Here is a 144,179-nt window from a genome sequence, read left to right on the forward strand (position 1 = left end):
TCTTCAAAAATAACAGCGTATCGTAACAACCTGTTAGATCAGAAAAATAGCCGTTGGGTAAAAGAGCCGTTGACTGAAGATGAAACGTTAATCAGTGTTTGCGGAAGCGCTTAGATCAGTGTCACAAAAGTTACATGCTGAGGATATTTCTCCGTCAATTCAAGGTACAACTTGCTCGATTGGGGCTAGCAAGGAGATTGGTGCGTGTGATAGATACTAGTTGTATTATCTAACCATCGGCACAGAGTGTTGTGTCTTTATCAGTGAGTGGTTTATCTTACTGAATCATTAGACACTGAATGAGAAGAAGGTAAAGAAAGGATTGTTGCGTGTGATAAACCTTGGTGTTTTGGTCTAACCATCGGCAAAGATTCTTTAGATTCTTATCAGCGTGTGTTTTGTCACACTAAATCACGGAATCAGTGTAAGATTGGTAAGAAGAGATAGTTGCGTGTGATAGATCTTGGTGTTTTGATCTAACCATCAGCAAAGATTTTTAGATTCTCATCAGCATGTGTTTTGTCACATTGAATCACGGAATCAGTGTAAGATTGGTAAGAAGAGATAGTTGCGTGTGATAGATCTTGGTGTTTTGATCTAACCATCGGCAAAGAGTTTCAAGTTGTTATCAGTGTATGGTTTAATACAGTGAATCATTCAACCTTAGTTTAGAAGACTTGAAGAAGAGAGAAAGATAGGAGATCGAACCAAGTACTCAGTATGCAAATATCACCATCATGTCATCGTCAGCACAATGTACATCAGCTTATAAGACAATACCAAACATTAGCAAAATTAATCAGCAAAATTAATTACAAAGTAATCATTCCAAGTTCTCCAATAATGTAAGCAGTTGTTTGAGAATCCAGTGCCTTGGTGAAGATATCAGCAAGTTGCTCTGAAGTCTTGACATGTTCGAGAACAACCTTTCCCTTCTCAACATTATCTCTGATGAAATGATGTATGATTTCGATATGCTTCGTCTTTGAGTGCTGAACAGGGTTTTGTGTGATTTGAATGGCACTGGTGTTATCACAATATATAGGAGTCTTTGAGAACTTGATCCCATAGTCTAGAAGCTGATTTTGAATCCATAAGAGCTGAGCACAACATCTCCCAGCTGCAACATACTCAGCTTCTGCAGTCGAGATGGCTACTGATGTTTGCTTCTTGCTAGACCAGCTGATGAGACGATTTCCAAGGAAGTGACATCCACCAGACGTGCTCTTTTTGTCTAAGTTGCATCCTGCATAGTCTGAATCAGTGTATCCAAACAGTTCAAATGCTGAGTCGCGAGGATACCACAGTGCTAAGTTTTGAGTCCCTTTCAAGTATCGAAAGATGCGTTTGACGACCATAAGATGGGATTCCTTGGGATTAGCTTGGAATCGAGCACAGAGAATGGTTCCAAACATGATATCAGGACGACTTGCCGTGAGATATAAAAGAGATCCAATCATTCCTCGATACAAAGAGTGATTGACATCAGTTCCAGTTGGATCAGCGTGCATCTTATCAGTCTTGGACACTGGAGTAGAGGCTGGTTTGCAATCACTGAGAGAATACTTAACGAGCAAGTCAGAAATATATTTACTTTGGCAAATAGAAATACCTGATCTTTGTTGCTGAACTTCAAGACCTAAGAAAAAGGTCATCTTCCCCATCATGCTCATTTCGAACCTCTGAGACATGATCTCTGCAAATTCCTTGCTCAGTTTCTCATTTGGAGAGCCAAAAATGATGTCATCGACATAGATTTGTACAAGAACCATGTCTGACCCTTTGTTTTTGATGAAGAGAGGATTGTCGATTGCTCCTCGTCTGTATCCATTTTCAAGAAGATACGATGTCAGCGTCTCATACCAAGCCCTGGGTGCTTGCTTCAGTCCATAAACAGCTTTGTCTAATCGGTACACATAATCAGGGTGATCTTTGTCAACAAAGCCTGGGGGCTGATTGAGGAATACTTCTTCTTCTAACACACCATGAAGAAATGTTGTTTTCACATCCATCTGATAAACAATGAAATTCATGTAGGATGCGTATGCGAGAAACAGTCTAATTGCTTTAATGCGAGCAACTGGAGCAAAGGTTTCCCCGTAGTCGATGGATTCAATTTGAGTAAACCCTTGAGCGACAAGCCTTGCCTTGTTGCGAGTAATGATTCCATCTTTATCAACCTTGTTGTGATAGACCCAGCGAGTTCCGGTGATGGTCTTTCCTGATGGTCTTGGGACAAGAGTCCAAACTTTGTGCCTTTCAAACTCATTCAGTTCTTCTTGCATGGCTTTAATCCAGTCAGCATCTTGAAGAGCTGTGTGTATCTTGTCAGGTAAGATCATTGAAACGAAATTAAAATACATGCAAAAGTTATTAGATAAACGAGATCTGGTTCGGACACCATCATGAATATTCCCAATAATTTGATCAACAGGGTGAAATCGATGTTCAGAAACTGATGCTGATTCCAGAGAATTTGACATTGACGAGTTATCAATTGCAGGAGACTCTTCAGCTTCAAGGGTTTCATTAGCACCTGACGAATTATTTGATGATCTGGCTGTAGTATCTTGATTCAAGGAACTTGGAACTGGAATGATAGAATCAGAAATATCAGCTTCATCTCCAGTAGGAGGAACTTCGTCAAATGGACAAGAAAGAAGCTCTTGAAAAATGGAAGAGGAATGAGTGACTTTTTCATCAGTGTATGATTCCTCATCAAACTTCACATGAATGGATTCTTCAATGCATTGCCTGTTCACATGAAAAACACGAAAAGCTTTTGAAATAGACGAGTACCCAACAAAAATACCTTTGTCTGCCTTAGGTTCAAATTTAGATCTTGGGTCACGCTGATTTAGAATATAACAAATACATCCGAACACGTGAAAGAATGATACGTCTGGCTTTCGATTTTTCAGCATTTCATATGGTGTCTTCTTGTGAATCCTGTGAATTAGAGATCGATTCTGAGTAAAGCACGATGTATTGACAGCTTCAGCCCAAAACGACATAGGAAGACCAACATGAATCATCAGGGTCCTTCCTGCCTCAATCAGTGTTCTATTTCTTCGTTCAGCAACTCCATTTTGTTGAGGAGTACGAGGAGCTGAGAAGTTTTGCCCAATGCCTTTATGATCACAAAATTCTTCAAGAGTTGAATTTCAAAACTCAGTACCATGATCACTTCTTAGTTGTTTAACCTTGAGACCTGTCAGTGTCTTACTTTTACGAATCAGTGAGATAATTTCCTGTGCAGCATGACTTTTTTTCTTTAGGAAAACTACCCATGTAAATCGAGTGAACTCATCCACAACCACTAGAGTATACTTATTTCCACCTAGAGAGCGGACAGGAATAGGTCCAAACAAGTCCATATGGAGCAAATGTAGAGGGACAGATATACTGGAACATGACTTGGGTTTGAAAGATGACTTGGTTTGTTTTCCTTGTTCACAAGCTGAGCACATCTTGTCTTTAACAACGCTGAATTTTGGGAGCCCTCTAACTAGATCTTGATTGGATATTTTGGATAGGTTCTTGAAGTTCAGATGAGAGAACCTTTTGTTCCAAATCCAGCTGAGATTGGTCTGAGACTTTGTAAAGAAGCATTGCATCAGCGCCTTGTCACATGAGAACATATCAAGAACATATATATCATCCTTTCTACTTGCTGAAAGTACGATGTTCTTGTCAGTGTTGACAACTCTACCTTCCTTCTTTGTAAAGTGAACTTCATAATCAGCATCACACAATTGGTTGATGGAGATAAGGTTGTGTTTAAGACCCTTTACATATGAAACGTTTTGAAAAAACACGTTATTGCATTTGATATTTCCATATCCTTTAGTGAACCCCTTTCCATTGTCTCCATAAGTTACTGCAGGACCAGTTTTCTTGACATAGTCTTCCAGGAGAGACTTGGATCCTGTCATATGCCTTGAGCAACCACTATCTAAGTACCAAAGATGCTCCTGACCCTGCAGTGCTGAGAAACTAGTTAGAACACACTGACCCATTCGAGGATGGGTCATTCACAAAGTTATTTGATAATAGATTATAACACTCCTTAGGAAGACAGTTTAAAGAATTTGACTTAAGAGTCCATTTTTCATTTCTAACTTTAATATTATCAGCTCTTAAAGATAATTTATCAAATGAACATTCACTGATCTTGTGAGAGGAATCACCACATCTGTAACAAACTCTAGTACCAAAGTTCTTCTTGGTGAGCAAATTTTTGGACTTAACACATTTCGACATGTAAGATTCACCAAGAGAGCTTTGAGTCCTTTTGTTTATCATTGAGTCACAACTGAATTCAGTGTCAGAAAAAAATTGATCAGTGATAGATGATGAGCTATCATCAATGTTTGATTTGGACTTATTCACAGATGCATTGCAATCAGGAAAATGCTTAAGTTGTTCATGAACAGCATGAAACACTCCGTTTGAGATAGGGAAGGCAATAATATTCTCAGTGAGGGGAGTTGGTCTTACAAGATGTGCAGGGTAAGAGGTTGGATCAATTCCGGTAATTTCAACATTACATTCAGTAACACCATCAGAGTTAGTAACACAGTATTCATCAATTAGACTCTGATTTTTCAGTTTTAAGAAGATCAATTTGATTTTGCAAATCTCTTATTGTTTGATTCTTCTTAGAATTAATAACACCCAAATACTCAAACATTTTGATTTTTTCATTCATTGAATAGGAAACAAAGTTTTTAACCTGATACATTGAAGAAGAGTCAGTGTTGTGCTTCCTGAAATTTTCAACTGCATCAGACATATCAGCATCAAATGTACTTGTGCCTTTCTCAGGAACATCTGTGTTTTCTATCTTTACCATTAGACACTTGACTTCATCATCTGATGACTCCTCATCAGTCTTCCATTTTTCTTCTTCGGCAACAAGAACTTTATGTTCCAAATTCTCTGCTTTCAGCTTCTCAATCAACTTGTTGTACTTCTGCTTCCAATATTCATCCGAGCCTTGTTTTTTTTGTTTACATTCCTTTGCAAAATGATTAGTGCTCCCACAGTTAAAGCACTGAGCCTTCTCTTTCTTATCAGTACCATGTTTTTTATCAGCTTATGATTTTTTTGAAAATTTTCCACCCATCTTCTTTTGAAACTTTGAGAAGTTTCGGCCTGATTTCTCAAAAGTCTTTACAATCAAAGCTGCACTAGCCACAACCTTTTCAAGATCATCAGTGTCAGTTTTAGAGGAATCAGTGTCTGAATGGCTTTCAGTGTCTGAATCTGACACTAGCTTTTTGTTTGAGAACAAGGCTACAGATGATTCACGCAGAGAATCTTTCATCAGCTCCTTTCTTTGAAGCTTGGATTCCTCATAGTATCGAAGATTTCCATACAGACTTTGTAAGTCCATAGTGTTGATCTTCTCACTATTTTTCAGCACATCAACATGGTTCTCCCAACCTGTACCCAGAGAATCCAAAAATTTCTGCACTAGAACAGTTCTATGCTTCAACTGATCTAATCTCCGTAGATCATTAACAAGAGTATTGAATCTGTTAAAGGTTTGAGTCAAGGTTTCACCTTTCTTTGCAAAAAAATGTTCATACCTTCTGTTAAGATCATTTATTTAAGACCATACGTCCCATTTTTTCTTTTGTCATCTGCCGTCCAGTTTTCTTCATAGCACCATCAGGAACGTTGTTTTTCAGAGGCTGATACATTGGGACGTATGGACCCTTTTCGACGATGTCCAACATGTCTTCATCTACTGACTCTAAAGCATATAGAGCCTTTATTTTCCACATGGCAAAATTTGTTTCATCAAAAGGAGGAATTTTAGCGGAGGGATGATTTGATGAGTTCGACGAAGAAGAAGATGAAGCCATTTGTTTGATAAGAGAAACCTGCTCTGATACCAATTGAAAAGCCTTTAGATCAATCAATTTATCAAACAATGACAGTAAATAAGAATAAGAAGAATTCACGAAGAAAAACTTTCACTAAGAAGGATAATCTCACAAAGAGATTATCGTGTGCACAAAGCAGCGATTAGGGTTTGTGAAAGGCGTCACCTTTCACAAACCTATACAAAAGATTATATACTGCTATTCTAGACAATCCCTACAAATCAGGGATATGCCAGGTAACTAATTTAAGCTAACTATGGAAACAAGATAAATACAAAATCTGTTACAATGCACTGAATAAACTAAACACACTGAGCTACTGAAACGCTGATGTTGATACTGAGATATACGCTGATGCTGAGATTTATTTCAAACATCATCATATTTCAAGGTTTGACCTTACATGGGTAATTCCGAAATCCAATCCGTGGATTTCCTTATCCTTACTGCCACACCCGAACTGGTAGGTACTACTGTTCCTCTCGCGTTCCAACAACACGCTCATGACATCTACCAATCTAGTGAATGCTACAGCTACACCCGCAGACTTACAACACTCTATCACTATCTAGCTGCTAGTGAATGTTACGGCTACACCCGCAGACTTACAAAACTATAACACTATCTGCCACCTGGTGAATGCTATGGCTAGCCCCGTAGTCTTACAACACTTCCCATGATAACTGACTGCTAGTGAATGCTACGGCTACCCCCGTAGTCTTACAACACTTTCCAACCCGGGTCGAACACGCACTCAACCTAACCCTCAACTGAACTTGAGTCCTAACCGGAACTCTAACCTGGTCCCTGAAACCTGCTATCACGTGACCCCATTGTATCAGTACCGTACCCATGCCCATGATCAAAGCATCGCAGTGACCCACGAAATCATCTACACCCTCTAGCAGGGTGAGAATCAGTGCCTCGTACAACTGCTGTTTGAGAGCCTCGAAGGCTGCCTGCTGCTCAGCCCCCAACGAAAGGCCATCAACTTCTTGGTCAGTCGGGTCAAAGGAACCACAATCTCGGAGAAGTCCTTTGTAAATCTCTGGTAATAACCTGCTATACCCAGGAAACTTTGAATCTCAGATGGAGACCTCAGGATTTCCGACTGTATCATGGCCTCTATCTTGGCCGAATCAACTAGAATATCCTTCTGGTTGACAAGGTGGTCAAGAGATTGCACCCCGCGCAACCAGAACTCATAATTGGAGAACTTTATAAAAAGTCTCTCCCCCACTTAGATTCGACTAAGTCTTCACCGCACGCAAGAATTGAAGGATTTCCAATCCTTCTCGCTTTCTAATATCCCACTGATGACAACCCGTGCCTGCCAATGCTAGCGTTTAATCACCGATTAAACCTTGAGATCTTACACCCTCGGAAATCTCGATGAGTACTCTTGACATCTGATCCAGTCTGACACCTCGATTCATCTATCATGTTGCCAATTGAAGGTCTCAATCTTCACTCCGGCTGACAAATCCTCGCTCTCATTTCCAATCTTGCAGTACCACTGAACTCTAACCGAACACAGCCCATGCGGAAACACAATTATCATGAACATGCGATGACCAACCACTTATGCATCTAACACCCGCGACTGACACTACCCTCTTCCTGTCACCAGTTCTGTCCTAGCAACAGTAGTGCCTTGAACTCCAAAGTTCATCCATAAACAACTACCGACCATACCTGAACAATGATAGGATCACTGAACGCTGACTTCACTGGAAAACTATCACTCCAACCCTGATCGAGTATTCGCTAGATAATACTCCTGTATAGATCCCGACAAGGATCCGAAATGATAACGGTACGTGTGGAACCCACTTCGCAAGATACGTCCCTCTGTAGGTTCATCAAGGACCTTCCGGCATGCAAGATGGCATATACAGTCCTTGATAACTGAACACTAGCAGTAAACTGACTCGAGGTCCGACTTATCCGAACTCACTCGCAATCCCAAAGCGATATGTATTCCCAATATCCATCTAATAAGATGACATACCCGCAACATCTGGAGGAATAATGATCCCCTTCTGCTAACACGACCAATCCTGCTACCCTGTAGCAGCCTGAACCCTTGGAGTGACAAACTCCCTCGTGTACTTTCTCGTATGCGCTGCACTGAATCAGGCCCTGTTGGCCTTTCACCCGATGATCAGAAGTCATGGGTCTCTTCCCGGGACCCTCTACTATACGCACCTGGCACGCACCTCTCTTTCCAGGGTGCTCCCAAATCGATCTCGCATCTACAACCTCTTGGGAATCATATACTTCAGGGTCTGACACCCTGTCACGCTCACTAGCTCGCTTGCCAATGGCTAAGCTGCAACAACTGGGACATCCTCTGTCCCCAAACTAGGTCACAAACTCTTCCCTGAAGCTTCTTAGATTCTCCGAGACTCTCACCGAGTCGAGTATGGATCCTATGCTTTCAGTAGTACGAGCCCAATACTACCTTCCACACCTATCCATACTTTCCTCAGCAATCCTCCCGGATCCTCCAAGTCACTTCCTCTAAATGGTACCCAAGACTCACTGAGCCTCACTACTAACCCACTGAAACATATCCTAGGCTTCCCTAGGTTCCCGAACTCACCCGGTCCTCAGCTGCTGAAAGATTCATAGTAATGTCAACTAGCTACCTCATGAATATAGCCACATGCAACGGAGATCAGATAATCCTTCGAGTAAAAGACCCATCCCTAGAACGGTTAGACTCAAACGAGAGCTGCGCAATAGGGTCAAATCTATCACTCTGAGATTATCCAGCCTATGCCACATGTGACTTAGCATATTCACTTAATAGCTAACTCACATTTCTAAGAGTCCCACAAAGCACAAAGCAAGCAGCATTCAGACAATGGAAAATCTAACCATCATATTCCAATCAAATTATTTTATCCTCTAATCAGGAATTTGTACATGCAATTCAAAGGCTCATACAATCAGGCATAACCTAAACAGGCTATCCTATCACTGACTGATCAGTACTAGCATGCAAGTCTACAAGCACATACAATAGGCATATAAGGCATCCTTCGAGATCCTTAGCCCTAATCTAGCATGCAATTCTCATAATCATATCATAACATAACATATCATAACACGTATGGGTATCTTGGGAAAAACTTACTTGAGCTCGGCTGATTGCACGCATCACACACTTGGTTCTTCTCAAAATTCTTTTCTCTTTTCAGATTCTTTTTAAACTCCTTTTTATAAAATGGTTTTACTTTTGAAAATTTTCATACCAAGCCCTTAGTTTGAGTTTAGACACACCCGAGAGTATGTCCGAATCCCTCAAACCAAGGCTCTGATACCAACTTGTAACATCCCCAAAAATACATGCCAAAAATTTCATTTTTAAATACGTCATTATAAAACCAACAGTGTAATAAAACATTTGTAATATCATGTCATATCAAAACCAAAGTAGAAATAATCAAACATGTTATCATAAAACAATATCAGAGTGTAATCCCAAAGATCTCATGTGCGGAAAACCATAGTGTGGTGCGCTGCGATCAAGCCGGCTCCTTTCCTTTAAACACGAAGTACCTGAAACCAAAACTGAAAACCGTAAGCACGAAGCTTAGTGAGTTCCCCCATCATACCACATACCACACAATCATATAACATACATATACTGTCAGGCATATCTGGGTGCCCGACCTACCCCTTCGGTCCTCTCGACCGGATAGTGTCTAGCATATCTGGGTGCTAGCCTCCCCTTCGGTCCTCTCGACCGGATACTGCCTAGCATACCTGGGTGCTGGGCTCCCCTTCGGTCCTCTCGACCGGATATTGCTTAGCATATCTGGGTGCTGGCCTCCCCTTCGGTATCTTTCAACCGGTAACCAAGGACTATTTCACCCCCTAACACTACCACATAAAAGCATAACATAAACACACAAGTCATATACTGCCTAGCATATCTGGGTGTTGGCCTACCCCCTTCGGTCCTGTCGACCGGTAAGTGGGGACTATTTCACCCCTACTATTACAACATAATATCATATCACATATATCATAATCTGTCTAGCATAGTTGGGTACTAATCTACCCCTTCGGCCCTATCGACCGGTAATCGGGGACTATTTCACCCCCTACTACCACTATCACATAACATCATATCATGCTAGCACATAAACATAACATGTAGTAGCAAACATAGACAATTATCACAAAGACAATCATCTAACAACTCCTACTGGTGGGCCGGCATTGTGGCCGTAGACCCACCGCTACTGGAAGGTAACTCACCTCACACTGTTGAAGTCCCGAAGACACAATCTCACACTTGCCGAAGTCCCGCAGACTCGACCCCAGCTGCTGGCTGACAGACTCCCGAACTGTCAACACCAAAATAACACATAATTAATAATTGGGTCCCAATACATAACCATACATACATTCTTTGGGTAATTACTACATTACCCCTCGCTTGGCTTATTCAAGCCCAAGGCCCAATCCGTAGGCCCAAAGTCAATTAGGAATCAAAGCCAAACACATGGCCTAATTTTCCAAATTGGGCCTAGGCCTATACATGGTCTCATTCTGAGGCCCAACATCATATAATCATTAAGGCCCAAACTATGGCCCATCTATGGCCCAATTTTCCAAATTGGGCTCAACCCCTTACATGGGCTTTACCCTAGGCCAATTAAATTATTTTAGTCCAATTTCATGATCTTGTATGGCCCAATTAGTAACCCAATCATCAAGGCCCAATAGAAGGGTCCAAAAATAAGCCCAAGTGAAATTAGGGTTTCACATAAAATGATGATTAGGGTTAAGTTTCCTACTTAACCCATTAAGGACTTAATCCATTAAGTCCAATATTGCTTAGATTAATCTTTGCCAAAGTTTATTATTTAATATCTCAAGTTATTAAATAATTCTCGTGTGTCTCGATTAATTCCCCAAAATTAGGGTTTTGATGGCATTAGGGTTTTCCAAACCCTAAATAAGGTTCCCAACCCAATACTAGTCCAATAATTAATTTGTTGGGATTTTAGATCAACTAGGGCTTTATTGGGCCTATTGAGCCCACTAAAATATCATTAAGCCCATTAGGGTTTTCCTTAGGCCAATTAGGGTTTATTACACCCATTAGTCACATGTTTGGGCTTTTGGGTCCATTAAGCATTATTGGGCCCATTAGGGTTTATTAAGCCCATTAAGCCTCATTGGGCCCATTAGGGTTTCTTGGTCCCTTTTCCAATCATCCAAACGAGTCCAAACACCATCAGAGCACACCGCCACCCGACACGGCGGCAGGAGGCGGCAGCCACCACCCTAAGGTGGTGGTTCTCGGTTTTTCTTTCATTAATCCGATTTGTTACAGTTACAATGTCCATCCGATCAACACACGCACACCCTAAACTAATTATAAACCCATACGCACGAAAATACACCCATCCATGGTGGTATACGGCAGCAGCCACCACCTCGCGGTGGTGGCGGTGGCTATCCTCGATTTTCTAGCTATGCATAACACACCCACACATACTTCATGCTATATTTCATTGTAAAACACACACCCACACACCGATGTATGCCCACTGCCACCCACACACGGTGGTCAAAGGTGGTAGAAAACAAATGGCAACACCCACCATGGTTGGCTGCCATGGTGGCTCACTCTTAAATCTCCGACCAGCTAACAAAACTCACACGCAACACGATGAAACGGTGATTCACACGATGATAGCATCTGAACCACACACACCCACATCTCTTGCTCGAAAAAGAATCCGACCACCCACCTGGTGGCTAAAATGCGACGACAGCGATCTGAGAAGGCGGTACCAACAATGGCTAACGGCGGCGAACGAAGGCATCGATGGGATGTAGCAGCCTCCTAAAGACAGCGGTGGTGAATGTAGGTTCTCAATGGGATGGCAGCGGCGGCGTCTAGTCGCTTGGAATGGAATCGGAGGCGGCGGTCGCGAATGGCAACAACGTCGACAATGGGGCGAACTCCCGCTGGTGGTCTTCATCGCCCCCACGATGGAATGGTGACAGCGTTGTGACGGCTTGGTCGTCGGCAACGATGGAAATGGCGGCGACCGGCGGTCTTGCTCGATCGGAAACACAAAGGTGGGGGGTGGGTGATTGGTTCTTGATGCATGTGGCCGAGGAGGCTCCCAACATGGTGGCGACTGTAGAGAACTAATAGGGTTAGGGTTTTGTTCATCCAACATGGGAGGGAAAGAACGCATGGGTTTAAAGTCCCGTATCCCATCCAAACTTTCTACAAATTTGTCACCTCTAGTCCCTCCTTACCATATCCTTTTCAATTTAAATCTGAAAGTTACCCTTTAGCCCTCCCTTCCATAATTCCTTACAAAATAAAGCCCCTAATTTACAATACAACCCCTAAGCCTCTAAAATCCCTTCAAATGAAGTCCAGAAGTTACAATTTAGTCCTTGACTTCATTAATACTTACAAATTAAATCCATATTTACACTTTTAACCTCCATCTTCTAAACTTGTGACAATTATCTCCTCGAGACCATCCTTTGATATGTAATTATTTATTTTAGGGCTACCATTTGTTCATTAATTTATTTATTTATTTAATAAATAAACAGGGTATTACAATACAAACATCAAATTTCTCAAAAGTGATTGCAAGGATATATATATATATATATATATATATATATATATATATATATATATAAGATGTGACATCCCCATTTTCACGGCCAGAAAAGACCGATGTTGTTTATGCTTTATAAAAATCAGAGTACTTCTTTTCATAAAAATGTTGCGGAATTTGTTCCCAGAAAAATACGATAAATACGTTATCAAAACATTTTTGAAGAAACGTATTTTATTCATTTTAAAACGTTTGGGATGTCATTGTCAATACAGGAACATAAGCATAAACGGAACTTACATTTATTTACACTAGTGATCTACATCTCTTTAATCTCTCAGTGTAATGTCACTTCATATCGACACCTGTGATATAAATAAGCTTGAGTGGGTCAGGTTGGGAAACCTGGTGAGTACACAGGGTTTTCAACCCACAATAATATAATTATTATGTTTAAAGAATCAAGCAATTAAACCCCATTACCCATCCCCATTATATTCTCTATTCTTAAGGATCTACCCTAAGAATCAGCTTATTCCTCGTTCATTCGTTCCTAAGGATCATCCAAAGGAATCGGCACGAAGTCCATCGTTGCCATGGTTTACACAACGGACACTAAGTCTGCATAGTCGCCAGGGTTTAGGCACTAAGTCTGCATAGTCGCCAGGGTTTAGGCATCAAGTCTACATGATCACCAAGGTTTAGGCACCAAGTCTGCATGGTCACCAAGGTTTAGAGTACACCGGGTGAACACATCGTTCACAACACCTACAAGTTGCGAGCCTGCTAGTGTTCCACTGGACTGTCTAGAATAGTCTGTGGTTGTCATCCATACTCTACTGAATGACAGGGACATCGTTTGGGAAAAAGGCTTCTCACATCATACACCTCTCACCCATACCTCATGGTCTATATCACCTCTCAACTCATCATCCAAATCATATTTCATCTATTATATCTGCCCATGTTTTACCCCAACATTTTCGTAGATATAAAATACATATATAGTTTAAATCATTTAAAACATGTATAAAATCTTTCACCGAGCATAGACAGCAAGTAAACAGACAATATGCACACATAGCACGTAGTAAATACTTCATATCTATGTGTAAGTTGAAGGGGACCATGCACTCACCTGAAAGGTGGTGACTCAGCACTCGGACAGCGCTTTGATACTCTCAAAACAATTTTCCTACGATAAAACCTAATACCAATACCACTAGGGCTTAGTCTAACGTTAACCGCGACAAATTAATAGTCTAGCTATTATTATTATTATATAAGCGTTAAATAACACTCAATATAACTCATAATAATATCCCAAATACTCATTATAAGTTCCTAATAACGTTACTATATTAAAACATAAGCTATACTAAAGATAGGGTAGGCATAGCTCACTTACAGCGGGTTTTCTCGAAAACCGGGCTTCGCTGGAGCAGCGTTTCTAAGCCGGAGGCTCTTCTCGTTGGAGCCGTCAGGCTCTCCGGGAGCCTCGGGTCTTCCTTCGGGTGCTAGGGGGTTTACCCTAGGCTTTAGGGGCTTAAGGGAGGCTAGAAAGAGAGTGTAGAGAGAGAAAGAATGTTGGAGAGGTGTGAAGAGAAGTGAATGCCCGGCACCTCTATTTATAGGCTGAATTACTGATGGAATCGCCGAGTAGGAGGACCTACTCGCCGAGTTGGGGCATTTGGCAGCCTTCTGGTGGTGCCACGTGTCCAATTTTGGTGGTGTCACGTCACCCCCTATTACGTATCAGCCTTAAAACTTAGAAAAATCATAACTCTCGCATATGAGCTCCGTTTTCGACGTTCTTTTTTTCAACACGTAGGTAAAATCAAGATCTACAACTTTCATTTAGACTCCGTCGGCTAATTCTCTACCGATCTCAAATTTAATAGTAGGAGACGTTTAGACTGTTAAATGACCGCGAAGAATTCGTAACTTCTTCATACGGACTCCGTTTTCGTCTATCTTTTTACTGTTGAGTTCCTATTAATGAGATCTTCAACTCTCATTTAGGTCGCGTAAGCCAAAAACCGCTCGAACTAAAATTCGAGTTTCGGGCCATGCACTGCTAAGCTGAATCTTAGAAAAATCATAACTTCTTCATACGAAGTCATATTTGGGCGTTCTTTTTATGGATTTTCTCGGTTTAACATATTCTACGACTTTCTTTTAGATCACTAAGGCTAAAAAGTCCTTCATCGTAAATTTACTATTTACGTCTCCCGGTGTTGTGCCGGTTTTGCCGTAAAACTTCGGCGGGTCATAACTTCTTCGTTATAACTCGGATTTCGGCGTTCTTTATATGTACGGAAACCTTGTGACATATACTACAACTTGGCTCAAATTATTTATTCTAAATAATCTTTTGCCGAAAAGTCATTTTCGACACTTATTGCATCTAAATTGACTAGCCCGGATCTACGGGCGTTACATAAGACAAAAATCAAATTTTATTTTATATATAAAACGCGGAAAAAACTTGTCCTTACAACGCAATTACAAATGAAAACTATGTTACTAAATGCTCCTAAGCAATCTATCATAACTCATATGCGGCTCAAAAATCTGATCATCGAACCATACGATCGAAATCCATCTCTTCACGATCAGACTCAACATACTTTTCCTTTAAGCTTTCCTTCTTTTCTTCGATCCTACAAAATATCAAAATGTAATCATATCATATCATGCATTAAGAATCTAAAAATAGGAACTTAATAGAGTTAGATAGTGGATTTTACCTGAAGCAGAGTCATACATCTTTACTCTCCCATCCTTGCGATCTTTCAGGTAAATATGGCAGTTTCGCATCCAATGCCCCTTCTCTTGGTAGTAGAAACAAATGGAGTCTTTTGGAACAGCACATGGGACAATCTCAGATTCAGCCTTTCTCTTTACCATCCGGTCAAATGGTTTGACCATGGCCAATCCCTTTCCATTGGGAAGAGAAGACTTTTTTGGACTTCTAATGTTGTCATTGTCAATGTCCATGGAAGTTTGGGAGGTTGATCCACCAGTCAAATTTTCTTTACCAGTGCGCCAAATCATTGTTGATTCAGCGGCAATAAGCAAATAGGTAAGATCAATGAGGGTCACGTCATGGTCCATCATATAGTAGTCCTTAACGAACTGACTATACGGCTCGGGAAGTGATTGAAAAACCAAGTCAACAACCAACTTCCTTAGGATAACGACACCTAACATCCCTAGTATATCAATGTGTGACTTCATCTCCAAGACGTGTGCAGGCACACACACAGACTTTCCATCTTCGTGTTTGCTTGCCAATAGGGCTTGAGTGACCTTGAATTTTTCAAGTCTTCGAACATGTGGGTCAGGGAGAACTATTGGAGGAGGTGGAGGAAGTGAAGCATGATTTCTGTTTCCATGATCCAATCGTGGAATATCATATTCATGTGGAAAGCTTTTTCCAAAGGATTCGGGAAGACCATAGTTGTTAGATTTTGACATCTACAAAATGGAGAAATTCAAGTTAGTTGATTTAAGTCCTTGATATAACAACCAAATGAAATATCAAGGCTAGGACCCAACACAATATTCTACAATTCGGAAGAGGAATGTCGTAATCCAATTGCAGAATATTTTAAGGTAGTTAAATGACGATTTATCAATTTCCACCACGAAAAATGAAAATGAAAATTAGGTTTTAAATGAATTGAAACTCCTAGATCTTTTGAGTTTCATTGAACTTTTCAATGGCATGTTTAATCTCGATTATGCCCTTCAGGTTTGTGACTGGGATGCCGAGTATCACAAACAATGTGTGAATAACCATGCAAATTAGCTTGGTACTCTCGAAGACGTTTATCACCTAATCAATGTGTCGGTTAACCATACACGCTCCAGTGATCTATCATAATCTATGAGCTACCCATTGTCATCCTTCATTGATCCATATTAGTGTGTCGGTTAACCACACACACTCCACTAACGACCAACAAGGTACAATGTGTAATTTCATTGATTAACACCAAATTCACATTTTTCCTAAAGTAACTAAGATTTAGGAATTTATAAAAGTGCTTAGTTACTTCGTACTTCATTATACTTCTAATGGAAGGTTGTGTCCTATCCTACCCGTTCGGCTAACGACCATCCACTAGTCAAGGGTGCGGTGGATAAGAGTGGATACCCAATGAATGTCATTTTACAGGCCGCTTCCTTAAACACCCCTTATAGACTAGATTCGTGAATGATGCCTACTAATGGTAAGACTGACCTTTTACTTATACATATATAATATATTAAACTTTTAATTTTATATAGTATAAGGGTGTATTTTATACATTTAAAATACTAAGTGGTTTAATCTATTAATAAATTAGACTTTTAATTTCATTACACTTAAATCATATAATTTTGGATTTATTAATTATCTCTTTTAATTAAGCACTTAATTAATTTAATAAAACCATAAGGATGTAATTTGAACTTTTCAGAATACTAGGGTTTTAGAATTTAATATTTCAAAATTAATACTTTTTAATTAAAATTTAAATTTCAAAACTTGAGGATAAATTTTAAAACTTTTCAAAATATTAGGGTTTAACTATTTAAATTTCAAAAACTAAAACTTTTAAGTTCAAATTTAAACTATTAAACCTAAATAGTGTAATTTGAAACTTTTTAAAATTACTAGGTCAAATATTTCAATCATAATAATCCTATATTATCAATATTTAACCAAATCCACCAATTTTGATAAGGATATCCATACCAATCTCAAAAAATCGAATTTTGGCAAGAAAAACGAGTTTTGGTAGTTATCCTAATCAAAATTTGGCCAGAAAATCGAAAATCCTAGCATCAGAACACTCAACTCGTCGAGTCTACTATGGAACTCGTCGAGTCCATACATGGACTCGGCGAGTCAGCCAGTCAGACAACAAGTTTTTCGATTTCCTGATCTTTGGCAGTTCACTTTTGCATCTATTCAATAGAAAAACGACCTAGGCTCTGATACCACTGTTGGGTTTGGAGCACAACATCATTCCTATGGTGTACATGCAACCTAATTGTTTTGGATCTAGGTTTTTTTAATTTGAACATACAACTATGAATACCAAAGCAATAGCCATATGGACTAGCATATAACAATCAAAATTGGCATATAAACTAGGGTTTAGATCTTATTTTTCTTGTTATATAACAATAACAAGTTTAATCCTTCTTGATCTTGACTTCTGAAAGCCTAGTGCCTCAAGTGTTGCACCTCTAATGGAGTCACAAACACTCTACGCGAAGGATGAGGTAGGAGAGAGAAAGATTTCGACCACTATAGGGTTTCTTTAAAGCCTTAGACGAAAATCCTTAATAATGGGGTCTATTTATACTTGTGTCTGCTAGGGTTTTAGATGGAAACCCTAATATGACTGCTTAGGCCTTAAGCAATCCATGGAACCCTTCTAGGAGGCCCCTTGGACGAATTCCTTATGGGCTTCCCATTGAATTCGTCCATCCCTTCTATAAGGAGTCCACAACCCAAATTGCAACTATCAGATAATTACAACATTAGTCCCTAATTATTTAATCAGTCTATTTTGACCCCTAAATTAATTTCTGATCAATACTAATTAAATAATATGATTTCAAAATAATATATTAATCTTTTAATATATTAATAAAACCATTGAGTACGAATTTATTATTTATATAATAAATTCTACTCTCTCTCCTCTTGTCATCCTATCAAGTTGCATGAGTGAAGGCAACCCAAAAGGATCATGCTCATAATCAAATCAAGTACATACCAAAAATAGTTATGGGCTTAGACACCTAATCCAACATAGGTTTCAGACGACATGTGCTTGTCTAGCCACAACGAGATTTGGAAACTCTAGCTCCGACGAGATCTGTGTTTCGGATCTAAGAAAGAGAGGCGTGGTTGCAAATGGATGGAGGCAAGCAGTGAACAGATGGTGTGACGAATAATGGATGGGTGTGGTGATGAACGATAGCTCCGACAAGATTCGAGTCTCGGTTATGGATTATAGAGCTTTTCTTCAGAAAGAGGTGTAGGTGGTGTTCTGACAAGGCGGAAGTGGCCGGAGAAGATTGTGGTGGCTGATGGTTCTGATGAAGGACTTCTTGTAGGTGGGTCAAAGCTTTTCTCCGAAGAGAGGTGTTTTCTGGCATTGAGAAGTATAGAGGTTGAATCCAACATTGGGAAGGGTACAGGCGGATGGAAGTTGCAGTTGTAAAGAGATGATGAAGGAGACAGTGGTAACAGTTGGTGTTGATGGTGGCGAACAATATCGACAATCGGTGGAGATTGCGGTGGTAGTCATTAGTGATGGTGGCAGCAGTTGATGGAAATGGTTTTTATGTTATTGAATTTTCATGAGAGAGAGAGAGAGAGAGAGAGAGAGAGAGAGAGAGAGATTAATTAATTAATTAAAAACTTTTATATAAAAATTAAAAAACAAATATAAGAGGCATAAAGGTCATTTTAAATATATAAGGACCAAAAACAATAAAAAGATCATGAACTATTGGTGCACCACTAAAACGTGGACAAAATCCATAGAATTTTGCCAACCACAATAACCATTTTTGCAATTTTGTCGAGCTTTTTTAACAAATATATAAATTAATTATCTCTAGATAACTAAAGTTCTAAACTAAAAATAAGAATATTTACAAAAATGATCATTAAAAACATCACAGCATAAAAAAATAACATAACTCATCAGTTTCCACCAAAACGACGACCATCTTTGAAACATGGCATTTAGAACAGAAATGGCAAAAAACTTACATTAAGAAATATATACAGATTCGGGTTACTGATTTCAACCTACTTATCAAAAAATAAACGGATAAGATTAAGATTTAAAAATAAATAAATAAATAAAAATCCAGCTAGAAAAATTACCTATTTATTTGTATGTAAGTTTTTTTTAATTCTTTAGATAAACCGGACATAATCAAGCAAAGCTAAGGAGACATGGTTAAAGCAACTTTCTGATTCAAAAGCCGTTGCTGTGGTTTGTTACATATGGTGGCAGCCTATCCCAATGCCAATTTCAGCTTTCCATAATTTAAAACACCAGAATAAACTCTATTATAAACAACTAACCCAACCCAACCCAACCCCAGTTAGCCCTATTGCACACACCCTGGTTAGCCTAAACGATACGTTGGACCATGTGGTTGCTGAACCCTTCTTCCCCTATAATCCTCAGCACCCCACCCGGGTGGTCCCCAATTACCCCAACCTTGTGTTCCCGGTGGTGGTGGTGGTGGTGGTGTCGGAGCACCCTCTGCCGCCCTCATTCTTTTAGCCGGTTGATTGTGTCCTCCCAATTCTGGTCCCCAAGTACCCCAACCTTGGGTTCCCGGTGCACCGTCTGCCGCCACCCGCATTCTTTTGGGTGGGTGGTCGTCAGCCCATTCTTGACCGGAACCCATGGCTTGATGTTGGGTTCCCATTCCACCCCACTGGCCGCCAACTGGCTGTGGTCTTGGTAGCCAACTTTGGGCGGCTCTTGGTTGCATTGGGGTGGTGGTGGTGGTGAGCGGGGGATGATGGTGCAATGTATTAGTGATGCCAAATAAAGATTCATTTAAAACTGATTCTTGGATTTCACCATTCATGAATAAAGAAAGTCTTTGAATGGAAAAATGGATGCGACTGTAGATTTTTTCCACCTCTGATTTCCCCACTGCTCTCGCCACATTTTGGGTTCGATCCGTGAAATCCTCCACCTGTAAATTCTTCATAATATTTAAATGTATACAAAAGCTAAATTCAAGAAATATCAACGTATTTTCAATTATTTGTTAATTAAAGATAGCAACCTTTTAGCTTTTGCTTCAAAACTCTACCCATGTAAAATTGTTATGTATTTGGTAAGATTTTTGAAAATAATAAACAAGGTTTTACAAGAACTCACACTCATGCTTGCTATTTTAGTGGCCCAAGTTTTAGAAGTCCATTGTCCTAGATAAGTACTCGCACAAAGACCTTTCGGCCAAAGCTTTTCAACAGATGCCAACTGCAACAACCATTTATGCGTTTCAGACATAACAGATGTCAATGGGACAAAAATTGCAATTTGTCCCATTGACTTCAATCAAATCAATCATGTGCATTCCAAATGCAGTACAACTGACAGGACAGGTTGTACTGCTTTTGGGGTGCACTGGACTGCCTGATGGGATTGATGTTTTGTCCATTGACATCAATCCCTTCGCACATGACTGATTTGATTGAAGTCGATGGGACAAATTGCAAGTTTGCACCTTTTGTCCCATCGACATCAATCCACTCAATCCAGTGCACCCCCAAAGCACTCCAAGTAGTGTTTGGTGTGCATTGGACTGGGATTAATGTCAATGGGACAAAAAAAATGTTATTTTTGTCCCATTGACATCAATCTCATTAGTCCAATGCAAGTCAAACACAGTTCTGTCTTGTCCAAGGCCTTGGAGATTTTACCTTGAGTAAAAACGACACCAACAGTTCACCTAATGTTTCTGTATTTTTACTACCGTAATTCCGAAATTTTCTAACTGATTTCTGCACCGATGCAACATCTTCTCCATCTAGAAAATTCTCACCCCATTATAAACTGAAATACTTCTTTACAAGAAACAACAACAATCTACTTTCATTTATTTGTTTATCCTACTTTCATTTCTTATTACAGCATTGTACTTTGAAAAATCTACAATTTCATCCAAATACAAAGCAATGGATAGATTTTTCAAAGTACAATGCTGTAATAAGAAATGAAAGTAGGATAAACAAATAAATAAAAATAGATTGTTTTTTCTTTATTGACAATAATCAACATACCTCTTCTCCCTTTTCATCTAAGGCTTGACTTGTAGTCAAACATCAATGAAGTTTCATTGTATAAGACAATTAGACAAGTTCATAATACTAATTAACTACTTTTACATCCTTAATTAAGTATTATTACCTTTTAATATCTCGGAAAATGGAGGTAATATAGGGGGGTCTCGATTCTGCAACCAAAGAATAATTATAAGACAAAAATTTTGAACAGTTGAAAAATAATATAAATAAGAAATAAAAAAGATGACTTGCTTTCAGTATTAAGCAATATAAAAGCAAACCTGTAGATGAAAAGCAACCAATAATATTATGGATAAAGAGTTAAGAGTTCGATCTTTTGAACTGTTAATATCATGTGCTTTTGCCCATGCTTTCATCTGCATAGATAGATTTTATCATTAGTATCCATAATACATATTAATAAGCTACAATTTCAAGGTATTAAAACCTTGTATTTACTAGAATAATTTTTAACCCATGTAGCAGATTATATAAGCTTACCAAGAAACTTAGCTTTTTGAACCTTTCATCTATTGAAGTAATTAAGCGAATTATAGCTGACTTTGAAATTCCATCTCTATTTTCAACTGAAAGGTCACATTCAACACCACTTCCAGCATCAATAACTTTCAGAATAGGCACCTTAGCAGACAGAACAGGCTGAACACCTCGTACATGACCTCCAGCTAAAGGGCAAAAAGGTCATTAAACAAAATCAGACATATACATGATTGTGTAAATATAAACTAAAAACTTAAGAAATAGAAAATGGTAAATAGGTAAAAAGAGTACTTTGAAGTGCATAAAATTTTCTTGCAAACTTCCTAAGTGCTTTAATTTTCTGATCTCGAGGGAATACTGATTGACTATTGTTTTTGAAGTTGACTGAGAGATCTAAGTCACTTCCAGTAGTAAAAAGATCCATTGAAAAAGAACCGAATTCTTCAACAACAGGACAAGAAGAATTACCTGAATCAGAAAACAATAAATCCACTCTGTGTTAAACCATAAACTTAACTTCAAATCTAAAAAGGGTTTGCAAGAAATAACAACAATCTACTTCCATTTTGTTTCTTATAGCATCCTACTTTCATTTCTTCCTATTTAAAGCATTCTACTTTGAAAAATATAACCAATTATAGCAACAAGAAAAAAGTTAAAAACACAATGCCTTGATAAAGAAAAAAACAGGAAGTAGAATGTTGTATTAGAAAGAAATGAAAAAGGAAATCTTGAATGTAAAATGTAAATAGTAGAGAATGTGAGTGGGGATTTACCATATAATTCCCTTGCTATTTCATTAAAAACTCGAATTAGTTGCTTTCGATGTTCATATTCACTTGGTTTTGGCCTACGAATTAAATAGGCTTCATTAAGTAGTTTTTCAAGGACAAGTAATTTGCCTCGATTTGGTATAATCCTCTCTAATTCTTTCAATTCAAACTTCTCTGCTTTCTTTTTCAGGACTGAAAATTGAAGATCAGTGAAAGAATTATCAACTAGAAAAGATAATTTAGGCCAACAAGGAAAAGAACAATTTTTATCAAATTATAATATATATCTAAAGAAGTAATAGAAACTTGAATCTCATTACTACATTTAGTATAAACCTCACATACCCTGCAAATCATCTTCATGAGGTCCTGTAAAAACTACATAAAATCAAAGTAGAGTAAAATGGGGTCAACTGTTTTGACACCCTGGTCAATAGTGGATGGAAAACCAAGTAGATATGAGATATATTTGAAAGATAAAATATAAAATATAAGAAAAAACATGTGACGTAATGACTTCTTTGAAAAAAATATCTTGTCAGAAAACATCATCAAGATGTTGTAGAGAACACGGATTATCATTTTTTACCATATATGTGTATTATGTAACATTTTGTTTCTATCTTTTTATTGCAATATCAAAAAAAAAAAAAGAGTACAATTATCGTACGTTATAAAAAGGTATATGTAATAGACAAAGCATTTCAAGTATTCAAGTGAGATATGGTTCAAAATATGCCGTTAAAGAAGAAAAAGGATAGAAAAAGGCAACTATCAAAGTATAACTATACAAAATATTGAATCTAAATGTAGCATACAGAAAGAAAGAAAGAAAGATGGAAAAGACAGTAGTTTTCACAATTCAAGAAGAGAAAGAAAGATAAGTAGAATTATTGAGATAGGAGAACATAATAATTGGAAAAATAGACAAAGAAAAACTTTACAAATAGATGGAAGAAGGAAACATCAATCCGAAAAAAAAAAAAAGAAATAAAATCAAAAGATACTGAGAAAAGATTCCTTTCACATTATGGGACTTATAACATCAGTATGGAGTGAACAAACAAACAAACAACTTGGCTAATAGCTATCTAATGGCTGCTAGGACATTTATTTAGTCAAATTCAATATCAACTTTTTATTGATATTTGTTGTTCTATGATTCACTTGCAAATAACATGGTGATTAAGAAGAATTATTATATCTATTTACTTGTTAAGGGTACTTTAACTAGATCCCTAATTGTGATTAGGACCCTACTCTTTATTCATAATGAACACACGTTGTCATCATCTATTATATTACAATCGTGATTATGACTCTACCTACCATTACCATGTCGTTTAACCTTCTTGTAAATTCTCTAGTAGATGAGCATACAGATGAAAGGTTTTAATCACTTACCCTTTTCTCGCAATGCCATTATTGTGCCTACAAAAGTTACAAATTGAACCCTTTAGATTCAGAATAATAATTATAAGTAGCTCCAATAATGTAATGTCAAAGATAAGCAGCAATTCATCCTACCTTGATGATGTGATCAAGAACAGCTGCAATAGAAAGCAAATTAGTCACATTATAGCCAATCAAACTATAACATAAAAAAAAAAGATGGATAAGCTACAAACATAAGAGTAGAGAATTGAAAGTGGGATGATGGATTTTAATGTGGTGGTTACACATAAATCAAATTTTGTGGTGCCTGTGAAAGAGATGGGGTTGGGTAGGGTGCAGACTAATTCTTTATTTAAATGTAAGAATCAACATGATATGAAAAATCCACAAAATGTTGTTGTTTTAAGTATCTATATTGTGTTCAATCTGCATGACATAGTTAAAGCATAATGCAATCTTTCTATATCTGCTATGTACCTCCTATAATTCCATTTTATATATAATTTTACTAGTTTTTATGCATATTTCTTTCCCTAGCTTCTTCCGATTTCTCAACCCCCAAAAACTTTATCTCCATTGTCACAGGCTTTTGTTTACTAACTCTATGACCTTGGTGTCATCATCTGCTCTATCTATGTAAACCCTAATGACACCATTTGATCTGCCCCTTTGAACAATGTACAATCAATTAGTCATTTGCATTAGGGTTATGCATTGTGTATTCAAATTTAAGGTAGCTCCATTTATTGAGTTTCTACAATGGGTCGTTCTGTTGGTTAGGCCTTTTCTAGGTTATGCATGTTTATCTAATTCAACCGCTCCAAACGATTGCATACGCGAAAAGAAATAAAATTTAGCAAATTTCTGTAGCGAATAAACAAAATGAGAATCAATCATAGAAATTGCAAAACCCTAAATCCGTCAATGAGTTTTGTAACCTAATTTCACTCCGTAAGCATAACAGATAGTCACTTTGTTTTAAGCCCATGTTAATCCATCAAAACTACAACGCAATTGCAGAGAGGTATTGATTAGTTGTACGAAATGAATACTTACCCCTTAAGACGCTCAAGCGCAGAGAAATCCGCCCCTCTGTTGCTACACAAGGATCGAATGGAGATTGGAGAGGGTGATTCCCGTGGATTTAGTTGAGACGTCGAGAGGGAGAGAGACTGCAGCAGAGAATGAGTCAGCGAGACGTCATAGGGTGAGAGACGGCTGAGATTGTACCAAAAGCAGGTGGAAATGACCTCCAGCCACTCTCCATCGTTTACGTCGGTCACATGCGATCATGCTACGATTCATAGTGGCACCATTTTAGGGGAAGGAAAAGCTAACTATGTTTCAATTTTGTATAAAAATAAAAAACACCATTTAAGTATATCCTATCTAAAAACATCATCTAATTAAAGAATTTGTTCAAAAATATCATCTAAAATCACATTTTGCTCTTTGATTCAGTGGTAACCGGGTGGAAATGAGAATGGCTGACTTGGCATATTTTTCTTAATGTGTGGATTATCTAATTGGCATGAAGTTTACAGGTAGGATATATCCCCCCTTATAAGCCATCGTTGAAATAAATTAGGGCAAACATCCTCTGTAACGACTTCCTCCTTCTTCTATGGCGTCTTCTTCTTCCTCTAAATCCGTCATATCCAAGTCAAGAACCAACATTTCAAAATCTAATCTTGGTAGAAAGCATTGTGATTGAGGGTACATTGGTCGAATTTGGACATCAACAACCAAAGCTAATCCTGGAAAAAAGTTTATGGTTTGTCCATACTCCTTGGTAAGTTTAGCTTAAAGTTAGCTTTTTATTTCCATTTCCTAAATAATTTCTTGGTTATATGACTTATTTTCCTGAATATGAAGGATCAAAATAAGGAAAGTTGTAAGTTCTGGAAATGAGTTGTTGATGATGAAGAAGAACAAGAAACAAACTTAATGGAAGTCAAGATTTCAATATTGGAAAATGATTTGAAATCGTACAAGATGAAGACAGATGAGGATGACATGAGTTTTAGAAAGAAACTCAATGAAATGAGCAGGACATTAGAGATTCAAAAATGTTGTTTGTGGATGCTTTTTGTTCCGCTTGTAGTGAAATTCATGATGTAGTATAGGGAAAATGAATGGAATGGCTGATTCCAATGTGTTTTGTAAAGGGATGCTTTTGTAGCTTTAATGGTAATGTAATCAAGGGCATAATGGTAATGTAATCAAGGGTGCTTTTGCTGCCCTTTAATGTTTATTCTATTTTCTTTGTTTTGTGTTTTTTGAATTGAAACACATTTTGACTATAATGCTAATGTAATTGTAACTATAAAGGTGATGTATAACAATGAAGGTTTTTTTGATAAAACAAAAAAAATGATATTGGTGTAACAGTGAAGGTATTAATATAACAGTGAAGGTATTAAACTAAACAGGGGTTTATTGGTGAGGCTGCATATGAACTTGACAAATGGGACAAAAAAGAGGTCATGGTAAATAGGGGTACATTGGTCAACATAGGAAGAAAAACTGTAACTTTATCCAAGAAGGGGAACAAATGAATGAATTATCTTCTATACAGGGGCAGTCCCTTATATTGCAGCAGGACACATAATTCAACAAAAGGAAACAAAAGGGCATAATTGTCAATTTTATCATTCTGTTTTATAACCTGTCATTTCCGACTAGTTTATGTTGTATTATTATGAGATCAATGAGATGTAAAAACACATGATTACACCAGCATACGACTGGTACAAGTTTGACGATTTTATCCCTTCCAACAGTTGATACATCCACATATAATTAAAAAAATTAACAAGCTAAAGGTAATTGAGCAAACTAACATTAAACAAACATTAAACAATAGTTTTATGTGTAGTATGCACCAAAAGATGTGCCTTTAAAAGTTTTAAGCATAAACAAACATAAGTTTTATGTGCATTATGCACCAAAAGATGTGCCTTTTATAGTTTTAGGCATAAACAAACATAAGTTTTATGTGCACTATGCACCAAAAGATGTGCCTTTCACAGTTCAGGCATAAACAAACACATGACCTAACTTAAATTAACTGGGTTTCCAATATTATCCCCAGTACCGCCCACCCTTCTCTTCAACTTCATCTTTATGATTCTCTCAGAAGGGTCTTTTCTCTTCTTCACGCTGCTAATGTTTTCCCTGCTTCCCTCCACATCAATAACAGGTTCACCTGCGACATAACCCTCCTCATGGTCTTCAACTTCATCTGCCACATACTCCTCCTCCTGGTCTTCTACGTCATCCGCTACATACTCCTCCTCATGGTCTTCTACTTCATCTGCCACAAACGCGTCTGCTGGTACTTCATTTGTAACCGCATCAAGAGAAAATGTTTGTGTATTGTAATCAAGAAAAAATGGTTATGTGTATTGTAATTAAGAAGCCAACCTTGGTTCAATAATGGACATGTTCTTTTATTGTGACCTTCTTGCTTACGGTGACCACATTTTGGAATCCCTCTCTTCTTACTAATAGTATGCCTTCCTTCTTTCCGTAAGACATTTCTTCCTGTTCACCTTTGGTCTCCCAGGCAGCCTTCTACGTCTTGGTGGCAAGATGGTATTAGCAACTACAGTTGGCCATAAATCAGCACCATTAATTGGTTTTATTGTATATCTATAGCAACTTCCAAACATGCCTGTTGTGAACCAAACTGAAACATAGTCCTCTACATTCCCATTCAAAAACAATATTGTTGCAATGGCATGCAAACACGGTATCCCACTAATTTGCCAGGATCTGCATGCACAAGTTCTGTTGTTCAAGTCAACTCCATATCCTTCATGCAATAATCTGACCTCATATTGTTGTGGACCACTTGGAGTAACTTCCCAATACCTGTGATGAAATGTTATAGTAAATTAATTATTTTAACTTAAGTAAATTAGCTTTTGAAGTAAGTAACAAACCTTTGTGCTTTTTTCAAATTCTTAATCCTCCTTCTGATGGAGGGACAGATTGGCAAGTTCCATTTTTCTCCCTTCTTCTTTTGATTGAACATTCTCTCCATGACATAGACTCTAATTTCTTCAAGCATAGTTATTATCGGTTTTTTTCTTGCCTTTACAATTGCAGAATTGAAGGATTCTGATATGTCATTCTCTACGGCATCACAACGCCTATCTTCCAAAAAAAATGCCCTACACCATGTGCTTGGATCTCTTTACATCAAGTGGTCATAAGCATTTATGCTAAGTTGCCTAATTTCCCTCATTGTAGCTTCAAATGTTTTTTGTGTTGTAGACTTTGCAGCAATCCAAAAAAGCCTCTTAAACTCAACACCCGTAAACTTTTTCTTAAAATTGGCATAGATGTGCCTAGCACATTGCCTATGCTCACTTCCTGGTGCTCTCTCCTTTACAGCCTCAACTAGACCTTTATGCTGGTCAGAAATGATTGTTAGCCCTGTCCCATCTCCCATCTCAATGTCATCAAGTAGTAGATCTAAGAACCACTTCCAAGTTTGCTTGTTTTCAACTGCAACTACAGCCCATGCCAGGGGATATATTTGATTGTTGGAATCCCTACCAACAGCTGCTAATGCCTCACCTCTACAAATACCCTTCAGAAAACATCCATCAATACCAATCACCCTCCTACACCCTTCAATCCAGCCATCTTTGACACCCTTCAAGCAAACATACATCTTCGAAAAGTACACTGTAGAATCAGGCATAATATCTACATCTATTTGGACGGTTGAACCCGGATTAGCCCTCAACAACTCAGCACCATAGTTCCATAGCTTTTCATAGTGTCCCACCAAACTTCCCTCAATTTCATCCAATGCAAACCTTCTAGCATTTCTACATTGCCCGACACTCACATTAAGACCAAAATTAGTCTTCACCAACGCTTTCATTTTCCTGTAACTAAGCCTGGGTTGTTCCAATATGTCACGAATTAACGTTTTTCCAATCCACCTAAATATGACAATTGACCCCAGATTTACTGCTCTACAACAATTATGTTCATCAATCAGTGACTTGATTTGGAATGAATTTTCTTGGCTCATCCAAGTAGCCCACAATCTAAAAGGGCAGCATGCCTTTCCTTCAACTTTACTACACCTAACTAATAATCTACTTGCATCATTTTTTTCATACCACAAATTGTAACCATTAGAAATAGCATAATTGGTAATCATTTGCTTAAGTTCATAAGGATCACAAAAATTCATACCTAAGACAGGTTTCATTGTGTCCCATTGTTGGTTAGGATCATGAACAGGAAAGTAAACTTCATCTGTGTTGCCACTATCTTCATCATTAACCCCTCCCTTTGGAATAACATTTGTGTGGGCCAAAAACGGATCTGTAGATTTCTTTAATGGAATAACTTCATCATCAAGCTCATGGTCCACTGATATATCATCTGACATGACTGAGTCTACATCATCCTCATATTCATCACTTTCTGTGTCCCCTTCTTTAGCTTTTTCTTCGTCAATCCACCCATGACTGGCTCTTGATATTCATCAATGTGCACATTGATTTTACAGCATACCCAGCATCAAGAAACCTTACATAGTCATTATCATCTCTTAGTTCTCTCAATACATCTACCACAGATCGATTTTGAAGACAATAATATACATTAGTGCACCTTTCCTTTGTTAATTTTCGAAGCTGTAAGATGAACTCTTTAAACCCCGTGTTTTTGAAATCAACTCCCGTAACAGATATTTTCAAAGGATTAAAGTACACTAATGGCTTAGGGACAAAGTTCCCACCATGGTAAACATCGACAGTAAGCATACCTTGCACCTTCAGTGAAAAATCGGCGTGAAAAGCGAACCCTAATTTCACCGTCTGTGAAAAAACCTCCAACGTGTTCTATGTGATTTTGATTTTTGCGAATGGGTTATTCCACGTAATAGAGGGAGAAGCCACGTAATTGTTTATTTTTTTTCTTCCCGGTAACATTTACCTCCTCACCGGCAGAACCGGTTACCACGATAGAATCAAAGAGCAAAATGTGATTTTAGATGGTATTTTTTGAACAAATTCTTTAATTAGATGGTATTTTTTGAACATGGTATACTTAAATGGTGTTTTTTGTACAAAATTGAAACATGGTTACCTTTTTAAGTCATTTTCCCTTAGGGGGATTTTTATCGGGGCCTATTACAACGAAGGGTATGATTTAAAGTATGGATGTGATTGCATTTTTTTTAAGAAAAAACAGACTACATATCCTATGAGTCAACATATAAAACTATACACCCACTGACTTTGACATATACACATGACTCATCCTCGTTTCGCAAGAAACCAAACTCTTTGACTTTCTCATCGAAACAAATATTTCATATAGATGGATTTTTCAAGCTTACACACTCTATTAGGGTGTTTTGCATCGACAAAACCCTCTTGCTGACTCATGTAAACATCTTCAGCCAACTTTCCATTAAGGAAAGCGGTTTTGACATCCATCTGTCATATTTCGTAATCATGAAACGCAGCTATGGCTAGCATAACTCTTATATACTTTATCTTTGCAACCGGTGAGAAGGTCTCATCATAGTCAACTCCGGGAGTTTGAGTAAAGCAATTTGCAACCAATCGCATTTTATAAGTGTGTACTTTCCCATCCATGTCGATCTTCTTCTTGAAGATCCATTTGCACCCGACCGTCTTACGACCCGGTACATTGTCAACTAAGTTCCGAACTTGATTGCCATACATGGACTGAATCTCGCTGCCCATATCCTCTTTCCACTTTGTAAACTTTGGGCCTGCCATGGCTTCCTTGTAGCTATTAGGTTCATCTAAATTTACTAGTGTACTATCACTAATAACCGTATCACCCTCACTTGTTATATGAAAACCATATAACATAGGTGGAACACTAACTCTACTGGAACGTCTAAGAGGTAAGGACTCGTCAATCGGTTCAACATGAGTTTCCTCCTCGGGTTGAACACCAGCGTTAGAGGTTCCTTCATCGCTTGATTGTTGAAGCTCTTCAAGATCAATTTGCTTCCCACTATCCTCTTGGCTTATGAGTTCTCGCTCTTGAAAAACCCCTCTCCTCACAACGAAGACAACATTGTCACTCGGTCTATAGAAGAGATATCCAAAGGACTTTTGCGGATAGCCGGTGAAAATACATCGTTCGCTACAAGGTTCGAGTTTGTTGTGAGTCTCTCGTCTTATGAAAGCCTCGCAACCCCAAACCTTGATATGTGCCAACGAAGGAGCTTTCCCTGTCCACATCTCGTGAGGTGTTTTGGCAACCTTCTTAGTAGGGACTATATTAAGGATATGGGCGGCAGTCTCTAAGGCATACCCCCAAAATAAGATAGGTAACGAAACACGACTCATCATGGAATGAACTATGTCCAATAAGGTTCGATTGCGCCTCTCAGCCACATCATTCAACTACGGTGTCCTGGGTGGCGTCAATTGCGAAACAATTTTGTATTCCTTGAGGTAGTCGTAGAATTCAAGACTAAGGTACTCACCACCTCGATCGGATCGGAGAATCTTAATTTTCATGCCTAGCTGATTCTCCACTTCTTGCTTAAACTCTTTGAAATTTTCAAAGGATTCTAACTTGTGCTTGATTAAGTAGATATACCCATATCTGCTATAATCGTCGGTGAAAGTCACATAGAAGCGGCTTGCATCCATTGTGGTGGATCTAAAGGGCCCACATACATCGGTATGTATAAGATCCAATAAACCCTCACCCCTTTCACAAGTGCCAGTGAAGGGTGACTTGGTCATCTTTCCAAGTAAACAAGACTCGCACGCGTCATCATCCCTAAGGTCGAATGACTCCAACACTCCATCCTTTTGGAGTTGGGCTATGCGTTTCTTCTTGGCATGTCCAAGACGACAATACCACGAGCATGCTTTATCCAAACTACTGGAAGAATCGATATGCAACACATCATTTCCTAAGTTGTCTACAACCATCACAATTTCATATAAACCATTACAAGGCAATGCTTCAAAAATAGAAAGAACCATTAAAGAAAGCATTAATAGAACCTTTTTCATTATCAAACGAAAATCTAAAACCTTGTTTATACAAAACATGAAAGGAAATAATGTTTCGCATAATTTTTGACGAATAGCAACAATTATTCATATCTAAACCTAACCCACTACTAAGCACTAAAGAGTAAACTCCAATCTTGGTGACAGGCGACGCTTTCCTATTCCCCATGATCAAGTTTATCTTTCCATGCTACACATCCCTACTTCTTCTTAGACCCTACAAACCAGAACAAATGTGAAAACCATATCCTGTATCGAGGACTCAAGACATAGCATGTGATGAGTTATTAGATTGAATAGTGTAAATACCTGCGAAGGATGGCTTTATCTTCCCATCCTTGATATCTTGCAAGTACTTCGGGCAACTTATTTTCCAATGCCCTTTTCTCGTGGCAGTAATAGCACTCTGCATCCTTCGGGTTGGAGGAGGGTGCAACGAGACCAACCTTGGTTCCACTAGAATAGGTACCATCGTGGGACTTTCCCTTGTGGCTCTTAGAATGATCCTTCCTCTTCTTACCCTTCCCTTGCCCAATTGCCAAGACGGGAGCGGTAGTAGGAGTTGATGCAATGGATTTGTCTTTCAGACTACTCTCAGCAATCCTTAGCAGGCCTTGAAGCTTGCTTAGAGTGACCTCCTCCTTGTTCATATGGTAGGTCATACGAAACTGGTTGTAACAAGGAGGTAAGGAGTGTAGAATAATATCTATGGCCAGCTCCTCATCGAAGTTAACATTTAACTTCAGCAAGCGGTCCACATACCTCTGCATTTTCTGCAGGTGGGTCGTGATGGACTCTCCATCCTTCATCTTAGTAGTGATCATCGCAGCGATGATCTTGTACCTTTCCTGCCTCGCGCTTTGATGGTACCTATCCATCAAATCTTGATGCATCTCGTAGGGTAGTAGTCCTCGTATGACTTTTGGAGTTCTGCGGTCATTGTCGCGAGCATGATGGAATGAACTTTCGTAGCATCTCGCTCGTGAGCCTCGTAAGTAACAATCTCTTCGGGAGTGGCAGTGTTGACATTAACCTCTTTCAACTCCTTAGCGAGAAGATACTCCTTGTCCTTGTAACTGGTGATCATTCGGATATTGCAGATCTAGTCATTGAAGTTGGACCCATCAAAAATCACCCTCTCACACAAATTCATGAGTGAGAATGAGCCAGAAGGGGTCAAGCATGAAGCGTTGTTGTTTTTCGAAGTAGACATTTGAAATAGAAAAGAGACAAAGTTTGATTAGATAAGAATCCCCAATTAAACACCCAAATGAGAAATTAGGGCTAGGATCCAACAATATTATTTGCAATTTAGAAGAGGGATGTTGTAATCTAAATCACAAATAATTTGAAGGTAAGTGAATGACGATTCACTAATTTCCACCATGAAAAACGAAAAAGAGATTAAGTTTTAAATGTATTAAACTCCTAAATCTTTTGAGATTCATTGAACTTTTCAATGACATGTTTAAATCTCGATATTCCCTTCAAGTTTGTGACTGGGATACCGAGGATCACAAACAAGGTGTGAATAACCATGCAAATATACTTGGTACCCTCGATGTCATTTACCACCTAATCAATGTGCCAGTTAACCACACATGCTCCATTGATCTATGATAAACATCGAGTCACCCTTTGCCACCATTGCTAGTCCATATTAGTGTGTCGGTTATCCACGCACGCTCCACTAATGACTTGGTAGGGTGCAAAGTGTAATTTCATGGAATAACATCATTTCACATTTTTCCTAAAGTAACTAAGATTGAGAATTTTATAAAAAACATTTAGTTACTTTATTAATCATTATACTTTTAATGAGGAATTAGTTGCCATATCATACCCGTTCGGCTAACGACCCTCCACCAATCAAGGAAACGGTGGGTGAGAGTGAACACCCATTAAATTGTCAGTTTATAGGCAGCAACCTTATACCCCTCCCCCTTTTAGATCGGCTTCATGAATGAGGCCTACTAACGGTAAGACTAGCTTTATATATATATATATATATATATATATATATATATATATATATATATATATATATATATATATTAATCTTATAATATTATAATAGTATAAGGGTTGAATTTTAAACTTGTAAAATTCTAGGGTTTAGAATTTAAATATTTCAAAATTAAACTTTTAATCAACAATTTAAATTCCAAAACATGAGGGCAAGTTTTGAAACTTTTCAAAACTTTCTAGATCATACTATAAATAATTTTATTAAACAATTAATTAGTGATTATCTAAATTTTGACCTAATCCAATTTCATGGCAAGATAATACAATTAAATAATTCAAATAATTAAAGTTATCATATAAGACAATAATTATCTAATTAATTTGCAATTATCTTCTATTTTGATAAGGATAATCATATCAATTTTATAAAAATCAAATTTTATTAATCAAAAACGTTTTTGGTAATTATCTCAATCAAAAATAGGCAAAAATTCCGAAATATCTACTCTCTGACTCTCCGACTCACCGAGTCACTGACTGGACTCGTCGAGTTCATCAGGTGACTCAACGAGTTCAGCTGTCAGAGGGCAGAAAATTCGATTTTGCAAGCAATGAATGATTAAACAAGGCATTACATATAATAGGAAACAGCCTAGGCTCTGATACCACTGATGGGTTTTGAGCATTACATCAATCATATGGTGCACATGCAAACCCTAAAGCTTTGGATCTAGGTTTCTCTAATTGTACATGCAAATCATGCAAAACTTGTAAACCCTAATTCTAGCATACAAAATCGAAAATCATAACTAAACTAGGGTTAAGAAATCACCTTTCAATTGTAGCTTAAATATCTTGAGATTTAAGAACCTAACACCTCAAATGTGATGCCTCTAATGAATTACAAACACCAAAGCAAGTTGGATGATCTTGTAGAGAGGGGAAGGAGGCTCAAAGCCGGCTCTTGATCTCTAGGGTTCAAGGTGGTAGCTGAAAATGCAAAGCCTAGGGTCCTTTATATAGGTGGGCTGTTAGGGTTTCAGTCAAAACCCTAATTGGATTGCTTAGGCCTTAAGCAGTCCAAAGGAACCTTCCATAACAGGGCCTTGGACGAATCCAAGGTGGGCTTCCCCCTTGATTTTGTCCATCCCATTCCTAAGGGATCCTCAGCCCAAAATCCAATTATGTTATAATTGCAATTCTAGTCCCATAGGTTCAATTAATATCTTTTGATCACAAATTTAATTTCTTGATTAATTCTTGACCAATATTAATTAACCAATATGATTTCTCTTTTAATATATTATTCATATAATATATTAATAAACCATAATAACCTCTTTCTCTATTAATCATCCAGTCAAGTTGCTCCAGTGAAGGCAACCCAAAAAGGACCATGCTACAACCGGGTCAAGTACATACCAAATATAGTTATGGGCTTAGACACCTAATCCAACAACTTGATGAAGAGAAGTTGGTTTTGTAAGCAAGTAGGTTCTATGAAGGTTTAGGAAATGGTTGAGGATTATTCTGGCGAGGGCTTGGAAATGGTTATGATATGGTTTGTGAGTGGGATTCCATGGACACTTGTATTTCATGGATAGACAAGCAAAATCTTATTGAAAGCGAAGTTCGAAGTCCATGGTTTTAGGATCGAGGTCTCCATCAAACTGATAGTTAAAATTAGTAGGAACAGGTAGATCTGGTTGAGTGGGTTGAACAAATGGAATGGGTGGGATAACCGCTTTGAAAGGATCTGAAACATATGGATTCAAGACATGTGGATCGAAAGAGCTAACAAGAGCAAGAGGACCTCCTGTGAATTCTCTAAATGTTTGTGCAACATTTGATTCGTGTCCTTGTAGCTCATCAAACAACCGGTAAAGCTTCAGCTTCTTCAGAGATCCATTACTCCGAATACACAATTTTACGTTTCCCCATCCTTTACCAAGACTATTGATGAACTTGAGATTGTATTTTAGCGGAGTTCGGACAATCCTATGAGCTGTCATATTGTTGACGATGATTTTGTACCTATTGGAAGCTAAGGCAACTGATTCACCGGGAGTAGTGGCGAAGGTATCAAACTCATTGACGACCGAAGTCAGACGCTTATCCTTCATGTTTTCTGATCACTCGAACAGATCTTGAAGAGTGTCCCAAATCTCTTTAGCAGATTTGCATAACTTAATGTGCTCAAAGAGAGAAGGAGGAACACCGAACACCATCTCGGGAAATGCAACTTGATCTGCATGCAGTTTCTCGATGTCTATAGCAGTGAGAGGTGCTGGGCGTTGTTCTTCTTGGCCCATGAGTGTTGCAACAACATCTCTCACCATTTATATGACCGGAACATGTGGACCAGCTTTCACAGAAGGGCAACCCACATTATTTTTTATTTGCATTGAATACATTTGTTGAGATGAATTAAGAGCAGCCATTGAAGTTAAGATATTAGAGCAGAAGCGGTATATAAAAGAACTTTTATCCTGAACACATAAATGATTGAGATACCAAGGTAATCTCAGATCAACTATAATTTATTCTTATGGATTCAAAGGAAAACTGTAACAACCAGTTATTTCGGGTCAATAAAAGTCAAACAAGTCAAACCAAAGTCTAAACAAGTCAACTACGATAAACCAAAGTTAAATAATTAAAATTATTTGATTTAAAAATGTATTGTTATATGTGTTTCGGTTTTGGAGTCAAAAACCACTTGTATTCTTGGGAAATCAATAGACAGGTACCCACACAGGTTTTGAGAATACGAAGCTGATGGGTTTTGGTCATAAGACATCCTATGTGCTCATACAAACCCTAATGCTTGGATCTAGGTTTCTCTATTGTACATGCAAGTTATCCAAGACTATAAACCCTAATTCTAGCATACAAGTAATCATATTAACATAAGAATAGGTTTATAATATTACCTTGATTGTTATGTAGCAATACCAATCCCAAATCTCCTTGTATTGACTTTGGAAGGCTTAGAGTCACAAGTGTCACTCCTCTAATGGCTCACAAACACCATAAGCAAGAGGATGAAGAGGAGAGAGGTTAGAGGCTGCCCAAAACATGTTCTAACCCTAGAAAAGAAGTTCCCCACGTTTTTGAGCCTTAAGGGTTATATTTATAGTGAGGCTATTAGGGTTATCTAACAAGGAAACCCTAATTTGGTTGCTTAAGCCCTAAGCAACCCATAGACTCCTTTAATCAAGCCCTTGGACGATTTCCTTATGGGCTTCCCATAAGAATTCGTCCAACCCTTGATACAAGGCAATCCATGGCCCAAATTGCAATTATCTTATAATTACAATTCCAGTCCCTTAAGTTTAATTAATCTCTTTTAGTCACAAAACTAATTACCAATTAATTATTGACTAATATTAATTAAATAATATGATTTCTCCTTTAATATATTATTCCCATAATATATTAATAAATCATATTTAATCCTTTCTCTCCATAATTCATCCTATCAAGTTGCTTTGTTGAAGGCAACCCAAAAGGACCATGCACCATCGGATCAAGTACATACCAAAATAGTTATGGACTTAGACACTAATCCAACAGTCTCCCACTTGGATAAGTCTAATAACTATTATGCGTATGACTTCAGATCCTGATCTGCAATCGTAGCTTTCCAAAGCCGCTGTCAACTCTGATCCTATCAGATACGTGTGTCCTTAGATAAGGGATCATATATTCCTCCATTCTAGATATCATATGAGATATGATTTCAAATCATTCTCTTTGTACTATATCTCGATTCCCGATTTATGACGACTAACTAATTGAACAAATCAAATTAGCCCTAGCCCGGCCGAGCATTTACGTTTGTCATCACTAAATCATCGAGGGGACCAAAGATATCGTTTTTATCCTACTTTGGATAAAAGGAACGGATAAACTTTGATACAATGCTTGCTTGCACTTACTAACCAAATCACACACAACAATATGTTTTATAACACCAAGTTACTAGTGCGTTTACATATTATCAATGTGCAACCGATTTGCAAGATACAACTCACACATCTCGGTTTCAAGAATATAAGATGTTATCGTCTCACCAATCACTCGTGATACAATTTGTGGAGTGATCCAAGTGAGCGTGGGTTTAATCCAATGCTCAAATCATATTCATAAGCACTCACGAACGTTGTAGCAAACATTTGCTTATGTCTAATACTCCTCTAGACAATCCACACACCAATTCACGACAGTCTTCATTCATATCTACTTCCAACATATGAATGACTGTGGCCCGTTCGAATAATTCGATTATTCTTAATAAATTCAATTATTCTGGAAGTCAAAACATGCAAATGTGAAACACAAGAATAATACTAATCTCATATGGCCTCAAACCTTTGAGTATAAATAAAACACATTTTATTTATCACCATATTGATTACTCATTATTTGTCGTTTCGGGTAATCAACTTCTTACTTGAATTATTACACTTGTCACATGCTCTTAGCATGCACACAATGTTTTCCTATGGTTCTTACTTTGTGAAATAGATCAAATTAAACACATTTCCAATCATTCTCATTTCACAACTCCAAATCCTTTTTCATAAGTGTGAGAATATCAAATTCTTGTTACTTATAAAATATGCTAGATTCTAACATTCTATGCAATAATCCTTTCGTAACGTCACTGCACCAGAGTCACAAAGACTATTGCCAATGATATTACAAGGTCCTCTATCGGAGATTGTTACAAGACAATTCCTTAGATATGATGTCTCTCACTCAAAGTACATTCCTTTGAACATCCTTTTGCATAAAAGTTTCTAATCTAGTCATAGATTTTTAATATTCAATTCCCAATATGGATACATTTCCATATTTTCCATATGACAACTCATTCTTAATAGAATCTCATCTATTCTTAATGATGTCGATATGGTCCATCCAATATGGACACATATCCATATTTTCCATATGACAACTCATTCTTAATAGAATATTTTCTATTCATAATAATGTCGATATGGTCCATCCAATACCATGCTTCCAACTACTCACAAGCGACCAATCCTCGTCGAACTTTGGATTGTCCTTTGATAGTTGTTTAATTATTTTAGTCAAAACCAATTCTAGTCCCTTTTCCCTCTAAATGCGCTCGACATTTGGAAAATTTTAGAATGGTCAGACATTAAAGCATTTACAATCGATCCTATACCCGAAGCGTATGGGACACGACGCATAATGTTTTATTTGCTATGTTCTCAAAATTCGAATTGTGAAGAGGAATGCCGTAATCATAATCGAAATTTTAAGAACACACAATGTACCCTTGACTAAATTTATTAACATTTCTCAACTTAATCCTTTAGATTTGAAATGAAGCATAATATTCTCTCCCTTAATTATAGCAAAACAACTATTCCTTCCTTGTAACTTTGCAAAGAATGACTCTTGTTTTCTATAATTAATATTGCCAACTTGCAATATGTGCCTTAATAATCATACAATCATAACTTTTATGCTACCACTATCATGATGATTATTATAGACATAACACTTATACTCCCACTAGCTTCGACATGTATTTAGAAACAGCCAAACTTTCAGAAAAACAATGCTTATTGGATTTCTTAAGTTCATGTTTCTAATACTTAGTGCTTTGATAATCTTTTATCAAGGCTTCTTGAACTTATACACCTTTGCCTTAGATAGTTCATATGTGTGTGTAAACAATTGCCAAACCTCACAATTCAAATTATGGAAAGGGATACCGTAACCATAATCGAATTTGAGAATGCAATTTTACAATCACTATCTTCTTAAAATCTTTCTTAGTGAAAGCATTTCCTCACAATCATTTTCATGAAGGAGGAAATCTTATGACACTTAGATTTGAGCGGTGTATGTGTTCCTATCCATGTGAATTTGTTAAAACCAAAGTTTACGACAAATTCAAACTCATATGGACCGAACTTTCTTAATCTTGATTTCTTGCCTTTATGGTAGCACAGCTGCCCACCATGTCTTCCAAGTAGTTAAGCAGCTCACCTTTTCTTATCAACGTACTTTCCATTGATCAAGGTCCTTGCCTTTTATGCATTCAAATGAGAACTCATAGGACTCACATGTATAATTAACTCGATTGGTTTGGCACATCAACTAAACAATGTCAACACGATAGGTTGTAAACCTCAACTCGTGTGCTAGTGATGATCGATAAGGTTTATTTGATTTGTTCTTAAAACCTTTCAAGACCATTAAGACTCCCACTGACTCCTTGACATATAAGATTCTCTTGTCAATAACCATTTCTTGACAAACAAATATCCAAGATTTAGTGTAGCTCATATCAAAATACTTCATAAATTGGTCCTAGTTGGTCTTTGTCTTATCCAAGACATCACAACTTTCCACATTTGATGAATGTTATAAACCTTCTTAACACTTATCACTCAATGTCACAATCTTAACTCTAAGACTTGTTTTTGGAACGAACTATGATTGACTTCTTGATTTAACCATTTCTTCTATCCTTGATTCCTCTTCTTAAACATACAATTGTACTAAGACTTACTTAGAGGATCAATCGAGATATGGTTCTTAATCACTAAGACCTATCATAAAGCATAAAAGCTACTCTCCCTTCTTCTTAGAATGGAGAAACTTTTATCTTTCTGCCTACTTGATTCTTCTTATTCGTTTTGCTATTGATTTAAACTTTTTCAATCAATTCAGAATTACACTTAATCTTGTAAGTATAATCATATTTACTAAACCTCTAGTAAATCATGACGAATATCTTTGTTACTCTTATGGTGGACTTGATCAACACATAACTTTGCGTACTCGATCTCCTAGTCCTTCACTTGACACTTTGTCAATGAAATAGTCTAATTATCAAATATGAGATTTCTCATTCATCGTGCAACCAAGTTGCGTGATTCCAAATTTCTGTCCAATTGAAACTTTGGGCGATGAGAAACTCTCCCTATTTACTAAACCTCTAGTAAATCATATTTACTAAACCTCTAGTAAATCATGACGAATATCTTTGTTACTCTTATGGTGGACTTGATCAACACATAACTTTGTGTACTCGATCTCCTAGTCCTTCACTTGACACTTTGTCAATGAAATAGTCTAATTATCAAATATGAGATTTCTCATTCATCATGCAACCAAGTTGCGTGATTCCAAATTTCTGTCCAATTGAAACTTTGGGCGATGAGAAACTCTCCATATTTGGTAAATTTTCGACTTTCCATAAATAACATAATAAGAACCAAATCCATTGTTGCTAATATTAGAAACATTTTAACATCAATTTTTTCATACACGCCATTGTAAGGATAAATAATATAAAATCAAAATTTATTTTATTGCGGAAAAATTTGTCCTTACAATGCAACTCATTGAAAAACTTATGCTAATACATCTTTCTTAGCAATCTAATTCTAACTCTAAGTAGTAGCTCAAGAATCTAATCTCCAAGTAATGCGATCGAAATCCATTCCTTCACGGTTAGATTCTGCTCATTTCTTCCCTTAAGTTTCCTTTCTTTTCTTCGATCCTACAAAACATCAATTGTAATCTTATCACATTATGTATTAAGAATCTAGAATAGAAGCTTAAAAGAGTTATTCAATGGATTTTACCTAAATCAGAGCCATACGTTTTGACTCTCCCATCTCTTAGATCTCTTAGGTAAATAGGGCAGCTTCGTCTCCAATGCCCATTTTCTTGGCAATAAAAGCAAATTGACTCTTTTGGAACATAACATGGAACTACTTCAGACATTGTCTTTCTCTTATGATCAAACTTTTCGATCATTGCATGTCTTTCATTGCCATTGTCTATATCCATAGAGGTCTTGAAGGCAGATTCACCAATCAACTTTGCTTTTCTATTGCGCCAAACCATTGCTGATTCAGCAGCAATAAGCATATAGGTGAGATCTATAAGGGTCATGTCGTGGTTCATCATATAGTACTCTCTTACGAACTCACTATACGAGTTGGTAAGTGACTGAAGAACCCAATCAACAGCCATCTCCTCACCGACAACGGATCCTATCATTCTTAGTCTATCAATGTGCGACTTCATCCCTAGGACGTGTGCACACACCGGCTTTCCTTCTTTATGTTTACTTGCCAAAAGGGCTTGAGTGATCTTGAACTTTTCAAGCCTTTGAACTTGTGGGTTAGGGAGAATAATTGGAGGAGGAGGAGGAAGTGAAGTATGATCTATTGTTCCTTGATCGAATCGTGGAATATCATCTTCATGTGGAATGCTTGTTCCACGGGATTTGAGAAGACCATAGTTGTCAAACTTTGACATCTACAAAACGGGAGAAAATAAATTCAAGTTAGTTGATTGATTGAGTCCTTAGTAAATCACCCAAATGAGATACTAAGGCTAGGACCCAACACAATATTCTACAACTCGGGAGAGGGATGCCGTAACCCAAATTGCAGAACATTTGAAGGTAAGTGAATGACGATTCACTAATTTCCACCATGAAGAACGAAAAAGAAATTTTAAGTTTTAAATCTATGAAAACTCCTAGATCCTTTGAGATCCATTGAACTTTCAATGGCATGTTTAAATCTCGATATGCCCCTCTTGTTTGTGACTGGGATGCCGAGGATCACAAAGCGGGTGTGAATAACCATGCAAACTTACATGGTGCCCTCACATGTTACAGTCACCTATTCGATGTGCCGGTAAACCACACACGCTCCATCGAACTATGACAAACATTGAGTCACCCTTTGCTACCTTTTCTTAGAACCATTTAGTGTGCCGGTAAACCACACACGCTCCACTAACGTCTTCGCAAGGGTACAAAGTGTAATTTCATGGAATTGCATCAATTCACTTTGCCTAAGTAACTAAGATTGGGAATTTGAAAAACATTTAGTTACTTTTATGATTCATTATACTTATAATGGAAGGTTTCGTCCTATCCTACCCGTTCGGCTAACGACCCTCCACTAGTCAAGAGTGCGGTGGGTAAGAGTGGATACCCATTCAATCGCCATTTTATAGACAATTTCCTTAAACACCCTTTATAGACTAGCTTCGTGAATGAGACCTACTAACGGTAATACTGACTTTTACTCATACATATATATAATGTTAGAGTTTTAATGTTATATATAGTATAGGGTGTATTTTATACTTTCAAAATACTAGGTGGTCTAATTTAACAATTATACTTTTAATTCAATTAAATTGTAAAACTAAACTTTTATGGATTTATTAAACCTCTTTTAATTATACCCCTTAATTAATTAATAAAACCATAAGGGTGTGATTTGAACCTTTTCAAAACTATACTAGAGTTTTAGAATTTATCATTCCTAATTAAACTTTTAATCAACTTTTAAATTCCAAAACTTGAGGGCAAGTTTTGAAACATTTTAACACATTAGGGTTTAGAATTTAAATATACATCAAAATTAAACTATTAATCAAAATTTAAATTCCAAAACTTGAGGGCAAGTTTTGAAACCTTTTTCAAAACATTAGAGTTTCAACTATTTAAATTTCAAAACAACAAAACTTTTGGGTTCAAATTTAAACTATAAAACCTAAGGGAAAAATATGAAACATTTCATAACATAAGGATCAGATAACAAATAATCTAAATTAACAATTAATCACATAATTATCCATATTTGATTTATTTAATGATTTCTTGCAAAACAATTTATCAATTTAGTCAAAATAATTAAACAATTATCACATAAGGAAACAATTATCTTATTAATTGATAAATATCTTCAATTAGATCAAGAATATAGTCAAATATATCATAAAATCAGATTTATAATGATCTAATATGATAAGGTAACTATCCATAAGCAAAAACAGCAAGAAATCCCGAACATTGCTCCATCTGACGCTCGAACTCGCCGAGTACCCCCATGGACTCGCCGAGCAGTGGGACTCGCCGAGTCCATCAAGCAGAACACCAAAAAACGAATTTTTTAAACATATCAAGCATCAATACAATAGAAACCAGGCTAGGCTCTGATACCACTGATGGGTTTTGGTCATAAGACATCCTATGTGCTCATACAAACCCTAATGCTTGGATCTAGGTTTCTCTATTGTACATGCAAGTTATCCAAGACTATAAACCCTAATTCTAGCATACAAGTAATCATATTAACATAAGAATAGGTTTATAATATTACCTTGATTGTTATGTAGCAATAACAATCCCAAATCTCCTTGTATTGACTTTGGAAGGCTTAGAGTCACAAGTGTCACTCCTCTAATGGCTCACAAACACCATAAGCAAGAGGATGAAGAGGAGAGAGGTTAGAGGCTGCCCAAAACGTGTTCTAACCCTAGAAAAGAAGTTCCCCACGTTTTTGAGCCTTAAGGGTTATATTTATAATGAGGCTATTAGGGTTATCTAACAAGGAAACCCTAATTTGGTTGCTTAAGCCCTAAGCAACCCATAGACTCCTTTAATCAAGCCCTTGGATGATTTCCTTATGGGCTTCCCATAAGAATTCGTCCAACCCTTGATACAAGGCAATCCATGGCCCAAATTGCAATTATCTTATAATTACAATTCCAGTCCCTTAAGTTTAATTAATCTCTTTTAGTCACAAAACTAATTACCAATTAATTATTGACTAATATTAATTAAACAATATGATTTCTCCTTTAATATATTATTCCCATAATATATTAATAAATCATATTTAATCCTTTCTCTCCATAATTTATCCTATCAAGTTGCTTTGGTGAAGGCAACCCAAAATGACCATGCACCATCGGGTCAAGTACATACCAAAATAGTTATGGACTTAGACACTAATCCAACAGAAGCTTCATAGAGTCACGTCTTTTAGTTTTGCTATAAATTTTGGTATCAAGTATACAATGATTTGAACACAGATGTAAAAACTATACATTATCAATATCATGGTTGTTGTACTTTGATTACTATTATTCAGTTGTTTTGATACTGTACATGACGTCATCCCCCCTCCCCCTAAACGTTTCGGTTGTTCTGGTTTGGGGGTGTGACAACAACCACTCATGCTCTGATATCAATTGTGAATACAATAATCAATGCGCAAGGACAATGTTTGAAAACTTAAACCTTGAGGTAATGATCAAAGTCTGCTCTTAATATATGGTTCCAGTTGAATCTAGTAAACCAGTTAGGACTTGAAGATAACTATTCAACAAAGCATTCAAGTAATAAATGAAGTAAACTTGAGTGTAATAAATGCAAAGGAAATTTAAGAACAAGAAGAATGTAATGAAAGAACTTTGACTTGAAGGAAAGTTGAAAGTGATGTGAAGAGAATGCTATTCTTGGATTAATACTTTGATTCGTTTACATCCTTGAACTGATGAAACATTCACTCTTTAAATAGTGAAGGAGGAACATAGTACAAACCATAAAACATTCTAAGGATTGGATAATGATCAGTGTTTGACAAACTGACATTTAAAAGATACACACAATTAAGTCCTATGAATTGTTACATCAAATAAAAGACAAAATGCATTATATGCATGTACAAACTTTTGATTTCTGAACATTTTGATCTCAGACTTGATCTGGCTTAGGAACTTCACCGTATCTCGGATTCAACTGACTTCAGAACTTGATTGCTTGGGATTGCAAGAGGTTCACTTTTCATGTATCAACAACCACGACTCCTTATACACCACAACAAAACGGTGTAGCTGAAAGGAAGAACAAGACTTTGAAAGAAAGGATTAACTAAATGTTGTCCTATTATGGTTTAAGTGAAGGGTTTGGGGGTGAGGCTATGTTAACTGCATGTTATATCTTGAATCGAACTCCAAACAAAAGGAGTAAGAATACTCATTTTGAACTTTTGGTGTAAAAATGTATTAAATTTGAGTTATCTCGAAGTTTGGGGTTGTAGAGCAGTTGTAAGGCTCACTAAACCCAAAAGGAAAACATTGGGTGAGAAATGTATAAAATATATCTTCATTGGATATACTGAACATTCAAAAGCATATAGATTCTATGTTTTTACATGTTCTGATTTACGTTCCTGTAACTATCATATGGTAATTTTAAGACAAGAAATTATGTTCTTGATCTATGATCAATTTTGAAGTCAGGACTAGTACACATTACATCATAACATCTTTTTCAGCCTCTCTTCTATAACAATGAGTTTTTATCCAATTAAAGATTTTTGAGTGTACCCTCAAAATGCTTTAATTTGAAAGTGTTTCACAACTCTCATTGATCCAAACATTCTATTACCCCGATTATCTAACATATATGTCACTGATAGATCAACCCTTTTAAAAAGTTGTTATATTTAGTTGAGATCATAGAGTTTGGGATAACTCGAATAACTTATATCTTGGTTATTGATAATATATGAAGTCAAACATCTCCCCATAACACCACGATGACAATGTTTGTTTGAGCATTTCGATTTTCTTCACTTGAGATTTTGCAACATGCGAAATATAAAGATGAAGCCATAAAAAAGAATAAGAAAACAACCAAACAAGAAGTGATAACGATATACTAATCTAGAATTAACTGGGAAAAGAAGAGCCACATAACTATGATGGTTATTAAGAAAATACATAACTAACAAGATAAAACCAACTACAAAAGTCTATAAAACTAAGGGGTATGGTCACCACCAACTCACTAAAAAAGTGTTGTCACTTATGCGCCACTTATGTGCCACGTCATCTCCACTACCAAACCACTATTATTTGGAAATGTTTACCACTCCACATTCTTTATCTTTTTTTATTTATACATTAGATTAAATAAATAACAAAATTTTAAACTTAAATAAACATTTTATTAATAAAAAATTACATTAAAACCCTATATTATGAATTTAAAAACTACTAATGTAAAAAAATGAGACTTAATGGCTTTTTGTGTCAAAAACCAAAATTTGGGCATGAGATTCTTTTGAGTTTGGAGTACAACGGATACTCCTTTCTTCCTTATTTCATTCAACCCAGGAAACCCTAAAACCTTTCCCCTTTGTTGCCTTGTTTGCGCCGGCCAAGAAGGACCGAAAGAACTCAACTGGAGAAGAGAAGAACGAGATGGAAACAAAGAAAGAGAGCAAAGGAAAAAAAAGGTCAAATATTAGACTGTTGCTGCTGCTTGTTTCCTATTGGTTGTCTTTCTCCGTCTTCCTAAAAACTCCATAACAGATAGCCTAAGACAACAAAAACAACCTCCCTCTATGGCCTTCATAAAAAACAAAATCCAATTTATGAAATCATGGCTAAACACAAGGGTGTTTTATTATTATTTTTTTACTTTTTTTATTATTTTTATTTTTTTAAATAACAATGACGATATTTCAAATGTTGTAATTAGATAGTAATATATTGATAAAAAGTTAAATGTGTAAATTTTTTATGAAAAAAATTGATTTTTTTTGTTATTATAATTAATTTATACATAAATAAAAATTCTTTAGCTCCTGTATTAAAAAAAAAAAAACAAGCTTATGAAGAGCACTTCTATAGTTCTATACTTCTATGTAGAACCATTTACAGAGGCAAGAAATCAAACCATCCTCGAAAACGGGCTGTTCCCAACAAATGATTTTCTGTAAGCTTCCCAAATCCAAAAGATTCTCCACTTTCACGCGTTCCCCTTCCCGATCATCATCATCTTCTTCTTCTCGTGGCAACCATCAATCAATTTTGTCACTCGTGACCCTCTTGAAAAGTAGTGTGAATCCATCTCTCAAACATTACAACAACTTTCTTCTTCAACTCTTCAAAACCAAAAAATTTCGATTCATTACACACTTCATATCTCAACTAAACTCCAACCAAATCGAAGGAGATCACATCACACATTCAATCTTCACAAGGGCTCTTCTCAAACAACATCATTACGAAAAAGCAGTCGAATTTATCAATACCCAGATAGGAAAAACGCCAACCATTTTACAAAATCGGATTTTGGATTCGTTAGTCCAAGGTTTCTGTGTCAATGCGAAAGACCCGGAAAGGGGGTTTTCGGTGTTGCAGGATTACCTGAAGATTGATGGTATAATTCCTTCTTCTTTTACATTTTGTGCATTAATAAGCTCTTTTAGTCGGCAAGGTAAGATGGATAGAGCAATTGAAGTTTTAGAAGTTATGACTGATGAGAAATTTAAATACCCTTTCGACAATTTCGTGTTTAGTGCTGTTATCTCGGGGTTTATTAATGTTGGGAAGCCTGAGCTTGCTGTAGGATTTTATGAAAATGCTGCAAAATCCACTGCGTTACAGATGAATATTGTCACTTATACTTGTATTTTGAGTGCTTATTGTAGATTAAAAAGATTTGAACAAGTTTCTGAATTACTTAACAGAGTTGAGAAGGATGGATTAGCATCTGATGTTGTGTTTTATGGTAATTTAGTTTATGAGTTATTTAGGGCAGGAACTGTAATGGAGGCTTTGCAAAAGCATAATGAAATGGTTGAAAGGAAGATAGAAATGGATGCTATTAGCTACACAATTCTTATAGATGGTTTTTCAAAGGAAGGACTTGTGGAAAAGGCAATAGGGTTTCTACATGTAATGGAAAAGGAAGGAATTAGGCCGAATTTGATCACTTTTACCACAATCATATCAGGATTTTGCAAGAAAGGCAAGTTAGAAGAGGCCCTTAGGGTCTTCAATTTGGTGAATAATTTGGGGATGGAAGTGGATGAGTTTGCATATGCTACCCTAATTGATGGATTTTGTAGAATTCATGATTTTGATTTTGTGTTCCATATGCTTGATGAAATGAACGAAAAGGCTGTTCATCCAAGTGTTGTCACGTACAACATTATAATTAATGGGTTATGTAAAGTTGGGAGGACAAATGAGGCGTATGATCTTTTGAAAGGTATCCATGGAGATATTGTTACTTATACTACTGTGTTACATGGCTATATCCAAGAAAAAGATTCCATGGGGTTGTTAATGACAAAAAAGACCCTTGAAGAAGCTCAAGTTTGTATGGATGTTGTCATGTGTAACACACTTATAAAAGCACTATTTCTCATAGGGTCATTTGAGGACGCATATACCCTTTACAAGGGAATGCCAGAGACGAATTTGGTTGCAAATCATGTTACTTTTTGTACTTTGATTGATGGGTATTGTAAATATGGTCGAATTGAGGAAGCACTTGAAGTCTTTGATGAATTTAGAAGGACATCAATGAATTCAGTCACATGTTATAATTCCATCATCAATGGACTCTGTAAAACAAATATGATCGATATGGCCATTCAAGTGTTCATAGAGCTTAACGAAAGAGGTATGCCTCTAAATCCACATATCCACCAAATGTTATTACATTCGATTATAAAAACGAAAGGCCAAAATGGGATTTTGGATTTTGTTTCAAGAATCAAGAATTTGGGACTTGAATCTTTTCATATAATATGCAACGATGCTCTTTGTTGCTTGTGTGATGGAGGGTTTTTTGAGTCTGCTAGTGATTTATACATGTTCATGAGAAACAATGGATCTTTTTTCACCATAAACTCTTATAATTCTTTCTTGGAATTGCTTGTTAAAGATCAGGAATTGGGTCTTGAAAAGATTTGTGTAAGCGATTTTGTGAAAGAATTTGGAATCTTTGACTCTAGAGTAAGCAAGATCATCTTACGTTACTTGTGTATGAAAGATATCAACATAGCAATCAAATTTCTCAAATCAAGAAACAATCTTAAATTTCCAATCCCTATTTTCAAGAAACTAATCAAGAATGGAAGGGTCATAGATGCTTTTAACCTTATGATTGGATCAAAAGAAAGACTACCCTTCATGGATGTTGTTGATTACACCATTCTTGTAGATGCACTTTTCAAAGAAGGGTATATCCGGAAAGCTTTAGAGATATGTTGTTTAGCCATGAAACATGGAGTTACCCTTAATGTCATCACTTATAATTCAATCATCAACGGGCTATGTCACCAAGGGTGTTTTCTTGAAGCATTTAGACTATTCGATTCATTAGAAAAGCAAAAGATTGATATAACTCCTTCAGAAATCACATATGCAACACTCATTGATGTTTTAAGCAAAGAAAGGTATTTGCTTGATGCCAAAGAATTATTCGAACGGATGATTTTAAAGGGTTTCAAGCCAAATATTCGTGTTTATAATTCTTTAATTAACGGGTATAGTAAGATTGGGAAATTGCCTGAAGTGTTAAAAATTGTTGCTGATTTGGATGAAAAACATGTGAAACCTGATGAATTTACAATCAGTGCTGTGATTAATAGTTTTTGTAGAAATGGGAACATGGAAGGAGCTCTTGAATACTATTTTGATTCAAGAAGAAATGATCTTTTCCCGGATTTATTGGGGTTTTTCTATTTAATTAGAGGGTTATGTTCTAAAGGAAGAATGGAAGAATCTAGAAGTGTTTTAAGGGATATGCTTGAAATTGAAAAGATTGTTGATTTGCTAAAGAAAGTTGATACAGGGGATGACAATGAGTCTTTGGATCATTTTCTTGATTCTTTATGTGATCAAGGGAACATACGTGAAGCTATTTTGCTTCTTGATGAAATTGTGAGGATGTTTTTTCCTGTAGGAAAGAAGTTTGATGAGGGAAGGATTGGATTAGGTGGATCTCAACTGTTGATTTCTGATCAAGATGATGGGGTGTGTGATGATTTTGAGGCTTATTATAACTTACTTGCTTCACTTTGTTCTAGAGGAGAGTTAAAGAAGGCGAATAAAGTTGCAAAGTTGCTTTCTGGTTTTGATGGAGGATGATTGATTGAAAAATGAAAATGTCATTTTCTTCATGTTTGATGCAATTTGCAGGTATGTTCTTGCTATTTTGATTGAAAACTAATTGTTGAATAAAGCTTTTTAAAAGATTAAACTTTGCATTATCTGACACCTTCTAATCTTTTTCCCATAAAATCGACTTTTTTTCAATGTGGATGGAAATCATGGAATCTTTCTGATCAATGAAACTTATAGTTTAGAAAAGTAACTGTATCAAAATAATATAGCATGATTAGCATCAACATTATAAATTTATAACTATAATATGTTTGTTCATATACTTAAACATATATATGTTGTATATATATTCCACTTATGCATTTTCCTAATCTCCATTTAGGTGATATGAGCTCTAGAAGATTACTTTACTACATAGTCTTAATGGTTAAGTGGTTTTTGAAAGGAAATAAGATCTTAATGATGAAAAACATATTACGTATTCAATCAAGAAAAGCTAATACAGATTCTTGTTTTCAACCTTGCTCCTAATATCTAACTTATAATTTGGCATTTCAGGATCATGAATGTTACCAATAACAATGAGATTGGAATGTGCAACACAAATTTGTTACATGGCAACTATTTTTTAAGGTCAGGTGTGTGGATTATAAGTTGCAAAATGGAAATGGGAAATTGGTAATCCATAAGCTTCAAAGCACAAATGGAATTGGGGATTCCGACCTTTGATCCACCTCATCATGTATGTAAATTAGCAGCACTCAGAGGGGAGATAAATGGAAAGTGTTATTGTAAGAGTTGTGTTTACCTTCTTATTGGTCTTTGAATCCTCAAAGTGGAGTTAGAGTTTATAAAAATTTAACTTGAATTCTCATTGAGTTTTTAGAGTATTATGTTAATATGTATGTATTTGTAATAAGTTTTTTTGGTTACGCAAAAATATAAAAAAGCGATTTTACTTTTGTCATTATATCGGTTTAGCCATTTAAGTGGCATTTGTGATGATTAGATTAATATATGTTTTCCTGGTTAATATGGCATTCTACAAAAAAAGCATGCACCTCAGCTGGAATTATTATTGAGCATAAAACCACACTATCTTTAGTCAAACAAATTCATTGGTTTTCTAATTAATGAACACAACTCCATACTTCTTGATCAAGCTTGAATGTCGAAAAATTATCGTCTTTTTAACTCCCTTTTAAACGGTGTAAAAGGTTTTTATTTTCATGCCTAAGAGAATTGACCTCAAGCCTATAGGATTTCACATCCTTTCTCAAAGCATGTTCAACCCTATTTAACCTCAACAACTCGATATGCAACTTTGACCTCAGTTAATGGTCAAAGTTATTATTTTCCAATGAACCGTTTTTCCTCACTTTTTTAATACCCTTCAATTATTTTCTCTTGTTCATTGCAAGTTCTTTGAAGTCTTGTAATAACCCTATGCAACTCATTGCATTATTTATCTTTGTCAAATATAGTTTCATTTCGGTTGCTTTGTAGTTATAAAAATAATATACAAAAAAGGAATTTATCTATAACACAGGATATACTTTGGCAAGTATTCTTATTTCTTGTAAAGCTAAAATCTAACCTAATAAATAAAGATATTTTTGCCACATGTCATGCTCTCATTGCATTTGATATATGTTATTTTTAAGATTTTTTGATTTGTTTTTCACTTGTCATTTTTTTTTTCATTTTATTATATTTTACATAATATTCAAATGTAATAAATGTAGTAAATGTAATAATAAATACATATCTATTTCATTAATACAACTTTCCTTTTAATTTCTAAATTGAATCAAATTATTTTATTTGTTTATTTATTTAAATTATTTGTTTAAATTTAAAAAAGAAATAAAAAAAAGTCAAAAAATAATAAATTAAAAATTACATTTCAATAATTCAATATACTTTTTCCCTTATAAATTCAGACTTCCTAAATTTTAAGATTTTCATATATATATATATATATATATATATATATATATATATATATATATATATATATATATATATATATATATATATATATTGAGAAAAACCCTGTGTAGCATACGAGTCTCACAATTTGCCACATGTTATTTTGTGATTATTTTAATTTATTTCCACATATCATTTTATGCTTTTTTTCCTATTTTATTAAATTTCATATAGTATTTAAATGTAGAAATTGTAATATGTATAAAAGTAAATTACACGAATGGTCCCTATGATTTAGGATAATTTGCACGTTTGGTCCTTAACTTATTTTTTTAACTCGTAAGGTCCCTACTGTTTGTTTTTGTTACACGCTTGGTCCCTGTCTTACCTCAAAAATCTGTTTTGCCCTTGATTTTTTTAAATATTTAAATAAACACACCCCAACCCCACCCAATCACCTTACCTTATCTTTCCCATAATTTTTCCAGATTTAAATAATAGTCTTTTTAGGTAAGACCGGGACCAATCGCGTACCTTAAACAAACAGTATGGACCAAACACGTAACAAAAACAATCAGTAGGAAGTTTTCGAGTTAAAAAAATAAGTTAGGGACCAAGCGCGCAAATTTCCCCAAACCATAGGGACCATTTGGGTAATTTACTTTAAGTATAATAATAAATGAATACGAATTTCATTAATGGAATTACCTTCTAATATCAAATTTCTTAAATTAAAATCTCATTAGTTTCATTTGTTTATTTATCTAAATTATTTACTTCAATTTTAATAATTCAATATTTTTCTTATTATTCTTATAAGTTCAAATTTCTCATATATATATATATATATATATATATATATATATATATATATATATAGGGAAGGGTTATTTGGAAAACAAAAAAACCCTAAAAGTCATAAAAAAAAATACTTAGAGATCACAAAACTTTTTTTTTAAAAATTTTTTTATAGAAAAATCGCAGCTTTTTTAATAAAACCGCTGAAAAAAATAAAAATCATTTTTTTGTTTTTTTTAAAAAATGTTTTTTTCTTTAAAAAAATTTCAGGGATTTTATACTGAAATCTGCGATTTTTTCATAAAAAAATTCAAAAAAAAAGTTTTGTGATCTCTAAGTATTTTTTTTTTTTTTTTTTTTTTTTGCATTTTTTCGATTTTTAGGGTTTTTTGTTTTCCATAAAACCTATATATATATATATATATATATATATATATATATATATATATATATATATATATAACTCAATGGGTTTCACAGCTAGTATAGTAATACAGTATAATGGCTACAAATCTAATACAATTGTTTTTATGCTTTTGTAATTATAGTGATATTTTAAAGGTAACTTAAAGTAGCTTGCAAATGGGTTTCACCTGTGAATATAACATGTATGAATTTAAATAACTAGTATGTTGTAAAGCTAAAATATAGTATAATAATAATAATAATAATAATAATAATAATAATAATAATAATAGTAACAATAACAATAAAAATAAGAATAATAGTAGTAATAATAATATTATTGTTAATAATACTAATAATAGTAGTAATAATAGTTAGGGATGTCAAAAATCCTTGTGAGACCCTGACCCCGCGGGATCCTGTTTTCCTATAGGAGTATTTTTACATTTGTTTTGGTTCAAGGGTGGGTTTTATCCCCGTTTAGTTTTTGGGGGCGGGGATTTCCATCTCTAATATCTCGTGGGGACCCGAAATAATTATCTTATATTTAACTATTTTATTTATAAAATAAATATTAAACTTAGAGTATTCATTGTGTAATATATGTTTTGTATTTGAATAATTAGTTCAATATGTAAAGCTAAATGAAATAAACAAGTTAAAAATACGTTAAATAAGGTTAAATAGAGGATTTCAGGCCAAACGGGGCGGTCTTCAAATTCGTGGGCGGGATCAGGGGGAATTCGGGATCGAGATTGGTGGAAAAAGATAAAGTCAGGGTGGAGGCGGAGGGCAACTATTTTTGCTCCCGTCTGGTCCCGTTGACATCCCTAGTCATAAATAAAATGACGAAACAACAATGATTTTTTTTTGGTTAAAGAGTTTTGTTCAATAATTTTAATATGTGTAAGACTCTAGTGTTTACAAAACTAATATTGATTTTTTTAGGTTTTTTGAAACCATTAACTACAAACATGGTAAGTATTATGTCACCGTCACCTCATCATCACATATAATCATATTAGATTGATTTACTCACCACTACACAACACTATATCATTTTTCTTTTTTGATTATTTAAATAATTTTTTAATTAATTAAATATAAAGAGAGAAAAGAAATAAGATTGTATGTGGTCAATTGTGGTGATGCCACAATTTATCACAACTAGATCGGGAGCCCCCGCGATGCGGGGGTCAGACTAAACGATTTTGTTTGTTGTTTTCTCTTTGTTGAGGGGATGGAACAAATGCGAATATCCTCTGTTATATGTCTTTTTGTTTTTATTGGAATGCCTTTGTTATGTGTTGACAACAAAAGATGAATACATGAATGATTGGACTTTCTTATCTATTTTTATGTTGAAGACAATTAGTAATGTGACAAAATTTTGACTTTATGTCCAAAACCAAACCGTACGGTTCCGTGACCGACTACAGAATAGACAATTTCCAGGAGAACAAAACTTCATAAACGTGATTCACATGTGGTTTGCTATGTGTGGGCATTACGGTTTATATATGGAATGAGAGAATAGGCATAAACGATAGATTATTTCTTAGAGGTGCATACAAGTCTGAAGCCATCGGACTGTTCATAAGGATAGCATCAAAAGAGGAAACGATTTACAGAGATCATGGATAAGAAGATGACAAAAGAGTTCGTGATTTTGTTGTTGTTGATCAGTCTATGTATGGCTGATCGTCTTCTGGAAGTGTTTTGAGTAGTTTCTTGAGCTCCTGGATGGTGGTTTCAGTTTCCTGTAGATCGCCATGACTCTTTTTGATGCCACGTACGTACTGTTGGAAACCTAAAGGGATAGGGCAGAATAACTTCACCAGACCTGCAACAACGACTATACCTGGATGATGACGTGTAGATAATTTCATGCTCCTTTCAGAAAACCAAAAAAACGCACCACAATACTCGCAGACACAATCACTATCCCCCAGGTCAACATACTGAGGAAGAACAGGCGGAGGCCTCATCCGTCCTGGCCGCCGACCACGGCGAGCAACATGAGCAACCTAAACATAAGGAACAGCTAGCCGACGTTGAGGCGCCATCACCAGCAACAGCTGAGGGCCCAACATCACCGCAAAGTCGTTTCCGCAGAGCATACATGACAACATTTAAACGCAACGAACACACAAAAAAAACTACATCGGGAACGAAAATACAAAACCGTGACGAATAGAAGATAAGAAAACGGAATAGAAAGCATACATATATTTTACGTGTAGACAAAGGAGGGAAGGGGAAGAAGGGAATGGAGACGTCTGAACCGCGAAAAGGAAGAAAGAGCACTGAATGCACAAGGTTCGAAAATACGGATAAAGATGAAAGAAACAGACGTGGGATTAGTTGAGAAGAAAGAGCAAAGAAGACACCCATTAACTCATTAAGCCTATATATATATATATATATATATATATATATATATATATATATATATATATATATATATATGTCTGTCCAGATTAATTTGCCTAATCCATTAAGTAAAAAAAGGAAACAAGTCAACAACACCTTTAAGCGGTGTTTTCTTGATAGTTGCTAAAAATTGCTATCTTTATAAACAAAAGGACCATTTTTGACAAAAAAAACATATAAGTTCTCTGTTGCCACAAACTATCCTCCTTATATATATATATATATATATATATATATATATATATATATATATATATATATATATATATATATATATATATATATATACTAATAAAAGAGTAGTCCTTTTGCCAAGTGTCATAATATTAGAACTCCTAATTAATATGATGCCACTTGTTATTTTATTAATTCTCCATTTTAAATTCATTAAACCTCCTAATTAATGTGATGTTATTTGTCAATCTATTTATTCTTTATTTTAAATTTTAAATTTTATATTATTGTTTTCATTAGTTCACAAATAAAAAGAGTCTAATATATATATGATAAATTAATTACACATATTTATTTGAATCAATAATTATAATTTTACATAACTAATAAAAAAATCTCTTAATTCATAATATATTTAAAATTTTATATAAAATAATTGATTAATAATTTTGAATTTTTTACTATGAATATTTAATTAATTTTGTAACCGTGATTTCCACGGGTTATAAACTAGTATATATATATATATATATATATATATATATATATATATATATATATATATATATATATATATATATATATATATATATATATAAAAGAATAAGAATGTGGTGTTTCTACATTTCACTGTATCATTAACATGAAGTGATGTTCATATCCCATTATCTTACCATATAAATCATATTTATGGTTAGACTAAATTAGAAAAACACTATAGAGTGTTTGAATTTTCTTAAATCATTTAGAAATCGATGAATTTGGACTAGTAAGAATTTTTAAGTGTTTGGTTGGTATAGTTTGAAAAGGAATTGGAAATCATTATTTATTTAAATTTAGTTTGTTTATAAAGAATTCGGAATGTATTTTTGTCAAATGACATAAATACCCTTTTTTGTTTGTTTTATAAACAATTTATAAAATCGAATTATAATATTTATAAAAACAACTTTTTTTATTGGTACTTTACATAACATTTCTAAAATAATTTGTAAATAAAAATAAATAATAATAAACGCGCTTTATCCATACCTCAATCAAAATAAGAATAAAGAAGGATTGTTTACATAAGTTTTTAAGTTTTTTATTATTGACTAGGTTATAACCCGTGGACACCACGGGTGAAATTGATAAAAATAATTTTAATTAAATTATAAGGTAATTATTGAGAATGATCATAAAAATAATAAATATAGATGTGTTGTGGGTAAATTCATAATGATTTAATGATTGGTTGAAACTATACTCCTTATCTAAAATTAACAATTTTAATCCGATTTTACTTTAAACTATGGATAAAACAACATATACCTACGTGTAAATACATGATCCTTGAGAAACAAACATATTATATATGCAACATAAAGTAACAAAATTACGGTACCAACTAAAATGAAGAACATATGCAGTACGTATACATTGAGACAACGATGCGTTATAGTCTTTCTTGGATTTTCTATTATTCAAATATAACTTTTTATTTTTTTTCAACTCTCTGTAGTGTCCGTGGCATCCCTTTTCTTGCTTGATAAATAATGAAAAAGAATATATTAAAGTTAAAAATAAAATTAATAGTCTCAAAGTAACGGTTACGGAAGATTGGTAGCTCTTGTAATTCGAATACGCTTCAATTCACAAATTGAATAATAATGAAATAACAAATAAATTATAGCTATAAATCATTGTGAGTAGTCAATTATTTCGAAACAAATATTAATTTACATATTTATATTATTTGTCTTTAATTTTTATAATGTATGATTATGCAAAATATTTAATATGGTTTGACAATATTTGTAATGTTGTTTAGGAATAAATTAATTAAACATGTTCATATATTTATAAATTGAATTCACTTATAACCATAATATATAAAATGATGTTTTTCTTTTTATATGAAATTTTAAATTAGAGTGACCGACACATAGTAGCTACCAACAACCCAATTTCTTGCATTAACCCTACACCCCAAATGTCTATGCAGAGACCGAATTACTGTAATCCTGAGCCGAATTCACTTGTCCGACACACAACATACCATCGCTTGTTCTCTATTTTTCAAAGAAAACTCAATCTCCGCCTCCATCGATTAAAGATCAGATGCAGATAAATCAAACGGATTCTATTTCAAACATCTTAGATTAAACACCTTTTGTTAGTTTCGATTACAAATCAGAACCAAGGTAGTGAAATTTGAAGTGTTAATCCAACTACGAAGCTAAGATTCAACACATATCTCCATCTATTGTTCATATTTCTTCATTATTGTAAGAAAATTTGAATATTTACATATAATCACTTACATGTTCAATATGCAATATGCAAGAATATTCTGTTTGAAAATGATAGCCTAAAGACGTTATCCGGAAAACGGAAATGAAGACCGGTGTATTTGAAAAGATCGAGTACTTTGAAAATTTTCATCGAAAATAACTCTTCAATTTTGAAAATAGAAAATGCTAAAAATTAGGAGATTATTGTTGGTCGTATATATTCAAAACTAAAAATAAATTTATTTTAATGATTTATCTTCCATATTTTGTGAATATAAGCTCAATCTACAAAGAAATTTAGCTTAAATTCAACTTAAACTATAAACGAATATGACAAAAGTGGAGATTAAATTGAAATACAAAAAAGAAAAAGGATTCAACATGTATGGTATTGAAAAACATGTGTAGTGTAAAATCATTTCTGTAGTTTTTTAGTTGGTAGTGAGAGAAGGATCATTAGGTTTATTTATTGCTATTATAGCGAGATTATATACAAGTTTTGTAACAAAAAAGGGCAAAAGTGTCCAGATCTGTTAATAAAAAAATATGCATATTTTTTATTAGTATATAACACATAAACAGAAAAAAAATAAGAATTAAAACAATATAAATAAGAGTAATGTCATAAACATATGCGAAAGTAGGTTGCCCTATTAGGATTAATGTCATTGAATAACATATAAATATAAATTGAAGAATGCAATAATTTCAGTTTTTTGTTATAAAAGGGCATGATTGTCCATTTTTGTTACAACAAAATACGGGAAACTAATTTTTATTAAAATATAGCACAAACAGAAAATTTTAAATAAACAAACAATTACAAAATAAGATTAATGTCATAAACGTATGCAAAAGTAGGTTGCCCTATTAGGAATGCCAATATTTGGTATAATGTAACAGAAAAGGGCATAAGTGTCCAAAGCTAATAATACAAAGAAAAAAAATAAAAACAATATAAATAAGAGTAATGTCATAAACATATGCGAAAGTAGGTTGCCCTATTAGGATTAATGTCATTGAATAACATATAAATATAAATTGAAGAATGCAATAATTTCAGTTTTTTGTTATAAAAGGGCATGATTGTCCATTTTTGTTACAACAAAATACGGGAAACTAATTTTAATTAAAATATAGTACAAACAGAAAATTTTAAATAAACAAACAATTACAAAATAAGATTAATGTCATAAACATATGCAAAAGTAGGTTGCCCTATTAGGAATGCCAATATTTGGTATAATGTAATAGAAAAGGGCATAAGTGTCCAGATCTGTTAATAAAAGGAAAAAAAATAAAAACAATATAAATAAGAGTAATGTCATAAACATATGCGAACGTAGGTTGCCCTATTAGGATTAATGCCATTGAATAACACATAATTATAAATTAAAAAATGCAATAATTTTAGTTTTTTGTTGTAAAAAGGGCATAACTATCCATTTATGTTACAACAAAATACAGACAAACTAACTTTTATTAAAATATAACACATAAATAGAAAATTTTAAATACATAATTACAAATTAAGATTAATGTCATAACCAAATGCAAAAGTAGGTTGCCCTAATAGGAATATCATTAATGTCACAAAAATTATATAATGGCATTTTTTTGTCATGGAATAACACAAAAACACGAATTAAACAACACAATAATTTATTTTTTTTGTTAAAGAAAAAGAATGACAGCTTTATTCTAAGATAAAATAAAAGGGCATAATTGTCCTTTTCTGCAAAAAATGATGTAGACTAAATAGTAGAAAATATGTCTTTGGTTGTGATACAAGATATTGGTCTAAGCATCATTAATAGTAGGATGTCCTTATAATCAATATCATTTAGCATACTGTATAGAGTTTATAGAGAAGAAATGTACAGAAGGAGAATAATATATAAATAATCAAAATAAGAACACACGATTTGTTAGAATTACACGTAGAGAATGAAACAACGATGCTTTACCAGAATTGCAGAGTCTTTTTGGGTTTAGATATGAATACGAAACAACTAATAAAGACGACAAAACTTAGAAACTTTTTAGGGATAAAATTGTAATCGATTTGATTCCTATTATGAAGCATATATATTTGGAAAATGATAAAGTAATTTAAAAAACACTGCTGATTTTATGCAATATCATATCATAATCATAATGTTTGATATTTAAATTGAATTTTAATGCAGGTTGAATATGGTAACCGAATTGCTGATTTGTAGGAGTTTGTGTGGATTCGTCAAAGAAGCAATGAGCGGGAAAACGTTGATAACACAGTTGTGGAATGAAGGAGGTGTAAAAAAGGGCCACATGTACTCCTTAGGAGTCTTTTATTAGGATTAGATTCTGTACATAACATTTTTTAATCCACCCAAATTACTCGAACCAAACACCACCTAAGCTACTCAATGAAGAAATTACATAGTACAAGCAATTGCCTAATTACGAGGATAATTGACCGATTTAACCACTAAGTTACATAGTACAACTAATTTCCTAACAGCCTCAATGTTCAATGATTTCCAAGTTAAAAGGAAATTGTCCCAATCACTATCACATAAAGCATAGAGATGAAAATCACTCTCCCTACATAGTAGAATGCCCTATCAAAATAACCTTTTAAATACAACAAAACTCTCAAAGCTATGTCCCAATGTTCAACTTTACTTGAAAGAAGCCAAATCCTTTTCGTATGCTACTTCAATACCAAATAAAAATTCTTTGAGTACACCCAATTCTTTGTAGACATCAAAAAATAAACCTTAGATTTTGAAGACATCAGATAAACCTATATGGCTCGAAGCTCGAGAATAGTAAACAATAGTTAAAAAAAAAAAAAAAAAAAGTCGGACAAAAAATTTACGACCCATATATCAATAATGGATTATTTTTCTCTACTATTACTTAAAGGAGGAAACATGCTTTATTTTACCGAATCCTAGGTTTAGATGGGATTTGAACCGGGTCGGACTATCCCCAATCTTTTTATGCACTTCTACTCCAAAACATGTACCACTTTTTCATTGCACAAAACATAATCGAACAAACACAACCATGGAATCACTATTCCTACTTCATTAATTGTTTCATCCCTACAAAAATACAAACAGTCGACCACATCTTCTACAAAACATCTCCCCAAAAATCAAGGGAGTATAAAGTTACAAATTGACAAAAGATTAAACAGATTTCTGAAAACCTTTCTTCCTCACTATCCACTCAAACTTGCTCTTCAACTCGAAAACAGACCCATGTTTGAAAGGAGTGAGAATTAAGATGGTTTTACCAAAGAATCGGTAATAAAAGTCAAACAGTCGTGTAAATTGGGAAAAGGTCAATCATGCTGTTCAAGGTCTCTGGTAAGAACTTTCTTGCAAATAAGTAACATGGTCGATTCACACTATTCCACATACAGGGCGTAATCGTCATTTCCCTCTGCAAGATTCTTGTTGTAAATAAGAAACCAAAGCCGAAAACCCAAGAATTACAAAAAAGAAAAATACCTTTTCATCACTTGTAACATGAACACTTTCAGAAATCGACTGCAATTCATACAACAAGAACGCGTTAAGATGGTAGAATTTTAGGGGAGATTTGGTTTGTGAAATGATTTTGGAAGGAATGGAATCCGTCAAAGGAATTGGAATCGTAATCTGTCATGCGCGTGGTTGGCAACATATGGATTGGAATTCGATAATAAAATTAAAAACTAAATATCTTGATTTTTTTTAGTTTTGTTAATTTCAATACATATGACAACAGGGTACTTTGGTCTATCAATAAAAAAGGAAGAAAGTAATTGGCTTCCTTCAACCACCCCTCCCTTGGGAATGGTGAAATCCATCAAACATGGAATTTGAACCATTCTCATGGAGTTCAGTTCCATCCACATGGCAAACCAAACACACAATGGAATGGAATCCGATGGAACTGGAATTCGAGATTCCATTTCCATCAGATTCCATTGAAATTCAAGATTCCAAACACTCAATGGAATGGAATCTGATGGAACTGGAATTCAAGATTCCATTGGAATTTGAGATTCCAAACATGCAATGGAATGGAATCTTGAATTTCAATTCCATCGGATTCGGATATTCCCACCATAAATGAATTATAAAAATAAGTAAAAATATACCGAAATATTTTTGATGAGCTGTAAAGAGACGTCCTTCTTCCGGTAGGATTTCGGATGCCATTTTCGTTCCGACCAATCAACATGTGTCACCGACCAGTTTGCTACCCCATGTGGATCAAACATCTAAAAATTTGAATCACAAAATTAATTAATTTTAAAGATAAAATCCAAATCTTTTTTCTAGAAATAAGTACAACACAAAATGAACGATAAAACCCCAAAATTTCTCACATGAAATAATGTTGGCAAATAATGTTCATCAGCATAGCAATTACGCCCATCCATACCAGGCTGCAGTCAAAGAAAAAGACATCAGAATAAAAAAAAAAAAAGAAGTTATTCTTCCAACAACCCCTGAGCTGGCCCACACTGTGTCCTGTACCATATCAGGTACACAGTGGCCCACTAAGTGGCTGTCATAAAGCCTAGCAATCCAGATTGGAACTGAAACTCCCACACTGTAGCTGCTGAGATTCAAATTTTAAAATGGCATAACTAGTGATGCCAAATTCATCAAATATATATATATATATATATATATATATATATATATATATATATATATATATATATATATATATATATATATATATAAACTTGAAAAAAAAGGAATTCTCACCCGACAATAATCTCGGAACTTTGTATAGTAGAGACTATCGGCCATAACAATAATAGCATGTTGACGCTTCATTGTGAACCACTGCATAAAGTACAAAATTACCCTTTGCTTCAATTTCAAATACAAAAAATTGTAATAAGACTACAATATCCAAAATAGTTCAATATTATATTACACCTGAGCACCCTTTCTAAAGAATTTCTTTTCAACTTCAGGTAACATACGGTTGGAATATCTACCACTTCCATGTGGGCCAGGATCCTCAAAGCTGGACAACATTTAAAAACATCAGAATTACATAAAAAGTGTTATATTTACATTTGACTTTTTAAGTCAAGCCAACTACTTTCAAATTGCATATTTGATATGAAACTTGTTACTAAATGGCACCAAGAACACAATATTTGTACTACTTGTAATCAATACTAATGTAAATGGCGATTTTCCTGCCAAAAAAACTGTTAAAACGCATTGAATTTGAAGTTGTAAAGTTTCATGTTTGACTTCCAAAGTCAAAGCTGTCAAGATTTTTGTACAAACCTGTCGATGAAGCTGATGTTGGTGTAGATAAGATAATTATATACATAGTCAAACCCACGCAATGGTACACAGCTGAAAAAAACAAGAATTTGACATTGACCAATATACCCCTGTCAGAAACTAACACAAAATGCTGACCTGTCAGAAAGTAACACGAAATGCTGATTATCAGGATCCTTCAATGCATTCGCCAAAAGCCGTTTTTCAGCATCAACCATTGAAATTTTCCCCCAATCTACCTGAACAAAATATTGACCAATATACCCCTTGTCAAGGGTAGTTGTATCTGTATAGCACTAGCATGATAGGTGATTTTGATTATGTTTCCACTGGTTATTCTGTATGTATGTATCATTGGATGACATATATAATTATATATACATATGATGTTAAAGCTTAAAAGTTTTTAAAAGTTGCTATTTTTTTTTTTAACATAAAGATTATTGCTATTTCACAATGTATATAACAAACCTTGTCACTGCGAATTTCACGATTTTGGAAATATCGACTAGAGTGGACCGGTTTGACTCTGGATGCATGAATATGGATCGAAAATTTACCTTCATGACCCTACAAATTATGTAAATAAGTCATCAACTAGAGGGGTAAAGCTGTCAAAACACAATTTTAAAGAAAAGAAATGATCGTTGGAAGGTGTTTGGATGCACATTTTTAAACTGATTATTGCCAACTTGAAGCACAATAATGAGTTTCTTAAAGCAACTTCTTATGCTTTTTTCAAAACTTGATCATTTTGACTTCAAATCATCAGAAAATCATAATTGTAATGAGTTTAATTGCACATCCAACATCCTTTTGGATTAAAAAAAGGGCGAATTCTTATTTCTTACATACCTGAAAAAATTTATCCCACAATCTTTCAAAAGGTAATGATCCAGGACTCAAGAACATGAAAGCAATCTTGGGATTTTTTGTTTCCATTTGGGAGTTTAATATATTCTTAATTACAACACGAGAAGCAATCTCTTCATCGGTGAGTTGTCTTTCAGGAGGTGGAAGCCATCTGGCAATGGTTTTACAGCTAGAAGACGAGAAGATATAACAGGCAGTAGAGTCTCGAGGTGGATGAATGTATGCGACAATTAAGAAGATGCAAACTAATGAAACCAATATGATAATCCATTTGGGTTTCTTTAATTGAGAACGATGGCGAGGTGGATGCAAAATCTGCATATCTTTCATGCCCATAGGACACGACTCAGTGGATTCGTTTATAATTATGCATCGCACTATGTAATGAATTATTCGAATCTGCAAACAAGAATATAGAGTTAAATGAAATCGCAAAATCGAAGCAACTGATGTTTATAGTTTTTGTAAAAGCAATTTATTAAACAAAGATGGAAGTCAAACCTACCAATCTAAGTCAATGTCACACAATCCATCCAAATCCCAAATGCATTTCACATAAACACGAAACTTTCTTGGAATAAAACCCTTAAATGCCACGCAGAACACATGCTTTTACGCTTACAAACATGTATGAAAGTGATAGTGATAGTGATAGTGAATGTAATGCAAATGTTTTTGGTTTTGAGGGTAAACCCAGGATAGAAAATCAAATTTTTATACGAAATTAATTGAAATTGAAAGCGAAATCAAAAGCGAACCCCCCGCCACTTTCAAATTGGGGGATTGCCCTTAAAGAATCTTGAATTAGAACGAAGAATGAGAGATGAGGAGCAATACCTGGTTCAAGCGATCTTTATCTGAATCTTTCTTTACTAATTATTCTCCGATTAAAGCATCATCTCTCAAATGGGTGTCAAGATCTGGAAAAAGTGAAACCCAGAAACGAGTTGGAGAGAAAGAGAACAGAGTAACTCTACGGATGATAATTCGATTGAAGAGGATACAGGTTTGTATGATTTTGTTTGGATATATGAGTATGTGTGCTTATGGATGAGTGAAGAGAGAAGGGAGTGATGGATTAAAATCAAGAATGGTGTTCTGTAATTGGGTGACTGCTGCTGCGTCAACAGAGTCCAAGCACGGGAACATTTCAGCCGGCGAATTTTGTAAGAATCAAATGTGGATTACAAGTGGTCAAAATATATGGAGTGGGAAGTTGGTGAGTCAGTAGATTAATAATTGATTTGGTTTAAAATTACATTCACCAGTAACTATCAAATTATTCGCCTTAACATGATACAAAAGCTAAGCAACTTTTAATTTTATTCATATTTAATCATTGAAATATTTTTTATCTTTGAATAATTTGAAATTGTTTCTATTTTACATTTATGATCGGTTATAAGGATAATAAGGGTAAACTATAAACAGTTTTAAATAATTAAAAGATGAATTAAACATAAGAAAAGCTCAATGAGTAAATATGAATAAAATTAAAAGTTCATTACATTTTTAAGTCATTATCCATTATATTATTGGAGCTTTCACAACCTCATATTACATTCTAATTATCTTGAATCACATTATTTTCATGGAACCAAGGTGCAAATTCTATTGTAATATGTAGTTGGATAAATGATGTCCCCTTATAACCTATAAAACTTTAATTATAAATAGAAACATAAAACATAGAATGAATAAAGAAACTCTCCTTAAAAGTTTATCTTATGGACTAAGATTAAAACCATGAACTACACCATAAATGTATTTGTATATATTGTACCTTTCTCCATAAATTGATAAATAAAAAAATAAATCTTAACAAAACGAATTGTGAAGAGTTTACTCCACGATATTAAAACAAGCTAAACCATGACACCATTGAAGAAGCTCATGAAGGACATAGTGGTCCACCACTTTCGGGAATATAAGTACACCATGGTAGACTAGAAGGTGGAACACGCCCCTTCGGAAGGGACTGGAAAACAAACTTATTCGGAACCTTTAAATCGTTGAAGTAATTTTTTCTTGCAAAAATCTTTTAACTTTAACGGGGTTTTGTAACATCTCAAAAATGATAACAAATTTAAACTTTTCAAAAATAACCCATTTACTCAGAAAGTGTTTACATAACCATTGTTCCCAAAAACATTATTTAAAATCAGAGTCTCCTAAGATCCAACAACATAAAACCCATGATGTGTACAGTCATGCCTTTGCATTATCACGATCCTCAAAAGTACTTGAAACAAAACTAAAATTGCAATCCAACGCTTAGTGAGTTTCCCCCAAAGTACCACCACATAAACATAAGAAGCAACAAGATGCATAGAGAACCTTCAGAATGATTGGACCGCCTCACTGGGCCTTCAACCTATCTGGATCGTTCTTTGGGCCTTCGGGCCGATTGATCTGCCTTGCAGGCCTTCATTCAATCTGGACCGCCTTAGATGTCTTGGCCTTCAGTCTCAGATGGTCTGCCTCAACCCAGTAAACCATAACATATCAACATACATCATAACAATCGATATCTAGCAGATATAGGTAGTCATACCGATCTAACAGATCACTATAGCATAGCAACATCCTACATACCAGGACACAGATCCAACAGATCACTACGACATAGCAACACCCTATATATTAGGATACAGATCTAACATATCACTACAACATAGCAACATACAACAAACTTGGATATCTAATCCAATGGGTCGGCCTTAGTGTCTTTGACCCGTAAGTACAGTAAAGAAAACTCACAACTCAATCCGAATACAATCTAAATAAATCTCTGCTCCAATAACCGGCTCTACTCGACTCTTAATAATCAAAACATTCCTTATTCTAGATTAATAACAATTTCCCCAAATACCCTTGGTCAAACTTGGTCAAAGGTCAAAGGTCAAGTCAACACCCAGCCGAGTCAACCCAGCCAAGTACGTTGGGCGTACTCCTCTGTATGTCGGGCGTACTCACTGGTTGACCAGGCGACGGGGCTCTGACCGCTTACGCGTAGCGTACCACTTGGTATGCCTAACGTATGCACCTGATCATCTCTTTTCTCATTAAGAGCTTAATACATCTAGTCCTTACGTCCAAAGTTAGATTCAAGCCCCAAATAGCGTCCTTGACCATAAAGTTTCCAACTTCATGGTCTTGCATGGCCAAAAAGTGCTTAATACTAAAACCCTTATCTACTTAACCCATTAAGACCTTGTAACACATGCATGAGAGGGAATAAATGATCAAGTCCACATTTTTATGCCTCTAAGCACCTCAAAACGTCTGAAAGAACGTCTTGAATGGATTGAAATAACTCATACTCAAAATAGCCAACTATCGGGACCAAAAGGACACAAATTCAAGGCTAACTTAGATCTATTCTTATCTTTCATCAAGTTTAAAGCTTTTTACCTCAAGGTGATGACAAATGATGATGAGATTCTGGATCCAAAGAGTCTTACTCCTCTAAGATGATTTTCTCTTCTTCCTCTCTCCTTCAAGGTGACCAAAACACACACTCAAAGCTCAACATGAATCAAAAATAGATTAAGGTTTGTTTAGGACAAAGGTAAGCTGGAGGCTAATGAAAAAAAGGTAAGTTTGGGGACTTAAGGATGTTTAAATAGAGTCCAAACCCTAAAAATTAGGGTTTGTGGCTCACCCACGTACGCCCCACGTACTCTAGGAGTACGTTGGACATGAGTCCACCCTAATATTTAAAAAAAATGCCATTATGGGTCATTTTGCAAACTTTCTCATACACAAGGGCCAAAATATAATATTTCTTCATACTAGGGTTAAAATTGAAAATACATCATCGTTGGGATGTTACAAGTTTGTAGCTTCGTATAGACCAAAACAAGCACAACCAAGAAAGCACAATGAATGCTCGATGGCTTCATTTTTATAGCATGTTAAACCGTTTCTTAGTTTTGACTATTGACTTCATGAATATATTAAAATAGGAATAATAACTTGAAAAGGTAACGAGCTTTCAATTTTGTTCACTTTTAGTCATTGAACTTTTTTCGTGCTTGATTTACCCCTGAATTATTTGAAATTGTTCATGTTTTACCCTTATAACCGGTCATAGGTGTAAAATGTGAAAAATTTCAAATAATTCATGGGTAAATCAAACATGAAAAAAGTTCAGTGACTAAATGTAAACAAAACTAAAAGTCTGTTATCCTTTCAAGTCATTATCCCTAATAACAATAATAATAATAATAACAACAATAATAATAATAACAACAACAATAATAATAATAACAATAATAATAATAATCATAATAATAATAATAATACAAATTTGCAAAATAGTTTTTTGGTTATAAGAAATAGGGAAATGACTTAAAAAGACAATTAATAACACAAAATTTGTTCTTTAGGTCTGTAAAATTTTAATTGCATTCAATAAAGAAATAAACTTTTTTATTTTGGTTTAAAAATACCAAGATTCAAAATAACATTAGTATTAGTCGTGACATTGCGAGTTTGCGACAATATCAAGCCTGAAGCTTTTATAAGTCATAGCGAGTCACGTCATTTGTAAAGTGTGACGTAAGGAGATTATTTTTTATATAGTAAATAATTTTATTTTTTATATTCTACTATTATTCTTTTATATATATATATATATATATATATAATGACTTAAGACGACTTTTTGTTAAAGCGTGGCGTCAAGTACAAAGCTTTGAGCCATGACGCGACATAACGTCGAACTTTTTATAACCTTGAAAAATACCAACGATTACGATTTTTATCAATTAAAATATCAACAAACACTTTCATTTCTCTTGCCACATCTAACTAAAAGCCTCTTGTAATCATTTTTCTCAAACCACAACTGATAATCGTTAGCAACGCCAAATAACTTTGTGAGGTTCCTATTTAATTGGTAAAAATCAATCCATTTGAAGTTGTGATTTGAGAAAAATGACTACAATAAACTTTTAATCGGACATGGAAAGGACAATGATGATTTTTGTTGTCACTTTAACCTTTGAAAATTGTAATCGTTTTATTTCAAAATCAAAATAAAAAATTGGTTTGCTTACCAAAGTGTCTTTAGCCTAGCGGTAAGGAGTGATTCTCTCAAATGAGAGACCATGAGTTCAAGTCTCACTAGGAGACATATGTGATGTTTAAGATTAGATTAGGAGTAGGATAGTTTGTCGTTTCAAAAAAAATTGGTTTGCTTATTAGATACAAGTAAACGTTTAGTGACCTAAAGAACAAATTTTGGATTATTGTTTGTCATTTTAAGTCATTTCCCTAAGAAAAATTATGGTTTTGAGTAAAAAATTTGATGGTGCATAATAGTTCAATTTTAGATACTTTTAATGATTTTGGTTTCTATACATTTAAAATTACTTTTATATCGTTATAATTTTTCCAGTTTTTTTAAATTGTTATAATACCTAAATTAATTTAATTTACCTTTTCTTTAACTTAAAAAATACCCCCTCTTCCATCTTTATCAACACTGATGATGATGAGATGAAGCCACTTCATCACCAACACAACCCTGTTCGCCACATATATGATCTGTCATCCTTTTACGTCTCTCTCATTTTCTAACTCATATGGTGGACATTCATCGTCCTCACTATACCCACACACGGAGTTCATTTTCATCACCTACCATAATCTCCAGTAAATCTAGATCTAAAAATTCCGTCCACTTTGTAGCCACCACCATCAACGTTATAGACTGCGTCAGTGAGAGAGAAACACCCTTATGAGATCTATTCATCTTCTCCGTACACCTGCAAACCCTAATGTTGGCGGTGTGGGTGGAAACCGTGTAGGGTTTTATTCAAAATCGTTTTCAAAAAAACATTAAAAATGGCAACGGAAGCGTTAAAAACTTGAAAAACCATTTTATACCCATCAATGATCATTTTGCAATCATAGGAATAATAAATCAACCATTGATAGAAAATATTACACCATCTGAAAAATTTTATTCTCATGGAAGTTTGGAATTTGATGAAGTGTAAAAATAGCTCAGAGCTTCTCTACAACTATCCACCAAGCAAGATTAAGGCACCAAATATATTTGTCTTCTCTTATAAACATGTGTCTAAATCATATTTGAATCTAAAGAGTTTTCTTATAGAATTTTTATTTAGAAAATATTGATATTTACTTTATATTTCTATTAAGGGATCTAGCTCTCGAAATAAGAATTAATCATTACAAAATATGAATGTAATCGTTATGAAAAACGCTTATCTAAATAATCAATCATATAATTATTAACTGAGACATAAATTTAGTCAATCTAAATTCAAACATACATTGTTCAAAGAAAACATTGTTATACGATACAAGTATTTTATGATCAAAACATAAATAATAAACTCCGAGAGTGAAGTTCCAACTTGTTTTCTCTCAACTGCTTACTCTTCTTGAATATCTTTAAACATTTACAAATATTATATTAACATAAAGTGTCAAGTACTCTGGTGTTAAATGCAAAGTATCAATTCTATCTTATAGATACCTGAATTACTGATCCGATTAGTATTTCTCAAATAAGGGAATCAGTTCCTCTTTCAGTGTCCTATTTCTTAACAATAGAAACAAGATCCATCTTTAAGGTCATTTATGGATTTCTTGGGCCTAGTGGCATCATTTCCATGAAGTACAGTCCTCTTAGAGCATACAATGTGACTCTTTTTAGCCTTGCTTTCCTCCAATGCTTGGCATATGTTTGAAATCGGTTCTACCATTCTGAAGGTACATCTGCTTAACTTGACGGAACATCTGATATGCTTCTAAGTTTTCCAAGACTTTTTGAAAGTCATGAATAACTATTCTCAATATGATGTCAAATACATTTAGCATCACAATGATGCTTCCACTAGGCATCATGTTCAAATTTATTTCTTATAGAAAGTTTTTCAGGAATATGGTCTTTAGTAAAATATAATTTTTGATCCTCTTCATGAATATCCCTCAAGGTACGAAACCATTCTTTGAAATTATATTCTTCAAATGTTAATATTTCTTGTGTTAGGGTTCAAAGTTCTCATTGGATGTGACTTATCCTCTTTGGATGTGTAATGGGTTTAGAATTTCCTATAAATAGGAAGTGCGTGGCCCCTATTTTATGCAAAAACCATTTGTGAGATTAGTCTAGTAAGAGAATTATTACATACCCACTTTGTAATAGCTTACTAGATTAATGAGAGATTAAACATAATTATTTACTCTTTATGTTCTTCATGATGGATTGATTCACTTAATCTTTACATTTTCCGCCATTGTCATCATAACCGGGTCACTACAGTTGGTATCAGAGCGGGTGTTCTTAAAGTGTGCTTGAAGTCTTCACGAAATTGATCCATGATGACAACATGATTTGGTGAATCTCAAATTGGTGTAAGTTCTTCGTTTTTTAGAGTGTTTTTGGTTCTAGAAATCGAATTGTTCTTTGATCTTGATTCAAATTCGATTTTCCCTCTCAAGAATTCATGTGTTTTCACTTTCTCTCTTTAAAATTCATGTCGAAATCACTTTCTATCTAGAATTTTGAACAATTTTGCTTTCTTTCTCTAGAGATTTCTTTCAAATTCACTCTCTGTCGCTAAAAATATTCAAATTTTTGTGATCTTTTCATTTTTGGATTTGAAATGGAAGAAACAATTTGTGATAAATGGTTTGTATTAGAAGGAGGTCATTCATATTCATATACTTTTGAAGAACTTCTCTATTCTTTGGTTACTAGGTATCTTAAATCATATTTACCCATTTCTTGTGGTGAAAAAGATAAATGTGGAAATATGATTGGTTATCATCTTGATCATAATAATCATAAGGTTTTACTTAATCGTTTTATTGCAACTTATCATGAGAGAAGAAGGAAGAAGAAAGAAGATGAAATCATTAGTTGAATTTGTTGTGATGTTACTACATATGGTTTCAATGAACTTGCAATTTATCCAGATGTTCTTGAAGATCATAAGGATGTTCTTGAAGAATTTTATCATGTTCATGATGTTCTTGGAGTTCAAGATAAATGAATTCAATATGATTCTCATGAAGTTGTGAAATTCGTTTGCTCAATTGGAATTCAAACTCATGATTGCTTGAATTCTTATGATTCGTTCGAAGGAATGGTGCCATATAGAAAACCTTTAATCCTAGATGTTCAAATGTATCAAACTCCATAAGATTTGATTCAAAGTAGCCAAGTTCAAGTTGTGAGGAATGAATTTGTTCTTGAATTCAAATCTTCACGATCCAAAAAATTATGAAAAAGATGAAGAATAAAAACAAGAGAAATTGAGTTTCTAAACAAAATTCTTCAAATATCGTTTTGAAGCCGAAATCAATGAAGAAAATTTGGATTCCAAAGCAAAAATCATCAAATTCTGTTATGGAATCGAATTCTAAACCTAAAATTATTGCAGAATCTCAAATTTGTTATGAAGATGAAGTTAGATCTTGGAGAAATGAGAAGAAATTTCATGGATGGTACAATGTGCATCATGGGTGGTACAATGTGCAATTTGGAGATTTCTTAATTCCAACCAAGGAACCAAGATCTTCCATGATCAATTCATACATTGCAAACGGGAAAAGGATTATCAAAAAGGTTTCTCAAATTGTCAAATAGATTCCAGAAAAGTTCATGATTTCGATACATTGTTTTTGAATATCTGTTGATGAACGATCAAGGTTTTCTCGTAATTCGAATTCAATCATATTTTCAATTCGTACTTTCGTTATTGATTTTTGATCGTTTTGACTCGTTTGGATCAAATTTGTATCAACCCAATTGTTATGATCCAATAAAATGTTTCAATAGATCATGCCCAAAACCAAAATTATAATCTTTTCATTGTTCATTGATCCAAAGTTAAGCCTAAATCTCGATCTTCTTACTATTCATTGATCTGATTTCAAAGCCAAAATATTAAATCATTTACTGATCACATCAAGCCCAAAGTCTTTTACAGTTCAATGTTCATCGTTCTTTTATTGACTTCATTCAAATCTGAAGAAATATCTCTCTAAATCAATTTTCTTTATTGTTAATCTTAACTGATTTCATTTTTCGATTAGGAAGAAGAAATCTGATTTTCACTTATTTCGATTGTGTTTTAATTGCCGATCAAATTTTCTTGATGAGAAAAGATGTGATTTCTTCAAACAGCCAAAGAACTAGAAAGTTTCCTCGTAAATCGATTTTGATCCGAAAAATATTGATTCTTGTAATTATGTGGTGTTTTTCGATGTGAAACATGAGCTCATAATTGATGGATTTTGGTACGATGTCTGATTAAATATGTTCTTGAAGTTCAATGGATGGCCAAACTAACAAAAATCTAAATTAGAATTGTGAGGGTTGTTAGGTCGAATCAGAATCAATTTCTATGGGTTCATGTTAATGAAATGCAAGAAATCAAAGTGATTTGGTTCTTATGGTTAAATCGACTTGTTTAGATGTATTGATGAGAAATTACGAAAAGGAAAAGTCATAATCGAATTTCGTTTGTGATTCAGTGAATTGAAGTAAAAAATGGTATCGAATGGGAATATGAAATTGTTGGTATAAATTCCCAATTCTCGTAATTGATTTTCAATTATGAGTTCTAGATCTTTTAATTGGTAGTTCTTACATTGAATGGCTGACTATGAGTGGTTGATTTTGGGTGGTCGATACTCGATAGCGAATTTGTGGTCGAATTTGGAGTATTTGATTTTTGATATTGTGAATGTTTGGAATCGAGAGTTCACAACTTTGGTTTCGCATATGGATTTAGGCTTACTTGAAATCAAAATAAATCGTCTTGAGATCGAGATGAAACAACATATGGAGTCGTTCGAGTTGAGAGATTTATTTTCGATGGTGTTGAATCTTGATTCAAGTCGAGACTTGATTCGTGTTGTTGTTAATTTCGACTGATGAAGTCGAAACTTGATTCACGATGTTTAGAGTCGAATTTGACTGGTACCTGTGATTTTTTGTAGTTGATTTCGCTGGTTTTACTTGGAGTCGAAATACATTGCTTGGAGTTGAAATAGATTTCGACGGTGTTAGTTGTTAAGTTCGAGTTGAACGTGTTTTGGGTTTGATAGTCGAAATCTAAATTGCTTTGACTGGGTTGAAAATCAAGGTTGAGTTCGACTAGTATGGTCCTTATAGTTTCAGCAAATTAGCATTTTACACCCAGAAGTTGAAAAAATTGCAATCTATGGAATGTATTGGATATATTACAAATTTGGTCCTTGAAGCTTATGCGAAATGACACTTTATACCCAATTTCTTATTTGGGGTAAAGTTTTGCATTTGAAGCTGATTTTTCGCAACAGGTTCCTGTAGTATTTGTGAAAATGACATTTTTTACCCAATGTTCGAATTTCTTGCAACTCTCACCCAAAAGTCGAAATCTTCACAACTTTTGAATATTTTTTTCATCGGCTTTTCGTGATTGTTTTTCATGGTTTCATTTTTGTTTCACATCGAGGGGGAGTTTTGTATGGTTTATTCCTCGAGCGCTTCTCATACTCTTATGGGTTTTATAATCATTTTTTTTATTATAAAAAGGGGGAGAACGTTGAAATGGGTATTTAAAGCTTCTCATATATTCTTTTTCATAGAGGATTTAAAGATCGGTGTTACTTTCGAGGGGGAGTTGGGTCTTGATCACTTGGAGCTCGTTTGAACATTGAAGTCGATACATTCAATCCTAACTTTGATGATAGAATGTTAAGGTGCAAAGTTTTCTGTGGATGTGGCTTACCCTCTTTGGATGTGTAATGAGTTTAGCCTTTCCTATAAATACAAAGTGAGTGCCTCCCATTTTATGTAAGAACTACATGTAAGATTAGTCTAGTAAGAGAATTATTACATACCCACTTTGTAATAGCTTACTAGATTAATGAGAGCTTAAACATAATTATTTACTCTGAGTCACTATATCTTATAGATCAGCAAGAGAAAAATAATGCATGGTAATGATTGTGGATTTTATTTTCATCTACAAAATTTAACATAATCCTTTTAGTATTTTTAATATTTAAATCTTCAATAATTAATACTCTTTAAGTTTCTAAAACATTAATTATCAAAAATCCAAATAATAGGATCTAAGTTGCAAAACAAATAAATTGTTAGGTATTCTTTTTCCCATTCATTAAATTTAACAATGTAGATATCAATTATCAATCATATTCTTATATATATATATATATATATATATATATATATATATATATATATATATATATAATGCTCAGTGTTATGGAATTGCTAATAACTTATGTCACAATTATTAATCATATTCTAATATATAATGCTCGGCGTTATGGGATCGCTAATAACTTATGTTAATTAACATGTTTGATCCCATGTATGCATCATATCTTTATTTCTTATGTGACCTTTTTAATAACAGATTTCCGAACAAATATTCAGTTTGAGGAACATGTGTAATTAGCCTAGGGATGAGCAGTTTGTCCCAAATCCCGATCCTATACCGGTACCGTACCGGAACCGGTATTGAACCGTACCAAATATAAAAATATGGGACGGTACTTGGTACTATAAATACATGAAATTCGGGAATCGGTACCGCCGGTACCGGTACTAATACCGTATCATTCCCGGTACCGGTATCGATGATGTTAATTCGGTTCGGTACTCGGGATTAACTTTTGATCAAATTCGGTATTCGGAAAATTAGGAACGGGACAGTTCGGCATCGGTTCCGTCCCACGCTCTTCCCTAAATTAGCTATAACTTGGTTATAGAAATCAGGAATACACATTGGCCATCAAAAAATAATACCAAAGGTCAGGTGACCTTTTCCCCATAATCTTATATAAGTCACGTACGATGCTTTCAAAGTGGACGACATAGACTTGCTTTTTATAAAAGGCTCTTTGTATGTATTATAACTTTAGTTTAAAAACATATGATGTAACACCTGTTTTTCATAATAGGTATTATTTTGAGAGATGTAAATTGATATTAGATGAGTAGATGAAATAAAGCTTGGAGTTGCTTTAATCTGAGAAATGCTATTTAGAAAAATACAATTGAGGAGTGTTGTGGACCTTATAGAGATAATTTCATGGATATAAAGATCATCAAAAATGGAGTTCATATGAGAAAGTTATGGCCGTTTGAAGTTGAGATGAAAGTGTGTTGCTATTTTAAGAAAGTCAACAAAAGTCAAAGTTATTGGTCACATTGCGGCTACTGCGATGAGGAATAGTGTTCAACATAGAGCGACAATCAATAAGTCACTGGGACGCGTGTCAATCGCAAAATGACACATGGCAAAAGGCCACGATATGTGGCAACGTCGGAGACCGATTGATTACCACAGTGTGACCTCTTCACCACCGCGACGTGATGATACTATTGTGTGTGTGTGTGTATATACATGTGTGTGTGTCACACCTCCAAACCTACTTGGCGGAAACATTCGGGGGCGGAGGACGTCATGTACATTATCATAACAATGCATAGTAGTAAACAAGCAACAACATCATCCATTGCATTAATAGTATAATTCAATACAAGTGTGTTCTGTGTAATAATAATAAGACACCAAAAATGAATAATAAAAATATAGGCGAGTCTTGAAAGTGCTCCGTCTTCTCAAAAACCTGGCCATTTGTACCTGTTTACTGGTGACCTGAGAATACAAGTTATTTTGAAAGAGAGGATCATCATTTAAGCTGGTGAGTTCATAAGTAGTTTAGTTTCATTTGTTATATAAGTTTGATGAAAGTGTTTGAAAATGTTTGTTGTAAATGTTTGTAAGTGTTTGTAGTAAATGTTTGTGAGTGTTTGTAGTAAATGTTTGTATCTCTTAGAAAATCCTATATTTTCTACTAGAAATGTAGCCTTCTACCAAAGCTCGAATGTTCTGTATGTTGTTTGTTTGTAAAAGTGAGTGTTTTTCCCAAGTATGACTATCATTACCAAAATATAGTTTACATTTCCATTTATGTGAGAAGATCAAAAAGTGAATGCAATGGGAAAAATAATGATGTTCCATAGTATTGTATATAGTAACTACTGTTGTACTAACTACCTTAAACCAATTGTTAATTAAGGTAAAATGTGATATGATTGTAACCATGCTTGATCGACTAGTAAAACACGACGTTCGAAGACGTCGAAATGGTATGACATTCGTCACCCGTAGACCTGCAGGTCCCACTGTAGCTAGCAACAAGGTGTAGGACGCTCTCCCTCCAGGAGACTCTGGTTACAAAATGTGACACAACAATAGATTGCCATGCCATGAAGTAGTGGCTCACATTAATGTTATAGTATTCTTGTATCTGTATATTATGTTCTCTCTATTCTAGTGTATTGTATGTTCTCTTTGTTTAGTGAATAGTATGTTCCTCCTTGTTTCTCATTATAGTATGCTCTTTCTGTTTCTCGTTATAGTATGTTTGAACTAACTCTTGTATGTTTCATTGCACTAGAAATAGTGAGTAGTAGACCTCTAAACTATACATATTATAGTTTACTAGTAATATTGTTTGAATGACTGGGTATGTTTGTATACCTTTGCTACCCAAAGGTGTTGAACTGAAATAAGAACTTTTATATCTATACACATATACATAATATATAACTAAGATTTAAATGACCCCCAGACAAACAACCGATACCCTAAGTCCACAATCAAACAAGGAACAGGAAATAAAGCGAGTTATCAGTCCTAAGCCCTTTAAACCTTATTTATATAACTATATCTGTATAGACATGATTTAGACAATATATAAGTTTAAAAGAGTTTGATAAAGAGTTTAGCATATATGAAAGGGTTTGATAAAATGTTTTGAAGTAGTTTGTTTGATAAACATCTTGAAGTATAAGAAATCCATTTGTTTGATAGTTATTTATCACATGATTGATACAATAACTATAATTTTTCAACTTGTATTTGATGGGTTTGATCCATAAGAACATTCCTATGTGCACATACAAACCCTAATGCTTGGATCTAGGTTTCTCTAATTAAACATGCAATGTATCCAAGACTTTGATCGATAGATCTAGTGTAAACATTCAAATCGTAACATATGAAAACAGATCTAAAGGAATACCTTGAATTGCTTGCTTGAATCTTCTTGTCCTTGGAGCTTAGAGTCACAAATGTCACTCCTCTAATGGCTTACAAACACCAACTAGCAAGAGGATGATAAGAGAGAGAGAGAGATAGAGGGAGAGAAATCGGCCAGGGTTTCTTCAGATGCAAGAGTGCTGATTTTCTTCACCCAAAGGGTCTATATATACTAGTGAGCTTCCTAGGGTTTCACCCTTAAAACCCTAATTGGATAACTTAGGCCCTAAGCAATCCAATCTCCTTAATGATAAGCCTTGGATGATTTCTAGGCTCTTCCAAACCCTAAAATCGTCCACCCCTTATCCATAAGGAATCACTACCCAAAATACAACTATCATACAATTGACAGTTTATGCCCCTTTATTCAATTAATCTCCTTAACTCACCAAATTAATCCCTAATTAATTTATGACTTATATTAATCAAATAACAATATTATTATTCCTTATATTATTCTCATAATATATTAATAATATTTCTTCTCTCATTATAAATCATCCTATCAAGTTGCTATGGTGAAGGCAACCCAAAAGGACCATGCACAACTGGGTCAAATACTTGCCAAATATAGTTGCAACCTTAGACACTATTCCAACAGTCTCCCACTTGGATAAGTCTAGTAACTATATATACAAGCACAATCCGATTCGCAATCGTAGCTCTCAAAGATGCTGTCAAACTCTGATCTTATTAGTCCTGTCCTTTAGATAAGGAATCGTATAGTCCTCTGTTCAGACATCACGCAGACATAATCATTGTCCAGCGTTTAGTTTCTCGATCTCATATTTATTCGACATAGAACTTAATCGAACACATCAATTCAGTTCTAATCGGGCCCGTCACATAAGTCAAATCAAATCATCGAGCGGCCGAGATATCGCTTTTACCCTCTTAGGATTAAAGTAACAGATAAACTTTGACTTATATGCATTTACTTATTTACTAACCAATTATACACAACAATGCGTTTTATAACATCAATTTACTGATGCGGTTTCGCATCATCAATGTACAACCAATTAACAAATAACAAACCATATATCTAGGTTTTAAGACCATATGATATTATCATCTTGCAATCACTTACAATATAATATATATATATATATATATATATATATATATATATATATATATATATATATATATATACTTTAAAGTGATTCCAGCAAGTGCGGGTTTGTTCCAATGCTCAAAACTAGTTTGTAAGCACTCATGAACGTTGTAGCAACCCTTTGCTATGTCTAATACCATTTAGACAATCTACATACCAATTCATGACAATCTTCATTCATACCTACTTCCAACATATGAACGATTGTGGACTGTTTGAATAATTCGATTATTCTAAATAAACTCAATTATTCAGGAAGTCAAAACATGCACATTGAAACAATGGTTAAACAATTAACATCTGACAGTAAGTTTACTCATAAATAATACTCCTTTATTTAATCATCAAATGTCAATTACATTTATCTATTACAAGTTTCTAAAACTATCTAATCTAAACTAATATCATTCTTAAGCCCAATACTCCTAGCATGCTGCAAATGCTTAACCCTAGACAATCCCTTCGTAAGCGGATCTGCTGGGTTATCTTCTGATGATATCCTCTTAACCACGAGGTGTCCTACTTCTACTCAATGTCTAATAAAGTGATATTTTCTGTCGATATGTCGAGATCTACCATGATTCCTTGGTTCCTTGGTCAAGGCAACCGCTCCTTCATTATTACAGAAAATTTCCATAGGCTCCTTTATGGCAGGTACAACTCCAAGATCACCGATGAAGTTCTTCAACCATGTTACCTCCTTCGACGCTTCGCTCGCTGCAATGTACTATGATTCGCACGTTGAATCAGCTACGGTTTCCTGCTTGGAACTTTTCCAAGTTACTGCTCCTCCATTCAGGGTAAAAACCCAGCCCGACTGAGAACGGTAGTTGTCCCTGTCGGTCTGAAAACTGGCGTCACTATACCCTCGCACCTTCAAGTCATCACTCCCTCCGAGGACTAAAAACCATTCCTTCGTCCTCCGAAGGTACTTAAGGATATTCTTGACCGCAATCCAATGGGCTCTGCCAGGGTTCCTTTGATATCTACTGACCATGCTCAAAGCAAAGGCTATATCAGGGCGAGTACAAGTCATAACATACATGATTGAGCCAACAGCGGAAGCGTATGGTACTCGGCTCATTTCTGCTATCTCGGCTTCGGTACTCGGACTTTGAGTCTTACTCAACTTGGCATTACTTTGTATCGGTAATTCTGCCTTCTTCGAATTTTCCATACTAAAACGTTTTAGTACTTTATCTAAGTAAGTGTTCTGACTAAGTCCTATCAGTCTCTTACTTCGTTCTCTCACTATCCTTATTCCTAAAATGTAGGAAGCCTCTCCGAGGTCCTTCATAGCGAAGCACTTCTCGAGCCAGGACTTAACCTCCTGCAGTGTCGGGACGTTGTTTCCTATGAGTAGTATGTCATCGACATACAAAATGAGGAAGCTAACTATACTCCCACTGACTTTGACATATACACATGATTCATCTTCACTTCGTACAAATCCAAACTCTTTGACTTTTTCATCGAAGCAAAGATTCCATCTGCGAGACGCTTGCTTAAGCCTATAAATGGACTTCTCAAGCTTGCACACTCTATTGGGATGCTTCGTATCGAGAAAACCCTATGGCTGAGCCATGCAAACATCCTCAGCCAACTTTCCATTAAGGAAAGCAGTCTTGACATCCATTTGCCATATTTCATAATCATGAAATGCAGCAATGGCTAGCATCACCCTAATAGACTTTATTTTCGCAACTAGTGAGAAGGTCTCATCATAGTCAACTCCGGGAGTTTGAGTAAAGCCCTTCGCAACCAATCGCGCCTTATATGTGTGTACATTTCCATCCACGTCGGTCTTCTTCTTGAAGATCCATTTGCACCCAACGGTCTTGATGGGTTTTAGCCATAAGAACTTTCCTATGTGGGCATGCAAAACCCTAATGCTTGGATCTAGGCTTTCTAATCAAACATGCTTTGAATCCAAGACTTCTAATAACTAATTAGGTATAAAACAATACAAAATCAGATCTAGAAGTTCACCTTTGAATCTCTTGTTTGATCTTGTTGTCTTGGAGCTCTAGAGTCACAATTGTCACTCCTCTAATGGCTTACAAACACCAAATAGCAATGAAGATGATTTGAGAGAGAGAGAGAGGGGAGGAGGAAATCGGCCAGGGTTTTGTTACTTGAGAAGAGATGCCAACCCCCTTAGCTCTAGGGGTCTATTTATACTTGTAGACTCCTTAAGGGTTTCACCTTAAACCCTAGTTGGATTATCTTTCCTTAAAGCAATCCATATCCTTACCATAGATAACCTTTGGACGATTTTGAGCTATCCAAAGCTCTAGAATCCGTCCAATCCCTATCTCTTAAGGATTTACAGTCTAAAGTGTAACTATCAAACAATTGACAGTTTATACCCTCTTATTTAATTAATCTCTTTAAGTCACCAAATTAATACTAATTAATTTATGACTTATATTAATCAAATAACAATATTATTATTCTTTATATTATTCCCATAATATATTAATAATATCTATTCTCTCATAATAAATCATCCTGTCAAGTTGCTATGGTGAAGGCAACCCAAAAGGACCATGCACAACCGGGTCAAATACTTGCCTAATATAGTTGCATCCTTAGACACTATTCCAACAGTCTCCCACTTGGATAAGTCTAGTAACTATATGCACAAGTACAATCCGATACGCAATCGTAGCTCTCAAAGACGCTGTCAAACTCTAATCTAATCAATCTTGTCCTTTAGATAAGGGATCGTACAGTCCTCTGTTAGATATCATGCTGACAATTCTATGGAATTATTAGTCTAGCATTTAGGTTTCTCGATCTCTGATTTATTTGACATAGAACTTAATCGAACACATCAATTCAGTTCTGACCGGGCCCGACACATAAGTCAAATCAAATCATCGAGCGGCCGAGATATCGCTTTTACCTTCTTAGGATAAAAGTTACAAATAAACTTCAACTTATATGCATTTACTTACTCATTAATCAACTATACACAACAATGCGTTTTATAACACCGAGTTACTGATGCGTTTTCGCATTATCAATGTACAACCAATTAACAAATAACAAACCATATATCTAGGTTTTAAGACTATATATATTATCGTCTTGCGATCACCCTTTTATATCATATTCCATAAGGTGATTCCAGCAAGCATGGGTTTGTTCCAATACTCAAAACCAGTTCATAAGCACTCATGAACGTTGCAACAACCCTTTGCTATGTCTAATACCATTTAGACAATCTACACACCAATTCACGACAATCTTCATTCATATCTACTTCCAACATATGAACGATTGTGGACAATTTGAATAATTCGATTATTCTTAATAAACTCAATTATTCTGGAAGTCAAAACATGCAAAATGAAACAATAGTTAAACAATTAACATAAGACAATAACATTACTTATAAATAAAACTCCTTTATTTAATCATCAAATGTTAATTACATTTATCTATTACACGTTTCTACTACTATCTAATCTATGCTAATATCATCCTTCGGCCCAATACTCCTAGCATGCTGCAAGTGCTTAACCCTGCTCAGTCCCTTTGTAAGCGGATCTGCTGGGTTATCTTCCGATGATATCCTCTTCACTACGAGTTGTCCTTCTACACGATGTCTAATAAAGTGATATTTTCTGTCGATATGTCTAGATCTACCATGATCCCTCGGTTCCTTGGTCAAGGCAACTGCTCCTTCATTATCACATAAAATCTCCATGGGCTCCTTTATGGCAGGTACAACTCCAAGGTCACCAATGAAGTTCTTCATCCATATTGCCTCCTTCGACGCTTCGCTCGCTGCAATGTACTCTGATTCACACGTTGAATCAGCTACGGTTTCCTGTTTGGAACTTTTCCATGTCACTGCTCCTCCATGCAGGGTAAAAACCCAGCCCGACTGTGAACGGTAGTTGTCCTTGTCGGTCTGAAAACTAGCGTCACTATACCCTCGCACCTTCAAGTCATCACTCCCTACGAGGACTAAAAACCATTCCTTCGTCCTCCGAAGGTACTTAAGCATATTCTTCACCGCAATTCAATGGGCTCTGCCAGGATTCCCTTGATATCTACTGACCATGCTCAAAGCAAAGGATACATCAAGGCGAGTACAAGTCATAGCGTACATGATTGAGCAAACTGCGGAAGCGTATGGTACTCGGCTCATTTCTGCTATTTCAACTTCGGTACTCGGAATTTGAGTCTTACTCAACTTGGCATTACTTTGTATCGGTAATTCTCCCTTCTTCGAGTTTTCCATACTAAAACGTTTTAGTACCTTCTCTAAGTAAGTGTTCTGACTAAGTCCTATTAGTCTCTTACTTCTCTCTCTTACTATCCTTATTCCCAAAATGTAAGAAGCCTCTCCGAGGTCCTTCATAGCGAAGCACTTCCCGAGCCAGGACTTAACCTCCCGCAGAGTCGGGATGTCGTTTCCTATGAGCAATATGTCATCAACACATAGAACGAGGAAGCTTACTATACTCCCACTGGCTTTGACATATACACAGGATTCATCTTCGCTTTGTACAAATCCAAACTCTTTGACTTTCTCATCGAAGCAAAGATTCCATCTGCGAGACGATTGCTTAAGTTCATAAATGGACTTCTCAAGCTTACACACTCTATTCGGATGCTTCGGATCCCCAAACCCCTCTGGCTGAGCCATGTAAACATCCTCAGCCAACTTTTCGTTAAGAAAAGCGGTCTTGACATCCATTTGCCAAATCTCATAATCATGAAATGCGGCAATCGCTAGCATCACTCTAATAGATTTTATCTTCGCAACTGGTGAGAAGGTCTCATCATAGTCAACTCCGGGAGTTTGAGTAAAGCCCTTCGCGACCAATCGCGCTTTATATGTGTGTACGTTTCCATCCACGTCGGTCTTCTTCTTGAAGATCCATTTGCACCTAACGGTCTTACGTCCGGGCACATAATCAACCAAATTCCAAACTTGGTTATCATACATGGATTGGATCTCGCTATCCATTGCCTCTTTCCATTTCACAGACTCCGGGCCTGCCATTGCTTCCTTATAGCTATTAGGTTCATCAGGATTTATTAGTGTACCATCACTAATATACGTGTCCCCTTCGGTAGTAATATGAAAACCATAAAACTGGGGTTGAACTCTAACTCTATCGGAACGTCTAAGAGGTAAGGACTCGTCAATCGGTTCAACCGGAGTTTCCTCCTCGGGTTGAATGCCAGCGGTAGAGGTTCCTTCATCTATCGACTCTTGAATCTCTTTAAGTTCGATTTGCCTCCCACTGTCTCCTTGGCTTATGAGTTCTCGCTCTCGGAAAACTCCTCTCCTCGCAACGAAGACAACATTGTCCTTCGGTCTATAGAAGAGATATGCAAAGGATTTATGCGGGTAGCCGATGAAAATACATCGCTCACTACGAGGTTCGAGCTTGTCGTGAGTATCTCGTCTTACGAAAGCCTCGCAACCCCAAACCTTGATATGTGCCAACGAGGGAGCTTTCCCTGTCCACATCTCGTGAGGTGTTTTGGCAACCTTCTTAGTAGGGACTCGGTTAAGGATATGGGCGGCAGTCTCTAAGTCATACCCCCAAAAAGAGATAGATAGTGAAGCACGACTCATCATAGAGAGAACCATATCCAATAAGGTTCAATTACGCCTCTCTGCCACACCATTCAATTGTGGTGTCCTAGGTGGCGTCAATTGTGAAACTATTCCACACTCCTTGAGATAATCATGGAATTCAAGACTTAGGTACTCTCCTCCTCGATCGAATCGAAGCATCTTGATTTTCCTGCCCAATTGATTCTCCACTTCATTCTTGAACTCTTTGAACTTTTCAAAAGTTTCTGACTTTTGCTTGATTAAGTAGATATACCCATATCTACTATAGTCATCGGTAAAAGTCACGTAGAAGCGGTTCCCATCCTTCGTGGTTGATCTAAACGGTCCACATGCATCGGTATGTATTAGGTCCAGCAGACCCTCACCCCTTTCACATGTACTTGTGAAGGGTGACTTAGTCATCTTTCCAAGTAAACAAGACTCGCACGTGTCATCTTCCCTAAGGTCGAATGACTCCAACACTCCATCCTTTTGGGGTTGGGCTATGCGTTTCTTGTTGACATGTCCAAGATGACAATGCCACAAGGATGCTCTATCCATACTATTGGAAGAATCTATGTTCAAAACATCATTTCCTAAGTTATCAACAATCATAACAGTTTCATATATTCCATTACATGGTATAACTTCAAAATAAAAGACACCATTTAGATAAGCTAAAATAGAACCATTCTCATTGTTAAAAGAAAATCTAAAACCTTGTCTAAACAAACCATGAAATGAAATGATGTTTCTAGCCATTTCTGGCGAATAGCAACAATTTTTCAAATCTAAACATAAACTATTCCTAAGCACTAAAGAATACACTCCAATCTTGGTCACAGGTGACAATCTTCTGTTCCCCATGATTAGATTGATCCTCCATTGCTCCATATCCCTACTTCTTCTTAGTCCTTGCACATTAGAGCAGATGTGGTAACCACAATCGGTATCAAGAACCCAAGAAATAACATGATTAGAATCGTTAGATTTAATTGTGTATATACCTGCGAAAGATGGCTTGATCTTTCCTTCTTTGATGGCTTGCAGGTACTCCGGGCAGCTTCTCTTCCAATGTCCTATCTTGTGGCAGTGGTGGCACTCTGCCTCCTTCGGGTTAGGGAAGGGTTTAGCAGGATCAACTTTGGTCCCACTAGAAGAGGCACCATCTCGGGCTTTAACCTTACGATAGTTCTTTGACGAAGCCTTCCTCTTCTTCCCCTTTCCTTGTCCAATATCCAATATAGGAGCAGTGGGCGGATTGGGAGTTGGTGCAATAGACTTGTCCTTGAAGTTGCTCTCAGCGACCCTCAAGAGACCTTGGAGTTTGCTTAGGGTGACCTCCTCTTTGTTCATGTGGTAAGTCATCCTAAATTGATTGTAGCTCGGAGGCAAAGAGTGAAGCACCATGTCGATCGCCAAGTCTTCTCCAAAGTCAACATTTAACTTGCGAAGGCGGTCGACATACCTTTGCATCTTTTGCAGGTGCACGGTAAGAGACTCTCCATGACCCATCTTAGCGGAAATCATGTTAGTGAACATCTCATAACGCTCTTGTCTCGCGTTTTGGTGGTATCTCTCCAATAAGTCTTGATGCATCTCGTACGGGTACATGTCCTCATAGGACTTTTGGAATTCGGAGTTCATGGTGGCTATCATGATGCAATGTACCTTCGTTGCATCTCGCTCGTGAGTTTCAAAAGCAGTCATTTCAGCCGGAGTAGCGATTTCAGGGTTGATTTTCTCGAGCTTCTCATCGAGGACATACTCCTTATCCTCATAGCGAGCAATGGTGCGAATGTATCTTATCCATTCGCTAAAGTTCGTCCCATCGAAGGTGACCTTTTGACAAAGGCTCATCAATGTGAATGAACTAGCAGCAGCGTTGTTTGCGTTCGACATCTACAAATAGAAAGGACAAAGATAGATTAGAATATGAATCCCTAATTATCACCCAATAATAAGAATTAGGGCTAGGATTCAACAACAATATTTACATATTAGAAAAGGGATGCCGTAATCTAACATGCAAATAATATGAAGGTAAGTGAATGACGATTCACTAATTCTCCACCAACATAACATTACTTTAAGTCCTAAATGTATTGAGAATTCCTAGGTTCGGATGAGATTCATTGAAACTATTCAATGACATGTTTAAATCTCGATATGCCCCTCTTGTTTGTGACTGGGATACCGATGATCACAAAGTGGGTGTGAATTACCATGAAAATTCACATGGTGCCTTCATTGTAACGATCACCTATTCGATGTGCCGGTAAACCACACACGCTCCATCGAACTATGATAAACAATGAATCACCCTTTGCCACCTTTGCTTAGAACCAATTAGTGTGCCGGTAAACCACACACACTCCACTAACTTCTTAGCAAGGGTGCAAAGTGTAATTTCATGGGATTGCATCAATTCACTTTTCCTAAAGTAACTAAGATTGGGAAATTTTAAAAATGTATAGTTACTTTGTATTTCATATTATACTTTTAATGAGAGGATGAGGTTGCCCTATCCTACCCGTTCGGCTAACGACCCTCCACCGATCAAGCAAGCGGTGGGTGTGAGTGTACACCCATTAAGCGCCATTTTATAGGCCGCAACCTTATACCCACCTTATAGATCGGCTTCATGAATGAGGCCTACTAACGATAAGACTAGCATTTTAGTTATACATATATATTAATCTTGTAATATTATATTAGTATAAGGTTGTATTTTAAACTTTTAATAAAAACTAGGGTTTGAAATTTAAATTGTCTAAATTAAAACTTTTAATCACAAAACATAAATTTCAAAACTTGAGGACAAGTTTTAAACATTTAAAACATGGAGGATCAAATTGTTGGATTAGTGTCTAAGTCCATAACTATTTTGGTATGTACTTGACCCGATGGTGCATGGTCCTTTTGGGTTGCCTTCACCAAAGCAACTTGATTGGAGAAATAAATAGAGAGAGAGGTTATTATGATTTATTAATATGTTATAAGAATAATATATTAAAGGAGAAATCATATTTGTTTAATTAATATTGGTCAATAATTAATTAAGAATTAATTTTGTGATCAAATGTAATTAATTAAACTAGAGGGGCTGAATTGTAATTATGTGATAGTTACAAAATAAGGTAAGGATTATCTTATTAATAGGTTGGACGAATTTAAGGTGATAAGGCCTTAGAATTCGACTATGATAAGGATTCAAGGATTATCTTATGGGTTGCTTGGTGGATAAGCAACTAGATAAGGATAATGACTGAAACCCTATCTCTACACCTATATAAACACCCCTTGACTCATGAATTCGGCCAGACCTTCCCTAAGGCTTCTTAGGAACGAATTCAATACCTCCCCTCTCTCCTTATACCTTCTCCATTTGCTCTTGGTGTTTGTAAGCCATTAGAGGAGTGACACTTGTGACTATAAGCCTTCCAAAGTCAATTCAAGGAGGAATTGGGATTGTTATTACTACATAACAATCAAGGTAACATCTTAAACCTAATTATATGTTAATATCAATTTCCATATGCTAGAATTAGGGTTTATAGTCTTGGATTCAAAGCATGTACAATAGAGAAACCTAGATCCAAGCATTAGGGTTTGTATGAGCGCATAGGATGTCTTATGACCAAAACCCATCAGTGGTATCAGAGACTAGACCGGTTTCAATTGTATTGATGCATTACATGTTCAAAAAATTCGTTTTTTGTGTTTCTGGAGGCTGGACTCGCCGAGTCCATAGTTGAACTCGCCGAGTCCATGCAGACTCGACGAGTCCAAGCCTGACTCGACGAGTCAACTCGTCAGACAGAGGTATATCCGGGATTTCTTGCTGTTTTTGATTATGGATAGTTACCTTATCATATTAGATCAATATTAATCCAATTTTATGATATATTTGACTATATTCTTGATCTAATTGAAGATATTTATCAATTAATAAGATAATTGTTTCCTTATGTGATAATTAATTAATTATTTTGACTTAATTGGTAAATTGCTTTGCAAGAAATCATTAAATAAATCAAATATGGATAATTATGTAATTAAATGTTAATTTAGATTATTTGTTATTGGATCCTTGTGCTTTGAAAAGTTTCATATTTTCCCCTTTAGGTTTTATAGTTTAAATTTGAACCCAAAGGTTTTGTTGTTTTGAAATTTAAATAGTTGAAACACTAATGTTTTGAAAAAGGTTTCAAAACTTGCCCTCAAGTTTTGGAATTTAAATTTTGATTAATAGTTTAATTTTGATGTATATTTAAATTCTAAACCCTAATGTGTTGAAATGTTTCAAAACTCGCCCTCAAGTTTTGGAATTTAAAAGTTGATTAAAAGTTTAATTAGGAATGTTAAATTCTAAAACTCTAGTATAGTTTTGAAAAAGTTCAAATCACACCCTTATGGTTTTATTAATTAATTAAAGTGTATAATTAAAAGAGGTTTAATAAATCCATAAAAGTTTAGGTTTACAATTTAATTGAATTAAAAGTATAATTGTTAAATTAGACCACCTAATGTTTTAAAAGTGTAAAATACACCCTATACTATATATATAACATTAAAAGTCTAACATTATATATATGTATGAGTAAAAGTCAGTCTTACCGTTAGTAGGCCTCATTCACGAAGCTGGTCTATAAGGGGTGTTTAAGGAAATTGCTTATAAAATGGCAATTGAATGGGTATCCACTCTTACCCACCGCACTCTTGACTAGTGGAGGGTCGGTAGCCGAATGGGTAGGATAGGACGAAACATTCCATTATAAGTATAATAAAGTATAAAAGTAACTAAATGTTTTCATAAAATTCCCAATCTTAGTTACTTAGGCAAAAGTGAATTGATGCAATTCCATGAAATTACACTTTGTGCCCTTGCGAAGACGTTAGTGGAGCGTGTGTGGTTTACCGGCACACTAAATGGGTCTAAGCAAAGGGTGAATCGATGTTTGTCATAGTTTGGTGGAGCGTGTGTGGTTTACCGGCACATCGAATAGGTGACTGTAACATGTGAGGGCACCATGTAAGTTTGCATGGTTATTCACACCCGCTTTGTGATCCTCGGCATCCCAGTCACAAACGAGAGGGGCATATCGAGATTTAAACATGCCATTGAAAGTTCAATGAATCTCAAAGGATCTAGGAGTTTTCATAGATTTAAAACTTAAATTCCTTTTCGTTTTTCGTGGTGGAAATTAGTGAATCGTCATTCACTTACCTTCAAATATTCTGCAATTAGGGTTACGACATCCCTCTCCCGAGTTGTAGAATATTGTGTTGGGTCCTAGCCTTAGTATCTCATTTGGGTGATTTGCTAAGGACTCATTCAATCAACTAACTTGAATTCGTTTTCTCCCGTATTGTAGATGTCAAAGTTCGACAACTATGGTTTTCCCAAATCCCGTGGAACAAACATTCCACATGAAGATGATATTCCACGATTCGATCGAGGAACAAGAGATCATACTTCACTTCCTCCTCCTCCTCAAATTATTCTCCCTAACCCACAAGTTCAAAGGCTTGAAAAGTTCAAGATCACTCAAGCCCTTTTGGCAAGTAAACATAAATAAGGAAATCCGGTGTGTGCACACGTCCTAGGGATGAAGTCACACATTGATAGGTTAAGAATGTTGGGATCCATTGTCTGTGAGGAAATGGCTGTTGATTGGGTTCTTCAGTCACTTCCTAACTCATATAGTGAGTTCGTAATAGAGTACTATATGATGAACTACGATGTGAACCTTATAGATCTCACCTATATGCTTATTGCTGCTGAATCAGCAATGATTTGGCGCAATAGAAAAGCAAAGTTGATCGGTGAATCTGCCTTTAAGAACTCTATGGATGTAGACAATGGCAATGAAAGACATGCCATGACCGAAAGGTTTGATCATAAGAGAAAGGCGATGTCTGAAGTAGTTCCATGTGCTGTTCCAAAAGAGTCGATTTACTTTTATTGCCAAGAGAAGGGGCATTGGAGACGAAGCTGCCCCATTTACCTAAGAGATCTAAGAGATGGGAGAGTCGAAACGTATGGCTCTAATATATGTAAAATCCATTAACTAACTCTTTTAAGCTCCTATTCTAGATTCTTAATACATAATGTGATAAGATTACAATTGATGTTATGTAAGATCGAAGAAAGGAAGCTTAAAGGAAGAAGTGAGCAGAATCTAACCATGAAGGAATGGATTTCGATCGCATTTCTCGAAGATTAGATTCTTGAGCTACTACTTAGAGTTAGAATTAGATTGCTAAGAAAGATGTATTAGCATAAGTTTTTCAATGAGTTGCATTGTAAGGACAAATTTTTCCGCATAAAATAAATTTTGATTTTTTTATATTATCCTTGCAATGGCGTGTATGAAAAATTGATGTTAAAATGTTTCTATTATTAGCAATAATGGATTTGGTTCTTATTATTTTATTTATGGAAAGTCGAGAATTTACCAAATAGGGAGAGTTTCTCATCTCCCAAGTTTCAATTGGACAGAAACTTGGAATCATGCAACTTGGTTGCACGATGAATGAGAAATTTCATATTTGGAAATTAGACTAATTCATTGACAAAGTTTCAAGTGAAGGACTAAGAGATCAAGTACACAAAGTTGCGTGTTGATCAAGTCCACCATAAGAGCAACAAGATATTCGTCATGGTTTACTAAAAGTTTAGTAAATGTGATCATACTTACAAGACTAAGTGTAATTCTGAATTGATTAAAGGGTTTAGATATTCTTTCATTTATGGACTTTGTAATATCATTGGGAATAGTCTTTGTGACTTTGGTGCAGTGACATTACGAAAGGATAGTTGCATAGAATGTTAGAATCTAGCATATTCTATAAGTAGCAAGAATTTGATATTCTTTCATTTATGGAAAAGGATTTGGAGTTGTGAAATGAGAAAGATTGGAAATGTGTTCAATTTGATCTATTTCACAAAGTAAGAACCATAGGTAAACATTGTGTGCATGCTAGGAGCATGGGACAAGTGTAATAATTCAAGTAAGAAGTTGATTACCCGAAACGACAAATAATGAGTAATCAATATGGTGATAAATAAAAGGTGTTTTATTTATGCTCAAAGGATTGAGGCCATATGGGATTAGTATTATTCTTGTGTTTCACATTTGCATGTTTTGATTTCCAGAATAATTGAATTTATTAAGAATAATCGAATTATTCGAATGGGCCACAGTTGTTCACATGTTGGAAGTAGATATGAATGAAGACTGTCGTGAATTGGTGTGTGGATTGTCTAAAAGAGTATTAGACATAAGCAAATGTTTGTTGCAACGTTCATGAGTGCTTATGAATATGACTTGAGCATTGGATTAAACCCACGCTCACTTGGATCACTCCATGAAATTGTATCACGAGTGATTGGTGAGACGATAACGTCTTATATTCTTGAAACCGAGATGTGTGAGTTGTATCTTGCAAATCGGTTGCACATTGATAATATGTAAACGCACTAGTAACTTGGTGTTATAAAACATATTGTTGTGTGTGATTCGGTGAGTGAGTGCAAGCAAGCATTGTATCAAAGTTTATCCGTTCCTTTATTCAAAGTAGGATAAAAGCGATATCTTTGGGCCCCTCGATGATTTAGTGATGACAAACGTAAATGCTCGGCCGGGCTAGGGCTAATTTGATTTGTTCAATTAGTCAGTCGTCATAAATCGGGAATCGAGATATAGTACAAAGAGAATGATTTGAAATCATATCTCATATGATATGTAGAATGGAGGAATATATGATCCCTTATCTAAGGACATGCGTATTTGATAGGATCAGAGTTAGCAGCGGCTTTGGAAAGCTACGATTGCAGATCAGGATTTGAAGTCATACGCATAATAGTTATTAGACTTATCCAAGTGGGAGACTGTTGGATTAGTGTCTAAGTCAATAACTATTTTGGTATGTACTTGACCCGATGGTGCATGGTCCTTTTGGGTTGCCTTCACCAAAGCAACTTGATTGGAGAAATAAATAGAGAGAGAGGTTATTATGATTTATTAATATGTTATAAGAATAACATATTAAAGGAGAAATCATATTTGTTTAATTAATATTGGTCAATAATTAATTTTGTGATCAAATGTAATTAATTAAACTAGAGGGGCTGAATTGTAACTATGTGATAGTTACAAAATAAGGTAAGGATTATCTTATTAATAGGTTGGACGAATTTAAGGTGATAAGGCCTTAGAATTCGACTATGATAAGGATTCAAGGATTATCTTATGGGTTGCTTGGTGGATAAGCAACTAGATAAGGATAATGACTGAAACCCTATCTCTACACCTATATAAACACCCCTTGACTCATGAATTCGGCCAGACCTTCCCTAAGGCTTCTTAGGAACGAATTCAATACCTCCCCTCTCTCCTTATACCTTCTCCATTTGCTCTTGGTGTTTGTAAGCCATTAGAGGAGTGACACTTGTGACTCTAAGCCTTCCAAAGTCAATTCAAGGAGGAATTGGGATTGTTATTACTACATAACAATCAAGGTAACATCTTAAACCTAGTTATATGTTAATATCGATTTCCATATGCTAGAATCAGGGTTTATAGTCTTGGATTCAAAGCATGTACAATAGAGAAACCTAGATCCAAGCATTAGGGTTTGTATGAGCACATAGGATGTCTTATGACCAAAACCCATCACAAATAACAAATAATTTTAATTAAAAATTAATTTCCTAATTATCTATATTTGATTTATTCAAGTTTTCTTGCAAGATAATTACCAATTTAATCAAAATAATTAATTAATTATCACATAAGGAAATTAAATATTTTATTAGTTGATAAATATATTTAATTAGATCAAGATTATAGTCATATATATCAAAAAATCGGATTTGGGTTGATCTAATATGATTAAGGTAAGTTTCCATAAGATAATCATCAAAAAATCCCGAATTCGGCCTTTCCTGACGCTCGGACTCGCCGAGTGCACCAAGGGACTCGCCGAGTCAGGCCAACTCGCCGAGTCCACTATGGAACTCGCCGAGTCCATGACTCAGAAACACAAAAATCGAATTTTGCGCACAAGTTTCAAACAAACAAGCAACAATTTAATAGAAACCAATCTAGGCTCTGATACCACTGATGGGTTTTAGCCATAAGAACTTTCCTATGTGCGCATGCAAAACCCTAATGCTTGGATCTAGGCTTTCTAATTAAACATGCTTTGAATCCAAGACTTCTAATGACTAATTATGTATAAAACAATACAAAATCAGATCTAGAAGTTTACCTTTGAATCTCTTGTTTGATCTTGTTGTCTTGGAGCTCTAGAGTCACAATTGTCACTCCTCTAATGGCTTACAAACACCAAATAGCAATGAAGATGATTTGAGAGAGAGAGGGGAGGAGGAAATCGGCCAGGGTTTTCTTACTTGAGAAGAGATGCCGACCCCCTTAGCTCTATGTCACACCCCCAAACCTGAACGGCGGAAACGTTCGGGGGCGGATGACTTCATGTGGTAACGTAACAAATGAATACATAGTAAAGAAAGCAATACAACCATCATATATATAATTGAAAGTTTACATTTGTCAAAAGTTACATGTTCAAAACCCAATTACAATATGATGTCAAAATACGAGATTAAACTGGCGCCACAGCATCCCTTCATCAAAAGCGAAATGAATACCTGAAATTACTGATTTCTTGGGACATACAAGTAATTTTGAAAGAGTAGATCAGCATTTAAGCTGGTGAATTTCATAAGTATTTAAGTGACAATGTTTGAATGAAATGAAATGTTTTATCTTTGTTTGTTTATGTTTAGAAAATCCTATATTTTCTACTAGTATAAAAGTAGCCTTCACTCAAGACCAATGTTTGTTTCCAAAATGTATGTAAATGTAAAATAACCAATGAGTTTGAAAACCTTGTAAATCAATGCATTTTTAATACCCCTTGTGAGTTTTATAACCATACTATTGACTCTGAATGCCTATACACAACGTTCTTCAGGCGTTGGAATGTTATGACGTTTGTCACCCCAAACGGTGGACTGCAGCTAACAGTCAGGGCGCGGGTTGTCAAGCCCGTATAGATCTATACACAAACACCATGCTCCCCCTCCAAGGGATTCTGGTATATAATACAGGACTTGAAATGTGTACTCGAACGTACATGAAGTTAGTGTCTCACAAAACCGTGGTATAAAAACAGATTACTTGTTAAAATGTTACGTTTGTTCTTGTATACGAAAGTAAACTTCTTGAAATATATGTTTCTAGTACATAAGAGTTAGAAATCTGTTCGTAAACTATACCTATTATAGTTTTCAAAAAGTGTGTCTTGTTTGTTTAGAAATACCTAGAAAAAGAATCACTTGTTTATGAAAGCATAAATTTTTGGTGTAGAGTCTAAGATAGAAAAGAATAATCTAAGAACAGTTTAGTTTTATACAGGCATTACAACAACTTTATATTTTAAAAGATCGAATGCTATTGTAACATATGTTATATATATATATATATATATATATATATATATATATATATATATATATATATATATATAAGTTCTTTAAAGGTTTATAAATCGCATGTGATTTGAATATATAACAATATATAAAAGAGTTTCTTTATGTAACACACGATAATACTCGTGTGTTTTACTTGTAATCCCCCCTTGAAAGCATATAAAAGTATTTAGAATAATTAAAACGGTTGATTAAGGGGTATGAAACTCACTTGAAAGTTTTGGAGATAGCGAGATGGAAAACCGGGCAGAGTTTCGTCTCGGGAAACGGATTTTCCTCGGGATTCTCGGGAATCTCGGGAGTAAAATCGACCTTCGGGACTTGAGCCAAAAAGACCAGAGCTTCGGGTTTGAACGGACACGGAAAACGAGGCAAAGTTGAGAGAGAGAGAAGAGAAATGAGCCCTTACTTTGGAAACCCTCGCATCCTATTTATAGTAAGGATGGTCTGCCTCGGTACGCGGGGCGTACGCGTACGTCATGCATGACCGAAGCCTCGACTGCCTCGGTTCGGATGGGACGGGTTGCTGGGTACGCGGGTCGGATGGGACGGCGGGTCGGACGGGTCGGGGCTTCGGACGGGTCGGACGGGTCGGTTTCTTCGGATAGCGCGACGTGGACGATCAGAGGCCAATCCTCTCGGTTACGCGGGGCGTACAGGGGTACGCAACGCGTACATCGGCTGAGAACGCTGACTCCCCTTCGGATAATATCCGAATTTTGAATACAATAAATAATTAATTTATTTAATAAACTTCAAAAATTCATATCTTCTTCATACGAACTCCGTTTTCGATGGTCTTTATATCCTCGCGTATGTGAGACTACGCTCTACAACTTTCGTTTAGACTCCGTCGGCAAATTCCGAATTTTTTTTTATTATTTATTAAAAACCCATCGTGTTTAAGGAATTTCTTTGAAAATTCATAACTTCTTTATCTGATGTCGGTTTTTGCCAGACTCTTTACCGCTGGAATACCATTGTCGAGACCTTCGATTCTCGTTTAGGTCATTCCGGCCAAAAGTCGCTCGATCTCCGATTCGAGTTTTTAGCTGTCTGTTGCTAAGCCGAACTTGGAAAAATCATAACTTCGTTATATGAAGTCGGATTTGGGCGTTCTTTTCATGTACGATCATGGTTCAAAGACATTTAATCATAGAAGGAAATTAAATAGAACTTATTTGTACATTTTATTATGAAAGTAAATTTTTATTATTCAGAAGTGGTTACAATACTTGACCCATTTTGGTCGTTACAAAGAGTTGAAATATCGGTTTGTCACATCATCCCCCCGTTAGAGAGAATTTCGTCCCGAAATTTAAAGTAGTAAAGATACTAGTGAACAAGAAAGAGATGAGGGTACTTTTGTTTCATCTGATCCTCGCGTTCCCATGTGAATTCGGGTCCCCGCTTGGCGTTCCAGCGAACCTTCACGATGGGTATGCGACTTTGTTTTGTTTGTTTGACCTCTCGGTCCATGATTTCTACTGGTTCTTCCACAAAGTTGAGGCTCTCGTTGATCTCGATCTTGTCGAGTGGAATAACAAGAGTCTCGTCGGACAGGCACTTTTTCAAGTTTGAGACGTGGAAGGTTGGATGGATGTTACTAAGTTCGCGCGGTAGGTTAAGCTTGTAAGCCACAGGGCCGATTCTGGCAAGAATCTCGAAAGGCCCTATGTATCTTGGATTTAGTTTCCCACGCTTTCCAAATCGTATTAAACCCTTCCACGGTGAGACCTTTAATAAGACGTGGTCTCCTACCTGGAATTCCAAAGGTTTCCTCCTTTGGTCAGCATAGCTTTTCTGTCGGTCTCTTGAGGCTTTCAATCGTTCACGAATCTGAACGATCTTCTCTGTTGTTTCACGTATGATCTCCGAACCTGTGAGAGTGCTTTCAAGAACTCTTCCTCTAGCTAACTGGGTATCGCCAACTTCAGTCCAGCACAGAGGGGATCTGCACTTTCGACCATAGAGGGCTTCAAACGGAGCAGCCTTTATGCTTGTATGATAACTATTGTTGTATGAAAATTCGACAAGGGGTAAATGAATATCCCATGCCTTTCCAAAGTCAATCACGCAGGCTCTCAGCATGTCTTCTAAAGTTTGTATTGTTCTCTCACTTTGTCCGTCTGTCTGTGGGTGGTAGGCTGTACTCATGTCTAGCCTAGTTCCCAGGGAACTTTGTAGTGACTGCCAGAATCTTGAAGTGAATCTACTATCTCGATCGGAGATAATGGATATCGGAACACCATGCAGTCGCACTACTTCCCTTAAGTAAGTTCTTGTAAGCTTCTCCATTTTGCCAGTCTCCTTGATGGGTAGGAAATGTGCGGATTTGGTCAATCTGTCGACAATGACCCATATGGTATCGAGTCCACTTGTCGTCTTGGGTAACTTGGTTATGAAGTCCATAGTAATCCGCTCCCATTTCCATTCCGGTATCTCTGGTTGTTGTAGTAGTCCTGACGGTTTCTGATACTCGACCTTAACCTTAGCGCGAGTAAGACATTTACTCACGAAGGTAGCAATTTCTGCTTTCATGTTAGGCCACCAGTACAGTTTCTTAAGATCCAGATACATTTTATCTGAACCCGGGTGAACGGAATATCTTGAGTTGTGAGCCTCGGTCATGACTACGTTTCTGAAACCACCATGATTTGGGGTCCAGATTCAGTCCATGAGATAGTAGGCTCCGCCACCCTTGACTTCTAAATTCTTCTCCATTCCTCGCAGGGATTCATCCGCCACATTTTTAGGTTGCAAAGCTTCCATTTGTGCTTCCTTAATTTGTGTGGATAAGTGGGAATGGATAGTCATGGTCAGAGATTTGACCCTCCGACCAGTGTATTCCTTTCGACTGAGGGCGTCGGCTACTACGTTGGCCTTGCCAGGATGATAACGAATTTCGCATTCGTAGTCATTCAGTAACTCAACCCATCGTCGTTGTCGCATGTTGAGTTCCTTCTGATCGAAAATGTGTTGAAGGCTCTTGTGATCGGTGAATATAGTACTCTTTGTTCCGTATAAGTAGTGCCTCTAGATCTTCAGAGCAAATACCACTGCTCCTAACTCGAGGTCGTGTGTCGTATAGTTCACTTCGTGTGTCTTAAGCTGTCGGGAGGCATAAGCGATAACCTTCCCTCTCTGCATAAGAACACAACCAAGTCCTTGATTTGAAGCATCGCAATACACTACGAAGTCTTCTATCCCTTCGGGGAGGGATAGTATCGGTGCGGTGCACAAGGCCTGCTTTAGTGTCTGGAATGCCTTCTCTTGTTTCGCTTCCCAGTCAATGGCCACACCTTTCTGGGTTAATGAAGTAAGAGGTTTCGCAATGCTCGAAAACTTCTTTATGAATCTGCGATAGTAGCCAGCTAGACCTAGAAATTGACGAATTTCTGTAGGTGTCTTTGGTGCCGACCAGTTCTCAATATCCTTAATTTTGGAGGGGTCCACGTGTATACCTTTCTCGCTAACAACGTGACCTAAAAATTCGACTCTTCGAATCCAAAATTCGCATTTAGAGAACTTCGCATAGAGTTTCTCCGTTCGCAGTGTTTCTAGGACTTTTCGTAGGTGCTGACTATGCTCTTCCTCACTTCGAGAGTAGATAAGTATATCATCGATAAAGACGATGACGAACTGATCCAAGTAAGGGCGGCATACCCTATTCATTAGGTCCATAAATAATGTTGGTGCATTGGTTAATCCGAACGGCATCACCATGAATTCGTAATGTCCATAACGAGTTCGGAAGGCTGTCTTTGGAATGTCCCCCTCTAGAACTCGTAATTGGTGATATCCGGATCGCAGGTCTATTTTGGAGAAGTAGTTCGCCCCTTGAAGTTGATCGAATAGGTCGTCAATACGGGGTAGAGGATAGCGGTTCTTGACAGTAAGTTTGTTCAGCTCTCTGTAGTCGATGCACATGCGGAACGATCCGTCTTTCTTCTTTACAAACAAGACCGGTGCTCCCCAAGGTGAGAAACTTGGTCTTATGAATCCTTTGTGAAGGAGTTCATTAAGCTGACTGGAAAGTTCCTGCATCTCTGCTGGTGCAAGACGATAAGGCGACTTTGCTACTGGGGTAGCTCCTAGAATTAAGTCGATTCTGAACTCGACTTGGCGTTGCGGTGGTAATCCTGGTAGTTCTTCTGGAAAGATATCGGGAAAGTCGCGTACTACCGAGATGCTCTTGATGTCCTTCAGTTCTTGACTTGTATCGACGATGTGCGCTAGGAATGCTCGACAATCCTTCCGCAAGCACTTTCGAGCTTGGATGCACGAAATGATGCGAAGGTTTGCACTAGATTTATTGCCGTAGATAACTAATGTTTCATTGTTAGGGAGGTTAAGACGGACTGCTTTCTCAAAGCACATGATGTCGGCGCGAAGAAGACTCAACCAATCCATGCCGACTATGACGTCGAAACTTTTAATTTGAACCGGCATGAGATTGATTGGGAAAGAATGGCCGTCTAATGTTAACGTACAGCCCATGTATATGCAATTTGTGTTATCGGTTTTCCCATTGGCCATCTCTACACTGAATGAATTTTCTAACCTGCTAGGTTTAGGTTTAAGTAAATGAATAAAGTTTTGACTCACGAAGCTTCTCTCCGCTCCACTATCGAATAATATGCATGCGTATGAATTATCGAGAAGGAACGTACCAGCAACTATAGTTGGGTCAGCTACAGCTTCGTCGTGGCCTATTGCCAAAACTCGTCCCACACCTCCGGTGCCTGCTGCCTAAGGACAGTTTCTCTTGTAGTGGCCCACCTCGCCACAACCGTAGCAAGCCTGCCCTACACCCGCACCGGGAACTTGAGTGATCGGCTTTGCGGGTTCCTTGCAGAAACGGGTTGTGTGTCCTTTCCTGCTGCAGTTGGCGCACTGCATATCTCGACAAGGTCCATGGTAGTGGTAATTGCATTTGGTGCATTTTGGAAGGTTGCCTATATAGGGCTTTGTTGGGTAGGTATTTGTAGGGGCTGTAGCAGGTACAATGGCAGCATTTACTGACACCAGTTGTTTCTTTGCGGATTCTTGGGAAGACCTACCCTTCCCTTTAATCCATGCTCTCTTCCTGCCATTGTTGTTGTTGTTGTTGTTGTTGTAGTTTTTGTTGTTGTTGTTGTTGTTGTTGTTGTAGTTGTTATTGTTGTTGTTTGCTTTCTGTGGTGCTGGTGCAGAAGTGGTTGAGTTCTGATGACCTCCGTAGTCGATCAGAGATTGTGCCAGTTCCTTAGCACTTTCAAAGGTGTCAGGTTTAGAAGCTAACATGCTTGATCGCATTTGGGGCGTCAGTCCCCAGATGTACCTTTCTATCTTCTTGCTCTCGGGAGGAATCATATCTGGACAAAGGATTGCCAGTTCGCAGAATCTGTTGGTATAAGTAGCGATGTCGGTACCCACCATTCCGAGAGTCCATAGCTCGTGTTCAAGCTTTTGAATTTCTCCCCGTGGGCAGTATTCTCTCATCATCATGGCCTTCAAGCTCTCCCAGCTTATGGAGTTCGCCACGATTAGGGTAAGTACTTTAACGTGGCCATTCCACCAAGTTAAAGCTTTATCGAGAAGGGTGAAAGTTGCAAACTTGACCTTGCTGTGCTCGGGGCAGGAGCAGATTTCAAAGACTGCCTCCGTCCTTTCAATCCACTGCCTCAGGGCCATCACACCACTAGTACCATAAAACATCCGGGGCTTGGCATTAGTGAAGTCCTTATAGGTGCATTCTCGAGGTGGTCCATGACTCTCGCCATGGTTGGATGGGTGTGTGCCAGATCCCGAGCCATTAGCACTTGAGTTATTGATCTGTGACATGGCAGCTGCCACCGCTGCGGTGACTGCTACTTGAAACATTACAGCATCAAATTGGGGTGGTGGAGGTGGTGGTGGTATAGGTGCTTCCTCACCGTTGTTTCGCCTTGGATTCCTACGCGGAGGCATCCTTCAACTATAGATTGAAAAGACAAGGATAAGAATTTCATAGAATGGAAAATGTATGTGTCTCATGAACTAAATCGCTATAGTTCAACAACAGATGATAGTATGAGTCTTAAAATAGAAGAATGAAAGTTATTTGTAAGACTGAAGGTATGAAACAAGTATTTGGGTTCACAAAGACCATTCAAGGTTCGAACAAAATACTCAACATAGTAGTAATAGTGCCACTTATATTAATATAAAAGTTGTTACAACGATCATGAAAATTTGACCCCTATAAGGGTCTCCGATTACAAAGTTCGAGAAATTTAAAGACTTTTAGCCGAGGTCCTAAGCTATAACAAAATTTGAGTCCTTGACAAGCACTACTTGCGTCGAAGGTTGCGCTTGGAGCTTGACTCCGTATCTGATTGCTTTGACTCCATTAGACGCCTATCGAAAGCGGCTTGTTGTTCCCTTAGTTCGGCGAGGGCTGCAATCATTTGCGCTTGAAACGCTTCGGTTTGGAATTGAGCGTTGTCTTGCATCTTGTCCAGCCTACGATGTCAGAAGTGTGAACCTGCATTTCCACGTTGATATCCCAGAGTCGACTAGCTTGTACTCCAGACTGATAGGACTGATTGGCTAACTTTCCCACCATTACCGGGAGTGCTCGATCAGCCGAACCTCCGCCGCGGACATCATAGAAGTCCCGGCACATGCCGTAGGGAGGGCGTAGGTTTTGCTGTTGGCTCCAATGGTGGAGGTGACTTCCCCAGACGGGAGTCGGTCCTTGAAAGTTCCTTACGAAGACGGGAGGTTGAATGGGTGGTGGATCGATAACTTCCGGCTCTGAGTCAGTACCGGAGTCATCACCCACTTCTATGGGTTCCTCGTCCTCTTCGGGATCATCTTCGATCCATCCTCCGTTGCCTTGGTTGGGAAAGTAGGGGTCGCCAGGGTGGTGAAATCCAGCCATTTGACTGTACGAGAAATAGGGTTATAAGAATTGAATAAAGTCGGAACATGTAAAACATGTAAGTTAAACTAGTTTAGATAGCAAATACTCCTATAGTATTTAAATTCTTGTGTTTGATTCTTGTAATGGTTTGGTAAGTTTTGACTTGTTGCTTACTACGATCATTCCTCGATATACGTTGGTCCAATCTTGGGCAAATATAGTTGATCATGCTATATTTGTCCAAAATCTGATTACATATATCGAGTCTCAATCGTAGTGTCAACTTGTCTAAATACTTGTATAGTTGTATAACATGAAAATAGTTTGTGGTATGCATGTAATTGTACTTAAATGAACTATCAATTTAAGTTGAACGAAATGCTGTTTAAGTGTAAAAAGAAAATTTGTTTTGTCAGAGAGTATTAGTCCCTTAAGCATTTATAGTTTGTATATCTTATGTGGTTCGATATACTTAGTTCACTATAAACATTGCTCTAATACCAATCTGTCACACCCCCAAACTTGAACGGCAGAAACGTTCGGGGGCGGATGACTTCATGTGGTAACGTAACAAATGAATACATAGTAAAGAAAGCAATACAACCATCATATATATAATTGAAAGTTTACATTTGTCAAAAGTTACATGTTCAAAACCCAATTACAATATGATGTCAAAATACGAGATTAAACTGGCGCCGCAACATCCCTTCATCAAAAGCGAAATGAATACCTGAAATTACTGATTTCCTTGGACATACAAGTAATTTTGAAAGAGTAGATCATCATTTAAGCTGGTGAATTTCATAAGTATTTAAGTGACAATGTTTGAATGAAATGAAATGTTTTATCTTTGTTTGTTTGTGTTTAGAAAATCCTATATTTTCTACTAGTATAAAAGTAGCCTTCACTCAAGACCAATGTTTGTTTCCAAAATGTATGTAAATGTAAAATAACCAATGAGTTTGAAAACATTGTAAATCAATGCATTTTTAATACCCCTTGTGAGTTTTATAACCATACTATTGACTCTGAATGCCTATACACAACGTTCTTCAGGCGTTGGAATGTTATGACGTTTGTCACCCCAAACGGTGGACTGCAGCTAACAGTCAGGGCGCGGGTTGTCAAGCCCGTATAGATCTATACACAAACACCATGCTCCCCCTCCAAGGGATTCTGGTATATAATACAGGACTTGAAATGTGTACTCGAACGTACATGAAGTTAGTGTCTCACAAAACCGTGGTATAAAAACAGATTACTTGTTAAAATGTTACGTTTGTTCTTGTATACGAAAGTAAACTTCTTGAAATATATGTTTCTAGTACATAAGAGTTAGAAATCTGTTCGTAAACTATACCTATTATAGTTTTCAAAAAGTGTGTCTTGTTTGTTTAGAAATACCTAGAAAAAGAATCACTTGTTTATGAAAGCATAAATTTTTGGTATAGAGTCTAAGATAGAAAAGAATAATCTAAGAACAGTTTAGTTTTATACAGGCATTACAACAACTTTATATTTTAAAAGATCGAATGCTATTGTAACATATGTTATATATATATATATATATATATATATATATATATATATATATATATATATATATATAAGTTCTTTAAAGGTTTATAAATCGCATGTGATTTGAATATATAACAATATATAAAAGAGTTTCTTTATGTAACACACGATAATACTCGTGTGTTTTACTTGTAATCCCCCCTTGAAAGCATATAAAAGTATTTAGAATAATTAAAACGGTTGATTAAGGGGTATGAAACTCACTTGAAAGTTTTGGAGATAGCGAGATGGAAAACCGGGCAGAGTTTCGTCTCGGGAAACGGATTTTCCTCGGGATTCTCGGGAATCTCGGGACTAAAATCGACCTTCGGGACTTGAGCCAAAAAGACCAGAGCTTCGGGTTTGAACGGACACGGAAAACGAGGCAAAGTTGAGAGAGAGAGAAGAGAAATGAGCCCTTACTTTGGAAACCCTCGCATCCTATTTATAGTAAGGCTGGTCTGCCTCGGTACGCGGGGCGTACGCGTACGTCATGCATGACCGAAGCCTCGACTGCCTCGGTTCGGATGGGACGGGTTGCTGGGTACGCGGGTCGGATGGGACGGCGGGTCGGACGGGTCGGGGCTTCGGACGGGTCGGACGGGTCGGTTTCTTCGGATAGCGCGACGTGGACGATCAGAGGCCAATCCTCTCGGCTACGCGGGGCGTACAGGGGTACGCAGCGCGTACATCGGCTGAGAACGCTGACTCCCCTTCGGATAATATCCGAATTTTGAATACAATAAATAATTAATTTATTTAATAAACTTCAAAAATTCATATCTTCTTCATACGAACTCCGTTTTCGATGGTCTTTATATCCTCACGTATGTGAGACTACGCTCTACAACTTTCGTTTAGACTCCGTCGGCAAATTCCGAATTTTTTTTTATTATTTATTAAAAACCCATCGTGTTTAAGGAATTTCTTTGAAAATTCATAACTTCTTTATCTGATGTCGGTTTTTGCCAGACTCTTTACCGCTGGAATACCATTGTCGAGACCTTCGATTCTCGTTTAGGTCATTCCGGCCAAAAGTCGCTCGATCTCCGATTCGAGTTTTTAGCTGTCTGTTGCTAAGCCGAACTTGGAAAAATCATAACTTCGTTATATGAAGTCGGATTTGGGCGTTCTTTTCATGTACGATCATGGTTCAAAGACATTTAATCATAGAAGGAAATTAAATAGAACTTATTTGTACATTTTATTATGAAAGTAAATTTTTATTATTCAGAAGTGGTTACAATACTTGACCCATTTTGGTCGTTACAAAGAGTTGAAATATCGGGTTGTCACACTCTAGGGGTCTATTTATACTTGTAGACTCCTTAAGGGTTTCACCTTAAACCCTAGTTGGATAATCTTTCCTTAAAGCAATCCATATCCTTACCATAGATAACCTTTGGACGATTTTGAGCTATCCAAAGCTCTAGAATCCGTCCAATCCCTATCTCTTAAGGATTTACAGTCTAAAGTGTAACTATTAAACAATTGACAGTTTATACCCTCTTATTTAATTAATATCTTTAAGTCACCAAATTAATACTAATTAATTTATGACTTATATTAATCAAATAACAATATTATTATTCTTTATATTATTCCCATAATATATTAATAATATCTATTCTCTCATAATAAATCATCCTGTCAAGTTGCTATGGTGATGGCAACCCAAAAGGACCATGCACAACCCGGTCAAATACTTGCCTAATATAGTTGCAGCCTTAGACACTATTCCAACAGGTCTTACGTCCGGGCACATTATCAACCAAATTCCAAACTTGGTTGTCATACATGGATTGAATCTCGCTGTCCATTGCCTCTTTCCATTTTGAAGACTCCGGGCCTGCCATGGCTTCCTTATAGCTATTAGGTTCATCTAAATTTATTAGTGTACCATCACTAATATATGTGTCCCCTTCGGTAGTAACATGAAAACCATAAAACTGGGGTTGAGCTCTAACTCTTTCGGAACGTCTAAGAGGTAATGACTCGTCAACCGGAGTTTCCTCCTCGGGTTGAGCGCCAGCAGTGGAGGTTCCTTCATCACTCGATTCTTGAATCTCTTCAAGCTCGATCTGCCTCCCACTATCTCCTTGGCTTATGAGTTCTCGCTCTCGGAAAACCCCTTTTCTTGAAACGAAGACAACGTTGTCATTCGGTCTATAGAAGAGATATCCAAAGGATTTCTGCGGGTAGCCGATGAAAATACATCGCTCACTACGAGGTTCGAGCTTGTCGTGAGTATCTCGTCTTACGAAAGCCTCGCAACCCCAAACCTTGATATGTGCCAACGAGGGAGCTTTCCCTGTCCACATCTCGTGAGGTGTTTTGGCAACCTTCTTTGTAGGGACTCGGTTAAGGATATGGGCGGCAGTCTCTAAGGCATACCCACAAAATGAGATAAGTAGTGAAGCACGACTCATAATAGAACGAACCATGTCAAACAAGGTTCGATTATGCCTTTCTACTACACCATTCAACTGCGGTGTCCTAGGTGGCGTCAATTGCGAAACTATTCCTCATTCTTTGAGATAGTCGTGGAATTCAAGACTTAGTTACTCTCCTCCTCGATCGGATCGAAGCATCTTGATTTTCCTGCCCAATTGATTCTCCACTTCATGTTTGAATTTTTTGAACTTTTCAAACGTTTCATACTTGTGCTTGATTAAGTAAATATACCCATATCTACTATAATCATCGGTGAAAGTCACATAGAAGCGGTTTGCATCCTTTGTGGCGGATCTAAAGGGTCCACATACATCGGTATGTATGAGATCCAACAAACCCTCACCCCTTTCACACGTACCAGTGAAGGGTGACTTGGTCATCTTTCCAAGCAAACAAGACTCACATGTGTCATCTTCCCTAAGGTTGAATGACTCCAACACTCTATCCTTTTGGAGTTGGGCTATGCGTTTCTTGTTGACATGTCCAAGACGACAATGCCACAAAAATGCTTTATCCATACTATTGGAAGAATCCATGCATAAAACATCATTTCCTAGGTTATCTACAATGATAACAGTTTCATAAATTCCATTACACGGTATTGCTTCAAAATATAAGACACCAATTAGATAAGCATAAATTGAACCATTCTCATTATTAAACGAAAATCTAAATCCTTGTCTAAACAAACCATGAAATGAAATGATGTTTCTTGCCATATCTGGCGAGTAGCAACAATTATTCAAATCTAAACTTAATCCATTCCTAAGCACTAAAGAATACACTCCAATCTTGGTCACATGCGACGATCTTTTGTTTCCCATGATTAGATTTATTCTTCCACACCCCACATCCCTATTTCTTCTTAGTCCCTGCAATTCAGAACAAATGTTGTAAACCAACCCGGTATTGAGAATCCAAGAAATAGCATGAGATGAATCATTAGATTTAATTGTGTAAATAACTACGAAAGACGGCTTGATCTTTCCTTCCCTGATGGCTTGCAGGTATTCTGGGCAGCTTCTCTTCCAATGCCCTATTTTGTGGCAATGGTGGCAGTCTGCCTCCTTCGGGTTAGGGTTGGGTTTAGCAGGATCAACCTTGGTCCCACTAGAAGAGGAACCATCTCGGGACTTTCCTTGCGGTGGATCTTAGACGGAGCCTTCCTCTTCTTACCCCTTCCTTGCCCAATAGCCAAAACAGGAGCTGCGGGTGGATTGGGAGTTAGTGCAACAGACTTGTCCTTGAGGTTGCTCTCAGCAACCCTTAGGAGACCTTGGAGTTTACTTAGGGTGACCTCTTCCTTGTTCATGTGGTAGGTCATCCTAAATTGGTTGTAACACGGAGGCAAGGAATGAAGTACCATGTCGATAGCCAAATCTTCCCCAAAGTCGACATTCAACTTGCGAAGACGATCGACATACCTTTGCATCTTTTGCAAGTGTACGGTTAGAGAATCTCCATGTCCCATTTTAGTAGTGATCATGTTAGTGAAGATCTCGTAACGTTCCTGTCTCGCGTTTTGATGGTATCTCTCCAATAAGTCTTGATGCATCTCGTACGGATACATGTCCTCATAGGACTTTTGGAATTCGGCGTTCATTGTGGCTATCATGATGCAATGAAACTTCGTTGCATCACGTTCATGAGTCTCAAAAGCAGTTATTTCAGCCGGAGTAGCGACTTCTGGATTGATCTTCTCGAGCTTCTCGTCAAGGACATACTCCTTGTCCTCATAGCGAGCAATCGTGCGAATGTATCTTATCCATTCGCTAAAGTTCGTTCCATCGAAATTCACCTTTTGGAAAAGGCTCATTAGCGTGAATGAGCTAGCAACAACGTTGTTCGCGTTTGACATCTACAAAAGAAAGGACAAAGTTTGATTAGAATTTGAATCCCTAATTATCACCCAATATGAAAAATTAGGGCTAGGATCCAACAACATTTTTTATACATTAGAAAAGGGATGCCGTAATCCAACATGCAAACAACTTGAAGGTAAGTGAATGACGATTCACTAATTACCCACCACGAAAGCCTAACCTTAAGTTCTAAATGAATTGAGAATTCCTAGGTTTCGCTGAGATTCATTGAACTTTTCAATGGCATGTTTAAATCTCGATATGCCCCTCTCGTTTATGACTGGGATGCCGAGGATCACAAAGTGGGTGTGAATAACCATGCAAATCTACACTGTGCCTTCATTGTTACAATCACCTATTCGATGTGCCGGTAAACCACACACGCTCCACCGAACTATGATAAACAATGAATCACCCTTTTCCACCTTTGCTTAGAACCAATTAGTGTGCCGGTAAACCACACACGCTCCACTAACTTCTTAGCAAGGGTGCAAAGTGTAATTTCATGGGTTTGCATCAATTGACTTTTCCTAAAGTAACTAGGATTGGGAATTTGAAAAACATGTAGTTACTTTGTATTTTAATATTATACTTTTAATGAGGAGATAGAGTTTCCCTATCCTACCCGTTCGGCTAACGACCCTCCACCGATCAAGCAAGCGGTGGGTGTGAGTGTACACCCATTAAGCGCCATTTTATAGGCCGCAACCTTATACCCACCTTATAGACCGGTTTCGTGAATGAGGCCTACTAACGGTAAGACTAGCATTTTAATTATATATACACACACACACACACATATATATATATATATATATATATATATATATATATATATATATTAATCTTGTAATATTATATTAGTATAGGGTTGAATTTTAAACTTGTAAAATTCTAGGGTTTGAAATTTAAATTGTCTAAATTAAAATTTTAATCACAAAACATAAATTTCAAAACTTGAGGACAAGTTTTAAACTATTCAAAACATAAGGGATCAAATAACAAATAATTTAAATTAACCATTTAATCTCATAATTATCCATATTTGATTTATTTAAATGTTTCTTGCAAAACAATTCACCAATTCAATTAAAATAATCAATCAATTATCACATAAGGAAATTATTATTCAATTAATTGGTAAATATCTTTTGTTAGGTCAAGGATATACTTAAATATATGTTAAAATCGGATTTATATTGACCCATAAAGATAAAGGCAAGTTTCCACAAGATAAACAACAAGAAATCCTGAAACTAGCTCCTTCTGACGCTCGAACTCGCCGAGTACCACAATGGACTCGCCGAGTTGAGGCCTACTCGCCGAGTACACTGTGGTACTCGCCGAGTTCTTTAGGCAGAAGGACAAAAAACGATTTTGGAATCAACAATCAAGCAACCAATGCATCAATTCAATATAAACCAATCAAGGCTCTGATACCACTGATGGGTTTGAGCCATAAGAACATTCCTATGTGCACATACAAACCCTAATGCTTGGATCTAGGTTTCTCTAATTAAACATGCAATGCATCCAAGACTTTGATTGATAGATCTAGTGTAAACATTCAAATCATAACATATGAAAACAGATCTAAAGGAATACCTTGAATTGCTTGCTTGAATCTCCTTATCCTTGGAGCTTAGAGTCACAAATGTCACTCCTCTAATGGCTTACAAACACCAACTAGCAAGAGGATGATAAGAGAGAGAGAGAGAGAGGGAGAGAAATCGGCCAGGGTTTCTTCAGATGCAAGAGTGCCGATTTTCTTCACCCAAAGGGTCTATATATACTAGTGAGCTTCCTAGGGTTTCACCCTTAAAACCCTAATTGGATAACTTAGGCCCTAAGCAATCCAATCTCCTTAAGATAAGCCTTGGACGATTTCTAGGCTCTTCCAAACCCTAAAATCGTCCACCCCTTATCCATAAGGAATCACAGCCTAAAATACAACTATCATACAATTGATAGTTTATGCCCCTTTATTCAATTAATCTCCTTAAGTCACCAAATAAATCCCTAATTAATTTATGACTTATATTAATCAAATAACAATATTATTATTCCTTATATTATTCTCATAATATATTAATAATATTTCTTCTCTCATTATAGATCATCCTATCAAGTTGCTATGGTGAAGGCAACCCAAAAGGACCATGCACAACCGGGTCAAATACTTGCCAAATATAGTTGCAGCCTTAGACACTATTCCAACAGTATCCCCCCCATAAAAGCATTTAAAATCATTTAAAAATTAAGATAAGGGGTATGAACTCACCTGTAGTGAGTGGTTCGAATGTAAGATCGATATAGGAAGTTGGGTGTCAAGTGAAGTCTCGAGCACAAACGGATCCTAATAAGCATATAATGACACATATATGTATATAATTAGTGTATATATAACTAATCATGCAAGGAAACCACCCTAAGGACTAGGAAACACTTAGATTGAAGTGTTACAATCACATGTGATTGCATTAAGGGGGTTTAGGGCCACACAAGGGTGTTCACGACCAAAGAGTTCACGGCTAATGAGTGTATGGCCGTACACTCATGGAAGAAATATGCAAAAGAGGCAATTGATCCATGGGAAAACTAGTGTGTCTAATGTACAACAAGAAGATAAACAAAGCACTCAATTTTGGATGGTCTTGAGGTGATTACGGTCATCAAAATCTTATGAAGGGCTCACGGCCGTGAACCCTTGAAGATCTTGAACAAGGCCGTGAAATGTTGGTTATATGGATGAGAAATCAAGGCATACTGGTGCAATGAGGTAAACAACAACTCAAAGGGTGGATTTCTTATGATTTGGAACCCTTTTTGGGTGTGTACGACCAATAAACCTATGAAGGGTTCACGGTCGTACACCCTTCAAGATCATGAAGGTGGTGCTGAAACATGAAGAATCAAGGATTGGATCTAGTGGTCATTCAAGTATAACAAGTTTAAGGTTGAAATACCTACGTTTTTGGAGCTTTGGAGTGTTCACAGTCGATGATAGTTGAGAGAGAACGAGAGTGTTCATAGTTGGGAAGAGAATAAGTGAGGAGAAAAGAGGTTGTTCCCATATATATGGAAGGTGGTGTACGACCGTGAACCCTGTGTACGGCCGTACTTACCTTGTGAGTGGTTTTCCGGACCGAGTCAGTTCCTCCGAATTCAAGTAAACACATTCTAACACCCATTCATGCATTACAATAAGATTAGAAACTCTCAAACAGACCTTTACTATGGCTAAAAGGTAGTAGAAACAAGTCTGACTTTGGATTGAATTGATTGACTTTACAATGCAGAATTTTGGGTTGTCACAGTGTGCATGTGTATGTGTGTCTTTTGTTGATGATTGGGAGATTTTGGAACATGTGGTCAGAGTGTTGCTCGGGAAGCGTTCTTGGGAGATTATGACATAGTAGTTATACCATTATATGGGATATGCGAGGCCGATTTATGAGATTCTTTGAGGTATCTTTTACCCCATTAAATTGTACTAAGATATATGATTATGATTGAGATTTAATAGACCTGAGTATGTTATAGGAATTCATGATATGGAACTTTTACGGACCTGGTGCTAAGATTAGTGAGAAAATCTTATGATTTGATATCGAGTTTGATTGATGAGGATTATAAACCCTAATATTTGAAAATGACCCATTATTAGTTATTTAACTAATAGGTTACTTGTTAAGCCTGTTAGGACTATATTACGAGATTTGATTATTATTGTAAAAAGCGGTCATAGAGTGTATCTAGTGGTGTGTCGAGACATGTTAATAGGAACTTGTTATTTGATGAATAGGTGTTACCATGAGACGGGATGGTAGACAGAGAAGGATCAAAACTGAGACTGGGATTAATTTGATGACTAACCAGATAAGTAACACTACTCTAACATCCATTGCGATGATGTTTGTGTTATCCATTATGTGAAATATATTGTGATCTATATGATTGATTATTGAATGAGAGATTGATGAGTATTGAGAAATAGATCATTATTGAGAGATTGAGTATCTTTAGATATTGATACTTGATTGATAGATCGATTATGACTGAGAGATAGATCACATTTAATAAATTGGTTATGATGGAGAAATTGATCTTGATTGAGAGAGATTGATCACGATTAAGATATTGATTATTATTAATGCGATAGATCATTCCTGAGATGGATTCTTGAAAATATAAATGATTGAGAGATAGAAACGAATTAGATCATCGATTGAGAGGAAGATTATGATTGAGTGATAGATCATCACTAGGAATTTAATTATGAGAATACCATTAATTGATATAAATTATTTTTTACATAACTGAGATAATGAGTTTCTTTATACATAAATGATTTATGTAATGTAACACCCTTGATCTCTAACATCTAATCTATAAGAATTATCAAGATTTTATTTACAATTATAGAAAATATACTTAAAATTTAAAATTTTTACATCCCATGTTAATTCAAGTGAGCACAATAATACACACACACACACACACACACATATATATATATATATATATATATATATATAATGAATAATACAAAAATAGCATTCTTCTATTTAAATCTTGTTCTAATGCTCCTGTCTTTTTCTCTGATAACGACTACTGATACTTGAACCTGCAAAACATAAAATCTCTACTACATCAGACACTAGGTCTGATGAGTTATTCTTCTATCTTTTATTAACTTTCTTTTTCTTTGATCATACTCATCCTCATAGTTACTTCTCCAATATATCCCACACTCTACACATATCTTAACTCTTATGCTATGATACATCTCGCCTCTATACTGTCTCATATTCTTTGTTAAATCTCATATGTTTTCATTCTAATTCACTTTGTGTATCTCTACTTGATCTCACATACTCTATATATCTCATCTAGTATATCATCTCAACTAAGTCTCATACGCTTTGTATATTTCATCTCGTACACAATCTCATACACACACACACACACACTCTCTCTCTCTCTATATATATATATATAGGGCTGAGTTATTGTGAGAACTAAAAAGGCATGTGAACTTAAGAAATCATAAACAGCTCAACATTTTTCAACACCAAAAACACCAATCTTCTCTAAATGGTGCGTCTAAGCCATATCTAGGCTAAAAAAAAGATTTGACATTTTTTTTTGAAATTTTTATGTATGCACAATAAGCATTCGTATGGACTGGTGATGAGCACAATCAACAGTCCTATAGACTGTGGATGTGTACAATCACTAGCCATACGGACTGTTTATAAACAATCAAAAGCTTATATGATTGTTGATTGTGCTCGTCAGCAGTCCATGTGACTGTTGATTGTGCTCATCTACAATTCATATGACCGCTGATTGTGCTCATCAGTAGTCATACAAAAAAAGCAAAAACCGTCAAATCTATTTTTTTAGCCTAGATATGGATTGGACGCACCATTTAGAGAAGATTGGTGTTTTTGGTTTTGAAAAATGATGAGTTGATTATGGGTTCGCAGGTTCTCACAAATCTTTTGGTTCTTAAAAGAACCTCTCTCTCTCTCTCTCTCTCTCTCTATATATATATATATATATATATATATATATATATATATATATATATATGTATACACACATCCCTCATCTCATGCTTAATCTTGTGTACTACATATAAATTGTAACACCAACATTCTAGGTAATTTTCCTTTATAGCTTCATGTCTTAAAAGTTGGCAAAATTGATACCTCCGTTGGGTGTACGAGCCAGGTACGTCGGGCGTAAGAAGCGCATGTGATCGGGAGCCTTTCACGTACGCTGGGTGTATGCATGTAAGGGACAAAGCCTAATTTTTAGGGTTTGGACCCTATTTAAAGATCATTATGACCCCAAACTTGTTCTTACCTCTAGCTTCCATTCCTCTAAACGATGAGATCGAAAACTGATAGGTATTCGAAGCTTCTCGGGTTTGTCGAATATTCATTTGGGGATTTGAAGACCGGTGTTACTTCGAGGGGGAGTTTGTTCTTGATCGCGCTAGCTCGTTGGAGATTGAAGCCGGACATCCAATCCTAACTTTGAGGGGGGAGAATGTTAGGGTGCAAAGTCACTCTTAGATGTAGTGTTTTAGGATTTCCTCTTTGTATGTGTAAATGGGTTGAGTCTTTCCTATAAATAGGAAGTGAGTGACTCCCATTATGTAAGGGGAACCATTTGGAGTGTTAGACTAGAGAGAGAAATTTGTACAAACCCATTTGTATATTCTTTATAGATCTAATATGAGCTTACACATATTTATTTACTCCTTGTGTTCTTGATTTTACATGTTGATTCACTAGATCTTTCATATTCCGCACATGCCATCATAATCAAAACTAAATCAATTGGTATCAGAGCGGGTGTTCTTGATTTCATCAAGAATTGATCCATGGTGGCTTTCTTGATTTGGTGATTCATTTTATGATCTTGGATCTTTGTATTTTAGAGAGTTTTTGGATTCTAGAAATCGAATTCATCTTTGATTCTATTCATAATTCGATTTTCTTCTCTAGAATTCAAGTGATTTTCACTTTCTCTCTCTAGAAAACCCATTCAAAATCACTTTCTCTCTCTAGAAATCTTCAAGTTTTTGTGATCATGGTGAATTTGCCTTACAATTCTTGGATTGTGATCGTTGAAGGTATCAAATACAAAGTCAATGAAGATCAATTTTATGGGTTGGTGTTAAGAAAACTGATTTCATGGGGTAATACGGTTTCTTATGGAGATTTGAAGGATGATAATGGAAGCTTTAGTTTTCAACCACTTTGTAAGATTGTATGGTTGAATAAAATTGTCTTGGCCTTATTAGTCCGTAGTAGAAATCAAAAGGAAGGAGAAGAAAGAGATTTGTTTAATAAGAAATACATTTCTCTAATTGAAACCCCAAATGATCTTCGTGCTCTTAAGTTTGTTAAAGTTCTTGACAATGGAGTTCAATGTGATGTTCTTGATGTTCAAGAAAAAGGAGTTCAAGTTGATTCTCATGATGAAAAAGTTTTTTGCTCGATTGGAGTTCAAACCGATGATATTTTGTGTTCTTGTGATTCGTTTGAAGGAATGATTCCTTATCGGAAGCCGGTGATCCAAGAAAATCACAAGTATCAAACTCCAAAAGATTTGATTCAAACTCAAAATGTTCATGTTGTGGAAAGTGGATTTGTTCATGGAGTCAAGTCTTCAAGATGCAAAAAGATGAGAAAGAAAAAGAAGAAGAAGATCAATCGCAAAAACAAGCGGGTTTACTCACAAAAATCTTCAAACGTTGTGAAACCGAAATCCGTTAAACAAATTTGGGTTCCAAAGCAACAATCTCCAAAGGTTGCATTGAATTTGAAGTCAAAACCCAAATGTGTTGGTGGTTCTTTTGAAGATGTTCTTGGATCGTAGAAGAACACGAAGAACACGAAGAACGAGTTGTACATCTCGCATGGTGGGTGGTACAATGTTCGATTTGGAGATTTTCTCATTCCAACAAAAGAACCAAGATCTTCTAAATTCGATTCGTTTGTTGAAAATGGATCTCGATTCGTGAAAAAGGTAACTCAAATTCTCAAATGGATTCCAAAACGTCCATGATTTTGATTTGTGTTTTTCGTTTTTCGTTTTTCGTTTTTGATCGATTTGTCTCGTTGGATCAAATCCGTTTCAACACCATTGGTGATCCAACAATATTTTTTTTAGATCAAGCCCAAATCAAACATTTAATTTTGTTTTGATTTAATCTTGAGCCCAAATCACATAATCCATTACTGTTCATCTGTGAGCTTTCAAAGCCCAATCGATTTTCCATTAAATCCGATTTTACAAAGGTGTGAGCCCAGATTCGATTCCAGCGTCCTGATTTGTTAACATGCTTCAACTTGTTGTACCTTAGAACTCATACACATATGTTCTTGCTTCTTAATCGACTGCGATTGAATATTCTTCTCGATTTCTTGATAATTTTTTTCTTTCTTTCTTTGGATTGATGTCGATTAATGATCAGATAAAGTGTTACGATTTCATATGATTCATATATGATGAAATCGATTTTATACAAGTCATATCATTAAAATCGGAAATTGGTAATTTGATTTTGATGAAATTGTTGATCAAGAACACTTGAATGTGTGAAGAACAGTTGGATAATCACTTTTTGATCCAAAATTGGCCATTTGAATCATCAATTTTGTGTTTGTGTTCTTTGACTTTGAAAAGTCAAACTGTGAATAAGTCAATGACGATGGCTTAACGTTTACTGGTTTTGATTTGGATTTGAAGTCGATTTTAATGGTTGATTTCGAAATATGGTATTGAGTTTAAAGGATGCTAAGAATCGACTGGAAAGGCTTTGATATCAGGTTCAAAAAGCGAAGAACGAGCAAGTTTCGGGTTCATATCAAAAAATTCGCATTTTAACGAATTCTGTAAATGTGAAGACTTGGATTGAAGAGTCGATTGCAAAATCGTTATTTGAAGGTTTGCAAAATTGAAGAGTCGAATGATGTTTTGAGTTTGATCTGAAATTGTTCTGAAAATTATTGAAAGTGTTTGTCGATTTTGATATGAGAACGTTAATATCGAACTGGATTGAGTCTGGATGTTAAATTCACTTCGCATTTGGTTAATCAATTTAAAGATCAAAATCGGGTTCGCATAATGTGCTTTGGTCAATTTTGAGGTCAAAATCAGTTCGCATATAAGGTCAAAGTGTTTCGTTCGCATCCATGTTTCAGTATGCGAAAGTTGTTCATTCGCATCTTAATAGTTGAAGATTTTGAAGTCGATGTGCGAAGAATTGTATATCGACGTGTGAAGAATTTAAATGGAACGTGCGAAGCGTGTCAATGTGAAACAAATGAATTGGGGAAGAAAACACTCAAGTTTCGAATTTGGCCCCTTACATTTTTACGAAATGGCAAAATTGGTCCAGTTTCGAATTTGGAGCTAAAATTGATGAGAATATAGAATTTTCGAAGTGAGTCCCTGCAGTTTCGTAATATTGGCAGTTTATACCCAACTTCGCAAATGGGTAATAAAAGTTGAGAAATTGCAGAATTTTCAGCTCTGGTCCCTGCAGTTTGTGCGAATTTACGCTTTATGCCCGATTTCGCAAATGGGCTAGAGTTTCGCATATTTGGCTGTTTTGGCGCAACGGGTCCCTGCAAGTTTCAGAAAGTGACAATTTCTACCCGGTTTTTGAAAAATCTTGCAACTTTCACCCAAAAAGTCAAAAAATTTCATAAATTGGAAATTTTTTTGTGGCTTTTTCGTGATTGTTTTTTTGTGCAAGATTTTTGGTGATTCATTTTTGGTACACATCAGGAGGGAGTATCGTGAAGACTATTCCTCGGGCGCTTCTCATCCTTAGTGGGTTTTATAATCATTTTTTGATTATAAAAAGGGGAGAATGATGGGTATTCGAAGCTTCTCGGGTTTGTCGAATATTCATTTGCAGATTTGAAGACCGGTGTTTACTTCGAGGGGAAGTTTGGTCTTGATCACGCTAGCTCGTTGGATATTGAAGTCAGACATCCAATCCTATCTTTGAGGGGGAGAATGTTAGGGTGCAAAGTCACTCTTGGATGTAGTGTTTTAGTCTTTCCTCTTTGTATGTGTAAATGGGCTGAGTCTTTCCTATAAATAGGAAGTGAGTGACTCCCATTATGTAAAGGGAACCATTTGGAGTGTTAGACTATAGAGAGAATTTTTTACAAACCCATTTGTATATTCTTTCTAGATCTAATATGAGCTTACACAGATTTATTTACTCCTTGTGTTCTTAATTTTACATGTTGATTCACTAGATCTTTCATTTTCCGCACATGCCATCATAATCAAAACAACATCAAAAACCCTAGCCTTGAGAGTGAAATTCGAAGCTTTTAAGTGAGTTTTGTGCATTCTTGTTTGTGAAGGAAGATCATGAAAGGAGTGGTTTTGCTCTTAAGTATATGGATCTAACAACTTTTCAATCATGTGTGTCGCGTGTACTCTCAAAAAACCTGCTTGGGCCATTCTTTTAGGCCTTGGACCATTAGGTTTGGGATTCTTTGAGTTGGGTTTTAAATGGGAATGGAAAATGACATTTTTCCCTTATTAAGATAAATGAATAGTTAGACTGTTTATTTTGGTTTAAAAACCCCGATTATTTATTAGGGTTATTTTTGGGATATGTTTAGTGTGAGGAGTTGGGTTAGTAGATGCTTGAGTGTGCAGTTCAGTTTGCTTCACTAAAGGTGAGTCTTCTTACCACATAATGCGTCGAAGGCACCAACACCGACCCACTAATTTGTATGTGTTGGATGTATATGATTATGTGACTATGTATGATTTGATTACATGATATATATATATATATATATATATATATATATATATATATATATATATATATATAGAGAGAGAGAGAGAGAGAGCTAATCTAGTCTCGGAGTCATTATGGACTCAGGGGTTGATATAGACCTAACATAGCTACATGTTGTCATATAGGGTTGATACGGACCTGAACCACTTGCTATTATATGTTCATGTGTATTGAATGTGATATTTTAGGGAAGCTTAACCCTTTGCTTACAATTATGTTTTTGGTTTTAGGTACTTCCAGTTCGAAAGGGAAGGGTTCGACATGATCGCAGTGCATCCACACATGTTTAGTTTTTCTTATGATTTGAACTGTTTCTCTGATGATTTTTTTTTTCATATTAACAAACTTTGTTTGGGGTTGTTATGAATACTTCCCGGTTTTCAATTAAATTAAAAGTGAAATTTTTATTCATGATTTTAGGTTGTTACAAGTTTGTATCAAAGCCTTCGTTTGAGTGATTCAAATACACTTTCGAGTGTACCAGAACTTAAACTGGGGAAATAATAATCTCTTCAAAGAAAAAAAATGAATTTCTAAAAGATTTTTACAAAATTAGAAAATGGTGGGATGCACGCAATCAGTCGATCTCAAGTAAGTAAATTCCTAAATTACCCATAATTATGTGTTATGATGAGTTTGCCTGATATATGAGTTACATGCTAAAATAGGGCCAAGGATACTTTCAGGAATTGTATGACAGAAATGCCTGATTTGCATGGCACCTTGTAGCCTAGGAGAATTGAACGATATATAATACTTGGAATTGATATCAACTTAGTTAATTGCTAAGGTGTTGTTTGTTTTTTGAAAAAAAAAACCTCTTCAGACCTCTTATTGCTGGGCGGCGTAGCACATGCGCATCACCTTTCATCTCGCAACTGTTTGTTTTTCAGAAGTCTTCGGATTAAAAAACCTATGTGCGTGTTCTTCGTGGCACAACACTTGTTTTGCCTCTTCCTACCTCTTTCAACCTCTTCTTCTTCTTTTTTTCTTTCTAAAATATTGATTATATATTGCTGAAATCTTATTTTATATTTTTTTTGTTGTTTTGTTTATTCTTGTTGAATTTTTTTTATATTGAATAATACTCTCTCCGTCCCAAAATTATTGTTCACAGACAAAAAACACATATATTAAGAAAAGCAATCATTAGTTTTGTCTTTTTAAGTAAAATGACCCTTTTGCCCTTTTCTAAAACCAATGGGAAATGTGCATTTGTAATTATTCAAGTTTACTTTATTAAATGTTAGGGGTAATATGGTAAAAGTGTATATCTACTTTTGGTAGTGGACAATAATTTTGGGTCAAACTAAAATAGTAAGGTGGACAATAATTTTGGGACGGATGGAGTAATAATTTGTTGATGAAATATCATTATTTTATGCTTAAATATCTTTATTTTTTTGTTAAAATATTATTATTTTTGTTGAAATATCATAAATTCTTGCGGAAATGTCATAAATTATTAAAATTTCGGTATTAAAAAAGTATTTTCGGATTATAAAATCAGTTTATTTTATTTTTTTAATATCTACAACAGCATACAGATGTTAAAAAACAAACACACTTCTTATTACAGTCTGCAACCGTTTGGTCCACCTCTTCTACTACAGAGGGTTGTAGAGGTGGTCCGCATACTTTATGGATTTTTGCTTCAGAAAAACAAACAACACCTAAATGTGTGCTTTAAAAGTTGTATACAGTTAGGAATGTATAGCCCGAGAATGATCGATTTAGCCTCATTTCATGTTCCTTGTTTGGTTGTGGAATTAGGGTAGAATTGTCATTTAATAGTCTATATGATCCCCTTTTGTGTATAACTTGCATGCATAAGACACGAATAGTGTGGATTGAGAGTTCTTAGTAATGGGTGGTTGAGGGAGAATTCCTAGAAGAGCAAAAAAATGTTATAGTAGAACTTGTATGCAATATAACATAGTACTGATATATGGATTTAGTGTGGTAACTTAGGGGATCCAGGATTGTGCTTGAGGAGAGTACAGACTAGTGCAAAAGGTAGTATTGGGCTCGTACTACTGGAACCACAAGATTTGTACTCAAGACAAGGATAATATTGAGGATTCTAAGTAGATCTGTAGTGTGGGGTATGTCGATTAGCGGGTTCGAGATGCTTCAAGTGTGGTTAGACTGGGCATATGAGTAAGGATTGCTCCCGTAGTGCATTGATATGTTTTCACTACAACCAGACAGACCATAAAAAGGCCAATTGTCCGAGGTTGTCAGGAGGGGCTGTGACGACGCCTATACCAGCCACTTTAAAGATTACCGATGGCCGCCGGCACAAGGTGGAGGCACCCATGGTGATGATCAGGGCATTTCAATTGTCTACTAATGAGGATTGAACAACACCTGATATGGTTACTGGGACTTTCTTAGTAAATGGGACGACTGCCCATGTCCTGTTTAATTTGGGTGCTACCTGATCCTTTGTATCTCTTGCGCTTAGTAAATGTGATGTTCCTGGGTTTTTGGATTATCCGTTAGAGGTTGAGATTGTTGATGACCGATCTGTGAGTGCTTCGAGGATTCATCAGGGGTGTGTTCTGAACTTGTTTAACGAAAGGTACTCTATTTATTTGGTGTCGATTCCTCTACGAGGGTTAAAGTTTATTATTAGGATGGACTGGTTGGGTCTTAACGGGGTCATGATTGACTAGGAGCACTAGCTTGTGAGGTTTCGAACCCCAAGTGGTTTCTAGCATATATGGTAGATACTCGAGTCGAGAGCACGATGACTTTGAGTGAGGTGTCCATTGTTCGGGATTTCTATGATGTGTTTCATGAGGAATTTCCAGGAGTGCCTCCCAAGAAGCAAGTCAAGTTCCGAATCGATCTGGTGTATGGTGCGGCTCCAATAGCCAAAGCACCATATCGTTTGGAACCACCGGAGATGTAAGAGTTGTCGATGCATCATAAGTAGCTACTAGACAAGGGATTCATTCGACCGAGTAGTTCGACTTGGGGAGTGCCGATCATGGTTATGAAAAAGAAGGATGGTTCACACAAGACGTGTATTGATTACCAGGAGTTGAATAAGCTAATGGTGAAGAACCATTACCCACTCCCAAGGATAGACGATTTATTTGACCAGCTTCAGGGTGCATCTTGGTTTTTCAAGATTGCTTTGTGATCATGCTACCATCAGATGCGGGCCAGAGACAAGGATGTGCAGAATATAGCTTTCAGAACTCTTTATGGTCATTATGAGTTCATGGCGATGCATTTCAGGCTCACCAATGCACCAATAGAGTTCATGGATCTCATAAACCAGGTTTGTAGGCCGATGCTAGACTGGTCGGTGATAGTATCTATAGATGATATTCTGGTCTACTCGAGGACTAAGGAGCAGTGTGAGAAACACTTATGAGAGGTGTTATAGACCCTGGGGAGAGAGAGAGAGAGAGAGAGAGAGATTATATTCCAAATTCTCTAAATGTGAGTTTTGGTTGGAAGAGCTGCAGCTCTTGGGGAACGTCGTCAATCAAGAGGGGATATTGGTCGATCCAGCCAAGATTAAGGCTGTGATGCGATGGGAAGTTCCAAGGACCCCATCTGAGATTCGGAGACTTCTAGGTCTCGCAAGGTATTATCGAATATTTATATAGGATTTCTCCAAGATTGTTATGTCATTGACCCGCTTGACGAATAAGCATGTTACTTTTCTGTGGGGGCCTAATCACCAGTTACCCTTTGAGACGCTGTTGCATATATTTAGCGAAGCCCCATTCTCGTGCTTCTCGATGGTATGGATGATTTTTGTGGTTTGTTGTGATGCCTTTATATTGGGTTTGGGAGCTATTCTTATGTAGAGGGGTCACGTGATTGCTTACGCTTTGAGGTAGCTGAAGCCTCACAATGTGAATTATCCTACGCATGATTTGGATTTAGGGGCTATGTTTTTGCCCTCAAGATCTGGAGGAATTATTTGTATGGGGTCAGGTATACTATATACACTGATCATAAGAGTTTGAGGTACCTGATGGATCAGCTGACCTTGAAGATGCAAAAATCGAGATGGTTGGATGTGGTAAAGGACTATGATTGCACTAACATGTACCACCCTTGGAAGGCCAATATGGTGGCCGATGCCTTGAGCCGTAAGGACTTGAGTGCTCCAGTTAGGGATGTATGTCCGAGGATGGTTATTATTTCGCTTTTGTTGGATATGATCAAGAAGACACTGGTTGAGGGACTGAAAAAGGAGAACTGGAAAGCAAAGCGGATCAGGGGGCAGATTCCTCTATTTGTTAGAGATGGTCGGGGATTGTTGACTCAGTGTGGTAGATTTTGGGTTCCGGCTACTAGTGGGTGAGGCAGACAACTTTAGAAGAGGCTCATAAGTCAAAGTTTTCAATCAATTCGGGGGCCACCAAGATGTATAGAGATTTGAATTTGAGTTATTGGTGGCCATGTATGAAAAGGGAGATAACTTGGTTTGTGGAGCGATGCTGTAACACCTTGATTCGATTCATTTCATAATTCGGGGCCGTGACTCGAAGATCAATTATAACAAGGCTTCGGGCTTTAGGGAAAGAGATGATTAGAACCTTTTGGATGAAGGTAATGTAGATTATGTGACCTATGAGTTCGGTTTGTGCTTTGGAGCCCAAGTGTATAATGACAAAAGTGATGGTTCGGGCCTTTCATGAATTAAGGATTTTAGTTCGATGTGTTTTAAGTCAAAAGTAAATAGATAGGGATGTATAGATCCTCAATACATTTTTGTGGATATAAGGATCATAAAAAATGGAGATGGAATGAAAAAGTTAGGGCCGTTTGAAGTTATGAGGATTTTTGGTTAAGTCGAGTATGCTGGGGGTACAAGGCATGCGCTGGGCATACTGGGCTGGGATGATCGTGGAGTGCTATCTAGTATATTAGGCATACATGGAGTATGTTGGGCATACTCTAGTCAGATGCAAACCCTAATTTGGGGTCTTAGACCCTATTTAATGCCCTTAACTCATTTCCAATCCTTCTTATTTTCAGCCTCAATCCCCTGTAACCCTAAATTCAAAACCCTAGCCCTATTTGGAAGGATTTTGAGCCTTGGAGTTATTTTAGTTGCTTTTTGGTGCATTTTCAATAAGAAGAACTCATTGGAGAAGTTTTGGTTGTTTTGGAGCTTGTAGATCTAGACCTTGTTCATCTTGATCTAGCTTCTGGAGGTATAAAGTTTTAATCTTGTGGCTTTCTCCTGTAAATATAGTTTGGGGTGGTGATTTGTCATGTTTTGGTCCCATAATTGTGGTTCTTCTGAGTAGGAGTTACCCCAAAATCTTTGAGCCTCATAATTGGTCCTTGTTGAGGTTATTAAGTCATAAAAGTTGGATCTTAAGGAGCATTATCCTTTCATTCAAGAATTAGTGACCTTTTAATGAAGTTATGAAGCTGGGATTTTGGTCTAGACCCTATTAAGCCATGCAAAGTCATAATGTCAGGAACTTTATGACTTAAGACATCCCTTAGAGGTTAGATCTGAGTTTGAACGTTTTGGTCTTAAGCATTAAGTCCTATAAATGAGAAATGGTCACTAAGGGGCTATGTTGGGCATACATATCCGTACGTTTAACGTAACACATATCTTCCCGATTTCATGCTATGGCAAGTTGTACCTTAAGCATTAATGAACAATACACAGGGCGTACGAATTTAGTACACGGGGCATAGTCACAAGGTTCTCTTCTTGGGCCTTTTGGGACTTGGGTCTTTTGGGAGTTGGGCCATGAGTTGGTGCGTCAGATATAGGAAGGGTAATATGTTATTTTACCCATTGTAATGATAGAAAATGAATTGGACCTTGGATTATGGGAAATTACCTTATTTATTGATTTGGAATAATTTGGTTGTGTTCAGTGTGAGGAACCCGATAGCAGCAACATGTGTGTTTCAGTTATCTCGGATTGAGGTGAGTCTTCTCACTGTACCCATGGGTCGAAGGCACCAATGCCAGCCCACTAGGATCTATATATGCTAGCTTTTCTTTGTGACTTTTGCATGGTATGTTGAATTAGGCCCATTGTATGACGAGCTAGGCCTATTTGTATGATGGGTTGAGTGCATGGAATAGGAAGGGCTAGGCCCAATGTATATTATGTTGGATGTTAGCTGTATCTATGACTCTTGCATTGTATGTTGGGCTACGCCCATTGGTTAGGAAGGGCTAAGCCTATTATTGTAGGCTAGGTCTGAAGGGTTTTGAGCATTCTAACACTTCCTAAGTGTACATGCAACCCTAATAAACCTTGGATCTATGTTTGTCCAAGATTCATGCAAAATTGATTTCCAAGGTTCATGATCCTATCACGCATACATGGGGAACATTTTAACTTAAATGATAGATAAAATAACATACCTTGTTGTTGATTTTGATTCCTTGAAACCTTGTGAGCCTAGCACCCCAAGTGTGATGCCTCAAATGCTTCACACAACACCAAATGCTATTGAGTAAACTTGGAGAGAAAGTATAACACTCAAAAATTGGCTCTAGCCCCCAAGTATGCATGCATAGCCGTTTTTGGGAGATGTCACATGGTTTATATGGTGTGTTGCATTAGGTAAAACCCTAATGTAACTTGACTCTTCATTTCCGTGATCCATGGATTAACTCCATGGAGCATCCTATGGGTGGAACCCAACTTGATAATCCATGAAGCCTCCTAGCCCACTATATAAGTTATGGATGATTTACATAATCAACCCATATATTTAATTAGTTATCTTTCGATCACTTAATTAATTGTAACATACACGTTTTGAAATCGTGTTTTAAGTAAATAAGATTATGAAATATTATGTGAATTTGAATGTTGAGTTCTAACAGATAGTTTTTACTAGAAATGAAGTAAAACTATGTTTAGAATCACTCATAAAATATTGGAAGTCTTATGAGATTCCAATTAAAAGCCAAATAGTGAAATATAGTGAAAATATAAAATTTGAAATAAGTAAAATTTTATTATTGAAAGTAGTAGATGATCTCGTTAGAAACATTTAGGCGAAAACCTCATCGAAATCCGAGTTATAACGAAGAAGTTATGACCAATCGAAGATCCGCGATAAAACCGGCACAGCGCCGAATGACGTAAAAAGTGAGTTTTTGATAAACTACTTTTTAGCCTTAGTAATCTAAATTAAAGTCGTAGTATTCGTTAAACCGAGAAGTTCGATAAAAAGAACCCCAAAATCTTACTTCGTATGACGAAGTTATGATTTTTCGAAGTTTCAGCTTAGTAGTAGACAGCTAAAAACTCGAATTTTAGATCGAGTGATTTTTAGCTGACACAACCTAAACGAGAATTGAAGGTTTCGTTATTTGTAGTACAACGGTAAAAAGTCTGATGAAAACGGACCTCGAATGAAGAAGTTATGAATTTTTAACGGATTTTCCTGTCCCGGTCTGTTAAAAATAATAATATTAAAATTAAAGTCAAAATTAGCCGACGAAGTCCAAAGGAAAGTTGTAAGGCATAATTTTAGCTACGCGTGCATATAAAGAACGTCAAAAACGGAGCCCGTATGAGAAAGTTATGGATTTTACAAGATTGGACACATTTTCATTTAATTTTCGCATGAATAGTGTTGATCCACGTGGCATTTTCTGATTGGACCGCAGCCTCGCGTGGCACCCTCTGATTGGTCCGATGCCATGTCCTCCTCGTTTTTGACGTCGTGACTCACCCTTGCCTAGATCCGACGCGTGTCGGGATGAGTCGTCCGAAGCAGCTTAGTCACCCGGTGACTCCTCGCATCCGAAGACGCCTGTCGCGTCCGAACCGAGCCACCTGGAGCCCTCGCATGCGCGCCGTCTGGTCCTCTCGCAAGCTGCCAGCTGCCCCTCCTCCCTTCGGCCGAAGACCTTCACCTCCTATAAATAGGAGGGTGTGAACCCTCCCGGCTAAGGTTAGAAAATTCACACTTTTTCAGTCCTAAACCCATTTTTAAGCTATTTCAACATCCCTCGAAGCCCCGGTATTATTTTTAAAGCCCAGAATACGTCCCGAAGTTCCCGGAGAGCCCGAGAAATTATTCTTTTCGGTTTGAAGCTCTACCTTTTTAGAGCCCGGTTTTTAGCTAATTCTCCCGGTTTTCAACGAATAAAGCCATATTTAGAGCCGAAGTACTGCCCAAATTAATATTTTAGCCCCCGGTTATTTCACGGTGAGTTTAATATGTAGAAATAATTGAATGTTATGTGTTATATGTGCTACGTGCTTTTTAGTATTATTATTCCGGGTTATTTTCCAGTGTTATTTTTATTCGCTATATTTAATAGCAAAGGAATACCTTTGACCATGTGATCAGTGAAATGACTTAGATTCACGTCGGTACTGGTATGTAGCCTCTGGCCGTGTAGAACATGTCTCCGTAAGAGAATGATTTCTATTCTATGGTATTGGCAGGAGGTTAGACAGGACTATAAGCCTGAAATCTACCAAAATGTTAAATCCGAAGTTGTATGTTTTTGTGCCATTTGGGCCAAAGCTTTATTGATGTATATCAAGCATGGAAATTGTTATGTCTCCTTGATTGTATATCTTCAAATCAAATCAATGATTGATATGGAATGTTTGACACATGATTCACATATGCCCTTGTTGTTCGTTGTTCCTCTTTGCTTCTGCCATATTAAAGTATATATATGGCATAACGTTATATTGTATCTATGATTGACACTAAGCATCACCGCTTACCCTCTCAATGTTTAACAAATTGCAGGAGATAAGCATCCAGTATAGTTATATACTGGTAGAAGATTTTTGAATAGTTGAAACTATTGTATCGATAGAAGCTTATGAATAGTTTGAAACTATTGTATTTTGCATTCCCATATGTATAAAACTATAGAATCCTGGGAAGTTATGTAATATATAACACTTTAAAATAGTCAGTTTGTATCCAGTAGTTTGTAACCTCTTTATCAATGTAAAATATTGTTTTTATGAATATGCAAGTAGCATGTTTTGGAGTAACTATATTGTTGAGTATGAAAGTTTGGGTCTTTCATACATATGAAAGTTAGGGTCTTTCATTAATTCTAAATTAATTCTTGATCAAACTAATTAAATAATATTATTAATATATTAGAACTTATAATATATTAATAAATGATAAACGTTATTTCTCTCATTTAGTTTATCCATTGCATGGTGCCATGCAACCCAAATGGACCATGCTGGGTCGGGTCAAGTACATACCCGAAATAGTTATGGACTTAGACACCTTATCCAACAGTCTCCCACTTGGATAAGTCTAATAGCTATATCTACAAGTATGACTTTAGGAATCGATCGACAATCGTAGCTCTTTCAAGGTCTCTCGAAACTGAGAAGATGATGATACGCCATTTTAGATAAGTGATCATATAATCCTCTGTTCTAGATATCAGCCGGACGAATAAATGGAACAATGTCTTTCTTATTGTCTAGCAGTTTGTTTCCCGATTTCCGATTTGTTTGACAAAGACCTTAATTGAACACGTCAACTTAGTTCTGGTCGGGCGCGGTACATAGGTCAAAACAAAATCATCGAGGGGCCCAGATATCAGCTTCTAATCCAAGAAGGAACAAATAAACTTTGACTCATATGCTTGTTCTACTACTTGTTAAATCACACACAAAAGTACGTTTTATAACATCGAGTTACCAATGCGTTTTCGTACGATCAATGCGTAACCAACTCAAAGGAAACAAGTCATATCTCTAGGTTTGAAGACTTATATGATATTACCGTCTCATGATCACTCGAGATAAATTCCATGAAGTGGTACCAGTGAGCATGGGTTGATTCAAATACTCAGAACTTATAAGTACTCACGAAGTGTTGTCCTAAAACTTGACACCTACAACCAACTTCATGATAGTCTTAGTTCATATCTACTTCCAACATATGACCGACTGTGGAAAATTTGAATAATATGTAAAACAAAACATAATATTTTGGGAGTCAAAACATGCAAAAGAAATTCTAGTAAGTGATTGACAGAAGATAGCAACACTTTACTCATAAATAAACACAACTTTTATTCATCATCAAATGTCAATTACACTTTACAAATTTCCAAAGTTATCTAACTACTAAAACTAATATCATCCATTAGCCCTATGCTCCAAGCATGTTGAAGATGCTTAACTCGACTCAGTCCCTTCGTGAGGGGATTTGTTGGGTTCTCATATGATGATACCCTGTTTTCCACGAGGATTCCTTCTTCTATGCGATGTCTGATAAAGTGATATTTTATGGCGACGTGTATGGATCTCCCGTGATCCCTTGGTTCTTTAGCTAAGGCAACAACACTTTCACAATCACAGAAAATTTCCATAGGCTCCTTTATAGTTGGTACAACCCCAAGGTCTCCAATGAAGTTCTTCAGCCAGCTCGCTGCTATATACTCTGATTCACAAGTGGAATCAGCCACTGTCTCCTGCCTGGAACTCTTCCAAGTGATTGCTCCACCGTTTAGGGTAAAGACCCAGCCCGAATAAGAGCGGAAATTAACCCTATCAGTCTGGAAGCTAGCATCACTATACCCTAAAACTCTCAAGTCATCACTCCCACCGAGGGTAAGGACCCAGTCCTTAGTCCTCCGTAGGTACTTGAGGATATTCTTTACCGCAGTCCAGTATGCCTTGCCAGGGTTCACCTGATACCTGCTAACCATGCTCAAAGAAAAGGCTACATCAGGTTGAGTACACGTCATAGCATACATGATCGATTCTACTGCCGAAGCATAAGGTACTCGACTCATTTATGCTATCTCAGCCTCAGTACTCGGGCTTTGAGTCTTACTCAATCTGGCATTACACTGAATAGGTAACTCTCTTTTCTTGGAGTCCTACATGCTGAATCTCTTCAACACCTTATCCAAGTAGGTACTCTGACTAAGTCCAATTAGTCTTTTACTCTAGTCTCTCAAGATCCTTATCCCTAGAATATAGGCAGCTTCTCCTAGGTCCTTCATAGAGAAACACTTCCCAAGCTAGGATTTAAGTTCCTGCAGAGTTGGGATGTCATTTCCTATGAGTAGTATGTCATCCACATACAATACCAAAAAGCTAACTATACTCCCACTAGCCTTGACATATACACAAGATTCATCTTCACTCCTAGAAAATCCAAACTCTTTGACTTTCTCATCAAAGCAAAGATTCCATCTGTGAGGTGCTTGCTTTAATCCATAAATGGATTTCTCAAGCTTACACACTCTATTAGGGTACTCTGTATTGACAAAACCCTCTGGCTGACTCATGTAAACATCCTCAGCTAACTTTCCATTAAGGAAAGCGGTTTTGACATCCATTTGCCATATTTCATAGTCATGAAATGCAGCTATGGCCAACATAACCCTAATAAACTTAATCTTGGCTACTGGAGAAAAGGTCTCATCATAATCAACTCCCGGAGTTTGAGAGAAGCCCTTTGCAACCAGTCGTGCCTTATAAGTGTGTACATTAACATCCATGTTGGTCTTCTTCTTGAAGATCCACTTCACCCTACAGTCTTACGACCTGGTACATTCTCAACCAAGTTCCAAACTTGATTGTCATACATGGACTGTATCTTACTGTCCATTGCCTCTTTCCACTTGGCTGACTCGGGGCCTGCCATGACTTCCGCGTAAATGTTAGGTTCATCCAGCCCTACTAGTGTCTCATCACTAATAAGTGTATCACCTTCCGCAATAATATGGAATTCATAGTAATGCTCAGGTGCATTCCTAACTCTCGTCGAACGCCTCAGAGGTACGGACTCGTCAATTGGCTCAACAGGAGTTTCCTCCTCATGTTGAGTGCTAGGGTTTGAAGTTCCTTCACCACTTGACTCTTGAATTTCTTCAAGGTCAACTTGCCTCCCACTGGTTTCTTGTCTTATGAACTCTCTTTCTCGAAAGACAGCCCTCCTAGCTACAAAGACCACATTCTCAATAGGTCTGTAGAAGAGGTAACCAAAGGATTTCTATGGGTAGCCGATGAAAATACACCTCTCACTTCGTGGTTTGAGATTATCATGAATCTCGCGTCTCACGAAAGCCTCGCAACCCCAAATCTTGATGTGGTCTAGTTTGGGTACTTTACCAATCCACATATCATGAGGAGTTTTGGCAACTTTCTTTGTAGGGAGTAGATTAAGGATATGGGCGGCAGTCTCTAAGGCATACCCCCAAAATGAGATTGGTAGCGAAGCTCGACTCATCATGGAATGAACCATATCCAACAAGGTTCGATTACGCCTCTCAGCTACACCATTCAACTGCGGTGTCTTGGGAGGTGTCAATTGTGAGACAATCCCACATTCCCTAAGATAGTCGAGGAACTCTGAACTAAGATACTCACCACCTCAATCGGATCGAAGCATCTTAATGTTCCTGCCCAATTGATTCTCGACTTCCTGTTTAAACTCTTTAAACCTTTCAAAAGTCTCTAACTTATGCTTGATTAAGTAGACATATCCATATCTACTGTAATCATCAGTAAAAGTCAAATAATAACGATTAGCATCCCTTGTGACATGTTTGAAGGATCCACACACATCCATGTGTACGAGGTCCAAAAAACCTTCACCCCTCTCACAAGAAGCAGTGAAAGGAGACTGTGTTATTTTTCTAAGTAAGCATGATTTGCAACTATCATCTGACTTTAGGTCAAATGAATCCAAGACTCCATCCTTTTGGAGTTGGCCTATGCGTTTCTTGCTTATATGTCCAAGGCGACAATGCCATAATGATGCTTTGTCCAAGTTATTATCATTAACAGAATCAATACACAATACATTATTTCCTAAGTTATCTACAATAGATACAGCTTCATACACACCATTAGAGGGTAATGCTTTAAAATAAAGAACATTATTAAAGAAAGCATTAATTGAACCAAATTCATTATCAAATGAAAAGGTAAAACCTTGTTTATACAATGCATGAAAGGAAATAATATTTCTTGCCATTTCTGGTGAGTAACAACATTTATTCAAATCTAAACTAAACCCACTACTTAGCGATAAAGTATAAACTCCAATCTTGGTGACAGGTAAAGCTTTCCTATTCCCCATGATCAAGTTTACTCTTCCATGCTCCACATTCTCACTTCTTCTTCGTCCTTGCAAATCAGAGCGGATATGAATACCGCAACCAATATCAAGGACCCAAGAGTTAGAATAAGGTGAGTTATTAGATAAGATAGTGTAAAGACTTGCATGGTTGGGTTTAACTTTCCCATCCTTCACATCTTTTTCGTACTTTGGGCAGTTTCGCTTCCAGTGTGCTTTTTCATGAAAATAGAAGCATTCAGCCTCTTTTGGGTCAGCAGAAGGAGTGACGAAACCTTTCTTGGTTCCATTTGAAGAGGAGCCTTTAAGGGTCTTACCCTTGGTACCCTTCGAGGGACTCTTCCTCTTCTTACCCTTCCCTTTCCTGATTGCCAAGACAGGGGCGAAGTTGATAGGAGTAGGAGTAACAATCGACTTACCCTTAATACCACTTTCCGTGGTCTTTAGGAGTCCTTGAAGTTTGCTGAGTGTGACCTCTTCCTTATTCATGTGATATGTCATGCATAATTGATCATAGCACGAGGGTAAGGAGTGCAAAATGATATCTATTGCAGGCTCCTCGGGGAAGTTCACATTAAGCTTCAGCAGACGGTCCACAAATCTTTGCATTTTCTGCATGTGGCCCGTGATGGGTTCACCATCCTTCATTCGAGTTGTTATCATGGAGGAGATGATTTCATACCTCTCTTTTCGGGCACTTTGATGGTATCTTTCCATCAAGTCTTGGTGCATTTCAAAAGGGTAGAAGTCCTCATAGGACTTTTGGAGTTCTGCTGTCATGGTGGCCATCATGATGCATGCCACTTTGGTGGCATCCCTTTCATGTGCCCCAAAGTCAGCGATCTCCTGGGGAGTTGCAGTGGTCTCATCAATCTCTTTTAGCTCCTTATCGAGGACATATTCCTTGTCCTTGTAGCGGGTAATCATCCCGATGTTTCTGATCCATTCATTGAAGTTGGATCCATCAAAAGTGACTTTCCCACACAAATTCATAAAGGTAAAGGAGACATTAGGATTAGAGCCAAAAGCAACATTGTTTGAAGACATCTAAGTAAGAAGAAAGACAAGATTAGTTTAGATATTTAATTTAGTCCTTAATAAAACACCCAAATATATTATTAAGGCTAGGACCCAATCACAATATATTATACTTAGAAGAGGTATGCTGTAATCTAAGTAATAACATATTTGAAAGGTAGGTGAATGACGATTCACTAATTTCCACCAAAAACGAAATATATTAAGTTTTTAATTTGGTTATTATAAATTCCTAGATTCTTTTGAGATTCAATGAACTTTTCAAAGGCATGTTTCAATCTCGAGTGTGCCCTCCAAGTTTTGTGACTGGGATACCGAGGATCACAAAACGAGGTGTGAAGTAACCATGCAAATCACTTGGTACCCTCAATGTTTATTACTCAATCGATGTTCCGGTTAACCACACGCACTCCACCGACCTATAATAAACTTTAAGTCACCCTTTACCTACCTTGTTAAGTTCAAGTTAGTGTGTCGGTTAACCACACACGCTCCACTAACGACTTAAACAAAGTGTAAAGTGTAATTTCATGGATTAGCACCTTATTCACATTTGCCTAAAGTAACTAAGATTGGGAATTTAATTAAAACATTTAGTTACTTTATAATTATCATTATACTTTTAATGAGAATTTATAAGTCCTTGTCCTACCCGTTGGGCTAACGACCCTCCACCGATCAAGGAAGCGGTGGGTGAGAGTGGACACCCATTAAGTTGCCATTTTATAGGCAACAACCTTATACCCCTTAGACCGGCTTCGTGAATGAGGCGTACTAGCGGTAAGACGACTTCATCTTATACACATACACACACACATATATATATATATATATATATATATATATATATTATTACTTATAATATTATAAAGTCTAAGGGTTGGAACTAAAGTTTTAATCATGACTTTACTTGTTCCAAAACTTGAGGGCAAGTTTTGTAAACTTTCAAAACTTTTCATTTCTTATAACTTATGAATTAATTGAGTATTAAAAATGAAGACTCTTCATTTTTATAACCCTTGTGTTCTTTTAATGGTTTTTATTAAAGTGTGACCTTTGGTTTTCAATAACTTGAGGACAAGTTATGGAATCCATTAAAACACATAGTGATCATGAATTAAACTACCAAGTAGGTTACAAACAATTCCTATAATCATCTAATCTTCATAAGTTCAAGAACATGAATATGAACATTTCAAGAATCATAAATTACTCATAAAACTTGTAATATTTTGATAATTGTCATTGTAAATGGATTAGCATAAACATTACACCATCTAAAACAAGTTTTAAAACACCAAAACAGTTTAGGGTAATGTTTCTAGTCCATTTCTAGCAACGAAAGTCGAAAATATGCTGTCAGGGCCTCCTACTCGTCGAGTGCATGAACCTACTCGACGAGTAGGATGAATTTTCACTTGGACTCGTCGAGTCCCCCCATGGACTAGGTGATTCCACTGCTCAAACCCCAAGCAGTTTCGATTTTTAACACATTTTTGCACAAATAACAAACAAACAAGCCTAGGCTTTGATACCACTGAAGGGTTTTGAGCATTCTAACACTTCCTAAGTGTACATGCAACCCTAATAAACCTTGGATCTATGTTTGTCTAAGATTCATGCAAAATTGATTTCCAAGGTTCATGATCCTATCTAGCATACATGGGGAACATTTTAACTTAAATGATAGATAGAATAACATACCTTGTTGTTGATTTTGATTCCTTGAAACCTTGCAAGCCTAGCACCCCAAGTGTGATTCCTCAAATGCTTCACACAACACCAAATGCTATGGAGTAAACTTGGAGAGAAAGTATAACACTCAAAAATTGGCTCTAGCCCCCAAGTATGCATGCATAGCCGTTTTTGGGAGATGTCACATGGTTTATATAGTGTGTTGCATTAGGTAAAAACCTAATGTAACATGACTCTTCATTTCCATGATCCATGTATTAACTCCATGGAGCATCCTATGGGTGGAACCCAACTTGATAATCCATGAAGCCTCCTAGCCCACTATATAAGTTATGGATGACTTACATAATCAACCCATATATTTAATTAGTTATCTTTCGATCACTTAATTAATTATAAATTAATTCTTGATCTAACTAATTAAATAATATTATTAATATATTAGAACTTATAATATATTAATAAACCATAAGTGTTATTTCTCTCATTTAGTTTATCCAATGCATGGTGCCATGCAACCCAAATGGACCATGTCGGGTCGGGTCAAGTACATACCAGAAATAGTTATGGACTTAGACACCTTATCCAACAAGGTCCAATGTAAGGGCTAGGCCTAAGGATATATATGGTATGTCGTATTTTGGGGAACTCAATAAGCTTTGTGCTTACAGTTTTATGGTTATGGTTTCTGGTAATTCGAGTTTGAAAGGGAATAGCCCGACTTGATCATAGCGCATCCACCCATGTTTCTGCACTTTATGATTTTGGGAATTGTACTTTGATAATAATTTTTACTTTAATGTACTTCTGAATGGTTGATAAGAATAAATGATGTTTTGTGTTGAAGTAAAAATGAAATTTTCACCTCATAATTTTTGGGACGTTACATGTGCCTAACTTGTCGGAAAATCAAGTTCAAGCATTAAAGGCCTCATGGCAAGATGCAACCTTTACCCATCCCCAAGTGGAAGTGGGAAGAGATCACGAGGAGTTGATTCTATGTGGGTTATTGTTGATAGATTGACCAAGAGTGTGCATTTCATTCCTATTGCCGAGATTATATCTGTTGAAAAGTTAGTCGGCATTTATATTCACGAGGTGGTGGTACGACATGGTGTGCTAGTGTCTGTGGTTTTAGACCAAGATGTTCATTTCACCTACAGGTTTTAGAGGAAGTTTCATGAGGAGTTGGGTACTCAGCTGCACTTTAGTACATCATATCATCCCCAAACCGATGTCCAGAGCGAGCATATGATTTAGATGGTCGAAGATATGATGCGGGCGTGTGTGTTAGACTTTTGAGGGAGTTGGGATACTTACCTTCCACTCGCTGAGTTCTCCTACAATAACAATTATTATGCCAATATTGACCGACCAACCTTTGAAATGTTGTATGGGAAAAGGTTTAGGACCCCGGTCTATTATGGTGAGGTCGGGAATCGGGTCATAGGAAGCACTCAAGTGGTACTCAAGACCACTGAGTTGATTCAGCAAGTGCACGACCGATTACGGGTCGCGCAAAGTTGGCAGAAGTGTTATGTAGAACGACAACGTTCCGACCTCGAGTTTCAGGTAGGGGATTTGGTGCTTCTGAAGGTGTCACCTGATGGGTTTTACATGCAATAATGTAGATAAATCCTTATACACTTAAGGGTACATGAAACCTATTAGATATATGTCATAACACTATTTAAGCAACATTCTATTGAACAACAAGAACCCTATGAACTCTAGGTATTTTCAAAATTAATAAACAAGTTAGGGATCACATACCTTTTTTTATTATTGTAGTAAACAATTAAAATTATCCTTCTTCACACACTTGTGGAAGCAAGCACCATAAATCTCATGCCTCTAATGGTTCACATCCAAACCCTAGCAACCGAGGAAACTTGAAGATAGAGAGAGATAGGGTACAGTTTCAGCTATTCTCCAAGGAAGAAGAGTAGTCAAAATATGGAGCTACAAGACCTTATTTATAGCTATTAGGAAAAATCTAGATAACTCTTACTTAATTAAAATAATAATATCTTAAATCAGGTAATTATTTGGTTCCTAATTATCTCCAAGGCACATTCCAGAAGCTCCTAAATCCCTTAGAAAACCGTCCAAAGGATGGAAGGTTCTGAAACACCTTCTTGTTCAAATATTGAATAATTACAGCTTAGGTCCTTGTACTTTTAATTAATCCAATTAATCCCAAAATTAATTCTAATTAATTTCTGATTAATTCATAATCAAAATAATACTATTTCATATTAATATATTACTCTCGTAACATGTTAACAAATGATTTATTGCAATTTATTAATCATATAATAAATCAAGAGATCAATCTGTCTCTCTAAAAGTCTTCTTACTCAATTACCAGGTTTGAGGGCAACCCAAAAGGAATTTGTTAATACTTTAAGTAAATACCACTTTAGTTATTGACTTAGACACCTAATCCAACATCACCTTGGAAAGGTGTCATTCGATTTCAGATGTGGAGCAAGTTGGGCCCCCGATTTATTGGTCCCTTCCGGATTACCATCTGGGTGGGCAAGGTTGGATACCGGATGGACTTACCTGATGAGCTCTATCAAATCCAAAACACTTCTATGTCTCTCAGTTGTGGAAGTGTGTAACCGATGAGTCATCAGTGATCCCTTTAAATGATATTTAGGTCGATGAGCGTCTGAACTATGAGGAGAGACCGATTGTGATTATTGATAGGAAGACTAAGGCTCTACACAACAAAGAAGTGAACTTGTCTCGGAATGGACATAGGAGCCTGATGATGAGATGGGGAAGCATGACGCTGACTTATTTGTAGCAGCGTACTTCAAGGACGAAGTCTAATTTAAGTGAGGGGGGGGGGGGGGGGGGGCGATTTATAACATAGTGTTCCAGCTAATTTTTGTTTCTATCTTCATGTCTTAAAAGTTGGCAAAAGTTGTCCCTATGTTGGGCGTACGAGCCGAGTACGTCGGGCGTAGGAACCTTGCATGTGATCGGGAGCCTCTTACTATTGGATTAGGTGTCTAAGCCCATAACTATTTTGATATGTACTTGACCCGATTATGAACATGGTCCTTTTGGGTTTCCTTCACCATAGCAACTAATAGGATGAATTGTGGAGAAAGAGGATTTGTTATGATTTATTAATGTATTATACGAATAATATATCAATTGAGAAATCATATTATTTAATTAGTATTGATCAGAAATTAATTGGGAATTAATTTGGTGATCAAAAGAGAATGATTAAATTAAAGGGGACTAATTATGTAAATCGGTAATATTTATAGTTTGGGCTTATGGGCCTTATTGGTATAGGGTGGACGAAATCTCTATGAGAGTCCATAAAGATTTCGTCCAAGGCTTGACAATAAGAGTCCATATGTTGCTTAGGGCCTAAGCAATGGAATTAGGGTTTCCAGGTTGATAACCCTAGAAGCCTCAACTATAAAAGGATCCCCAAGGTTCCCCAAAATCGTGTCAATGCATTCTTAGAGAACCCTGGACGTTTTTGAAGCATCTCCTCTCTCTCTCTCTCTCTCTCTCTCTCTCTCTTGTTCTTCCTTCTTTTTAGTGGTGTTTGTGACTCCATTAGAGGTGCAACACTTGGGGTACTAGGCTTTCAAGAGTCAAGGACTTTGTGGATTGTTCTTGTTATTGCTAAATAACAAGTAAGGTAAGATTCCAAACCCTTATTTACATATGAATTTCGTTCTTAGACATGTTAGATTAGGGTTTATGCTTTGGAAGATTGTTTGCATGTATAACTTGAAATATTAAAATTTGATTAAAAAGTTCCAAAATTTTCCCTCATGTTTTGGAGTTTAAAATTTGATTAAAAATTTTTAATTTTGAAATATTAAATTCTTAAACCCTCGTATTTTAAATAGTTCAAATCACCCCTTATGGTTTTATTAAATGATTTAAGTGATTAATTAAAAGAGAAAATTAATGAATCCATAATAATATGGTTTAAGATTAATCAAATTAAAAGTCTAATTTATTATATATGTATAAGTAAAAGTGTAAAATACACCCTTATACTATATAAAGTTAAAAGTCTAATATATTATATATGTATAAGTAAAAGGTCAGTCTTACCATTAGTAGGCCTCATTCACGAGGTGGTATATAAGAGGTGTTTAAGAAAGCGGACTGTAAAATGACCGTCATTGGGTATCCACTCTTAATCACCGCACTCTTGACTAGTGGAGGGTTGTTAGCCGAACGGGTAGGATAGGACACAACCTTCCATTATAAATATAATGAAATACGAAGTGTGACAACCCGAAACTTTCATCCTATGTAATTGGTCCGCGTATTGTCTTTAAATCTTGAATTCTTCATCCTTTGTAAATCTTGTGGTTCCAAATGCGTGTATTGGACATAATATAGTCTAGTTATGGGTCTCAGGAGGTGTTGGAAAGTGTTTTGCGTTATGAAATTGGATTAAACACACCAAAAGAGGTGTGTGCGGCCACACACCCATGTGTGCGGCCGCACACCCTCTAGCCTCACACCCAAACATATATATATAGATGAATACCCTCTTCTTTCATTCGTTTGGATGCTCCTTACCCTCTCTCTACTTTCTCTCTATACAATCTTCAACCAAGAACACCTTGAAGGCCTCATATTTGTGATCTAGTTCATCTTCAAGCTTATTAGTGGTAAACACTTGAATCCCAAGCTTGAAAACTCATCATGTTCATCATATTCATAGTCTCTTGAAGGTGTACGACCGTACATCTTCATGAGGGGGGCAGCACACATTCAAATCTTCTTGTGTGAAGAGCAAACACTTCACATGGACTCACAAGAGGAGTGTACGGTCGCACACTCCTGTGTACGGCCTCACACACCCTTCTGGCCGCACACCTAAGCCGCACACTCAATTTCAAGGCCATGCACTCACTCAAATGTCCACTTTTGGCCCTAAACTTGCATGAATCATTAAGTATAGATCATGAGACACTAGTACTCAGTAATGTCGAACCCTAAGGATGTTTTTACATCATGATTAAGCATGAAACACCCTAGTTCTAACCCAATTATATGTCATCACATGATTTATAGGGACCATTGGCATTCAGGGCATCCGTTGACACTCGAGCCCTACGATAAACTGTGAGTTCATACCCCTTCAATGAACTTTTCAAATGTTTTTTTTATATGTTTTAGGGGGGGGGGATACAAGTCAAATATTCATGTTTATGAAAGTTAATCACATGTGATTCACTATTAGTAGATCAAATCACATGTGATTTACCACTATGCCTTATAAAAGAACTATGCGTTTTCAAAACTACTTTGAATTAATAAACTATTTTCTAAATGTTTCCTTAGTATAAGATTTTATTAAATAAGTTTTCTTATAAAATGTAACTACACTAATATATTTATATAAGTAAGACTTGAAGGACTTAGAACCGATAACTCACCTTATTTCCTGTTCTTGTTTGATTGTGGGCTTAGGGTAGTTGTTATCCGTTCGACTGTCGTTGATTTCTTAGTTATATATCATGTATATTAGTGTTGGATACGAGCTTTTTCATTTCATTCGATGCCTTCACTACTTAATTACAAAGAACTATACACACTAAATTAACTATAATATGTATAGTTAAGGTCACTACTACTTGTTACTACTACTACCGTACACACTATAATACCCACTATAATACACACTATTACGAGACGATACACTAATAAGGGAACTCGCTACGAACTATACAAAAGACTACTACACTATAATACAAGAGGGAGCACTAATCAGGAGATAACGCACTAAATCACTACGAGATACGCTATTCGCTACATACTATGCCCAGAGTTTTCCGGAGGGAAGACGACGCTACATGTATAGATCTATACGGGGCAGACACTATTACATCCCGACTGTCAGTTTCAGTCCGAGCCGTGCAGGCCCAGGGATGCCACTACTTCACTACACTATGCATGACCGGGAAGGTCATGGGGTTCGCTATTACTCTCACTATCAGTCACTTACAAGGAACACACTATATCCTCACTAAAGTACTAAACTAAAGTCTACATTAACATCCCGAAGTAAAACAAGTATCTATCATTAATAGATGCATATTTCTGGAAAATATAGGATTTTCTAGAGTTTTCTATTACGGACAAATGTAAATAGTAACCTTTCACACTATCGGTACTAATGCATGTTATTCTAGAACCCACACTAAACTCTTATGAACTCACCAGCTTTATGCTGATACTCATTTTCAAAATAACTTGTATCCTCAGGTCAAAGATAGACAGGTACAGGTGTAGCATTTTGGAGAAGGTGGAGCATACAAGATCCATCTCTTATTTTTGTATACTTTTGGTGTTTGTTGAACTTTGCAGAAAACACTTGTAATTAAAATCACTATGTAAATGGAATGGTTGCATGTTTCTTGTTTTTACTATTATACAATTGTGATGATACTGTACATGACGTCTCCCACCCCGAAACGTATTCCGCCGTTATCGGTTTTGGGGTGTGACAGATTGGTATCAGAGCATTGTTTATAGTGAATCAAGTATATCAACCTATAAAAGATATACGAACTATAAACACTTCGGGACTAAAACACTCTGACCAAGAATATATATTGTTAAGTATTTAAAAGATTTAACTAAGTATATATACACACACGTCTCTATAAAACACAGGTCAGTATCACGCTAGAACAGAACAAAAGTATTAAGATGGTTGGACAGCACAAATTGGGTTTAGAGACATATAGTCACATTTGGGGGAATGTAGCCTGATCAACTACGTTTTCCTGGGAGTGACTAGCATCTGCCTAAGCTTAGTTGTGGTGTTGCAACAAGTCTAAAACTTACCAACACTACCACAATAACGTTACCCTAAGAATACTATAGGAGTATTCTGTATCTCTAAAACATAAATATGTGATAACTAAAAGGGTCGTTACTGGTAGGACAATAGTTCCTAAGTGGATACACCACGGTTACATGTGACTAGGGCGCTATAGACTCAAAATCTGTAGCCTTTGCTTCATTTCCTGTTCTTGTTTGATTGGGGATCTGGAGTTAGGGTTGTTTATTCGAAGGACTATCTTGCTTCGGTTGCATGTAATTGGTATGCACTACGCAAGTATTGGGTCGACTAGTAACGATTCATCTTATAAGTATCTGGGAGTAGTACGTCTATTAACCTTTCTATCCCCCTTTCTCGCATAGATAGCATGGCTGGTTTCCACCTACCCGGCGACCCGTACTATCCAAACCAGGGCAATGGAGGATGGCTCGATGAGGAGTCAGATGATGATCACCCGATCCCTTTGGATGATCGACATGTTGAAGGCTTCTCGGATAGTTCCAGCTCCGAACCAGAAGTTAACAACCAACCTCCTGAAGCTCCAAACCCCAACCCCCGTCCGACATTTCAGGGTCCCACTCCTATGTGGGCCATATCCTTGCACCGATGGAGCGAGGAGCAGGGACAGCCTTTACCTTACAATGGAGACCGAAGTTTCTACAACATAAGCGAAGGAGGATCAGCGGATCAGGTTCTGCCCATCATGATCCGAAGGATTGCCAGGAATGTCGAGCAGGATCAAGCAACCATTGGTCGAGTTGTAGAAGTGGATGCCAACTCAAATTTCAACACGGTTCGCATCCGCCAACTCGAAGAAGCCATGGACAGGACAAGGAGGACCAACGAGGCTCTGCAGCATCAGCTGGCTGCATCCCGAGCCGAAGTTAGGGAACTCTGAGCACGTCAAAGGACTCATGAACGACACCTTCAAGAAGTTATGCGTCAGATAACGGATCTAAGGGTTCGCCTAACAAGTAACCGTCGCCAGTAGAAGACGTCTAGTACCTCACTCTTTTGTTTAAAGGACTAGACTTTCCCCTCTAGGTTTCGTAGATCTCTTGTCTATAAACATTCCTAGCCTAAAAGTACCTTAACTAGACCTCTAAACTGCCAACATTTTTCCCTATGGTTTGATGTAAGACCTTCTGTTAGGTCAATTTTTCCTGAACTTGTATTATATCATCAATACCAGTATATTGGCAGCTAACTATCCTATTACTATGATTCTCACTCTAATTTTTGGATTGTGTTGAATTAATCCATGAAACACTCTATTCATATTAGCAATAGACTCTTACTATTGCTATCATTCCTATGATCTTCCAGTAAAAGATGCCTCCACGAAAGCGTCGAAGTAGAGGAAGACCAGCAACTCAAACCCCTCCTCCACCACCTCCTCCTCCACAGTTCGACCCAGTGTTGTTCCAAACGGCTGTGACTGCGGCTGTAACGGCAGTCATGGCTCAAATGAACTCTGGTGATGCGAGCGGTGGTAACTCTAGATTTGGTGAAGTCCATCAAAGAGTGCAGGGATGCACTTATAAGGACTTCATGAACTGTAAACCTACCTTCTTCGATGGTACTGGAGGAATTCTGGCATTATCCCAATGGTTTGAGAGAACCGAAGCTGTATTCGAAATGTGCTCTTGCCCCGAAGAGAGCAAAATCAAGTTCGCTACTGCCACCCTCACTAACAGGGCTTTGACATGGTGGAACGGCCATGTCAGTGCACTCTCCTTGGTCACAGCAAATGCTATGGGCTGGGACACTCAGAAGGATCTCATGAGGAGAGAGTACTGTCCTAGGGGCGAAATTCAGAAACTTGAGGAGGAACTCTGGAACCTCAAGATGGAAGGGACTGACATAACAGCTTACACGGCCAAGTTCTGCGACTTGGCGGCTATGTGTCCCAACATGATACCATCCGAAAGCAAAAAGATCGAACGGTACATCTGGGGTCTAATGCCCCCGTATCGAGGAAATGTTCTAGCCTCACGCCCTACCACCTTCGATAGTGCCAAGGAATTGGCCCAGAGTCTGATACCCCATGAAGTCTCTTCCACTCCAGCAACAGCAACCACAACTACCACTGCACCACCTGATTCATCTGACAGA

At 36.4% G+C, this 144,179-nt stretch overlaps 3 protein-coding genes across 10 annotated transcripts; 1 reads left to right on the forward strand and 2 right to left on the reverse strand.

Annotated features, from left to right (window-relative positions):
- Positions 1–19,488: 19,488 nt before the first annotated feature.
- LOC145061363 (protein HESO1-like) lies at positions 19,489–25,349 on the reverse strand. Of its 7 annotated transcripts, none has more exons than XM_079008802.1 (12): positions 25,070–25,347; positions 24,146–24,168; positions 24,023–24,049; positions 22,964–22,996; positions 22,622–22,810; positions 22,137–22,313; positions 21,846–22,030; positions 21,626–21,721; positions 21,469–21,514; positions 20,982–21,088; positions 20,437–20,538; positions 19,489–20,248 (listed from the first exon to the last, which is right to left on the reverse strand). In XM_079008802.1, exons 3-12 carry the CDS (start codon positions 24,039–24,041, stop codon positions 19,664–19,666), a joined length of 1,539 nt encoding a protein of 512 aa, XP_078864928.1. In that variant the 5' UTR covers positions 24,042–24,049; positions 24,146–24,168; positions 25,070–25,347; the 3' UTR covers positions 19,489–19,663. The 7 variants fall into 7 exon arrangements, with proteins under 7 accessions (XP_078864928.1, XP_078864930.1, XP_078864929.1 ...); XM_079008804.1 differs by having other exon boundaries at positions 22,942–22,996; XM_079008803.1 differs by having other exon boundaries at positions 24,146–24,209.
- Positions 25,350–47,528: 22,179 nt separating this feature from the next.
- LOC145061785 (Pentatricopeptide repeat (PPR) superfamily protein) lies at positions 47,529–51,461 on the forward strand. Its single transcript, XM_079009350.1, has 2 exons — positions 47,529–50,841; positions 51,325–51,461. Exon 1 carries the CDS (start codon positions 47,611–47,613, stop codon positions 50,788–50,790), a length of 3,180 nt encoding a protein of 1,059 aa, XP_078865476.1. The 5' UTR covers positions 47,529–47,610; the 3' UTR covers positions 50,791–50,841; positions 51,325–51,461.
- A 10,355-nt stretch (positions 51,462–61,816) lies between these two features.
- LOC145061552 (glycosyltransferase BC10-like) lies at positions 61,817–66,139 on the reverse strand. Of its 2 annotated transcripts, XM_079009063.1 has the most exons (11): positions 65,789–66,139; positions 64,934–65,350; positions 64,550–64,648; positions 64,217–64,317; positions 64,079–64,150; positions 63,716–63,806; positions 63,539–63,619; positions 63,151–63,210; positions 62,920–63,042; positions 62,285–62,323; positions 61,817–62,216 (listed from the first exon to the last, which is right to left on the reverse strand). In XM_079009063.1, exons 2-11 carry the CDS (start codon positions 65,285–65,287, stop codon positions 62,088–62,090), a joined length of 1,149 nt encoding a protein of 382 aa, XP_078865189.1. In that variant the 5' UTR covers positions 65,288–65,350; positions 65,789–66,139; the 3' UTR covers positions 61,817–62,087. The 2 variants fall into 2 exon arrangements, with proteins under 2 accessions (XP_078865189.1, XP_078865190.1); XM_079009064.1 differs by lacking the exon at positions 64,079–64,150.
- Positions 66,140–144,179: the final 78,040 nt, after the last annotated feature.

Source organism: Lactuca serriola, chromosome 7 (assembly GCF_051521515.1).
Source record: "Lactuca serriola cultivar US96UC23 chromosome 7, Lser_US96UC23_V15, whole genome shotgun sequence".
NCBI lineage: Eukaryota > Viridiplantae > Streptophyta > Magnoliopsida > Asterales > Asteraceae > Lactuca > Lactuca serriola.

Excerpts from the sequence above, each read along its gene's own strand:
- LOC145061363 (XM_079008802.1), bottom strand. Across the intron at positions 22,811-22,963 it reads TCATGAAGATGATTTGCAGG|TCCTGAAAAAGAAAGCAGAG; the intron begins GTATGTGAGGTT and ends TTCAATTTTCAG. Across the intron at positions 20,539-20,981 it reads TGGTGTCGTTTTTACTCAAG|TTGGCATCTGTTGAAAAGCT; the intron begins GTAAAATCTCCA and ends TGGTTGTTGCAG.
- LOC145061785 (XM_079009350.1), top strand. The coding sequence starts at position 47,611 with ATGATTTTCTGTAAGCTTCCCAAATCCAAAAGATTCTCCACTTTCACG.
- LOC145061552 (XM_079009063.1), bottom strand. The coding sequence starts at position 65,287 with ATGGGCATGAAAGATATGCAGATTTTGCATCCACCTCGCCATCGTTCT. Across the intron at positions 63,807-64,078 it reads AACATCAGCTTCATCGACAG|CTTTGAGGATCCTGGCCCAC; the intron begins GTTTGTACAAAA and ends AATGTTGTCCAG. Across the intron at positions 63,620-63,715 it reads TCTTTAGAAAGGGTGCTCAG|TGGTTCACAATGAAGCGTCA; the intron begins GTGTAATATAAT and ends TACTTTATGCAG.